Source organism: Micromys minutus (genome assembly GCF_963924665.1).
Source record: "Micromys minutus genome assembly, chromosome: 6".
Lineage (NCBI taxonomy): Eukaryota > Metazoa > Chordata > Mammalia > Rodentia > Muridae > Micromys > Micromys minutus.
Window position 1 is genome coordinate 65,560,226 of NC_137975.1, and position 119,746 is coordinate 65,679,971.

General features: G+C 45.8%; 1 protein-coding gene across 1 annotated transcript; it reads left to right on the forward strand.

Moving 5' to 3' along the window:
* Positions 1 to 37,669: 37,669 nt before the first annotated feature.
* NID1 (nidogen 1) lies at positions 37,670 to 105,708 on the forward strand. The gene is made up of 20 exons (XM_080917809.1): positions 37,670 to 37,907; positions 59,910 to 60,209; positions 61,232 to 61,458; positions 63,600 to 63,979; positions 67,944 to 68,093; positions 71,168 to 71,419; positions 72,100 to 72,300; positions 75,427 to 75,672; positions 76,952 to 77,095; positions 81,201 to 81,326; positions 83,391 to 83,540; positions 84,180 to 84,302; positions 93,354 to 93,578; positions 94,233 to 94,405; positions 96,271 to 96,397; positions 99,880 to 100,051; positions 101,165 to 101,322; positions 102,258 to 102,381; positions 102,932 to 103,044; positions 103,467 to 105,708. The coding sequence occupies exons 1-20, from the start codon at positions 37,683 to 37,685 to the stop codon at positions 103,586 to 103,588; spliced, it is 3,738 nt and encodes a 1,245-aa protein (XP_080773935.1). The 5' UTR covers positions 37,670 to 37,682; the 3' UTR covers positions 103,589 to 105,708.
* The last annotated feature ends 14,038 nt before the right edge of the window (positions 105,709 to 119,746 follow it).

The window sequence follows — 119,746 nt, forward strand, 5'->3', positions numbered from 1 at the left end:
CAGAGCACAGGAACACTCCAGAGTTTCTGAGACCAATGCCAGCCAATCCACACCTGCCCCCATGCTGCAGCCGCCCAGAGGTTCTCTGGTCTCAGATAAAATTGACTCAGTTCATCCCCAGCCCCGCACTACACTACCTTCATAGTGGTAGCGACTTCTGAGCTGTTGTTGCAGGGTATTTGATCACATAGTTGTGTTTCCGCTCAGCCCTTGCACAAACCTTTCATCCCAGAGTTTTCTGTTTACTGTAAACAAGTACTTGTGGTGTGGCTCAGCCCTAGCACACAGCTTTAACCCAAGAGCTAAATAAAGTCAACCTTCGGTCAAGAGGCAGCGCAAGCAGTCAGCTGACAGAGGGAGTCAACATAAGTAAACAGAAAGGTCTTTGAGTTGAAGGGTATTTAGGGCAGCTATAGTTTAGAGACAGAGAGGGAGATTTTTCCCTTCTGTGACTTCCCGTGGCATAGAAAGGTCAGCTGGGTGTTTTCCCTGCCTCTCTGAGCTAGCGGCTTTCACCACCATCGCGTCTGGCTCCTGAGTTTTCATTTGGTAAAATCGAATGGCTGGGATTTCTGTTTTATAAAGCAATACTGAGCTCTCAAGAAACTAGGCCGCCTATGAGCAGGCAAATCTAGGGGAGTTAGCGTAAGCGGTTAGCATAAGCAGGCTTTTCCAAGGTACAGCCCCATCTCTTCTGATTCCCTTTCTCACTTTTGAGGAATATTCAATTTCGCACCTAATTGTACTTTTAGCATAAGAAGCCAGGCCTAATGTGAAGTTTCCTCAAAACTGTGGTTTACACACCAACTAAACAAGGTCAAAGTGCTTTTGGAGTGGAGTTTCTTATCAAAATCTAATCTTTCCCAGTAGGTACCAAGTTGATCTGCCTTTTTCTGACTTGATCCACTTCAGTGGTTTCTGCATGAAACAGCTGCCATCTCTCTAAAGATCACGCCTGCCTGGTTTTTCTCAAGCTTGATTCCCCTTAACCACACCTGCATCTTCTCAGGATCAATATCCCCCACTTATGGAAATCCTAAGGAAGGATGAACAGTACCTACCCTTACTAAGATCCCTGAGCAAGACGGCCTTCCCCAACCTCTTAGATCGTTTTCCTCAGAAACTTTGTTTTCAAAATAGGGTCCCAATTTGTAGCTCAGGCTATCCTGACTCTCACTGGACTTTGACCATAAGATCATCCTGCCTCTACCTCCTACAGCACCAATACGTTTAATAGAACATAACTTCTGCCTTGTGCTGGCCAATTAGTCTGAATACTCTGTCTTTCCAAATATCCCTGTCAAATTGTCAGCCATCTTGATATCTGTGTAAGTCTCCTTGGGATAGAAACATTGTCTTGGTTCCCCTGGCACATTGAAAAAAAAAAGTCTCTATTTTATTATACTGAAGAAAAGTAATTTATACTTAGAAACCAACCTTTAAAATTTGTCCTTTACTGTGCAAGAACATACTGTCCTCTACCTCTTGATCCAAGGTGGCTGCTTGCTCTCCAGCCATTGAGCCCACAGCCCATGCAGGCATCAGGAAGCACAGAGGACAGAAGAGCATTTCACTCATCTCGTTTATGGGGCCATCCCAGAAATTATGTACATGCATCTGATTCCTACTCATTAGCAGACTGTTATTGCCTTAGTACTCTAGCTACAGAAGTGGCTGGGAGCTGGTATCCATCTATATGGTGCAGTCCAATTCCGAAAGTCACACTTCTGATACGGATGCCATAGGGCCAAATAAATGGTTCCTACCCCTTCTGCCCTGCCTTTCTCACCATGATAAGCTGGATCCCCAAACTGTGTTCCAGAGCCAACCCATCCTTATATTGTTTCCTAAATGTTGGGTACTTTTCCATAACAATTAGAAAAGTAGCCAATACAAATGGTTGCTTTTATTAAGTATTAAGATGCCTATCATTAAAGGAAACATGGAGAAGTATGGGTCCTTGTCATGCAGCTGCTCCCAAGGCTATGGATTATGTTGGTGACGCCTCACTCTGAGGCACATAGTATGGTCTCCTGTTGCAGTAAATATTTTTAAAAAGCTGGTGGCCAGTTCCATCATCGTGTCACCGCTCCACGATGTCCCAGGTTCTCCCTGACCCGGTCAGCCTACAAGCCATCCCAGCATGGCACCTTACCACACTGCTTCCTGGTTTAATTCCAGCACCAGAGCTCCATATAGAACTACCATTAATTCATCTCAGCGACTGCCTCTCTCTGGTTAGTCTCTCTCTCCCGGCTGCCCCTCTTGCTAGCCGGGAACTCTGATCACATTCCCTGCAGCCATGGTCCCAGTGGTGGCTGCCCTCCCACAGTTCCATTGGCAGGTAGCTATCAGACCAGGCCCACACATCCTAATTCTGTAATAATTCCAATACAAATCCGATCCAATTGATATAATTTGCCCACCTAGACAAGTCAAATCATCCTGAACAGTTCTATCCCTTATAAAATATTCATAGCAACCTGTATCTATGCAGAGACACACAAAGAGGATCATCTGTGTCTTCTTCCATGTTGTCTCTTCCTCCTTTCTCCCTGTCTTCCTGAGACTTTGTTCCCACCTACCCTTCCTTCTTGTCCAATAACAGGCCTTGTTTTATCTTATGTCTGCCTTTACCTGCATAACATCAACTTACAGTCTCCATTTGCTTTTAATTTTATTTTCAGTGTTGTAAATTGTCTTCGTGTTTTACTGATGTGAACAGATGCCATGACCAAGGCAAGTCTTATAAAAGACAACATTTCATTGGGGCTGGTTTACAGGTGCAGAGGTTCAGTCCATTATTATCAAGGCAGGAGCATGGCAGCATCCAGGCAGGCATGGTGCTGGAGGAGCTGAGAGTTCTACATCTTCATCTGAAGGCTACTAGTAGAAGAGTAACTTCCAGGCACTACAGCAACACACCTACTCCAACAGAGCCACACCTTCTAATAGTGCCACTCCTTGGGCTGAGCATATACAAACCATAATGTAAATGGAACCCAAAGTCTGGTGAGTACTAGGCAAGTATTCTAACCTTGAGCTACAACCCCAGTGCTCCCTTTCTCTCTATCAGGCCCCCTGTCCAGGGCAAATCTTTGAGTGTTTTCCCTTAGATATGCTACTAGTGGTAGGTGACATTTCCATGGCTGGATGCCACCTTTCACTCATTACATAAGCACAACCCTTGGTTATCACTGTCATCAGAGCAAACATGGTCATAGCAATGACTGTCATCATATCCATCAGCAACAGAAGCATAGTCATTATCATTATCATGGCCATCATGGTCACCATGGTCACCACAGCCACCATGGTCACCAATGTCAGCATAGCTAGTGTTTCTTCAACCCATTGTCACGAGGAGTCTGAGAGAACCAGTGTAAATTTCCAGGGAACTGTTCCAGAATCGTCTAAGTAGAAGAATCCCTTTTGACTCCCGTTTCTACTGTCAACTTGACACAACCTGGAATTACCTGGGAGGAGGGAACTCTCCGACCAGAATGGCCTGTGGCATTATCCCTGAGCCTGTCTTCAAAGATAACTGATGTAAGACGGCCCAGTCACTATAGGTGGCATACTCCTGAAAGAGATGGCCCTAGGCCGGATAAGAAAGCTAGCTAACTGGAGCTGAAAGCAAGCCAGCCTGAGCCAGCAGGCAGCTTTCCTCCATCCTTTCTGATTCAAGCCCTTTCTTGAATTCCTTCCCTGACTTCCCTCAATGATGTGACCTGGAAGTATATGACAAAATAGGTCCTCCATCACCCAAGTCGCTTTTGGTTATGGTGTGTTGTCACGGCCCCCAATATTCTAAAACTAGCAGAGCCAGAGGTGACGGAATAGAAACAGGAAGCTGGTAGGTGACGGAGCGACATTCTCTTCGCCCTGTGTCTAGATTTTTTGTCCTGCTGGACATTGCCATGTTCCTTTCTGTGCATCTGTGACTGAAATACCCTCGAGAGCACCTTGAAGCTGCAAGGATTTATTCTGACCATTACAGAGGTCACAGCTCATTGTGTCCTGCGGCCAGCACCTGAGGATGTGCTGACAGCATTGTGTGGTGGAGAGGATTCTTTACCTCTCACCATGGGTGGGAAACGGAGGGAGAAACAGAAAGGAATTAGGGATGGACCCCCTACGGACCTAATTCCTCCAGGGAGTCCCTGTTAGATAACAGATAAAAGGCATCTAGAAAAAGAAGCTGAGGTAACATTACCCCATACCAAGAGAGTTTTAAGAGCATGGCCATAGGGGGTCACAAAGAGAAGTCCCATCTGAGGAGATGGGAGAGAGTAGGAAAGATAGCTTCCATGAATAGCATAACAGGGGTCCTGAGTGGAGAAAGGCACGCCTTTCTGTTCCCAGAATATCAGTAAAGTTAAAACACCATACCATAGGCAACGTGGTGACCTCTCCAAGAAAGAGTCTTTAAATCTATAAAGACAAAGGAAGCTCCATTATTTGAGGTTTTCAAAGGTTGATAGGCAAGCTCCACAATACATGGCTTGGTCTAGCCCAGCCTATGTGTCAGGAATCACAAAGCCAAAAGGTACCAGATAAAATGAAAGTTAGAATAAAATTTGGTCGACTAAAGCAGAAAAAGAACTCAAAGAAATATTGAGCCCAGCAGTTGCTGGTGCTTGACTTTAATCCCAGATCTCAGGAGGCAGAGGCAGGTTTGAGGCTAGCCTGGTCTACAGAGTGAGTCACAGGACAAGGGCTATAGAGAGAAACAGTCTTAAAAACAAATAAACAAACAAACTCCAAGAATTCAAAGAAACAGGAACAAATTAAGCAATATGGGAGATCTTTTAGTGTCTTCACTGCTGTGGCTACCCCCAGGCTGGTAGATAATCCTGGACTAAAACTGTGCAAAGTGGCTAGAAAGGAAGACAAATACAAGAGGTAAAAAAAAATCTGGCTAAGGATAGCTTACTAATAAATCTGCTTCCAGGATCAGTTCAGTTGTCCAAAGTCTACTGGGAACGCTTGGTTTTTCTGTCTTTCTTCTTTATTACCCTCAGCAGATTGGCTTTAATCCTGAGAAGTGTCCCTTTATGGTGGCAAGGTGACAGCTGTAGTCATTCTAGCTTTATTCACATACAAGGCAGAAGCTCAGAATATGTTAAGGTTTCAAGAAGGCGAGGCTTCACTGAGAAACCACAGTCTGACTTATAGATGAATCTCCCAGGAACACACCTGTTCTATCTAGACATACCGTGGAAGCAATCAACACAGGGAAAAAGAAAGGAAAGGCATTGTCAAAGATGGTTGGGAGAGCTTCCCTCTCTAGAACAAGACTATGTAGTTCCTCATCTTTGAGTCATGAGCTTCCAACTCAGTTTGGGGCAAGGGCATCCAATTAACAAAGTTCCGACCACATCTCAGTGACAAGACCAACTGAGAAAATGACAAGGGTGCATCTGCAGTTCTTCTTCCTGTGGTGGGAACTCCTACTTCACAAATACGATTCCCTAAGTGGAGAGGCCAGATGGTAATGAATAACTTATCACATCGTGTAGGTCTTGCTTAATTACTTCATGCATGTATTCAACAGCGAGAAATTGGGGGCTGGAGAGATGGCTTGATGGGTAAGGACACCTTCTCTTGCAAGTGTGAGGACATGAATTCAGTTCCACTGCACCCACCTAAAAGGCCAGGCCTACACATGCCTGCAGGCCCAGCCTTGAGAAATGGTGCCCGGGGATCCCCGAACTTGGGGAGTAGAGGAAGGAGGATGCTGAGTTCAAGGTCGTCCTCAGTTACATAGTAAACTTGAGGCCAGTCATGAGAGCCTGTCTCCCTTTCTTCCCATGTCCCCACCCACCCAAGTAACAACTTTGTAAGAAATTAATATACTGTTGGCTTAGCATTTTTATTACTCTTCCTTGGGAACTCTTAAGTTGTTCATGGGTAAGAGAAAGACAGGCTAGAGGGACATTCCTGCTTGCGTGACAGCACATTACTTTTTTGGGGAGTGGAGGTGGGGGACAGGGTCTATCTGTATCGTCCTGGCTCCCTATGTGGACCAGACTGACCTTGAACTCGAATTGTTCCACCTGCCTCTGCCTCCTGGCTGCTAGGATTAAAAGTATGTGCCACCAAGCCAAGCTATAGTCATGTTCTAGTGACAAGAAGCAGCATTAAAAAAATTATTTTGGCTCCTAGTTAGCAGGGATACACTCCATCACAGCAGAATAAAAGTAGGTATAAAAGTAGGAAGGCTTCTGAAGGATGGCAGCTTACATCACGCAGAGAGCAGAGACTAGACTAGCAGAGAAATCCTCAAAACCCTATTCCCCATAGTGACCTACTACCTCTAGTGAGGCTCTACCTCCCAAAAGTCTCACATTGTCCCCAGATAGTGCCACCAGAAGGGGACCAAATGATTAAACATGTGAGCCAGTGGAGGGGGTGGGAATTTATTTACATTCAAACCATAACACCCAGGGAGCTCCCAGTTCCCAAGCCCCTTCCCTGTCTGAGCACCCACAGGAATCCCCAGTGAGAATCTGCCCCAGGCCAACTAACTGTTAACCATAAAAGGTCTCCAGACCCAAGGCACTAAAGGGCTCACTTAAATAAATAATAACTCTGCACAAAGCCTCCCCTGGTTTTGGTGCTATGTGATTCTGCTGATTCTGGATGTAGACACGCATGTAGCCAGTGGCAACCTGTACCATCTGAAACACTAATACAACTGAGCAAAAGCGGGCAGTCATCAGAAGAAATAGCAGTCTGCTGAGGAAGGCAGGCCCTTGACGGAAGAGCCAGCGGTCCAATCATCCTACGTGGCCAACTTGTATTCATGGACTTGCCTTGACAGAAACAAAAGACACAGCAGCCACTGAATTACTTTCAGATATTAAAAGAATCCAGCCCTCGCTGGCATGGTGGCACATGCTTTGAACCCCAGAACCCAGGAGGAAGAGGCAGGGAGATCTTTGTGAGTTTGAGGGTTAGTCTGATCTATGAGTTAACAAGTTCTAGGTCAGCCAGAGCAATACAGTAAGGCCCTGTCTCACAAACAAACAAACAAACAAACAAACAAACAAACAAGCAATTGAAAGCTGTAGCATGTGGCTCATAGACTCTAGTTCCTGGCCACCGGGACTTGTTGCTTGCTCCTCTAGCACACATGAGGCGCCGAGTTCACAAGTGGATAAGTAAGCATTTGATGTTAGTCTCCTCCTTAGCCTGATGGGATAAAAACTGGTGCTTGTGAGGTTTTTAGTAAAGATTGCAACCTCTAGATTTGAGTGCTCTAAGCTTCAAAAGCTCCAGGAATCCTGGGATCCACAAAGCCAGCTAAATAACAAGATAGATTTTACAAGGTGACGTTCTGGTCACTCTTGTTGCTGTTAGATTTATTTTGTTTTATATGTGTTTTTGCATGTATGTTGTATGTCTATCCGTGCACCATGTGTGCCTGGTGCCTGTGGAAGTCAAAAGAGGACATTGGTTCCCCTGAGACTGGAGTTACAGGTGGTCATGAGCCACATGTGGGTGCTGGGAACTGAACCTGGATCCTCTATAAGAGCAACAAGCGCTCTTAACTACTGAGCCATCTTCCCAGCCCCTGTACTGTAACAGACCTGCATGAAAGCAGCATTCTAATGTTTCAGTGTCCAGCTGTAAGACCCAAATTGAGTCTTACCTATTTGAGAATCCTATGAATGAGACGAGAGATTAGGGACCAATGCAAAAGCAAGAGGTTTATTAGTCCAGTGCACTGGGGTGGCCTACATCCAAAGGAGAGACACCCCCAGCTATCCATTTGTACAGTTTTTATACACGTAGTAATGGGTAGGCTACAGTGATGGTGACTAGGCATGCAAGCATTGGTGGGTTTAGTTGACTTTTAAATCGATTGGCAGCTGCCAACGTAGGTTGCCTCTCAGGACCTATGCCCTACATTCCAGGGGCTGCCCAGATAAGACACTTCTCCCTGGGAAGTGCTGCTTGGCACCTGAGTCATATTTCTTCCCCTATACTCAGGGGTAAAGTACTTCTCCCTGGGAAGAGGTGCTGCTTGGTGCCTGCCTGGGTCATATATTAAGGTTCTTCCCCTACATTCCATGGCTACCCAGATAAGGTGAAGCACTCCCTCCTGGAGGGTGTGGGACCACAAAAGCCCTTAGTGGGAGAGGGGAACTGTAGGACCCTCAGTGGGAAGGGGAAGCTGTAAGGAAGGTGTGAGACTGTAAAAGCCCTTATGGTCCCTCATGGCCTGAAAAAGAGAAGAGAGAGGAAGAAAGGGAAGAAGATGAGGGAAGTGAGAAAGGATGAAAGAAAGATTAGATGGCTGAATGAATGAATCAGTGATCGAATGAGTGAATAAATGATAGTTCCTATTTTAAAGCCAGACATGGTGTCTCATATGGTCTATGATGCAGTACTTGGGAAGGCAAGGCAAAAGGGTTCCTATGTGCTGGTCTGAAACTCAGTCAGTAGCCAGGCTGACCTCAGACTCAGGGCAATCCTCCTGCCTTAGCTTCCTGAATGCTGGGATTGCAAAAATGACCCATCCTACCCATTGTTTGTTTACAGCCTAGTCTGGCCTACAAAAGCATAATCCTCCTGCCTCAGTCTCTGAAGCACTGGGATCACAGGTACATACCACTATGCTCGGCTCAGTGTGGGGAACTTTGGTGGCTTTACTTTTGACTTCGCCTTCAATTCTGATCACTAGGCGTTCAGGGCATCTCCGGGCACACACCCCCTCACAGCCGTATGGCTGTGCTCACACACTCACATGTTACGGTTTTAATTGGCTCTCATATTTCAGCCCTCAAAATGGAAACCAAGGCCACCACAAGGGAAAAGGAGTGCAGGCCAGTTCCGGGGCCTCTGGGGATTGGCCACACCCAGGACACCATTTGCATTTTCTCCTGGTACAGAGCACAGTGAGGGCTTTGTGCTTTTGAAGGAGAGTGACCTCCCAGCCCACAGGGCCAGGGAGGGCCCAGCTTCCTTCATCTGCAGGGAAGGGAGGGAGAGTAGACAAACAAGGCAAGGCTAGGCCCTGTGAGGAGAACAAACCCTATCCCAGGGCTTCAAGGGTAAAATTTGACCAACACAGGCCCCATGAGGACAGATGCCCTCAGAATGGACTGACCCTTACTAAAGGTCATCTGGCTGCAAGATCTGACACCCCATTGACCACCAGGATCAACGCTAAAGATCTGGCTGGCTAGGAGGGTGTCCCTTTCCTCTCTAACTACTCCAAGTGTATCCATTCCAGAGTGGCACACTCAGTCAGAGAGGATGGCCTTCACACCAGAGGAGTACCAGTCATTGGCCAAGGGCATACGAGCAGCTGCATCCCCTGCTAGAACCTCCAAGGAAGCCCTTAAGTACTATGAAGCATGTAGCGCTCCATCCTGAAGGAGGTTGTACTCTCAAAATAGGGACACAATGAGGGGTCCCATTCCAAAAAAGAATAGCATGTGATTTTTGTCCATGAGGAATTCAATAAAAGAAGTTGTAAGGCCCGGGAAGAAGGGCATCTGGAAATCCAGGAAGCTCTTCCCAGGAGAAGTGGGGTACAGGCATTAGGAGACAATCTGGGGAATCAGTAGATGAATGAATAGCCATTTCTCTCTGCCCATAGGAACCCAAAGCCAAGCTAGGTATGACAATGAAGGTCTGTGATCCCAGCACTCTGGAGGTGACAACAACCAGATCAATAGTTCAAGGACAGCCTCTGCTGCATTGCAAGTTTGAGGTCAGCCTGAACTACATGGGGCTGTGTCTTAGGAGAGGGGTGGGGGTAGAATATAAAATCACCCTAGTGGTGACCCTTAATACAGGATGCCACCTCACCATGGCTTAGCTGCTAAGGGTCCAGCAAGAGCACCTTATTAGGTAGAGAGCAAGAGGTAACTTGCTGTGCCCCTGTGGGTGAGTGTAGTGGATGTTCTAAGTGAGTTCTGGAAGCAGTGAGATCCGCAAGGGAGGAGCAGGAAGTGTATGACTCTGAGCACGGATACATCGGACCAGAGCCGTCTCTGGTTTGCCGAAAGCCGGTGAGAATCCCGACTCTCCACTCAGTGAGCCCCAGTAACCATGCAAATGATGGACCCTGGAAATGTGCGACTATAGTGTGCTCACAGCACAGTGCAGTGGATCCCACCACCCCACACAACGCACAGAATAAGGAACTGTCAGGCAAACTTCAGGCATAGGGTTAGCCCAGACAGAGAGAGTCACTTTTGTAAGGAACAGTCCCATCAGTGAGAACATCTGCTGGCAGGAGAAGATGACATATCACTGGGAGAAGTCTCATCAGAGGCTCCTACTAAAATCTGTGGGCAAGTCTCAGCCCTACTTGTATACTTCTCCTGGGTGACTGCCCACACTGAGCTGTCCCCAACCGGAGAGGTTCCCATATGCTCCTCTTCTTGGTTTTAGAGGCAATGAGATTTACTCAGTTCTCTGGGTGGCTCCCATGGGTCTGGAAAGGCTAACCAGTAGCCTAACCAGTAGGGCACTTTTTCTTTTTTCACTTGTTGGCCTTTGTGATGTTTTGTATATGCTTGGCCCAGGGAGTGGCAATATTAGGAGGTGTGGCCTTGTTGGAGTAGGTGTGTCACTGTGGGCATGGGCTTTAAGACCCTTGTCCTCAGCTCCTGCACCATGCCTACCTGGATGCTGACATGCTCTCACCTTGATGATAATGGACTGAACCTCTGAGACTGTAAGCCAGCCCCAATTAAATGTTGTCCTTACAAGAGTTGTCTTGGTCATGGTGTCTGTTCACTGCACAAAACCCTAACTGAGACAATCTCTTTTATGTTATGGGTCTGTCCCACCTAAGAACTACAGGAAGGAAAGGGAAAACAGTTTTCCTTCTGACACTACCACTTACTAGGATAGTCAGAGTGTAATGTACTCAGCTCAGGGAAGGGGCTGAGAGCCCCGAGTTATCTTTACATTAGTGGTAATGAGTGGATTTGGGCCTGTGCTCCTTTTATGTGGTCCTCTGTTGTGGCAAAGCCACTCCAGGACACAATGGCTGTGACCTAGCAGTGATTTCCCAGGATGGAGTGAGAGGCAGGAAGGCTCCGAGAATCTGCAACAAGCAGTGTGGGTGGCTGAAGGTAGGGACTGTGGAGGTGTCTCGGTCCATATAGGACTTGCCTTCCGAGCATGAGCACAAGGACCTGAGTGTGGAGACCTCTGGCTTCAGTGAGAGACCCTGTCTAGAAGAGAAGGTGTTGGGCAATCGAGGAAGACATCTTGTATCAACCTCTGGCCTTCACAAATACTCGGCCTTCACATAAGTCTCTGGCACAGACCGGCTGGTGAGCCAACAGCACCCCAGGCAGTCAGCCGGGACAGGCCAACCACGGAATGAAATAACTACAGAAGAACTGAACCAGCAAGCAAGCAAACAAAACACATTTCCTCTTTCAGGATCTCCCCATGCAGGAATCTCTCGGGCTGTCCCAGAACTATCCCCTTGCCTCAGTTTCCAAGTGCTAACCACACTCAGTTCAAAGACAACTGCTATTTGCTAAGGTTTTGTTTGTATTGTTTTGTTGAGGCAGCCCACCCCCCATGTAGAACCAAAAGTGACCTTGAAATGATCCTCCCATCTCTACCCCCAAATGCTAGGATTGCGCCCAGTTTAAACTGGTTCTTTTTCAGGTCTTAGTAAGAAAGTTAGTTTACAGCTTTTCCTTATCACCCTAATTTATTCTTTTGCTCTCCTGGTTCATAGGTGGTTAGAGGAGCCTCTGAGAGGTCAGAAGCCTTCCCCCAAATAACCATACACAGTACCCAGAGCTGGTCTAGCATACCTGAGCCGCCAAGCTACCTATTTGAAGCCACCAGCTCTATTGAGCCTAGATGAGACCACAAATGTTCCTGTGGCCCCCAGAGTTGGCAACTTTCCAAGCTGTAGTTCCCCCACTGTCCCTGGTGCCCTAGGGACTTGCCTGCTGTCCTTTAATGTACAACTAGATGCTGGACTCTGTTCAGCTTCATGAGAGGCATGGGAGGAGGGTGGGGGGGATAGGGAACTAGCAGCAGCCAGCTTTGTTCTGCTGGGGTAAAGACAGCTCCTGGTGACCTCATAGCAAGGACACCATGGCTATGAGCCATTGCTCTGGTCTTGGCTCTGTCTCCATGGCCCTTGACCCTACAACAGCAGGCTGTAAGGGATCAGGTTCCAGACCCAGAATGCCACCTTGGTGAGTACCCTGGGTCCTGCAGGAGCTGACAGGGAAGCTGTTGCAAGCTGGGAGCTGCAAGATCACCAATTAGGCTAGACTGTCTGGCCTGCAATCTTCCTGGATCCAACTCCACAGCTCTGGGTTACCACCATGCTGGGCTTTTTGCATCTTCAATCCAATAAACGGAAAGGCTTCAAAGCCAGGGTCTCTGACTGTCTCCTACTTCTATTCTCCCCGGAAGTAACAGAAACCAGAGGTACTCTGAAGTCAGAGGGTGAGCAAGGTAGGCTGGAAAGAAAAGGTGCCCAAAGTCAAGGTGAGCATGGTAGGAGGCTGGAATTAGACAACCCCAGGGAATATTAAACAAGCAAGCCAATCCCTTATTATGCCTTAGGACTTACCATTTCTGTTCTCCCCGCACATAGGTGGTTAGAGGAGGCTCTGAGAAGTTGGGAGTATCCCCCAAAGATATACAACAATAGAAAGCAAGGCTGGCCCAAAATGCACTGCTTCTAACAATGAGACACTGCTTAAAGTGTCCCGTGGTGTCTGGTCAGCTCCATTAGGGACAGCTTTGACACTTGACCTTTGACTTTGACACTTGTTTTCAAATCCCGTTCTTCCTGTCATGACTTCAATATTTCATGAAGGGATGTAGGATGATAGCCTTGACCCCATAGCTCAGCGGGACAGTGTCCTGCAGGCTTTCCTGGGGCGCCAGCATAGGCTACCCTGGAAGTGACAGCCTCCTTGAATGAACAGTCTTGGTTAAGTAATTCTTGGATTAAGAGGAACCAATGCACTGTGAAGGAAGCCTCCTCCCTCCCTCTCCCCTCATCTTTATCTCTGTCTATCATCTATCCATGTATCTATCATCTATCAGTTCATCTACCATCTATTATCTATCTCTCTTTAATCATCTATCTATCTATCTATCTATCTATCTATCTATCTATCTATCATCTATCTATCTTTTATCACCTATCACTATCACACATACATATACACAATACACACACTCCTCTACTCTCTCTTTTCTCCTTCTCTCTCCCTTCCTCTCTCTTCTCCTTTCCTACCCCTTCCCTATTCCTCACTCCAATCTCTCTTCTATTTTTTCTTTCCCTCCTTTCTCTGCTCCCCTTTCCCCTTCCTCTCCCCCTTCCTTCTTTTTTGTCCTTTCTTCTATGCCTCTGCCTTTTTTTTAAGACAAGGTTCCCACTATGTACTTGGCTACATATGCCTCAAACTCACAGAGCTCCACTGCCTCTTTCTTCCCAGTGTTCGAATTAAAGGTATATACCAAAAAAGGGAGCTCCACCTCCCCTTTTTATGTCAACATCAAGTCTTGAGCTCTTGCTGGCCAAAGCTAGGTCCTGCGCTTCAGAGTCATTAAATTTGGTTATATTTGCAATGCAAATATGTAAAGGAAATGTACAAGTATGTTCAACTCCTAGACTGGGCCCCTCCAGTTGGTTGCTCTGAGTTTCCGAACCCTGAGACCCAGCTTTCTCAGTACTATGAATACCTCAAATGTTGCCACAACCATTTAGCGCTGCTGCCAAGCCCCCAAAGACTGTCCCAGCACCTCTGGGCCAGTTCTCCCAATCTGCTACTACATCCTCAGTCTCACCCACACCAGGCTCAGGAGTCACCAGAGTGAGCTGAATGGTCCTTCTTCAGTTTTCACATCACATCTCAGCATGCCAAAGCCTCGGCCCCTCCCTGTATTCCACCCCTGTGCAGGCACACGGCAGTGCCCAGGGTGTGGGATTAGGAAACCTTAGGCCTGGCACCACATATGCTTGCTCCATGGCTGCTGCTGCTCATCTATAACCCAGCATTCATTTCACAGTGGAGATAGCCGTGTTATCTATGAGGTGATGACATACATAAATAGCCGGGTCATGGGGATCTTCCATGTCCACTTCTACGTACGGGGCATCACTAACCACAGAGATTAAGTTCCCTTGGAAGCTCAGGTATAACTGTAAGACCTGGATTGAGTTATCTATTTGAGGCTCCCGTGAATGAGACGAGAGATCGGGGATCAATGCAAAAGCAAGAGGTTTATTAGTCCAGTGCACTGGGGTGGCCTATATCCAGAGGAGAGGCAACCCCAAAAGGCTGTTACAAGCAGTTTTTATACTTTTTAGGGGTATAGGTTACATCAGCAAGGTTATGGTTTAAACTTATTGGCTAAGCATATTGACCTTTGAATCTATTGGCTAGCAAGCATGTGGCAGGTGCTCGAACTCTATCTGGGACCAGAGGGTCAGGTGACTATCAGTCAGTGCATTCTGTGGTTTTTCAAGAATGTTTCTAATCCTTCAGAGAACTGTGGGTGGAGAATGGAACTTGGCCTAGTCTTGACCTGAGGTGGTGGGTGTAAGGGTGGCAACAGCCCCTAGGGTCTTTTATAACTAGATCTTCCTCTCTCTCTTAGGGACCTTGACAGGTCACCAGACACCTCTGGACCTGAGCTGGGTCCAAGTGGAGACCACCAGCCATGTGTGTTCATAGCACCTAAAATGTGAAGGGCTAACGTTAGAGCTGTGTGCGGTGTAAAATGCTTGCTGAGCAACAGGAAAGACCTGAGTTCAAAACCCTAGAGCTCATGTAAAGTCGGACACATAGCCTGGGCATCTGAAATCCTGGTGCACTTTGGCAGAAATGAGAAGTGGAAACAGGAGAATTCTGGGAACACAAGAGAGGGCTAGTTAGTCTGGCTTACACAAAATATTAGAGCTCTTATGTCAATAAACGTGGGAGGTGAGGACTATACCTGAGACTGTCCTCTGACCTGCATACCTTGGTATATGTATAATAGCTGCACACACATACAGAGAGAGGAAGAGAGAGACAGACAGACAGATACAGAGACACAGTCACAAAGACAGAGAATTTCAATTGTATATGTGATTCATCTACCATTGACAGATCCATTCTATACTCTCAGAATCTAAAAACTTGCAGACATTCTCTTTCTCCTGTCCTCCCCTACCTCTGTGTGTATGTTATTGTGTAGAAGTTACAAGACTGATACTCTTCATGAAAACTACATGTGATTGTTTGTATTTGCTTGGCCTAGGAAGTAGCACTATTAGAAGATGTGGCCCTGTTGGAGTAGGTGTGTCACTGTGGGTGTGGGCTTTAAGACCCTCATCCTATCTGCCTAGAAGCCTGTATTCTGCTAGCAGCCTTAAGATAAAGATGTACAACTCTCAGCTTCTCCTGTACCATGCCTGCCTGGATGCTGACATGCACCCACCCTGGTGATAATGGACTGAACCTCTGAACCTATAAGCCAGCCCCAATTAAATGTTGTCCTTACAAGAGTTGCTTGGTCATGGTGTCTCTTTACAGCAGTAAAACCCTAAGACAACACATATAAGGAACCAATCTGGCTTTGCATAGGTCCCAAACAGGGTGACTTTTTGTCATAGAAATAACTCCATCAAAACTAGAACACCTAAGCATAGTGCAGTGGCATTCATCTGCAATCCCAGCACTTAAACTATGAAAACAAGGGGTTCAGGAGTTCAAAGCCAGCCTCACCCTCAACTTTATAACACATTCAATTCCAGCCTGGGATTAATGAAATATTGTCTCAAGTAACAAAACGAATAAAAATGAGGACACCTGGGATTCCAGCACTGGTGAGGTAGATGCAGAAAGAGCAGGAGTTTAAAGTCAGCCTCAGATAATTGAGTCTGACAACACTGAAAAACAAAGAGAAAGGAAAAAAAGAGAGAGAACTAGAGGATGATGTTGAGGTGCAGTGAGACACTGCCTTCCAGATATAACATGGGCATTGTGCTGATGACATGCCAGCTGTGGTTGCCTGCACAAGGCCTGTCAGTATTTCAACAGGATAAAACCCTATAGAGGAACTTTAATCCAGCAACATGGCTGATCTGGCAAGAGATCATATCTGAAGACATTTCTAAATCTATCTGGAATGGAATGCAGACACTCTGGAAGGCAGATGTGTTGGAAGTGCCATCTAATAGGCAGACAAAGTGATGAATCAGATAAAGATTTGACAGAATGAGCCAGAGATAGCAACTCTCAGGAGAACAGACAGGAAAGAGAGGTGATTTAAGAGAATGGCATGGGATCATAGGGATGGAGTTGGGGGTGGGGCAGCTTTACTGGGACAGTTTTACAGAGACAGGCTTCAGAGAGAACAATCTAGACATTGGTGAAGACAGAACAAGACAGAGAATGAGAAGGAGCCAGAAAGCCAGAACACATTGCCCGAGTTAGTCTGAGTCTAAGCAGAGCAATGCAGTCAGAAGCCAAGAGAAGCCAGTTTGAATCAGTCAGCTTGGAGAGGTGTTTGGGCCAGAACAGCTGAGTTGAACCAGCCAGCTAGAGTTCAGAAAAAACTAGAAAGGGTGAACTTATTCAGCAGCAATTAAAACATGCAAATAAGTTACTTTTACAAAATCCTACCCATAGATGAGGAGTTTGTGGTAGTTACTAACAGCTAGAAGGGGTGGGGTTGGTGGGAGACAGAGTCATTTTCTTCAGCAGTGTAGCCACTGGTAAGTAAGTTGTCCATAATCAAGTAAATAACTCCACACACATGCACTCGCAAAACACCCTGACTAAACAGAGGGTTACAAAAACAAGTATGGAAGTAGAAGTGGGGGCATATTAGGAAATAGAATGGGTTCAAAGAGGGTTTGAGAGTGATAAAGGAGGAAATGGTGGTTAATATGATCAAAATTATATACATATGAAACTGCCAAATGATAAAAATTATCTTCAAAAAGGGAAAGTGGTGAGAAGAGGTGGGAGGGAGGAGAGAGAAGGGAAGTGTTGTGATACGCTATGATTTGTCATGGCATCTGTCCTCAGTCATCAAACTCTGCAAACAGCTTTTCAGCAAGAAAAGGGCATCAGAGGAATTGGGAATGCATCCAGTAGGTAATGCAAACACTGGGGCTGTGAAGGCAGAGTAACTGTGAGCTCCAATAAAGAAAGATGAAAGAAAGGAAGGAAGGAAGGAAGGAAGGAAGGAAGGAAGGAAGGAAGACCTCAAATCAAGAAAAAAAAAAACTTTCTGATTCCTGAAATAATGGCCAGAAGGAATTGTGATTCACCCTTGGAAATGTCTGAAAAATTAGCCAGTAGAGATCAGAAGGCAAATATGGGAGGATACAGTTAAAGATGTCCCTGTCTGGGGTAGAAAGCTTCTCTACCCCAGGAGTTCTTGAAAGAGAAAAACCAAAGGGGGAAAAAAAAAAGGCAGAGAAAATTTGCCATGCTAGGAAGACCTCAAAAGTCAGAAAGGTAAAGATGAGGACCTAGTCACCGTGTGTGGGTTTAGACATTCATCAAAGACATTGCGAATACTCTGGAAACAGAAGATGATATCTAATTTAGAGGAAGAGTCCAAATCATTTAGTTACTTCATCTCTTTGGGCCTCAGCTTCCCCACCAATAAACCTGAGAGTCTCTTGATCTGTAAACCCAAAGTTACATTACTGTGGATTGAATGGCTGAGCAAAGGTCTCTCTCTCTCTCTCCCTCTCTCTCTCTTTTGTGTGTGTATGTGTGTGTGTGTGTGTGTGTGTTAGCTCTTGATTCAATGCCCTGTGTAGCATAGGCTGGCCTCAAAATCACTATATAGCTGAAGCTGACCTGACTTTCTTACCACCACATCTTAAGTGCTTGAAATGCAGGTATATACTGCCACACCCAGTTCTTATTTCTTTATAGAAAATTCATCAAACTCACAGGAGATTTTTGTTTAAACATGAAAAATTACACACGAGCAATAAAGGAACAATTAAAATGATCAACATTATCATCTAGAGATACCACTCACAAATATCTTTCGAGCATCTAACTAAATATTATAGGAATATTTTTCTTGACTTTGTTTTATGAGCCATGGGCTTCAGTCAAGGATTGGTCTTAGTTGCAGTCTATGTTACAATGCAAATGTGAGAATTTTTTTGTTGTTGTTGTTGCTGTTTTCTTAACACAGAGTCAGGAATCCCAGGCTGGCCTTGAACTCCTAATCCTTCTCTTTCTTTTCAGTGCTAGCATAATAGGAATGTGCCAGCCATCCTGCTCCTGGGTGTGTTTAAATTAGAAGAAATGAAGAAAGATGAGTAACATGTATTAGCTTTCCTTGTAGGAGCTCTTGTACTTTACAAAGGACTTGCTGCCTACGAACTTACAATCTGCAAGGTGTTTTTCTCTTCTTCTTTTCTGTGATTAATAGAAGATTTATTTATGCGAGAATAGAGTTATCCTCATTGGGATCCAAGAGTCACCTCACAAATCATAGGAACAGTGAGTGATCTCAGTCAGACGGATAGTTTATTGAGCATTCACACCAGGACCGATTGATCAGGGCAACAGACCAGACTCAGGAGCTGACTGTAACCCTGAGACAGACTCCTACAGGACTCTTAACCCTGAAGTCCACAAACATCTATGCCACGTTATCCCATCAATCAGGATTTAGAGATAGGGGACTTCCTTGGGAACTTGTCTTATTTATATGAGTACACTGTAGTTGTCAGACACACCAAAAGAGGACATCAGATCCCAGATGGTTGTGAGCCACCATGTGGTTGCTGGGAATTGAACTCAGAACCTCTGGAAGAGCAGTTGGTGCTCTTAACCACTGAGCCACCTCTCCAGCCCCCAAATGGTTTCTAATATTGGTGCAGGTGTCTCTCTTGTTGGGGTTCATCCCAGGAGTAGCTTATAAGTGTAAAAACCATAAAAACTTGTATGCAGGTGCAGGCAGAACTGCCTAGTAGTTGGTTCTGGTCCAAGCTTATTGTGGCTAACTATACAAAGCAGTTCTAACTGATCTCCATGGTGATTGGTTTCCAAGAACAACCAAAGCACAGAACATAAGAGAATATGTAATCAATTCAGGCATGAGAAAGCTTCCTAGTAACAGAGGCAGCTTTTGAGAAAGTTTCCCTGCAACTGAAATAACAGCATAAAATGACCGACTAGACAAGCAGCACTTACCCAGTCTTTACCAATTGTTGCCAAAATCCATAGGAGAGGAGAAATGTTCGGTCAGTTTTCCTTCCATGATGTTTGTCCTTCTCTCCTGCATGTTTGAAAACACAATACCAGAAGAAGAGGGGCCCAAGTCCCAGCATAGCTACTAAAAGCAAATTTTTGGAAGTGGATCTGAAATTAGGATAAACCTTTGCTGATCTCACATAGGTCCAATGAATCAAAGCAGGATCTTTGATTCCAGAATTACTAGAGCTATGCACAGAGAGATCCTGTCTCAAAAAAAAAAAAAATCACCTATATTTTCCATCAAACTTGGATTCAGAAGACCTTCTTTCTCACCATGCAACAGATTTCAGACACTCTGCTATCTTGCTTAGTGTCTCAGTCAGTGTTTCTATTCCTGCACAAACATCATAACCAAGAAGCAAGTTGGGGAGGAAAGGGTTTATTCAGCTTACACTTCCACACTGCTGTTCATCACCAAAGGAAGTCAGGGCTGGAACTCAAGCAGGTCAGGAAGCAGAAGCTGATGCAGAGGCCATGGAGGGATGTCACTTACTGGCTTGTTTCCCCTGGCTTGCTCAGCCTGCTTTCTTATAGAACCCTGGTCTACCAGCCTAGGGATGGCTCCACCCACCATGGGCTGGGCCCTCCCCCCTTGATCACTAGTTGAGAAAATGCCTTACAGCTGGATCTCATGGAGGCATTTCCTCAACTGAGGCTCCTTTCTCTGAGATAACTCTAGCTTGTGTCAAGTTGACATACAAAACCAGTCAGTACACTTAGTTTTTTTCTCCTCGTTGTGACTGACAAAGTACTCGACAGAGGCAACTTCTGAGAAAAGAGGTTTACCCTGGCCTCAGGGTTCAAAGGGAACAACAGTCAGTCCTCACTGCAGTGAAAGTGACTGGAGAAGCCCTTCATGTCAGAAGAGGAGCTGGCAGCTTGCTCACATCTTGGCTAATGTTTCCTGAACTTAGCCTGGAAAACTATATGCCTCTTATCCCAGATAGGCCATTAGCAACAGGCCAAAGAAATACCTCCATTCAAGTCTAGCTTGGTGAACCAAAGCGTTTAATTATGGTTAGATAAAGGAGGATGGGTCAGAGGTTACTTACAGTAGTGTGAGCAACTCACAAGGGGTTCCTCCTTTGAAGAAAGTCTCTCCTCAGCAATCATTATCTCTGTAAGTATCCTTAGGGAGGTGTAGGGTCACAAGAGCACATTCTCCTATCTCCACTCCTGGATGGAATGTTAATGAACCAGTCTTGTTTGGGTATCCTGTGGGGAATCACAACTGTTGTGAGCTCAAGAATGCACTGGCCAAGTACGGCCATCAGATAGCTTTCCGCAACTGCAGGTCAGACAAACAGATCTCCAGCTAGATGCAGATTCTGACCTATCAACTTCCACTAGGTAAGTTCAGAAAATGACCAGAGGCAGCTTGACCTTGAACCCTACCACAGCTCTGTTTTCCATTGCTTTCCCGATGTCAGTGTCCTAAGTACTGAGAAGGGATGTCACAGGGGGCTGGTAAATGTTTGATCTTCGGCTTTGGGTGGGGGTGGGGTGGGGAATCCTGCTCACAGAGGCTGCCAGCTTCTCCCCCGAATATTCCAAGGCTGACTGGAAACTACTGACAAGTGTGCTGTTGGAGGCAGAAGTGTGCACACATTGCTCACGGGTTTCCTCTGTCACATTCACGGACATTAATTTTTCTGAGAGTCAGGACCCACCGAGTTTTCCAGTTTGCACACTGAGGTGACAATATATTCGGGAGACACCAAAGGAAGGATGACATAGCTCTAGTTGTCTCAGTTTCTGGTTCCCTCACTCGCCAGCAAGGACCTCTGACCCCGGGCATTTAAGCCTAGCCTGCCTTCCTGGTACATCCTTTTCTGCCTCTGTATCTGGGTCCTGGTAGAAGTTGGAGCAGATCTGTGGACCTAAGGAAGCAGGGGAGTTTGGGAGGATAACAGGGGTGGGGGATGAGGATGGGGAGATGACAGAGACTTCGGTTTCCACAGTCTAGTAAATCTAGCTTATGTGGTAATCCTCTGAGAATGTTTTGGGCTGTTTTCACCACGGGAGCAAAGCAGATGGTAGACAGGAGGCCCTCAGAGGCACAGCCTATAGTTGGGCCCTATAGTGGGTGAAGAAATCTTTGTTGTCTCAAGGGTAGTTCTAGGATTGATTGCAGTTTGTATGTGTGTGTGGGGGGGGGATGGCAGGCAAAAAGTGGACCTTGGCGCCATCTGCTGGAATTTTCTATTTTTTATTATTTGGACGGCCAAGACACAGAAATGTGATGTTCTGGTCTTTAATACAGAATCACTTTTGAAAACCTTTTATAAGAAGACATATAGGAAAAAAATAATTTTAATGAAGTACTACTATTTAGAGCCTTCAGGAGGTTCATGCCTGTGATCCTAACACTGGAGAAGCTGAGGCAGGAGAATGACAAGTTCCAAGCCTGGGTCATTTGGTCATTTAGGAAGTTCAAGGCCACTAAAGACGACATATTGAGACCCTGCCTCAATATGCCAGTGAATAAATAAATATGACAGGTCTAGAGAGATAGCTGGGTTGGTAGCCTACTTGTCTTGCAGGTCCACAGATCTGAGTTAAATCTACGGAATATGGGTTAAAAATGGGCACAGTAGCATGCATCTGTAACCCCAATGCTAGACTGGCAGAGACGGGTCACTTACTGCAGCTCACTGCTCAGCTAGCCTGGTCTAATCAGTAAGCCCCAGGCTTCAATTGGAGAGCCTACCTCACACGGTAAAAAGCTCCCGAGGAACAACACCTGAGGTTGACCCCCGAACTCCACCTAGACATAGGCATAGACACACAGCGTGCATACGTGTGCCACACACATGAACTCACACTAGGTACTACTTAACAGCAACATCTCTGCTAAAGAATGCGTCGAGTTTGATATCTTCAAAGCGGATCAATTAAAAATTTTAAAACTTTTTGCTGAAGCGCTGAGGGATTTCATGCATGCTAAGCAAGTGCTCTACCACTGAGCCACCCCCTCTGTCCACCGATTACTTGAATGTTTAACTTGACTTCTTCCCCTCCAACATGCCCTCCCTTATAAATGCAGATGACCAGAACTTCTGATGACTTGGTGTGACATTTTGATCTAATCATGTGAAAGTGACAGGCATTCTGTAGCAACCATCACATTATGAACTTCTTTCTGTTCCTGGGCCACCGACAAGAGTCACCCCAAGACTGAGAGGAAACAGGGAGACACTCTCCAGTGTATGGGGCACTAAGCCAGCCAGATCAGTGTGTTAGTGTGCTGTATACAATTCCCTTTTATCTTGCAATTGGTTTTTGGGGATGAAGCTTGTCATAGCTTTAAGTCAAGGCACACCTGCTGCACTGCACAGTGAAATAGCCAAAGAGAAGAGCAGGGACAGGAGGCGGCACCTCTGTGCTAGTCCACAGGAAGAGACTCCCTAACTGCTCCTTTGCTGGCCGGAACCCTGGAGGCGATACCAGAGAAAAGAATGGTTTCTTCTGTGCCAGAAATCCTTAAGAAATTGTGAAGGGATTTTGCAGAGCCACAAGTTCAAGTGCCTTGGAAAGAAGTTTGCCTTAAAGATGCTTTAAAAGGCAAAGAGGAAGTATATCTATGAAAAAGCAAAGCACTGTTGCAAGAAGAAATCTATAGGCAGATATACAGGACTGAGATTGCACCTTTGTAAACTCCATGAGGGTTCAATATTGTTACATTTGTTAGGTAACAGTTTCCTCTGGATTGAAACATTCTGTCCATCAGCCCCCCCCCCCTTAAAGAGATATGTAAACAACTCAAATAGCTTCAGGAAGTCCCTGAAATGGATCAGAGTCACTAGGCCCCTCCCTGCCAGAGTAAGCAATAAAATCTGCAAAGAAGACTGAATCCAGACACGCTGTCTGAAAGAAGCAGAAAACCAGACAGCGTGCCTGGAAAAGGTTTAGACCAGAGTCACATTGAAAGGACACTCTTCAGTCTGTTGAGCTGGCTGTTGTATATTCCAGATTCCCAGCTTTTGTGAGCTGTCCCTCATGCTGGGGTAGGCTTGGGTGATGCAGCTGTCTTTGAATCAGTTCTGTTCCTTTAAGTTAACCCTTCACCCACTGTGGTGGTTTGAATAAAAATGCTCCCCCCCCCCCCATAGGCTTATATATTTGAATGCTTAGTTATCAAGGAGTGGCACTAATAGAAAATGTGGCCATGTTGAAGGAAGTGTATCACTAGAAGTGGGCTTGCCCAGTGTCTTGGTCTCTTCCTGCTGCCTACCAATCCAGATGTAGAACTCTCAGCTACCACTCACAGCATCATGTCTGCCTGCATGCCGCCATGTTTCCTCCCATGATACCAGACTAAACCTTTCAGTTTAAACTAAATTCCTTTCTTGATAAGAGTTGCCACGGTACTGGCGTCTCTTCACAGCAGCAGAACCCGCAACTATAAAATATATATTCCTATAAGTAATCCCAATAAAACTCATTGGTTCACCAAGCTAGATTTGGTGTTATCTGTATTTCGGTCTGTCATGGGCTCCTCCTCTCTGGTCAGTTAATAAACAGTGATTGAGGGAAAAAAGGGATCTCTAATACTTCTGATCATTAAAAAATGTGCAAATCAAAAGCTACCTTAATCCTGACACTAAAGGCTGAGAGGCATAGGGCTAGCCTAGGGTACTTAGAAAGTTACAGGATAGCCTGCCTAGGCTAGATAGAGGAACCTGAGTGTGAATCCCCAGGACTTAAAGTAACTAAAGCTGGCCATGGCTCTATATACCTGTAACCCAGGGAGAAGCAGACACAAGCAGGGTCCACCAGTTCACTGGCTAGTCCGCCATATGCTTCCAGTTCACTAAGACCCTGTCTCACAGGAATAAGGGAGAAAGGAGTAATAGACACACAACGTCATCCTCAGATCTTTGCAAGTGCGTGCCCTGCACACATACAGAAACGCACATAGCCAATATAGTAAACCAAAACCAGAAAGAAAAAAAAAAAAAAGCCTAACTGGGAACATCATTCCTCGTGCAATGGCAAAGCCCCGGTGAAAGACGCGATCACATGTATTGGCAAGGGTGTGGCGTGTTTGCAGCTTCTAAGTATCACCGATGGAAGAGCACCACGGTGCACTTACTTCGGACAACAGTCGGACAGTGCCTTGTAAAATTCATCGCACTGTTTACACAGCCCAGCAGCTCTCCTCCTAGATGTTTGCTCAAGAGAAATAGAAAATGCATATGCTCACATAGAATGTGTACACAGACATTTATAGCAGCTTTATCTCTGACAGCAAAAAAAATCTGGAAACAACCCTAAATGCCCATCAACTTGTGAATGGATAAACAAATATTTGTACATCTGAAATATTAAATATCGCACAGCAATTAAGCGGTAGAATGGGCGATGGCCATATGTTGATATATAGCAAGGAAGAATCTTAACAACAATGTGCTCAGCCAAAGTCAGACTCCAAAAGACCACGCAAGATGCCAAGTGCTTGAAACTCTAGGAGTGAAACTGTAGGGACAGACAGAAAGCAGATTCCTGGTTGCTGGCCCTAGGGTAGGAGAGAGGGCTGACAGTTAGGGAATAAGAGTGATTCAAATGTTCCATATCACAATGACAGCAGTACTCACACCGCTGTACACATTCGTCAAAGCTTGGGAACTCACATTCCTTAAAATTGGTGGGTTTTACTGCATCCAAATTGCATAGCAAGAAAGCTGATTTAAGGAAAGCTTCCAAAAGGAGACAGAAAGTGGGATGGGGGCAGAGCTCTGTAGACTCGGTGAAAGGGTGTGTGCTTAGTTTGACAGAAGCCTGCATTCAATGCTCAGCATGGGGGGGCGGAGGGGATGGCAGGAGGGACAGCAGAAGGAAGAGGAAGAAGAGGATAACAGAAAAGAAAGAAAACAAATCAGGGAGGAGCAGTAAGGGAGGAGGGAAGAGGAAGAAGGTCCTAGAAGCTACATTATTGGAAAAAAAAATCACAGAACTGCCCCCATAGTTATGTGTCCACATAAAAATTAAATCTCTGGGTTTCAACAAGCATTGGGTCTGTCTTCACACTCTTGCTTTCTAGATTGTCGGTCTGACACAGCGACAAACTCGGCTGTCACTGGCTCGTGGTGTGGGTTGTCCCTCTTTTGAACACATCCATTGTCTCCTTAAAAGGGGGGGGGTCTCCTCTGCAGAGAAGAGGAAACATGGGAGAATTGTTGGATATGTCAGGGAGTGCACACTGACACTGTATTTTCAAGGTGTTGGTCATAGCATGTATGAAGAAACTCTTAAGGCAGGCATGATGACATATATGCAGATCTGTAATCCCAACACTTGGGAGGTAGAGGCAGGTGGAAGGCCAGTCGACATGGTGAGACCCTATTTTAAAACAAAACAACAACAGAAAACCAAACAAAGGCTGGAAGGATGCTCGGTGGTGAGGACCACTTGCTGTTCTTACGGAGGAGCCACGTTTGGTTTCCAGGACCTACATGGTGGTAGCTCACAGCATTTCGTAACTCCAGTTCCAGGAAATCTGATGTCCTCTGTGGGCACTGCACATACAAGGTGCATATCTGAACATACAGGCAGAACATTCACACACATAAAAATAAATAAATAGCTCAAACAACAATAAACAATAAAAAAGTTACCTATAGATGTATTAGCAAAGGGACCAGCAAGGGGGTGAAGGGAATAATGGCACATGCTGGGCGAGCCTGGAATCCGAGTTCAGTGCCCCATGTACACTGATGTGGAAAGACTCACCCTGGACGTGGGCAGCATCAGTGTCTGGTTTTGGGCCCTGGGCTGCATAGAGCAGGGAAAGCTAGCTGAATGCTACCCATGCATGCATGCATTCTCTCTGCTCTCGACCATGATCTCGCTGTTCTTGCTTTGACTTCCTCTCGCTGACAGACTGTAACCTGGAACTGTGAGCTAAAAGAAATCCTTTCTTTGTCACAGCAACGGAAATGAAAGCAGGAAGAGTCTACTCGGAGGACTGAACCCAGCTTTTGTGGGTTCCAGCACTGATCAGCTTCGTCCTATCTGTGCCTCCTGATCCTCTAAGATGTGAGGAGCGACCTCCTCCTCACACTCCTAAGGTTAGCATTTTGTCTAGGCTCCGCCCCACAGTTACCTAGCAACAGCCAGGTGTGCCTGACCCCTTATAAGAGGGGCTGCTTGCCCCCTCTGCTCTCTCTTGCCTTCCTGTTCTTGCGCTGTTCTTTAGTCCCTTGTGCTCATGGCCAGCCTCTACCGCCCCCCCCCCCCCATAGATAGGATAGGATAGTGTGGCTGGTCCCTCAGGGGTGAGGGATGCTTCAGCATGGGCCCGCTGAGACAACCCCTAACCCCACACTTTACCACACATCCACCAAACATATTCCCTCTCTCCTAATCTTTCTATCGTGAACTCCACCTTGCTTTCCCAGCCATATTGGACTGACATCATGAAGTAGAGATCATTCATCTTTTAAGTAGCTTCTGTCAGGTTAGTGTCATAAGAAAAGCAACAAATGCTTGAAGTAAGAGATTCTTTGTTTCACTGTATTCTGGGAATATCAGGAACAGTATAGTCCAGTCCTACACACAACATCTACCTCCCGTTGGTGCTGGCAAGAGACACAACATAGAGGTCACATCCTTCTAAAGAAAGCAGCTCAGGGTCTCTGTCGCCCTCCTGGGGCTGAACCCCAGGGGCATGCCCAGATGCAGAGAGAGCCTAGGGCAAGGGGAGGGGAACTCTCAGGAACAGAGGCAGGTAGGTGCCTTCCTGTTGCTTCTAGTAAGAGAAACAAACCTACAGCTCATGCTGGAGTTCAGCAAATTCCCAGAGCATAGCCTGTGCTCGTAGTTTTAACAGCCACTTGCAACACACTGTCTGCCCCCTCTGTGCCCAGTTCTGTTTTGGGCTTCCCTTGTTTGATAGCACCCATTTCACAGAGGCGCTTCTGAGAGCATGGGTGTGCCCCACAATGCCCGGTTTATGTGCCCCGGTGCTTCAAGTGCTAGGTGAGCACCCTACCAACCAAACCACATCCCGGCACTTTTTGTTTTGTTTTGAGATGTTGTCCCTCTCAAGACCCAGTGGCCTTAAACTCACAGCAATCCTCCTGGCTCCCCCTCCCTAGTTCCGAGATCCTACGCGCACATCACTAGATCTGAATCAGCTTATCTATTTGTGTGAGAAATGATGTAAGGCTGGACAGAGGGGTGTCCACCTGCAGTTCCAGCATTTGGGAGGCAGAGGCAAGACAGTTATGACTTCCAGGCTAGACCATGTTTCAAAGTGCAAGGAGGAAGAGAAGGAAGGAAGGGGAAGGAAAGGGAAAGGGGATGGGGGGGAAGGAAGGGAGAGAAAAGGAGAAAAAGAAAACATAGTATAGAAGGCACCAGTAACATTTGCTTAAAATACAATTTAAAAAGCATGCTCAGGCTGGAGAGATGGCTCAGAGGTTAAGAGCACTGACTGCTCTTCCAGAGGTCCTGAGTTCAATCCCAGCACCCACATGGTAGCTCACAACTATTTGTAATGGGGATCTGATGCCCTCTTCCAGTGTGTCTGAAGACAGCAACAGTGTACTTATGTATAGCAAATAAATAAATCTTAAAAAAGCATGCTCTCCTGGCAGGCAGGTGCAGGGCAAACTTGGAACTCAAAGCACACCCAGAGATGGGCTAGATCCACCGAGGACTGAAAACTGCACAGATGGGCTGAGGAGCCTGCCGGCAGCACGTGATCTAAACAGCAGCTTGGATCCAGTTTTTATTTTTCATTGTTTTGTCATAAAATATCTCTATTGTAAATCCAGAAGGATCTGTCACTTGTCCTCAGAGGGGGTCCCAGGCACACAACTCTCTTACATGTGTAAATACATATTTGTGCTCTGGTTCCGGGAAGAGGAACCCCAATTGTGTCTGAGATTCTATTTTTAGTACTAGGATCCACAGTACAAAACCAAATTTAGGTCAAAGTGAGAGAATGGGTAGTGGTGTCCTTTGGGTCTTCCCACTGGGCTAGAAAGGACATGTGGTCACAGCTACTTGGTCCAAAAAACAAGTGGTCTCAAGAGCATCTGCCCATTTCTGAGTATGTGCAGCTTCTGAGTTGGACAGAGACAGCTTGCTTCCCTTACCCCCCTCCCGAGTGTGTGTGTGTGTGTGTGTGTGTGTGAAAACAGAGTTTTGCCCTATAGGGTGCTTAATGAAAACAGTAAATGATTAAGTTTTAGGTTGAAGAAATCACCTGCAGTAAAAACATTCCTTTAAAAAGAGGGCTTGGCATGGTGGTGCACATCTTTTTTTAATCCCAGCACTCATGGGGCAGAGACAGGTGGAGCTTTGTGAGTTCCAAGACAATCAGGACTACATAGAGATGCCCTGTCTCAAAAAGCAAACAGGAGGGGGGAGGGGGAGAGAGTGCGTACTGGGGGCCCAGAGATGTAACTCAGTGCTGTTCTCAGCATTCATGAAGCCCTGGGTCCAACCCAACTCAGGAGGTAAATTCAGGAGTATCTAGAATTCTCCAGATAGTTGGCTTGGCTACAGGAAACCCTGTGTCAAAAAAGTTGCTATGCTAGGCAGTGGTGGTTCATGCCTTTAATCCCAGCACTCAGAAGGCAGAACAGGCAGATCTCTGAATGTGTGTGTGTGTAAAATTAAAGATGGGTATGGCCCCCAGCACAGAGGTTGAGACAGGAGGTTCATTCCTGAATCAGGTGCCAGCCGAGGCTAGGCTACTGAATTCCTGGCCAACCTGGACTACATTGTAGGAGCTCTGTTGCTGAGGTACACCCTCAACTTTTTAAAATTTAGTTTTGGTTATATTTATTTTAATTATTTCGAGGCAAGCTCCTACTGTCCTTGAATATCACAGCTACCAGCATCTTAATCAGAGCAGGTGTAATTATCTTCAGGAGGCCTTCAATCTCAGGTGTTAATGTTCCCCCACAGGGGGAGGAAATGGAGAGATCTTTAGACTCTCTAGTTACTCCCTCTTGTACAGCCCCAAGCCCCGTGGAGCTTAATCTACTTCTCCTCCACCTGATCCCTCTTTGGCCTTGTAAGGACTCCAAAAGAAGGCCTGCATCAGCTGTGCCCACTTTGATCCTAGCCCTTCAGAGCTAGAAGTGGGTCTGTCCTCAAGCCGATGTAGGATAAGGCTCGTGAGCTAAGCCCGTCGTCCCAAGGGTGTACAAAGGGAAGCCATGTTGGGAGGATAGAAGGCTGGGGACAGGGCAGGTGGAGGACGTGAGAGGAGGGAAGAAGGGACAAAGAAGGGCCTGATGTTCCCAGGCAGAGCCAGGTTTCTTCTGTAGTCACAGGTTTCTGGCAAGCACAGGCTGCTGTGGTCTGTGAGAAAGCTTTTATTCACCTGTGGTAAAACTGTTAAAAATAAAATTACATGTATTATCCTTGTGTGTTATACATAATTACATACTCTCTATAAAAATCATGCTAGCACTATATAATTATTACACATATATATGTAATTTTACAACGTGAGGGTTGAGCCTATATGGTTAGAAGAACCCCGATTCTAATGCCATTTCTCTTTGGGAATTTAGCTGTACCATCTTTAGAAGATGAGAACAGTAAGTTGTAATAGGGTGTGGCGACACATGCCTGTGATTCCAGCACCTGGGAGACAGAGGCTAGAGAATCTCAGGTTCAAGGCCAGCTTTGTCCACATAGTGAAAAACCCCATGGATTTTTTTTTTTTTTTTAAAGAAAGTTGTAACTTTTTTTTTTCTTGGTCTCCCCCCCCCAAACTTTCATAGGCCCAGAGATTATAAAATTGTGAGACTATAAAATTATAAAATAGCTTGGGAACTAGACAAGTCCCCAACAGTATTTTGAGGGATGGACAAAATCAGAAGTACTCATTGGGTGAGGCCACACTGGTATCCTTTCCAGAATACTCTGATTTAGGGTGGTTTTCTTGCCTCAGGATAGAACCTCAAGGCAGGAACCTGGGGGTAGGAACTGAAGCAGAGGCCACAGAGGAATACTGGCTCACTCAGGCTGATCTCTTATACAACCAAAAGCCACCAGCCCAGGGATGAAAACATTCACCCACAACAGGCAGAGCTCTCCTACATCAATCAATTATCAAAAGGGGGGGGGGGGCTGGAAAGATGGCTCAGTGGTTAACAGCACTGAGTTCAAATCCCAGAATCCACATGGTGGCTCACAACCATCTGTAATGAGATCTGATGTCCTCTTCTGGTGTGTCTGAAGACAGCTACAGAGAGTACTTATATATAATAAATCAATAAAACTTTTTAAAAAATGCGGCTGGGAAGTGGTGGCTCACATTTTTAATCTCATCGACCATCATGGGCAGGTGGGTTTCTGTGAGTTCCAGGCCAGCCAAGGCTACAGGGAGAGAGGCTCTGTATCAAAATGTCAATAAATAAAAAGTCTCACATACTTACCTACAGGTCAATCTAAGGGAGACAATTTCTCAGTGGAGGTTCCCTCCTTTGATTTAAGCCGTGTCAAGCTGACATAAACTAATCAATACAGTCTCCAAGGATGGGGTCTGAGCAGTTTGTGCAGAAGAGAAGTGAATTCCATCTCAACCCAACCAGCTCTCTAGGTAAGGAATCCAGTTCTGTGAAAATCCGGTCCAAGAACTAGTTAATTCCTTAAAGGATGTAGCCCCCAGCACCTGATTACTTCCCACCTGGCCCCGCCTCTTAAAGTCACAGTATGGTAGCCCTTCTTTTCAGTTGACTGATGGAAAACTTCGGGTTTTTATTTGCCGAGACCAGAGGACAACAGCTGACAGCCAGACGGAGTCCATCCATTCTTGTGTCACCTGGAAACGATTTTGCATTTTAAAAGGGACCGGCACTTGCTCTGGTGAGAAAACTTATTAAGGGTTAAGAATTTTACCTTGTGGTCCACAAAGCCTAAACATTTACCATCTGGATGGCCCTCCGTAGAAAAGGATTTCATCCCTCCGGGAAAGATGCCTAGCGCACAGTAGGTCGGAGCAAATTAAGGGACTCAGTGAGTGCTTTCTCAAGGTCCACTGAAAGAACTCAACACCGCAGTGGGGAGGAGTTTGATTTTCAAAGGCCGGACAGCAGGAACTTCTCTTTAGCAGAGGACGCCGCGATTGGGGGCTGGGAAAGATAAAGAAGCAGGGAGTGGCCACAAGAACGCAGAGTGGCTGAAGAGAACTAGGGCTGGGGGACCGGGAAGCCCAGGGAGAGGTGGAACCAGCACTGTCTGGAGAAGAGAGCATTTTGAGCGAGCGCAGTTTGCAGCACTAGTTCAAGGCCTTCCTCCCTCCCCGGATGTCAGCCTGCATTTTTCCAGCCGTCTCCCTAGAAATGGAATTTACAATAAAAGGACACCGACCCTTACGTAACCCCCGGTGGCTCCTGGCTTGATCTTATCAGATCGTAATTCAGAAGTCACCCCTGAAGCCACTCTCTAGTCTCAAATTTGGAAAAGAGAGACAGATGGAGGAGGTTGAAGCTGTTGAAAACAGGATTCCAGAAGCTTCGAGAATCTTCTGTGAAGTCACTTGGAGACACGCGTGCCCTTTCTCTGAGCACTTTTCTGTTTTGAATAAGCTCCAGGCCTGCTGGTCCTGAACAGGCCACAACACCGAGGATCCAGTTTTTTCCCGAGGAGAGTCTCCGATAAAGAACTCCAGACGTTAGGCAAGTGACAGCAGAAAGCGGAGCTCCACCCCATGTCGATGTTGATGCATCCAGATGTGGCAGATGCAATACACACCCTGGTCCTCACCCAGGAGGTGAGGCTGAGGACAGCAGCTAGTCACCAACCTTGGGACTCTTAGCATCTGACACATTAAAAAAGCCCAAGGCTTCCAACTGTACACATGGGTTTTTATAGCGCTCTGAACTCACTAGGTCTTCTAGGCCTCAGAGGACCATGTAACTCCTGACCATGTCAGAGCTGAGCTGGTTGTAGTGACCCACAGACTACCTTTTGCTTATTTTGTTGCCATGGCAACAAAATAAGCAAATGATACAATAATAGACATTTGATAGCTCTGCCCATAGCTGGTAATAGGACTGTTGATATTTCATCCTAGAAGGAGGGAAAGATTCATAAACTCTCACCTGGGCCTTCAGCCACCAATCCCTCCTGTTTCAGTGCCAGCTGCTTGTGGGCTTGGGCTAAGGGGCAGGGTGGTGCTAAGCTATATAAAAAGTAGAAAGGTGGCTGAGGGTTGGCACTCTAATGATAAATTGTAACATGCTATGACGGGATTTTTGGTGTCTTCATTAGGGTTTCTATTGATGGACGAAACACCATGACCAAAAGCAATTAGGAGAGTAAAGGATGTATTTTACTCCATACAACAGTACATTGCTGAGTTGGAGAGATGGCTCAGTGGTTAAGAGCACTGGCTGCTCTTCTAGAGGTCCCTAGTTCAAGCCGCAGCAACCACATAGTGACTCACAACCATCTGTAATGAGATCTGATGTGTCTGATGACAGCTACAGTGTACTTATATATAATAAATACATCTTTTTAAAAAGTATATCATCAAAAACAGCCTGGAAAAGAATTAAAATACTGTAGGAACCTGGAGGCAGGAACTGGTGCAGAGGCCATGGAGGAATGCTTCTTACTGGCTTGTTCTTCATGGCTTGCTCAGCCTTCTTATGATACCAATGACCCAGGGTTGGCACCACTCCAATATACTGGCCCCTCCCACATCAATTATTAATTAAGCAAATGCCCTACAGGCTGATCCTCAGACACAGTCTTATGGAGACATCTTCTCAACAGCGGTTCCCTCCTCTCAGATATGACTCTGGCCTACGTCAATTTGACATAAAACCAGCCAGAACACTGTTTGAGTCCCCTGAGATCTTGTAAGCAACAGAAGACATGAATAGAATTATATCTGCTGGAGAGTTACAGACAACTGTGAGCTGCCAGACGTGGATGCTTGGAATCAAACTTCAATCCTCTGCAAGAACAATAGACAAACTTAACTGATGAATTATCTCTCCAGCTCCCATGTTGTTTTTTGAGATAGAGTGTCTCACTAGCCTGGAAAGTGTCAAGAATAAACAGCAGAATCTTTCTCTCTAGACCCTATCTCTCTAGCATTGGACTCACAAGCATGAACCACCACACCCATCTCCATTTTTTAACTTACATTTTATAAAGCTGCCCAATTTAAAGAAGAATTATTTATTTTATGTGTGTGAGTACACTGTTGCTGTCTTTAGACACACCAGAAGAGGGCATCAGATCCCATTACAGATGGGTGTGAGCTACCATGTAGTTGCTGGGAATTGAACTCAGGACCTTGGGGAAAGCAGTCTGTTCTCTTAACCGCTGAGCCATCTCTCCAGACCCTCAACTTTTATTTTAAATTTTAAAAAGAAATGTTTGCAGCATTGGAGACCAACTAAGAACCCTTGCTCAAAGTAAGTACACGATCTACCATGGCGCTGTACCCTAGCCACATTTAAAAAGGGGGGTTATTATGGAATTATGGGTTTGTTTGTTGCTAGTAAAGTTATCAAATTATTCTTTAAAACATGACTGATGCATTCAATGGGGACATACGTCTGTAATTTCAGTACTTGGAAACCTGAGGCAGGACAATTGCTGTGAGTTTGAAGCCAGCCTGGAATACATGAGTACCAGACAGGTCAACCTTAACAAAATCTCACCTCAAAACCAAAACAAAACAGTATTACTAAAGTTTCATTTTATTTCCATTTTAATGTATGTATATGTAATGTTTTACATGTGTAAGAACATATGTATAGGGTACATGTGCACTTGCAGCACACCAATGTGGAGGCCTGAGATTAATGTCAGGAATCATCTTTGATGATTCTTTCACCTTATTCATTAAGGCAAGGCCTCTCAATCAAATCCAGAGTTCATGGATCTGGGAAACCGCTGTTTCTATCTTCAGAGGTTAGAATTCCAGATAGGCCACCACACCTGCCTGACATCTACATGGGTTCTGGGGATCATAACTCTCCACCCTCACACTTGCAGGGCAAGCACTTTAACCTAACAAACCAACTCTTGAACCCCTTGTTTACTGAGACCGGGTTTCATGGAGCCTCAGCTGGCTTCAACCCTTTCCGTGTAATCAAGGATGACCTTGAACTCTTGTCTTGTCTTTACAGCTCAAGTAATGGGATTACAGGTGTGTGCCATCATTTCTGACTCACCGAAGTCTTAAAAAGTTAACCCTTTTCATGTGCTCACAGTGCTCTAGAGTTAGGATGTAGATCCTTGCTCCAAAGGGGGGGGGGAATCACATGAAACTAGAAAAAAAGATCACATTATTATAAACTGTTTCATTGTTTTGGCCCAGGCTGGCATTGAGTACACTAAGCAGCTGAAGATGACTTTGAACTCCCTGGTCCTCCTGTCTCCACCTCCCAAATGCTAGAATTACAGGTGTGCACTACCACGCCTGGCCTCTACACACATTAGAAAAGTGTTCAGAGCACAGTTTATGATGCAATCTAAGAGAAATATCTTAGCAGTATAATCGCTAAAGGAACTGGGATGCTCAACGGTAGAATCATGTCTCCCAGCGACCGGGCAACGCGGAGTGAATGCAGAGCTATAAATAGTGACAGCCGGTTTACAGTACAGGCTGATGAAGTAAGGAACCATAAACACGTAGAATGTGGCTGTGAGCTGTAAACACCGGACAAACGCATCTGCATCTACCGTGTAGAGACTAAGGGCTCTGTTTAGGTTGCAGAAACCTTGGCTGCTGCGGAAAGGCAAGCTATCCGTTTTGGGGTTAAAGCAAGGCTTAAGCCCTTGCTCTTTCACCAGCTGTGTGAAACTGGATGAGTTTATCTTACCCCTACAAATGTGGCTCCCCAAGTTCATCACACGGTTCCTGGCTGTGTGGCTGTAGCTTCACTAGGCCCCCCAGGATATTGCCAGTGTCTCACAAAAGGGATCATGTACTCACGGCTATGGTATCAGACTCACCTGATACCTTCTCGGGAGACGTTGAGCTAATCAACATCAGGAAGACAACGTGTGCAGATAACAGCAGAGGCATTTTGTTAACTGGATTATGTGCTTTGTCTAATTTCAGGGACCCCCTTATCTAACCGTCATAACAATTCCTCAATTGTCCCCACGAATATCCTAATCAAATGACAGGGATACAGAAACTTTGCACTCTTGTTACACTTGCACAGCTAGTAAAGGGGGGTGGGAGGGTGGAGGAGGAGAAGGAAGCGGGCTCTGCTCCTACAGTCAACAAGAAAAACTCCACCGGCCAATAGGCATTTCAGCAGCTGTCTGAGTACCAAAAAGGGAGAGAAGCTCTGAGAGGGATAAGCACATTCCGGGCACTCACGACAGCTTCTGGACAGCCCTGTTGTGCAATGAGCTTGGGGTGGGTGCGGATTGAAGGGAAAAGAAAAATTGTAGGTGGGAAGAGGCTGTGAGCTCACTTTCTTGACCTCTTCGGGGTCTCATAGGGGTCCATGTGTACTCTATGCAGGGGAACCCAAGCCTCTGCACAAAGTTCTCCGTGACTGGGCAATGTCCAGATGGCATGGGGTTGTTGGGGAGCTAGGAAGCACAGCTAGGCACACGGAGGGGATCAGAGCTGCACAGCGGTTCTGCCAACAGACGTGAGCAAGGGGGATGCAATACAGATGCAACTTACTGCAGAGGTTTCAAGTCCACGCAGCGGTTGAGGGGCTTGCCGTGTGTGAAGCCCATACTTGCAATCCTAGCACTGAGGAGTCTGAGGCTTAGTAGACTGCCATGGACAAAGGCCAGCCTGGACTGTGGAGTGAGACCCTGTCTCAAAACAAAACAAAGAGTCTAGCCAGAGTGTTTGCCTAGCATGATGAAGCCCTAAGTTTCATTCCCATGATGTGTGCGTGTGTGTGTGTACATGTGCACACATGTGTGTTTCGTTCATATCCAGAACTGGAGGGATAGCTCAGCTGGGTAAAGTGTTGGCAATGCCAACAGAAGGACCTGTTACTGAAAACCTAAGAGGAAATACTGAGCACGGAACACTGCGTGCCTAGCAAGCTCTTGGTACCTATTCTGTTACTGCTTACCACTCAAGACCACTCAAGAGCTTAAATAAAAGGGTGTCCCCCATAGATCAATAACTTTATGCTCAGGAGCTGTATTCCATTTGCCTCTTTCTCCATGATTTTGCTGGTCTAAGGCTCACATTTTCCGTTAGCCCAACCACGCATCATTTTCTGTATACTGGGAGAACTAATGGCGGTTCCAGGCCTTCACTCACAGCTGAGAGGAAACAGGCATCCTGTTGACCCCTGTGAGTCAAGGCTGGGATATCCCACACCCTGACATCCCTTTCCTTTGCCTTCAAAGCCAGCACCAGTTTTCCAGCCTTCAGTGGAACTCAACTTCAACTTCGTTCTTTCTCTCACGAGGCAATGTCTATACATTTTCCATCTCAACCTCTTCCCTTCTCACGGGTCACCCCCAGTTCCCAGCAAGGTTGTTCTAGTGGTTTCTCTCTCTATTTTCACTTAAGGCGCCAAATTAATAATTAGCAGCTGATTGGAAATATCGCTTAAACGGTCTCTTTACCGAGGACTGTCTAGGATTCTCTGAGTCTTTGGGGGAGCTCAGATTCTCGGATTTCTTACCCAACTTTACTTGGATCACCCCTCCCAAATAAATTCTCTGCGAGGAGAGATGGTCAGGTCCCTGGAACCTATCCTGCCCTCACCTTCCACCTCCCAGGACCGCCTTCCTCTAGCCTCTGATGAAACTGCATTGCTTCCAGAAGACCTGCTTTGATTCCCAGCATGTCACACAGAAGCTTTCTCTGGCCAATCACTTCAACCCCAAGCTGTTTTTATTGCTTGGAGTCCGAGCAAATCTGACTTTGAATTGTGTCCCATGCTTGTGACTTTGTCTGGCAGGTGTGGGCTCCTGTTTCCTGCGGACTCTTGTAACTTAAGGAACCCAGAACCAAGAACTCGAAAAATGCTCAATTAATGATCGGAGGTATAAAGGCACACACACTTGTTAGGCCTTTTGCTCAATTCGAACATCCGCTCAGTCTCCTTTCTAGGGTGGGCTCTGTCTCTGGCCCCAGAGTGTTTGTTTCCCGGTTGCCTGCTCTCCAGGAACTTCCTAACTGCAGAATGCTGTTGCAGAGTTCCTTCTTTCTGGACAGGAGCCCACCGTGGGGTTGGATCCGGAATGCGAGGAACCAACGCCCACTGGACCTCCGTGTTGCCCCTCTTCCTCCTACTCGCTGCCATCGGAAGACGGGGCGGGCGGGGTGGGCGGGCGGGGTGGGCGGGCCCACACCATAGCCCCTCTGTTCCCCTCCCCATTTCCAGGGGTGGGGACAACGGGAGGCGGGAGGTGAGGAGGGACTGCCTAGGGGCGTAGGGTTACATCTCCGCCTCCTCCGCCTGAGCTGCTAAACCGCCGGGATTTGCCGGACCGCAGTTGGGAAACATGCTGGACGCGAGCGGCTGGAGCGGCGCGATGGGGACTTGGGTGCTGCTGCAGCTGCTGCTGCTGGCGGGGCCCGGAGGCTGTCTGAGCCGCCAGGAGCTTTTCCCCTTCGGCCCTGGGCAGGGGGACCTGGAGCTGGAGGCCGGGGACGACGTGGTGTCCCCCTCCCTGGAACTGATCGGAGAACTGAGCTTCTATGATCGCTCGGACATCACGTCGGTCTATGTGAGTTGGGGCCGGGTGCGGAGGAAGGCCAGGGTATGTTGCGAACGACAGTCCAGAAAGACAGATGTGGGACTTGGGCGTCGCCCTCGGAGACCCGAGTACTGGCTGTCTCGGTGCGGGACTCTCCTTTGGGTCTGCGCATCTAGAGGATCGAATTGCCTGCCTGTCACCTCAGTAGTCTAGGGTGGCATCTGCCTCTAGCATCCAAAAATCTCCGCGTGCGCCTTGCCAGGACCTGGGGACCTCAGATAGAGTTTTCTTTCTCGATTCTGTATGCTTCTCGCCTTCCTCCTGGGTCAGGTCCCAGTTCCCCGCAGCGCAATGTCCAGAGTTGGGTTGTATCCTGTGAGCGCGCCTAGGGACTCTGCTGATGGAGAGCTAGAAAGGACAGAGGAACCCTCCTGCTCCGCCCCAGAGTTCAGTGGACATCTGTGTGCGTGGGTTCTGGCTCCGTCCTGGAAGAGATTCTGCTCTCTTAGTTGGGCTGGTTTCAGAGTACAGAGGTCAGGTCTGGGGACGCAGGGCGCCCCGGTGATCCAATTTCCTGTGGCTGAGGGTGTCACCCAGGGGCCCCAGATGAGGAGCGGGACTTCATGACCTTTCAGCTCCCTTGGACCTCCCCAATGCTGGCAGGGCCTGGGCGCGCTGTCAGCCTGGTCAAGCCCTTTCCTGCTGCTTTGGCACACCATGTGGATTTGATATAAAGCCTGTGTGCATTCCACAAGTGTGTGTGTGTGTGTGTGTGTGTGTGTGTTGGGGGGGTACACAGACCGCGTCTGGAGCCTGTCCTGCGGAGGAGTGGCTATTCTCTCAGCTTGGCCTGGGCAGATAGCATGGGGCAACACCCACGTGCCGCCTGTCAGCTTTGCCTAAAAAGAATGGGTCACACCCACAAAGAACTCTCGCCCTTTGCTGGCTGGTTGCCTTGTCCCCACCGTGGGAAGCCTGAAGAAGCCTACAGACTTTAGCATGCTTTGAAATATATCTAATGAAATCCTCCACCTTACCAAAGAAAACGTGATGAAACACACATCAAAATATTAAAGCATATACACAATTTTTTATGTAATATTGAGGCGTCTCCCTCCTTCTCAGTGGACCCCCCCACCCCCCTGTTAGGGATGTGTTAGGGAGGAGTTAGGAATCAAAACCAGGACTTCCTGTGTGAAAGATAGGCACTTTACCAACTGCACTACACAATCCGCATGAAGTGTGTAGTATGTACTGACTCCACTATCAAGAAGGGTGGCTCCGAGAAGCAATCTGAAGTGTATCAATAGTGTCTGTCAGATTCCACAGGAGGCGAGAAGGTGGGCCGGGGCGTAGTGGTACTTGCCTGAAATTCCACACTTGGAAGGTAAAAGCAGGAAGATCAGGAGTCAGGCCAGCCTGGACTATGGGGTTTGTCTTTAAAAGCCAGGAAATAGCCTGTGAAGTGACTCACTGGGTAAAAGGCACTTTATTTGTCAATCCTGGCAACCTAACCCCTAGGACCCGCATAATGGAAGAAGAAAGCTGGTTCATCCAAGTTGTCCTATGTGTCCTGGGTCAATCCACCCTCCCCATGAACTCCTCACTCCTTCTCCTGATTTTAAAAACTCCCCCAAACAAGCAAAGCAACAGACCAAACAAGCCAGACAGAACTAGGGGTCGAGAGACTTTAGCCTGATTTAACTCTGGTGCCGGAAGCCACCAAGGAAACCAGATGGAGAATATCCTGTGTCTAGCAGACACTCAAGCCTCAAGCCAGCAGTCAGGGAGAGGAAGCGGAAGCCTGGAGACCTTGGTTTACAAGGGAAAAGAGTAAAATAAATACATAAATGGACCGGAGGTGGCGGCACAGTCTTGTAATCTCGGCACCGGTAGAGGTAGGGAGACCACGAGTTCTAGATTGAGGATATCCTGGGGTGTAAGAAACTCTCAGTAAGCAAACAGAATTAAAGTGATTTTAGAGTTCTTAAAATGGCAGCAATCCTTAATAATACGCCAAGGAGGTAACTTCCAAGTGTGGCCCAGGGACCTCTGAGGTCAAGGAATTCAGATGGTTAAGGTTATTTTACAGAATACTAAGTTTTGTCCCCCCCCCCCCAACTGGTACTTTCTGTATGTGGGTATTTGCCTGCATGCATGTCTAAGCACCACATATGTGCAGTGTCAGAAGATTCCAGAAGAGGGTAACAGAGTCCCCCTGGGACCGGGATCCCATCTGTGTATCGGGAAATGGAACCTGGGTTAAATGTTTTCAACTGCTGACCCATCTCTCCAGCCCGTTAATTATTTTATTAAGCATCATCATCATTATCGTTATGTCTCTGGGCACATAAGCCGTGGTAGGTGGGCAGAGCTGAGAGAGAACAACCCGAGAAATGGGTTTTCTTCTGTTGCCATGAGCTGCAGGGATGGGATTTAGATAATTCGAGACTCCAGGCTGTGAGATGAGAGCCTTCATCTGCTGTGTCGTCTTGATAACCCCAACTGCTTTTAGACTTTAGTTGCTCAGGAATGTATAGTGGAGTTCACTAGGGGATGCATGGTACCCACATGTCTGTTCCCACAGGTCAAGTGTAGAAGTGCAGCCTTCCATTTAGTTGGATATCAGGTTGATTTGCAGACACGCGAAACAATGTCTCATCTCTCTCCAAATGTATTTTTGGCTGGGAAATAGAACCACATGCGTTAAAATAATGTTTCTGATAACATGTAACAAAGTCATTATTAAAAGTATTGAATTTGATCCTCGCTTCTGTTTTCCATATGATTAAATGTTGGCTACCGTGCTTGGGGGAGATCTTCAAAAACTGTTAAGTGTTTAAAGGGTTCCTGAAGCCAAAATGCCCAAGGGCTGGTCATATAAGTGAACATCCAGATATTGAGTCTAAGGACAGGAAGAAAGCATTGTTGGGAATGTCTTCCGGAAGAGTCAGGCGCCATGTTGGATACTAGTGCCTTCCTGTGGACCTTGTCAGAATCCCTCCCTCCCTGCTTCATGATGTGTGATTTCCCCAGAGGAATGGTCCTGAATGCTCATCAGTTGAGTCCAACCAATAAAACCAGATGTTCACCAGATTCCATCCAAGGGCTGAGCCCCATCCAGAACACTAAAGTACTGGAAATTTCAGAGCCTTGCTGTCATGGCCCATGGACCTTAAACTCCCTGGGTGAAAGCTTTTCAAAACTATAGTTGTTCAGAGTAATGAGATGTTACTTTGATCGGAATGTTGCCTCAGTTTGCATGTTGCTATCATGATGACTGGTCACCCCCACTGGGTGTGTAAGGCAGTGAAATAATTTCTGGAACATGATTTTAGTGATTATTATGCCTGTGAGTCATAAAGATAGATAAGTAAATTAGACATGATTTAATATTTTGAACAAAACATCTGTTTTGTACAAAAACCTTTCATACAGTTGGAAATAGAATATCTTTAGCAACAGATTATCGGCTAAAGGGCTTGACCCTCACTTTGAGGACTGGGGTTTGATTCCCCGAAACCCAGGGGAGAAAAGGCAGACATAACAGCAAGCCTGCAATCTGCAGAGACAAAGACAGAGGATCCCCAGGTCTTGCTGGTCAGCGTTTCTAGCTTAATCCGCAAACCCCAGGTTCAGTGACAGACACTATCTCAAAAAATAAGGTGGAAAGCAACTGACCAAGATAATCCATACAGACCTCTGGCTTTCAATGCACAGGGTCATGTGCCTGTACAAATATGTGCGTACATGCACACACAGAAATTCGCTGTATACAATATACACATGTGTACTCATGTACGTGAACACATATGAGCACACACAAGCTTCCAGCTGTTCATGGGTAACACTGATTCGCTTACTCCCACGTAGGACCCTCATGGACTGCTATCTGAAGCTGCTCAGGTTGTCCCACCCTCAGGGGCTCTGGCCCGGGAAGGAAGATGACTATTTTAGCCTATCTTAAACCCTGAGCAACCAGCTCTAGCCTGGGACTAGGATTCCTAGATGAAACGCATGTGCTTCTTATTTTCCCCAAGTTTACCAGTGGTTGAGCAATGACTGTGGTTGACTCTCAGAATCCAACAGTATTAATCCCAGCAGGGACTGAAATATAATTGACTAATTATAGTGACCAACTTCTAATTGAAGCCAACTCATTATTCTGATAAAGTAGCAGATTAATGGAATGAAGATGTTTTTAGAAAAATTGTCCTCAGACTAATTCTATTTTGGATTTTCAATACTTTTTCTTTTTTAAAAAGTTAAGCTGTACATGGTATACAAACCTGTAATAATTCCATCATTCCAAGAGGTACCAAGCCAACCTGTGCTACATAGTGAGTCCAAAAATAGCCTGGGGCTGGAGAGATGGCTCAGTGGTTAAGAACACTGACTCCTCTTCCAGAGGTCCTGAGTTCAAATCCCAGCAACCACATGGTGGCTCACATATGTAATGGGATATGGTGCCCTTTTCTGGTGTGTCTGAAGTGTCTACAGTGTACTCATATATAATAAAATAAATAAATCTTCAAAGATAGCCTGGACTAAAGAGTAAGACCCTACTTCAAAAGCTAAAAATAAAGACTCATTGCTGTTATTTTTAGTAACCTGATGGTTAATTGCATTTACTTTCTTAGGATGCTAGTACTGATATTATTTTGAACCAGGGTCTCATGAGGCCCAGACTGGCCTTGAACTCCCAATGTGTCTACCAAGGATTGAATTCCTGATCCTTTTGTCTCTATATCTCTTGAATGGTAGTGTTACAGGTATGCACTACCATATTTACTTTATGTAGTGCTAGGGTTTGAACCCTGGGATCTAACGCATGATAGGCAAAAATTCTACTAGTTGAGCATATATTCCCAGCGCCATCTGTGTGTGTGTGTGTGTGTACATATACGTACTCCAAAAGATCCATTATCCACTCATTCACAGATATTATTATTATTATCATTATTATTTTATTTATTGACAGGGTTTCTCTACATAGCCCTGGCTGCCTGGGACTCACTATATAGACCAGGCTAGCTTGAAACTCATAGAGATCCACCTGCCTCTGCCTCCTAAGTGTTGGGATCAAAGGTGTGTACCCAGCTTTAATTAACTTTTTAATGTGCTAGGCAGAGTGTGAGGCGTGTGACAGACTGAAAATACACCCAGCCCTCCATGCCCACAAGTGTCATGTTAGGAGGGAGGTGACATTCAGCCAATGATCACACTGATAACAGGACTGTTACCACATGCTACATCCTCTGAGGCATGTTCATGGTAGGAACCATTTAAAGCAGGGCCCATGCTAGTGGAGCAGTCTAGAAGTGTTCCCCAGCATAGCTGCAGCTTCAAGATGAAGGAGATTGGCTCTGGGAAGTGTAAGAGGCACGGGCATGGTTCAGATATGGAGATATTGGTCCTTGTGAGACCCAGCCAAGAGCCAGGAATGGAACTTGGCACGTTCTTGGCAGGGATGGATGCTCATACAGGCTGTAGTCATGGTGCTTAGAACAGACCTCCTGGGTCCCAGCCAGCAGAGCTCCATGCTTTGCATTTGTCATTGATGAGCTGCATCCTGCTCCCAGTGTGTGTGCACCGGTCTGGCCTGTCTCTTAGCTATAGCCTGCCCTCCGCGTGTGTACTCTGCGCCCCTGCCTTCTTTCTCTCTGCACCCGTTCTGTGTAGCTCCTTTACAGTCTCTTTATTTTTTTTAGCATTATTATTACTGTCTGTGTTTGTATGCACATGGTGTGCCTGTGTGATTGTAGGTGAGCAAGTCCCCCTGGAGGAGAGGCCAGAGGCTACTTGATGGAGTCCATTCTCCCTTTTCATTGTAGGCTCCAGGGATAGGACTCAGATCGCCAGGCTTGTGATGCAAAGACTTTTACTTTGCTGGCCCCCTCTAGGTATTGGCATTTCTTTTCTATCTGGAATGACACACTTGTCTGTCCCAGAGGTGCCCTTTCCTGCTGCTGGCTCTCAGACCTCATGCATACTTTCCAAGAGGGTTCTATATTTGCCCACTTCTTGAGGCAGGCTGGAAAGACGTGGACACATGTCTGATCTCCAGATGTGACCCCTATGCCAGACAAAAGAAATGATTCGACCCAAGTCTAGCTCAGCAAACCAACCAGTTTTGGGGTTACTTACAGATGCGTGGGTTACTAAAAAAGTCATAAAAAGTCCACCTAGCATGGACAATAACTCACAAAAAAAAAAACTGTATTCCTAGAGCTTATACATAACTTGCAGGCTGCTTCATAGAAGATTCTTTGTATAGCAATTATTTACTGTTCATATAAACTTGGGGGGGGGGGTCTTGTGAGTCTTGTAAGTTTCCTGAACTTGCTGAGCCTTGTAAGTTTTGAGAATGCAGCATTTCATTTGGGAGGAGTACATACGGGAAAGAATACATTGGGAAGGGATACTCCCTTTGCTTGGTGCCCTGTCTTCACAATTAGTCTCAGCCCTACAGGGACAGGGTTTTACTGTCATATGACAGTTATTTCCAAAACTCAGGTGTGTGTGTGTGTGTGTGTGTGTGTGTGTAGGGAACAGAGGGTTGTATAGGCCAGTTTATGTTTAGATACCACAACACTGAGAATGGATTCCTGGCATGGATCAAGATGGCTAATGATAGACATTGAGGTGGGTGCATAAGTCAACAAAAGATGGCTGACAGTGGATGTCTGGGGAAGCCCAAAGTAAACAGAGATGTAAACTGTTATATAACTATTCCTGGCAGAATGTTGCCTTTGTGTAGGCTTTGTATAAATACGATCTCGAGGTCAGGGGGCTATGTCTTTGCCTTTGTCTTCTCCAACCTGTCTGTGTGTTTCTGTAGTCCAGAGTGTTTACTTCATCGTAGCTTGTGAGTTCTGCATATGCCTGAAAGTTTGTGGCTTATGTGTGCTGGTGTGTGCCTGGATATCTGCAGAAGATCACGTGCCTAGTGGTCCTTGTGATGGCCGCTTGCCAGGAGTGATTAGAATATGTTGCATTTGATTTTAGTTAATCTCTTCATGGCTTGGTCCCCTGTGACCCTGCTCTGTGTTTCCTAACTCAGAGGTCAACATGAACCTGGAACCTACCAGTTGTCTGGATTGGCTGACTAGGAAGCTCTAGGAATCTTGCTGTCTCCACCTCCCAGAGCTGGGGTTACTGGCACAGGCTTTTAGGTAGGGGCTAGGGATTTGAACTCAGGACCTCATGACTGCAGGACAGAAATTTTTCTGTTGACCCATCTCTCCAGCCTGTAGTATTATTTCCTTCAACAAATAAGATAGCATAAGAGTCAAAGAAGCAGAGAGAACCTGTAAAAGTTCAAAGAGACTTCAAAGAATGTTAATCATAGCTGGAGCCTGATTAAAACAATCTGGCAACACAAAGACCTCTTCCAGGCGAACTGCAATTTTCTCTTTTTCTTTCTCACTGTGTTGAGGGTCAAACTCAGGGCCTCCCAGTTTAACTGCTCAGAATACTGGCAGGTGGGTGGGTTACAAGGGTATCCAGGATTTCACTTAAAATAATCAAAAGGGAGAGGGAAAGGGAGTGAGGGAGAGAGAGAGAGAAAGAGAGAGAGAGAGAGAGAGAGAGAGAGAGAGAGAGAGAGAGAGAGAGAGAGAGAGAGAGAGAGAGAGGTGGTCCAGCCTGTAATCCCAGCATTCAGGAGGCAGAGGTAGGAGGACCACTGCAAGTTTAAAGCCACCCTGGATGAGATCTCATCCCAAAGCCAAAACCAAAAGCCCCCAGGTCTCAAAAAAACTTCAAAGGAAAAAACAATAAAGACAGGTTGATGAGGGTCTAGCTAGTTTAGGCCTGGCTTACATGGCTCTGGCGGGCCTTGCCCTTCTCCCTGATTCCCTCTGCCTTGCTAAAAGCTGTTGGATTACATTCCTAAAGCTGGCCAGCAAGGCCTGTTCCTTTATTTGGTCACTTCCTCCTCCCAAGGCTGGCCACCAAGGTCCAGCCATCAAAATATTGAAAACCAGAAATCAAAAGCCCTCTTTGGCTCACCTAAGTAACATTTTCAATTAAAATTAAACACTTCATCCTAACATGGGGTTTCCCCTTTTGCATTTATAAACTGTCATTTTATGGGCCACATCTGGGCTACATCTGTCTCCTCTCTATCCACTACCTAGAGGTAGTTCTTTGTCCTCCAGGACAAATTACCCTTCCCCTCGATTTCTTCCCTTCTCCTTCGTCCTCTCTGTCTCCTGTTTTGTCTCTCATTCCCTGCTTTCTTTCCCACTGGGACAAATAAATCTCCTTTGTGTTAGTAACTTGGTCTTGGGTGTTCTGAACTGATACCATTCCCTTACACAGTTGTGGCTAACAGTGTGCTAGGAATTGTGAAAGCTATTGATGGATGGGTGTGTGCTGTGGAGGGGTAAGTTTATATCCTAGGTCTGTTTGAAAATTCCCCTAAACAGTAGTGTTTTACAAAACTGTTTTCGAAAACCTGATCTGCCAATCAATTGGAAAGAGGAACTTTAGAGAGTGGAGAGGGAAAGTGAATTCCTTGGCTGGAGACCAGTTGCCAGGGTCAAGGTGAGGGATGTGGTGGGGTAAGGTCAGTGGTTGAGCCAGACTCAGTGCTGGTGGACACAGAAGACTTGTTAGTACTGTGTGTATTTGATATTCTCTGCAGCCCCAGGATGGGCTCAGGCAGGAGCTGTGTGATCTAGAGCTGCAGAGCAGGAAACATACATGCCCAAGGGCATGGCCATGGTTGTCTCCAGAGTAAACTGTGTTCTTCATGATATATCAGCAGCAACTAGCACCTGTGCTCTCGTAGGTGGCTCTATTGTTTCTTGAAATGGGAGCCAGTCCAGTGCATGATGGGAGCCAGTCTGGTGCATGGTGAAGTGTTGGTAGAGAGAGAGGTATCTATTTGGAGAAGAGCTGATTAATCAGGCTGTGACTGTGCAAACCTGTAATCCCTTAATCCCAGCACTGGGGGACGCAGAGGCAGGCAGATCGCTGGAGTCTATATAGTTCCAGGACAGCCAGAGTTACATGGTGAGGCTGTCATAAACAACAACAATAATAACCCAGACAAAACCAGAGGCCGAGGTGGGGTGAGCTATGAGCTAGTGGACCATCTTCCCAGAATGATTGCAACCTGGTAGGTAGGTACCTTCTCACGGGCAAGGGCCGTGGCAGCAAGACGCCAGTCTGACTTTCACCTAGTCTCAGGATCTTTCTCTAGTTTTGTAAACCTCAAGAACAGCAGGGATTACTGCTTTCAAAGGTCATTGTCTCTCCAATCTCTTAATCTTTGTATGTGCACCATGGTACACATGTGGAGGCCAGAGGACAAGGGTGGGGGTCTTCATCTTCCTTGTTGTTTAAGGCAGGGTTTCTTGGTTGTTTACCACTGTGTGCACCAGGCTAGCTGGCCTTGAACTTCTGAGGTGTTTTCTGTCTCTGCTCCCCATCTTGACATAGGAACTTGGGTTTGCAGACATGCTACTGCTACATGGCTGTGCATGGGTTCAGGGGATGTGAATTCAGGTTTTCAGGCTTGTGTGATAAGTTCTTTGCTCGCTGAACCCTCTCCCTAGTGACCCTCTTCTTTTTTTTTATAATTTATTTTTCTTTCTTTCTTAAGTATTTATTTTATTTATGTGAGTACACTGTAGCTGTTTTCAGACAGACCAGAAGGACATCAGATCCCATTACAGATGGTTGTGAGCCACCATGTGGTTGCTGGGATTTGAACTCAGGACCTCTGGAAGAGCAGTCAGTGCTCTTAACCACTGAGCCATCTCTCCAGCCCTGTGAACCTCTTCTTATTCTTGTTTAAAAGATTTATTTTATTCTTATTGGTGTGTGTGTGTGTGTGTGTGTGTTCGTGTGCATGTGTGCACGTGCGTGCTAGTGAATACTGTTACCCTCAGAGGTCAGAAGAGGGTGTCAACTGGAGTTACAGATAGTGATGTGCTTCCTGACATGGGTTCTGAGAACCAAACTCTACATAATCAGTGTGTTCTCTTAACCACTGAGCAGCCTCTCCAGCCCCATGTGCCACTCCGATGTTATTTGGAGGACAGATTGGAAGGAGTGGCTGTCCAGAGAAGGACCAAAGTCAGTTGATGTTCGGTATGGAGGCTGATATACTAAGAGAGGGAGAGATCAGGGTTTTCAGTACGTATATTTTTAAACTTTTGTTTTAATGGGTGATCCCAGCCTTCAAATGCTGGGGTTATAGAGAGCTACTCAACTTGGGGGACCAGGTTTTGATATTCAGCTTCAAAGAAAAGCAAAACTACAAAACGAAAGATAAATAAAAAATATCATCATCAACAAAAACCCCAAACCAAACCAAATCAATACATTCCCCCAGAGCAATACAAACCAATTATACTAATTCCATACTTAACCAAATCAGTAATTCCTTATCACCGCATTAGGCTCAATCTGCTTAAAGATTCTTGAGTCTCTCGGAGGTGCTGGCGCACACTTTTAGACTCAGCACTCAGAAAGCAGAGGCAGGCAGATCTCTGTGAGTTCAAGGCCACTCTGGCTTTTCAGAGCAAGTTCCAGGACAACTAGGGATACATAAAGAAACCTTATCTCAAAACAAACAATAAATAAATAAGAATAAACTTCTTGAATATCCCCCAAACCGCCCTTTACAAACTTTATTAAGCCAGGGATTAAAAAACAAGCTCACAGGACATGCTTGTTAAAGAATCACCGCTTTTGTCCTGCCTTCCACTGTTTCTTTGTCCTGAAGTTTAACTTGTTATTTTATTATGGCATTTTTTGGAGATGGTTATTGGATCCTATTCAGGCTAAACTTTTTTATCCTTCTGATTTGGAAGCACGGGAGAGATGGTTCAGGGGTCAAGTGCTTGCCTAGCCTGCGTGAAGTTCTTGGTTCAAGTCCCATGCCCACAAAAAAACCAAACCAAATTAAACAAAAACAAAGTAATAAAATTAATTTGGGAGCTAGCAATACACTCAATGGTTCATTTTTAAAGAGCTTTTTTTTTCTTTTTTAAACACAGTGAAAAATAAAGTTTTGACTAAGCTGTGGACAGCAAGCTACAGAGATTCTCCTGCTGTCTCCGGAGTGACCCCTTCAGACATGACACCTGGTTACAGGCAGGAGCTGCCAGGCCCAGCTTTTTACCTGGGTGCTGGGGACCTGCACCCAGACCCTCATGTTTGCGCAGCACACACTTTACTTGCTGAGCCCTCTTCTGAGCCCTTCCTACCTCTCTCTTCTTGTGTTTTATATATCCCTAACAACCCTTAGTACTTTTTGTTTGTTTTGTCTTTTGAGACACGGTTTCATTCCGCAGTCCAGGCGAGCCTGGGCTTTACTGTGTAGCCTAAAATGGCTTCAAATTTATAGCAATGCCTCTGCCCCAAAATCCTAAGTATTTGAGTCAGTATATTTTTTTTGAAATTGCAGCTTTATTAAGATAGAATTCATGCGCAGAAAAATTCATATTACCTTCCTCTTTTTGAGATAAGAGTATCAGGTAGCCCAGGCTGGCCTTGAACTCCCAACCTTCCTGCATCTACTTTCTAAGTGCTAGGATTCTGTAATCCTATTGCACCTGTCAAACATCTACCCTTCAAAAATAGATGTAGTTTGGGCCAGTGAGATGGCTCAGCCAGTAAGGGCTCTTGCCATCAAGACTGACAATCTGAAGTTGGCCTCTGAAACCACATGATGGAAGGCGAGAGCTGGCTTCTGAAAATTGTCCCTTTGACATCCACAGGCACCCACAGCACATAAGTGCTTCAATAAATAAGGTGTATGCCAAGGGAGGTACGGTGACACATCACATTGATCTGAGCACATGGAAGGCTGAGGAAGGAGGAAGGTATCATTCTAGAGATCTATTCTAGAATGTTTTTTAACAGCCTGTAGGCAAAGCCTGTGTCTAGAAGGCACTTTATGTTTCTTCCTCCAGAATCCCAGTCTCTTTTCTCCATGGATGTTCCCTTCTGGACATTTCAGAGACACGGATTGTATAGCTTTCCATGGGTGACTTCGAACGGTGTAACACAATGTTTACAGATTCCATCCATGCCGCACAATGCGTATGGAACTTACTCTTTTGTGTTTGGACAATTTTCTAGTTAAATTTGACACAAGCTGGAGTTATTTGGAGAATTTCTGGTGAACCTCAACTGAGGAACTGTCTCCCTCGGATTGGCCTATTCGAATGTCTGTGAGGTATTTTCTTGATTAATGATTGATGTGGAGTGGCCCACTGTAGGCGATCCTGAGTTGTATAAGAAAGCAAACTGAGCAAGCCATGGGGAGGAAACCAGTAATTAATATTCTTCCATTGTCTCTGCTTTAGTTCCTATCTTTAGGTTTCAGCCTTGAGTTGATGTCTGGATTTTCCTTAGGGCCTGACTGTGATCCTGACTGTGATCCCTACCTGTAAGCCAAATAAACTATTTCCTTTCCATAGCACTTTGGTTATGATGTTGATCACCTGTCTTAGTTAGGGTTTTATTGCTGTGAACGGACACCATGACCAATGCAAGTTTTATAAAAGACAACATTTAATTGGGGCAGGCTTACAGGTTCAGAGGTTCAGTCCAGTATCAAGGCAGAAGCATAGCAGCATCCAGGCAGGCATGGTGCAGGAGGAGCTGAGAGTTCTACATCTTCACCCAAAGGAAGCCAGGGACAGACTGAGCATCCTCAGGCATCTAGGAGTGTCTCCAAGCCCACCCCCCCAGAGTGGCACACTTCCTCCAACAAGGCCAAACCTTCTAATAATGCCATTTCCTGGGTCAAGCATATGCAAACCATCATATCACCCAACTAGGAGAGCATCCTTACTGCCATATTAATTTAATTGTTTAATTATTATTTTTTTTGAAACAGGGACTTACATACTTGTGATGGTTGTCCTTGAACTCAGTATGTAGTTAAGGATAACCTCAAAGCCTTTTCCTCCTGCCTAAGCAAAGCTGTCTAGGGAACATAAAAGACTAAAGAGTGAGAGGCAGAAGGGTATGGGGCTGGGGAGGGGCAACATGCTCAAAGTCCATTCACAGGTGCTGGAAATGACTTTGTGCCACCTTGCATGAAAAGTAATGCAAAACAGAATGTGTTCTCATTGTGTGTGTGTGTGTGTGTGTGTGTGTTTGCTGGGGTTGGGGCTCCTGAAAAGACAAGAAATATAAAGCATCAAGTATGGCGCTCTTGGCCCCCTCAGTGTTGAAGCTTGAGTTAAGGACCTCTTGTGTAGTAACAGGCTCCCAGATAAGGGCCTGCTCTCTGCACCCTAGTGCTGGAGAGAGATTAGGGTTTGCACAGAGCCTCTCCTTTCTTCCCTGGTCTTCCAGAAAGATGAAGGTAACAGCTCCCCCCCCCATCTAGATTAATTTGTTTTGTTTTATGTGCATAAGCGTTTTGCCTTCATGTATCTATGTGCACCACATGACCGCCTGGTGCCTGTGAAGGTGAGAAGAGTCTCAGACCCCTCTGAAACTAGACTTTAAAATGGTTGTGAGCCACTATGTGGGTGCTGGGAACCAAACCCAGGTCCTTTGGGAGAACAAGCAGTGCCCGTATCTGCCATTTTCCCAGAGTCTAGCCATCTCTTCTTTGATGGTTAGGATGTAAAGACCCTGACTCTTCAGCTTTGGAGTTTCTTTCAGAGTGCTCATCTTCCCTAGTGGGGAGTTTACAGAGGCCTGGCTAGCAATTATTTGTAAGTGTCAGAAAATTATCCTTGGTAGAGATTCTCACAGAAGAGACAAACAAGCTATCTAAAAATCTCCCATTAGACACAACTGGGTTAAGTTGAAAGAAAAAAAAAAAAAAAAAAACCAAACCAAACCAAATGGTGATTGTAACCTGGGGCTGCCTCTGTCTTTATTTGGTAATCCCTTTGTGTCTATTTCTAATTTAAGTCAGAGACATTTTCTCTGGCTCATGGGTTAATGGAAAACATTTGCAATCCAGAGGACTGGAGTGTTCTGCACTTCTTGTGTCTGAGCTCAGGCAAGTGAAGAGCTCAAGTTTTTTTTTTTTTTTTTTTTGCTCCCTCAAGCCAAGAGTAAAGGGGATGCTCTCCCCACCTCACAAGGGTTAATGAGTTGTCGGAGCAATAACTGCCCCAGTCAGGAAGGTACAGTAGCTGGAGTTTTTAGGGTAAAAGCCAGGGCTTTGGTAGATCCAACGAGTGAAGCTCGGCCACCTGCCTTGATATACCAACTAGAGAGAGCTATCAGTCATGGCGAAGGCAAATAGATTTGTTCAGTGTGGCCATGTTGAGACTCAGAGGAGCAGATGAAGGGATTAGCAACCTGGGCTACTGGCTGGAGCTTTTTGGCTTCCACACAGAAGGGAATAGGACAAGAAATGTGCATAGCTAAGCAGTCTGGTCTTGGTGTAGGCTTCTCTATCATCATCTCAACTCTGGATACTTTTTCTGGTAGTTCCAAAGACTTGGTGCTTGGTGATCCCGAAGAAGTACTTGTTGCTTGGTGGTCCCAAAGAAGTACTTGTTGCTTGGTGATCCAGAAGAAGTACTTGTTGCTTGGTGATCCAGAAGAAGTACTTGTTGCTTGGTGATCCCGAAGAAGTACTTGTTGCTTGGTGGTCCCGAAGAAGTACTTGTTGCTTGGTGGTCCCAAAGAAGTACTTGTTGCTTGGTGGTCCCGAAGAAGTACTTGTTGCTTGGTGGTCCCGAAGAAGTACTTGTTGCTTGGTGGTCCCAAAGAAGTACTTGTTGCTTGGTGATCCCGAAGAAGTACTTGTTGCTTGGTGGTCCCAAAGAAGTACTTGTTGCTTGGTGGTCCCAAAGAAGTACTTGTTGCTTTGTGGTCCCGAAGAAGTACTTATTGCTTGAGGGGACAAAATGTTCTTAGGGAGATGCTCACGTTTGTTCCAGGGTGCAGCTTCACCCTCCTGGATAATTCTCCTCATCTGAGAGTGGATGGAGGCTGTATTGAGATGTTCTTCTCTGGGAACTGAAGGTGACTGCAGGTTTAGGACGAGGACCTATGCCTGTGCTTTGAGCCTTGAAGGGGAATGTGTTGGATCCTGGAGCAGAGTGAAGGACACAGGAATGAGATGAGGACCAGGATGGTCGACTTTCCTTCTGTTCTAATCACCTCGTGGGCCCAAGTGAGGAGTCAGTGCTCTTGGGCAGAGGGATCTAAGTGCCCGTGGTGCTCAGATGGGCAGTCAGGTCCCAGGCTTACCTCTAAAGTCAACCTCCACTTCCGTTATAAATAAATGTGGTTACTTCCTAGACCTGTTTTTCCACGCTTTTTCTTTTCCTGGGCCCTTCCCATTTTCTAGCTTTTTCTAGCTGGAAACATTACACGCTCCCCTCAACCTCCACTTTTATGCTCAATGTCCCAAAACTAAGCAACTACACAGAAACAGAAAGATGTCTGGGTGTGCTTCCTGCAGACTCGAGCCGAGCTGCCTCCTCGCCCAGTGGCTGTGCCAACATCGAGTTCAGGGCTTGTCAGTTCTCCATTACGTATGTGTGAATAGCAGACCTCGTAATGGAATGCCCATTATGTTAAACGTTTACAAATGTGCACAGCCATAGGCAGGGACCTCACACTCAGCACACGCTCCAGACGCCTTTGTTCCCTTGCCATTATTTATTCTAAATTATCGGAGCCTGAGTTCCCACCATCTCCCACCCAGGGAGTTCTGCTTTCTTCAAGCTTCATTGTCTATCCCGTGCAGCCACTTGTGTTTCTCAAACCACTCTGTTTCTTGTTTGGGTCTACCTCAGACTATTCTCTGACCACTGTTTTGGAGAAGGCCTTTCCTCCCCAGGATGGTAGGCTGCCTTAAGGCAAGAAAGATGCATGTCAGTCCTCTTCTGTGCATTTATGTGGAATTTGACACGATTCCTTCCGACTGGCCGTCTGCAAAGACAACTCTCAGTGATTTCTGATGTTTGTATGTTCACAGTAATGTTGGAAAAGAGACAGGAAATGCTTTTTAAAACAGGAAGCACCCTTCTATTCCAAGTGGCTCTGACCACCTTCTTTGCAGTTGAGTTGAAACAATTAGACCTAAGTGGTTCCAGCTGTTGCTCATGGAGGGCTCAGTGTGTGTGTGGGGGGTGGGAGAGAGAGAGAGAGAGAGAGAGAGAGAGAGAGAGAGAGAGAGAGAGAGAGAGAGAGAGAGAGAGAGAGAGAGAGATGTAATTGATTATTCCAGGGCAGGTGATGAAAAACCAAGTAGTTTGGTGTGGGTGAGGATGAGTGAGTAAGTCCTGAACTAGCAGCATCTGCATTCTCTAGGGCAGTTTCTGCCTCTGTCTACATGCTGAACATGGATGGTTTTCAGTTTGTTTTTACTCCATAATACATTGCCAAGTATCTTTCCTCAGCAATGTCTTGTTAGTTTGAGTTAAGTTGTCACTGGGATTTTCAGGACAAGAGGCTTTCTAGCAGTCCCCGAAAGCCAAGCCATCATCCCTAGTAAATGAAAGAGATTTAGTAATGCTTAAAGGCAAAGAAAGGGTGTCTACTTGATGTGGCCACACTGGGAGGAGGGACAAATAAAGGGTACTGTGGCTTTAGATTCTCAGAGAAGGAGTTGGAGCAGGGAGTAGGAGTTCTGTGATTTAACAATCCTGATGTAGGTGTAAGTTTGTTGATGATGGTATTTACTCTGTGAAGTGGTCCAAATCCTTTGTGAAGGAGTCAGGGCCCCGCCCCAAGAGGGTCTTCTACTGTGGAAATTCAGAGGAACGCAAGAGAAAAGGTTAAAGATATTGATTTGGTCTCCATATTTTCAGACAAGTGAAGGCAAAAAAGGCCAGGCTTTTATTCAGTGATAACTAGGCGACTGTTCCAATAATAATATGACATCCTTAATTTTTATTCTGTGATTCAGATGGATTTTCTCAAAAACAGGCTCAAACGAGGGTTTTTGGTGTTTTGTTGTTTGCTTTAAAAAATCTTTGTGTGTATGTGTGCATATGTGTGTTCATATGTATGAATGGGGTACATGCATGCTATGGTACACATGAAATGGCACCTCACCTCCCAGCTAGCTTGAGATAGATCTCTTGTTCAGCGCTGTATATGTTAGACTAGCTGGCTACCCAGAGAGCTTCCAGAGATTTTCCCATCTCCTCCCTGTAGGAGTGCCCATGTGACTAGCACTTTACCTGAGGCTGTCGCTTCAGCCCTGTTTTGGGTTTATTGTAAAAGGGCCTCGTGTAACTCAGGTTAGCCTAGAACTCTCTATGTAGATGTGGCTGGCTTTGAACTTCCAACCCTCCTCCGTTTACCCTCCCAAGTCCTGGAGTTACAGGTGTTCACCACTACACCTATTGCATGCAGTGATGGAGGTTAAAGCCGGGGCTTGGCACATGGTAGGCAAACCTTCTACCAACTGAGCTACATCCCCAGCCCTCATCACGGGTTTGGTGGACGCAACACTGGTGTCTGCTGCACAATGCTTTTATCAACATTAGTTTCTTTCTAGACTCTGGAGCAGTTCTGGAGTGCCAGGGCCCCAAAATTTATTGCAAGACTAACGTCAAGGAACTCTCTTCTTTACGTTTGGGTTGTTTGTTTGTTCATTTGTTTTGGCCTTAACATTTAAGTCTTTAATCCATTTCCAGTTAACTTTTGTGGGTGCCACGAAATAAAGAGTCCGTCCACATTACTTTAAATGGGCAAATCCTGTTTCCCTGACACTGCTTGTTGACCTGTCCCATGGTGTGTTCTTGGCAGGCTTGTGAGATCTCAGTTGACTGTGTATGTTTAGGTTTATTGCTGCCCCCCCCTCTAATTACTCCACTTCTTCTTGGGCCTCTGAGTCCCTGTGTGGTCCACGCACCCCACACATCTGCCAGCTTTGTTAGGAAGCTTGATGGTGTTAGTCATTTCACAGCTTATATGCCTCTGTGGGTCCATTATACCTCGTTGTAGCTGGAAAACAAAACAATCAAACAACTCTTGACGGATCTTTACTGCTGGCTTATCTACTTTCCCTGGTCTCTAAGCTTTAGCCCTATCCTGTTCATTCTTGTTGTGAAGCAGTTTCCTCTGGGGCTGTCATGGCCCTTGCCTTCATTGAGTGAGAACTTACAGAATACCTGGGCATGCCAACAAACCAAGAAAAACAATCCAGGGATAGTTAAGCCTCTGGCAGTCACAATGAGCCTGCTAACGTTTCCTTGTAGAAGGAATAGTTTCTCCAGTCTAATACTACCCTATCTGAGAGGAACAAATAATTCTTGCTTTTGCTTTTGCTTTTTGAGACATGTTTCTCTATGTAACCACCTGGCTGTGCTAGAACTCTCTCTGTAGACCAGGCTGGCCTCAGTGTGTGTGTGTGTGTGTGTGTGTGTGTGTGTGTGAGAGAGAGAGAGTGTGTGTGTGTGTGAGTGTGTGTGTGAGTGTGTTGTGTGAGTGTGTGAGTGTGTGTGTGTGAGTGTGTGTGAGTGTGTGTATGAGTGTGTGTGTGTGTGTGTGAGTGAGTGTGTGTGTGTGTGTGTGAGTGTGTGTGTGTGTGTGTGTGACAGCATACATATGGAGGCCAGAGGAGCACTTGTGGATTCTGTGGATGGGACTATGTCCTCCATCTTGGCAGCAAGTGCCTTTACCCACAGAGCACTCTGCCCATGATACATTTCTCTTTATGTGTCCCAGGAAAAGCCACACACAGAACACTTATCTCTTTGGGGAAACCAATCTTATTTTAGAAAAGTTCCAAACATTACAAATAAGATAGCGTGAACTTCCACATTCTCACTAAATTACCCAACTTCTGTGACTAGTATGCTTCATTTGTAACCCCAGATGTCTGTCACGTTTCCTTCTCCACCCCAAACTGGGTTATTTTAAAGCAAATCTTAAACACTTAATTTTCTCGTAAATATTTTAGAATGTATCTCACAAAGACCCTTTAAAAATAACAAAACAAGAAGATCACAATTACATCTAAATACTGTAATCCCTCTCCTTACCTCTACTTCTGTCTGTCTGTCTGTCCCCTCTGCTGTCCACCCCCACCTCCCCACCCCCAACAATGTCTGGCTGTGTAGCCTTGACTGTCCTGGAACTTGCTATATAGATCAGGCTGTCTTTGAACTCAAAGGGACCCACCTGCCTCTCCCCCTGAGAGTCAACACACTTGGCTTCACTTTTATCTTTCCAGTGATTGGCTTAAATCAGAATCTAGCCAAATTGTGCTTTCCTCCTTAGGACTTCTTTGTCTGTTTAAAGACAGCACAAGCTGGCCTGTAACTCTATTAGCAGAGGATGTCTCTGAATGTCTGGTTTTTCTGACTCCTGCTCCCAGTAGATGAGGTTACCACACCCAGTTTATGCAGTGCTGGGAACCATTACAGATACCCTGTGAATGGAGCCTCACCGTGTGAGTTTCCTTGTGTGCTCTGAGGGGCTCAGGGCTGCCGTCCTCTGGTCTGTGTGATTCAGGGGAGCTCACTCCAGGCATTTCCAAAGCACAGAGCTCGTCCTTTATTTACTGCTGGTCCCTGCCCCGCACCCTGGAGGAAGTTGAGAAGTGGGAAGGGACATTAGGTGATGCATAAGCTTTGGCGCTTCGGTGATGACTATGACAGAGGGTCACTGACCCCTGGTTGCTGAGTGCATAGGGCAAGGCCTGCAAACAGGGCTTAAGGGAACAGGAGGCTGAGATATTGCGGGAGGAGGAGTGAAGTTTAAGGAGGAGCCTGTGGTGGTGGTGGAGACCTCTGAGTAGCTGCTATTTCAGCTGCTTGCAGGACAGGATGGACCAGTCAAGGGAACAGATGTCAGCACTGGGAATGCTGGGAATGCTGGGACTGTAGGGAAGGAGCTAGTATGGGGAAATGAGAAAGGCAAAGGAACCAAACTGGCAATGCTGACTCAGGCCTGTAATCACATCATTTGGGAGGTGGAGGCCGAGGGTCAGGAGTTCAAGGTCATCTTTAGCTACATATTTAGTTTCAGGTTAGCCTACTCACTCCAAACCAAACAAGACCAAGCAACACAAGAACAAAGCAAACCCAAGCCACTTCCCAAGAGGCCCAGGTGCTACAGGAGGGAGAATGCAGCCTTGACTAGCTGCACCGATTCCGACTGGGTGGGAGCTTCATGCCTAACACGGGGAAACATTGTTCCGCCACGCTGGCTCTTCTTTGACATATTTCCAAAAAAAAAAAAAAAAAAAAAAAAGTTTAAAGGGAGAAGCCTGAAGTTAGGAATCATCAGAAACTGGCTTATTTAGCTCCCTGTAGCAACTCTCTCTGAGTCGACTTTCTTCATTCTCACAGATGTCTCGAGTTGAAGGTCAAGTAGCTTCCCCGGTAATAACTCCAAGGAGAGTTATGTGATCTGGCATCAAATAGTCACCCGAGGTCCTTGCTTGAAATTTGATTTCTAAGACAAGGCACGCCTTGAGAAAATAGGATCATTCCGATTCCGGTGCCTAGATTCCAAAGAATAGATGGTACCAGGAAGGGTTTCAGGATTGTCATATGATTTTGAATTTCTTTGGAAACACAGCCTAGTGGAAGGGAGCTGTCTGTATGTGGTCTCCACGGGATTGCTTTCTACCAGCAGCCAGTCACTGCCAACCTCTGGCGTCTGTCTGAGAGAGTGAGCAGTTTCCCACACTCCCCCATCACAGCAGTTGGGATATTTGTGTTGGTGGGAGGTTGGACGTTGTGAATTGGGCTGCAGGAGGCATCTGGCATGATCACCATCTCTGCAGACTGTCAGTTTATTCTGCAAGAGTCTCACTGTTGCTAAGTGATGGGAGATATGTTACTTGAGGTAAAATTAATAGCCCATGGTATGTATAAAAAGAGATGGTTTTAGGACAGGGGAATGTAACTCAGTGGGTAGAGGGCTCACTTGGCATACACAAAGTCCTGGGTTCCATTCCCTCACATAGTATAAACAGGAAGTGATAGTATCTACCTATCTATGCACTATGCTAGTCACAGTAGTTAGTTAGTTAGTGACAGTATGCAGGTTTACTTCTTTTTTGTTAAATATTATTTTTTTTTAATGCATATGAGTACAACACTGTAGCTGTCTTCAGACACACCAGAAGAGGGCATCAGATCCCATTACAGATGGTTGTGAGCCACCATGTGGTTGCTGGGGATTGAACTCAGGACCCCTGGAAGAGTGCAGTTAGACCTCTTAACTGCTGAGCCATCTCTCCAGCCCACAGGTTTCCTTCTTAACACATTCATTTTATCATCTCTGTTATCCTTCTCTTTCTGTGGATTGTGGACTCCTTTAAGGTGGACCTGTATCCGGCTCTCTCTGGGACCCTCTGTGGTATAACACAGACACAGTGCGGAAGGCTGACTGCCCTTGTTGAGTTAATTAGTCAATGCTGACAGTCAACAAATCTCCAATGCTCTCACCATTTTGGTCAGGAGAACCCAGAGGGGAAACCTGAGACAGAGTCACTGCCCATGCTGTGACAGCAGGCACACTGCATCACGTCTTAAGATTCTTGTCTACCACAGTCCCGGCACCCCTCCCCCACCAACCTATCCTGCCCGGAAGACATGCTGGTTTTGTGCTAGTCTCATCTCTTTCTCGGATTCTGTTTGTTTTGTATTCCCTGGGCAGGCAGCTGCAACAGTATCCGGTGAGGGGAGCGATCACTTCCTGTGTTAGTTACATTTGTGTCTTTGTATCTGCTGTGACCTCCAAAACTTGATAGCCACAACCAAATGGAGGAAAGGCTTATTTTGGCTCCTGGTCCTGGTGAGCTTTTATCCCGTCATAGTGCGGAAGGTACCGTGGAGCATCATGAAGCTGCACAGTCTAAGGGATGAGAACCCGTGGCAGAGGCTGTTCACATGATGGCTGATTCCAGAGAGCAAGGCAGGAGCTAGGAGCAAAGGCCTGTTCTTAGTGATCCATTCTCCCATCAGCCAGGCTCCGGTGACTCATGGTCCCACCGCCTCTCAAAATAGTGCCACCCTCTGGAAACCTTGTAGGGATTGTTTTACAACCAGACCCTAACATTCCCGTAAGGCGTTCATCTTTGCATTCTCTCTGACCGCACCCGGTTCCTTACAGGTCACCACCAACGGTATCATCGCCATGAGCGAACCCCCAGCCACAGAATCCCATCCTGGAACCTTCCCACCCAGCTTCGGCTCAGTAGCGCCTTTCCTGGCTGACTTGGATACAACAGATGGCTTGGGGAATGTGTACTACCGAGAAGACTTATCTCCCTTCGTTATTCGCATGGCAGCGGAGTATGTCCAGAGAGGCTTCCCGGAGGTCTCTTTCCAGCCCACTAGTGTGGTGGTTGTCACTTGGGAATCCGTGGCCCCCTATGGAGGGCCCAGCGGGAGCTTTGTTGAGGAAGGCAAGGTGAGTGCACTCTGAGTGGAGATGCAGGTATCTGGTCTGGTATGTTGACTGTAGTCTTTGGGGTTCTGGTTTGTGCTTGTTCCAATGGACAGCATGGCTATGTTCTTGCTCAAGACAGGAAGTCGAGAAAAAAGTCCAATAAATTGCTTTTTATATGCAGGTCAGCAACCTCCAGATGCTTATCTCTAGGGCTGTCTAAGTTATTTCTGTGACTGTCTGATGTTGAGAAAGCCAGTTATTTGAGGAGATTGCTTTATGGCAAACATATGCCTGGGAAATGGTAACTGTGTTCCTTCTTTCATTGAGAAAGAATGATAGAGAACTTATGAATAGGAAATGATAGCTATCAAAGTTCTGATCAATGTGCTCCTCCTGAGTGAAGAAAAGTCCACTAGTAAAGAATCTGCCTTAATAATATTTAATGGAACAATCCCAAACTTTCAGCCTTCTCTCCCTGTCCCCCATGGGACACATAGCATTCCACAGAACACACTTCGGAGAAGTCTGTGGTGGGTCTGCATATCTCACATGCTTTGCAAAATTGGAAGATTTCCTGACCCTAGAATACTGAGCTCTTGCTTGCCTCTTGGGGCTAACCTGATAAAACTTCATATACCCTCTCCAGTATACTTGCCTTGAGCATACCTTTTCCTTTGTTCTGGTATGGTTTTAGTCCACCATGTCTTGCACTAATTTGTCCTTGACATGACTCCCTCCTTATTGTAAACTCAGGCCCTCCTGTGAAGCTTTGACCAACAAGGGCCTCTCTTACACTGACCCTACCTAGCACAGGATGTGTCTTCATTTGACTTACATATAGTATGCTGCATGCATCTGTCCTCAGGCTAGGCCATGTTTGTTCGTATACCTACCTCTCCATGTAGACTGCACATTCTCAACTGCAGGAGCATGAGATGGAACTCTGCCCACTCTCCCTGTCCTTTCTACAAGGAGCCCAGTGAATGGCATGTTTGTGAGTGTGATTGTGTTGCTAGAGGCTGACTTTTAACTCATCTCCACAGAGGAACACGTTCCAGGCTGTTCTGGCCTCCTCAAATTCCAGCTCCTACGCCATTTTCCTTTATCCTGAAGATGGTCTACAGTTCTTTACAACGTTCTCGAAGAAGGATGAAACCCAAGTACCCGCCGTGGTTGGCTTCAGCAAAGGTCTAGTAGGATTTCTATGGAAGAGCAACGGAGCCTATAACATATTTGCCAATGACAGGGAATCAATTGAAAATTTGGCCAAGTATGCATATTTCTTATTTGTCTTTTGTCATTAGATTCCCCTTAATAATATTTATTATATATTGTTTCACCAAACGAAATGGAATAAGTATTAAATTACCTAAGAATGTTCTTATAGATTTAAATTTTATAGAGAGACATTTAAATACTGAAATAGTATTTTATTTTCCTGGTGAATCTTAGGGAATGTATTTAGCACGAGGAGGTCTTTTGTTTATTTTCACCTTTGTTTATGTGCATGAGCATTTAGCATCACATGCATGAAGTGCCCGTGGAGACCAGAAAAGCATTGGATCCCCTGGGACTGAAGTCGCAGATGGTTCTCAGTCACCACTTGGATGCTGGGAATTGAACCCAGACCCTCTGGAGGAGTTACCAATGCTCTTAATTTCCGAGCCATCTCTCTAGCCCCGATAGTTTGTTATTTAGAGTGCACCCTCATGCAAAACTGTCTCTACTGTGTCCCCTGAGTTTGAAGTCAGAAATTATGGAAATTTAAACCTGTCTTCTGCCAGGAACCTAAACTAAGAGCGGGTTTTCCTCCATACACACAGATGCAAAACAGTTCTTTACTGTGCTCAGTGAAGCCTCATTGTAATGTGAATGTCGAGAAGCTAGGGACACGGGGACATTATACAGAAGAGACAGATGGCCAAGATTATTTATTGGGTTTGTTTTGTTTTGTTTAGGTGTTTTGAGACAGGATCTCATATAGCCCAGGCTGTACCCAAACTTTCCACGTAGGGAAAGATGGATGACCTTGAACTCTAGATCCTTCAGCCCCTACCTCCAAGGTGCTGTGGGGTTACAGGTGTGGGACACCATGCCTGGCTCCCAGACTGTGTTTTAAGAGTTAAAATCTTACATCTCCCAGTATTTTTTAACCAACCCCCTCCCCCATTTTCTCTTCTTAGGTCTAGACTAAAATTCTCCCGTCCTTTGCCAAGTGCTGCTGATAAATGCAGAACAACCTGCTTTAGGCAATAGGAGAAGCCCCAAGGCCCAGTGTTCTGTAGCATAGATCTGTCTGCCATGGCCATGACTTAAGACAGAAACAAGAGTATAGAAAATGAGGATCATTTGAAAACTTTAGGCACTTCTCACTTTTAAAAACACATGATTTATTGTATGTGTATGTATATACAGTTCATGTATACATGCATATATGTACATATACACACAACCAATATAACTCCAGCTCTAGGGGATCTGATTCCCTTTTTGGTTACTTTGGGAACTTGCATGTACATATAAATATAGACATATACACACATATATAGTTATACACATACATACACATAAATAAATAATAACATAAATCCTAAAAACAAAGCAAAACAAAACAAAAACCCCAAAACACAACAGGACTAGAGAAACGGTTCAGCTGGCACAAGACCTCACTGTTATTCCCATACCAACATACAAAGCCAGACACGGTGGTGTCTGCTTATAAATCCAACCCTGGGAGGTTGAGATGGATGGACTCCTGGCATTTTGCCAGCCATCTTTGTCTACTTAGTCCCAGGGCAGTGAGGCGCCCTGCCTTAAAAACAAAACAAAATCAACAAAACCAACAACAAACCAAAGATCAAGGTGGCCAGGTGAAATGGTGCACACTTTTAGTCCTAGCACTAGGAAGGCAGAGGCAGATGGATTTCTAGAGGTTTGAGACCATCCTGATCTACAAATCAAGTCTTTCAGGACAGCTAGAGCTGGTACACAGGGAAATCCTGTCTCAGTAAACAAAACAAACAAAACAAAAACCCCCAAATCAAAAGAGCTAAGTAGGTTTCACTCTACGTGACGAGAAGAAAATGTGGTGGAATGACTCTCTGGTCCCTCATGAGACGGGGCTCATAAACTGTGGACTGTATGAGGTGGTGGCATTGAGAGTCCTTGGTGTCCTGTGATGGCCCTAGAGAGTAAGCTCTTCATTGTGTCCTGTCTATTTAGACTCAGTCTCACTAATAGTCCCGGCCTGTATGAGCTTTGGGATGACCACCCATGGCACTGATGGCCTCCTGGACACTGGCTCTTGCCAAGGACACATGCCACATTTTTCAGATGGTTATAATCCATCTGAACTCCTCCTACCTGCTTGTGTGCTGTGGCCCATTCTCAGGATGCCTTCCTTGCCTCTAGGAGCAGCAATGCTGGGCACCAGGGTGTGTGGGTGTTTGAGATCGGAAGTCCTGCTACTGCCAAGGGAGTGGTGCCTGCAGATGTGAACCTGGACCTGGACAATGACGGAGCAGACTATGAGGATGAAGATTATGATCTAGTAACCCCTCATCTCGGCCTGGAGGATGTGGCCACCCAACCCTTTCCTTCCTATAGCCCAAGAAGGGGATACCCTGACCTACACAATGTACCTAGGATCCTCTCTCCTAGCTACGAGGCTACAGAGAGACCCCATGGAACCCCCACTGAGAGAACCAGATCTTTCCAGCTGCCAGTGGAGAGGTTCTCCCAGCAGCACCCTCAGGTCATTGATGTGGATGAAGTAGAGGAAACGGGAGTTGGTAAGACATTCGTTTTACAAGTTGGAACATTTTTTCTCCTGCCTTGCTAGATAGGAGTTGGCTAGTGTAGGTGAGTCATGTGCCCCTTGAGGTGACTTTATGGGGAGCATCTAATCTGAGGGAGCAGGGGCTGAATGCTTTCACTGAAGAGCAATGGGTGCATAGGCCCCACGATTCTGAGTGACCCAGTGATCTTTTAGGATTAGAGATTTGGTTCTGGACACAGTAGGAATATGCCTCACTTCAAGATCCCCCATAATGTATCCTGTTTTAAAGAGAGTCAGGGCCGGGGAGGGATGGCTCAGCAGGTAAAGGTACTACTGATGACAGAAGTTTGATCTTCTGAAGCCCACAGAGTAGAAGGAGAGGTATGACCCCCCCCCCCAATTGTCCTCTAACATAGACAGTCAGACAGACAGACAGATGGATGTATTGTTTTTTTAAGACAGGGGCTCATTTCTGTGGCTTTGGATGGCCTGGATTTGACATAGAACTTGACTGGCCTAGAACTCATGGAGACCCTGTTGCCACTTCTCCCCATGCGCTACCCTAATCTAGCTAATGCATTTTTTTTTCTTTTTAAAATGTCATTGTTGGTTAGACAGTGGTGGCACACACCTTTAATTTCAGCACTTGGAAGGCAGAGGCAGGTGGATCTCTGTGAATTGAGGACATCCTGGTCTATGAGTGAGTTTCAGAACAGCTGGAACTATACAAAGAAACCCTGTCTCCAAAAACCAAAACCGAAAAGGTCCCTGTTGAGTACTGTTAGCTCAACACTGAAGAGGCTGAAGCTGGAGAATGGAAGTTTCTAGTCTGGCATACAGTTAGATCCTGTCTCAAAAGCCAAAAGAGAAGGAAGGGAAGACCTTAGAATACTTTTGGAACTCAAGTGTCTTGTTTGTGACTTCTGGGATGTATTCAGCCACCTGAAAAAACATGAAGTTCCTTTGTCTCTTTATGAAGTTTTTATTTCACATTTTTTTCTTCTTGGTTTTGGGATTCAGGCAGCTTATCCTCCTGTCATTTGCAGTTGTTTGTTAAAGATTCTCTCTCTCTCTCTCTCTATCTCTCTCTCTATCTCTCTCTCTCTCTCTTTCTCTCTCTCTCTCTCTCTCTCTCTCTCTCTATCTCTCTCTCTCTCTCTTTCTCTCTCTCTCTCTCTCTCTCTCTCTCTCTCTCTCTCTCTCACACACACACACACACACACACACACATACACACACACACACACACACACACACACACAGATAGACACAAAGGTTAGTTTTAATTGTCAACTTGATACAACCTGGAAAGAGTGTCGGAGGAAGATGTCTAGATCAGGTTGGCCGGTGGAGCATGTCTGTGGTCCAATTGCCTCAGCGGATGTAGGAAAACCCACACTGTGAACAAGCTGCACCCTCCCATGGCTTGGGACGTGGGATTGTATAAGAGAACGCTGGCGGAGCAGTGGGCATGTATGCCTTTGTTCCTTTCTGCTTTTGATTGTGGCTGTGACCTGTCTGGCTTCTTCTTTGTACGATAGAGTTATACCTCAGATAAACCTTCTTCTCCCTACATTGCTTCTTGCCAGTTTTTTGTTTTGTTTTGTTTTGTTTTTGGAGTCATGATTTCTCTGTGTAGCCATGATTGTCTTGGATCTCACTCTGTAGACCAGGCTGGCATTGAACTCACAAAGATCTGCTGCCTCTGCCTCTTGAGTGCTGGGATTAAAGGTGTGTGCCAGTACTGCCCAGCATTTGTCGGAAATTAAAAAAAAACATTTATTTATTTAACTTTTGTATGTGAGTACACCATAGCTGTCTTCGAAACATCAGAAGAAGGCATGGGGTCCCACTACAGATGGTTGTGAGCCACCATGTGGTTGCTGGGATTTGAACTCGGGACCCTTGGAAGAGCAATCAGTGCTCTTAACCACTGAGCCATCTCTCCAGCTCCCAGAATTTTTTAAATCATGAGAACAGGAAAAAAAATAGGGCACCAATTGAGAAATCATTTAAAAGAAAGATTTATTTATTTATGTGTGTTTTACCTGCATGTATGTATGTGCATACCTAGTGCCCAGAGAGTCCAGAAGAAGCCATCAGATCCCCTGGAACTGGAATTACAGATGGTTGAGCGTTGCCGTGCAGGTGTTAGGAATCAAACCTGGGTCCTCAAAGAGCAGCAAGTGCTCTAACCACTGGGCAATCTCTCCAGTTCCCATCAAGACTCAAGTGAATGGGAGCAGTAGAGTCTTTACTCTTTCTACTGAGAGGTTACTATGAAACTTCTTAGAAACAGTCCATTCACCCTACTGTCAAGTTGACTTGTGTTTGTTTCCCCTTTCTCGCTCCGATGGACCTCATGGCCGTAGTCATTACTGTCTATCCATATTGAGTACCCCAAAATGGGCAAGATGGGGATTTATGCTTACTGAGGTGCAGAAGTGACCAAGATGCCATATGGTGGCAAGATGACTTCATGGATTAGAGCCTTAAACCTCATAAACACCGTCCTCTGGAATTAGGGGAGAGAAGGAGTATCCCGACTTCTCTACCAGCGGCGTTCGGCCTTTGATTCCGCTTTTGCCTGTGTTTGCTTATAGATGTTAAGTTTTGAGCCTCATCATTTTCCTGCTACCCATCCTAAATATCTGAAGTGATCGTTTATGAAACTGTCACATTTGTTTACTCCCAACAACAAATGGCGGTGATAGTTGCAGAAGCCCAGACTCTCGGCTCAAAATGTATCTGTGACAGATGGCATGTTTTTGTCCCCTTTGCAAGTTACTTCACTGTGTTTATTAGAAGCATCAGCTGTCTGAGGCTTACGGAAACAGTCTGCTGTTGTTTCAATAGTTGCTCTGAGACACAGAGAACTCAGCAGACCCATCGTGGGGGATCTCTGGCTGGATCTTTTGTAATCACAAAACCTCGGGTTTACTCAGGTGCCCTTCGGTTGGGTCACCATATTCATCTGTGTACACGGGGAGCTCCGAGTGCTGCAGCCAATAGAATCTACCTGAGGATACATTTTATCTTGATCTTCCCTCCTAAAGTCAGTCATCAACAGGACTATTATTGTTTCTAGAAGTTCACTCCTCTTGGGATTTTTGAACTTCAAATGAGTTTGCTCTAGCTAGGTCATGAGATTTAACAGGCAGGTTTGCAAGTCTGATAAAACAAACTTGGATGGTAGAAATTTAGATGAGAGAGGGGCTCAGTTTCGAGTCTTGGGCCAAAGGATCTTAGAAGAGATGTAATCAAAGGATTGTTTCTAGTTGGCTGTTTTTTTTTTTTTTTAATTTGTTTTTATTTTTGGAGATTATAAAATAATTACATCGGGGGGGGGGGTGGAGAGATGGCTCAGTGGTTAAGAGCACTGACTGCTCTTCCAGAGATTCTGAGTTCAATTTCCAGCAACCACATGGCAGCTCACAACCATCTGTAATATGTTCCAGTGACCTCCCCTGGTGTATCAAAAGACAGCTAGAGTGTACTCAATATATAAAATAAAATCTTTAAAATAAAATAATTACATCATTTTCTCCCTTTTTAAATTCCTCCAAACCTTTTCTATTTATTCCCCACCTCACTCTCTTTCAGATTCATGGCCCCTTTTTCTTTAATTGTTGTTGTATGTATATTTCTATAATGATCAGCTTTTGAGTATATAGGAATACATACACACACACACACACACACACACACACACACACTTTAAAACTGTGGCAGCTCTTAAGCATGATTACTTAGCTTCTTTTAGACTTGTTTACACCAGCGATCTGAGTTATAGAGCCTTCTCTTTATCCAAATGGCCACACTCATACCATGGGCTTTAGTCTGCAGTGATTGGCTTAGCCCCTTGAAGGTCTTAGGTAGAGTCCAGTCCTGATGGCTCCAAGGCACCTGTGTGGAACTGCCTCTCAGCCGAGAACCTGCAAAGCTTTGACGGGTATACTTCTGTTTCCTCCCCACAGTGTTCAGCTACAACACAGGTTCCCAGCAGACGTGTGCCAACAACAGACACCAGTGCTCCGTGCACGCAGAGTGCAGAGACTATGCTACCGGCTTCTGCTGCAGGTGTGTGGCCAACTACACGGGCAACGGCAGGCAGTGTGTGGCAGAAGGTAATGTTACTCCTGTGCACTTTCAGCTTCACGGAGAAGGGAAAGGGTGGCTTTGGGTCTCGGAGCTTGCTTATAGATATGTCCCCTGGTCTCTGGAATGTGCAGTTTTTAATGACATCATCTCTGTTACATTCTCTGATGGGCATTCCTCCCAGGATGCCCTTTTTTTTTCCTTTCCCCCATTTTCCTTCACTCATAGCTTTGTCTCTGGAGTCCCCTCTGTTCATTGCTTGCTTTTGAGACACCATCTTGCTGTGTAGCCTGGGCTGACCTCAGGATTGAGATTCTCTACATGATGGTGACAGGCTGCACTGTGCACCCTACACTTGGCTTGAGTTTTTAGATCTGAGTGTATTACTTGTAGATCTTTCTCTCCTTCCCTCCCTCTTCCTTCCCCCTCCCACTAGCTCTGTCCCTCCCTGTCTGGCTTAGACCAGAGTATGTAATTTCCTTTGCCTCCACCTTTTCTCATGTTTCTGAAACCACATTGTCTTAGTTAAGGTTTTTACTGCTGTGAACAGACACCATGACCAAGGCAACTCTTATAAGGACAAGATTTAATTGGGGCTGGCTTACAGGTTCAGAGGTTCAGTCCATTATCATCAAGGTGGGAGCATGGCAGCATCCAGGCAGGCATGGTGCAGGAGGAGCTGAGAGTTCTACATCTTCATCTAAATGCTGCTAGAAGAATACTGACTTACAGGCAGCTAATGTGAGAGTCTTAAAGCCCACACCCACCATGACACACCCACTCCAACGAAGCCACGTCTACTCCAATAGGGCCATACCCTGTTGTGCCACTCCCTGGGCAGAGTATATACAAACCATAACACGCATCAAACCTGAGGTGAAACTCACAGGGTGTTGTCCTCAGTTCTAGCTTGTCACACTCAATACATATCCAGCTCCAAAGTGGATTCCATGATAGCTGAGGTCAGCTTTGACCTCTGACCCCCACAGGACTGGCTAGTCCCTATCCCCACAAAGTTAGAGGACTCTTTTATGTAAGTCTAAGTCACAGTCATTGGAGATCTTTGGGGTTATAAATTGGAAATGAAATAAAATGACAGACCCTTGCATTTGGCCTTTGTCCCTTCAGATGCCACCAAACTGCCTCATTTGTCACAAGCTACCTTCACGTGGGGACTTAGTTGCTTTGTAAAATCTGAGTAATTAAAACCTAATTGGAGAAAAATGTTCTGTTTTCCAGAATTTTTATCATTGCTATCCTGAAATCAGTTATTTTAATTTCACATACACACACACACACACACACACACACACACACACACACAATTATTTCCTTCTGGGTCATAATAGAGGAAAGTGAAGCTTTATTTTCATCCTTCCTCGGCAATGAACCAATATGTGGTTTAGAATTCATATTAATTTGGAAGAATGTTCTTAATTTTAAACCATTTTAATTTCCTTCCAAATCTTGTCACCCCAGGGGTGGGGAGCTTTGAGTATTTATGCTAGGCTTGGCTTGGCTTTTATGTTTTTTGTCCTAGGAAAAGCTTCGAAAATCCACACGGAAGTGCATTCTCTTCCTCCCTCTCTCCCTCTCTTCACCTCTGGGTGTTGGGTACTGAGTCCAGGACCCTTCCCAGTCAAGCACTCTACCTGCTGGGCCGGCCATTTCTTCACCCCAAAGTATTATGTTCACACCCTGTAATTGCTTTGTGGTTTAAATATTTGTTGGACTTTTGCTACTTATTTTTTTATACAGGCATGGATTTTTATTCAGGTGTCTTAGGCCCCTACCACTCAGGAGACCTAGGACAGGGGGATTGGTGTAAGTTTGAGGCTAGCCTGGGCTACAGGGTGAATTCCAGGGCAGCTAGGGCTACTGAATGAGAGAGACCCTGACTCAAAAAAACCAGGGAGAGAAAGGCTAGCTTAGAGTCTAGCGGAAGCACTTTGGCTTTCTTAACTTGGCTTCCTTTGTTGTTTCTGTAATGTTCTTGGAATTTTTTTTTTGTTTTGTTTTCCATTTTCAAGGGGTCATAGGATCCCCAGTGTAATGACACAGTGGAAGTACAGAGTTACTTCATGTCAGATATGTCCTGATTGGTCGGTGACCTCATTTAGCAGCTTTCCTCAGCGGATAGATGACACCCACGAACACATCCGTGTCTCTGGGAGGAGGGGGTAGAGGTCATGTTTCTGACCAACAACCTAGAAAAATAAGATATATCATCTATGGCTGATAGAGATCCAGGGGTAGAGTTCAGTGGCAAAGCCCCCACTCAATCTTTTGTGCCAAAAGAAAAATGAAAAACCTTCAAAGAATTTAATTCCATGTCCTACTTCAGCAGTGTAAGGTGGCTGCTATTTAACTTTTTACTTACATCTTCCTTCAGGATTTTTTTCTTATTTTGTAGTATAATTCTCATACATGTGTGTGCATGTGTGTACATGTATGTGTATGTATGTGCATGTGTGTATGTGCATGTGTGTGCACGTGTATACATGTATGTGCATATGTGTGCATGTGTGCATGTGTGTGTGTGTGTATGTGTAGTGTTTGTATGTGCACACATGTGGAGGCCAGAAGTCACCGTCATGTGTTTTCCTTTCTTGCTCTCCACTTACTCTCTTTTAAGATGGGGTCCCTCACTGAACCTCAAGCTTCCTCTCCTCTGTGTTCCCTCTCCATCCTGGTGCTGAGGTTATAAGTGTACATCGTCACACCAGGCTTTTTCTATGCTTATCCTTATCCCTTATCCTTACGTAGTGCTGAGACTCTTAATGCCTGTGATGCACGATTATGGGTCTTTTTCAAAATTCTGTCCATTGTCTTTATGTGGGAGAAAGGAGAGGTGTTAGGGTCCCTGAGGTCCCTGGTACACAGTGGCGGGCACCTAGCATTCTGCCCATTAGTCACACGCAACAGAGGCAGGAGCATTGGAGTATCCAGGGCTTATGGCACACAATCACAAGTATTTTCATTTCCCCCAAAAACATTTCCCACAGCATTGTCGCCATCTTGCTTTCCTAATGAATAAACACATTCCTCTCTCTGGAAGGTAGGGGAAAACCCTCTTCACCTTCTCCCTTTGTTTCTGGCCCAGGCTCTCCTCAGCGGGTCAACGGCAAGGTGAAGGGAAGGATCTTCGTGGGGAACAGCCAGGTCCCTGTGGTGTTTGAGAACACTGACCTACACTCCTATGTGGTGATGAACCACGGCCGTTCTTACACAGCCATCAGCACCATCCCTGAAACTGTCGGGTACTCTCTGCTTCCCCTGGCACCCATTGGAGGCATCATTGGATGGATGTTTGCCGTGGAGCAGGATGGGTTCAAGAATGGGTTTAGCATCACAGGTAACTGACCCACCCCCCAATTAAAATGAATGTGCTACACAAAATTAATGTGTCACGGGGGCGGTGTAAGAATGAATGGGTTCGAAACTCTGTCTGCAGACACCTGGACAGTTTCATGTGTGGACAAGGGCCTCTCTAGTTCTTCCTCAGAAACAAGGACAAGGAAAAATTCATGTATAGCATGTTCATTAAGGCAGACCATATAGAATTATGCTTTGATGAAGGAACGGTTTCTTGGCGGGGATTTAGAAGGTCTCTTGTTTGGTGCTGAGGAGGTACCATAGCCACTGAAGTGCTTGCCTTGCAAGCGTAAGAACCTGTATCCATTTCCTGGAACCCACATAAAGAGCCAGGTATGGTGGCAAATGCTGATGATACCAGCCCTAGCGTGGCAGAGACAGGATCACCATGGCTCACCCACCAGCCAGCCTAATTGTCAAGCTCCAGGTCCCAGTGACAGACATATACTCTATCTAAATATGTAATGATGAGCATGTAAATTTACATCTAGATTCCACCTAGGAGAGAGACCACACAAATATTTGTAGTTCCTAGTCTAGCTCAGTTAAACAAGCCAGGGCCCATGACTTCTTTGCCTGCCTCTCACTCCGTGAACCTAGGGCCAGCAGGAGGGTGCACTTGCCCAGATGGCGGGGTGACAGGCCTGCCTTGCTTTCCAGGGGGCGAGTTCACACGACAAGCTGAGGTGACCTTCTTGGAGCACCCAGGCAAGCTGACCCTGAAGCAGCAGTTCAGTGGTATTGATGAACACGGTCACCTGACCATCAACACGGAGCTGGAAGGCCGCGTGCCGCAGATCCCCTACGGTGCCTCGGTGCGCATTGAGCCCTACACTGAGCTATACCATTACTCCAGCTCAGGTAAGTCCCGGACTGGGAGTGCCAGGGCAGCCTGCCAGTCAGCACGTGCCCACTCACAGGGATGACCTTGAGTTCCTGGGGCAGGCTCCCTGAGATCAGTTAAGGGAAGCATAGAAGGCTATTCTTCATTTTAACCCCTCTCTCCCTAAGCACAAACAGAAGACACACGTGTAGAGAATTTAATGGAAAACAAAAAAAAATTAGGCACATTGGAATACATCAGCCATTCTTGCCCTTGGGAAGCTGACTTAGAGGGATTGCTGCAGCTCCAGGCCACCCTGAGCTACAGAGTGAAAACTAAACACCGGAAAATGAAGCGGGGACTATGTCAGTTGGATGAGGGCTCGCCTACATACAGTGAATGTAGGAAACCCTGAGTTCAGTCCCCAGCACCACATAAAGCAGGTCAGGTGCCATATGTCTGTAGTCCCAGCATTTGGGGAGGGGAGTCAGGAAGATGAGAAATTCAAGACCATCCTCGGGTATACAGTGAGCTCAAGGCTAGCCTGGGCTACATGAGACCTTGTCTATAAAAGGAAACGAAATGACAAAAAAGAAGTCCAGGAAATAAACTTCAATACAACTTTTAGATTTAAATATACTTCTGCAATTTTTTCCTAGAGTCTACCACTTATAGTAATGTTATATGTCACCACTATTATATAATTCAAGGTTTTTATTTTAATGTATTTATTTGTAATTTTTACTTAGTCTCCTTTTGGCGACTGTTAGGAGCCGAAAAGAAGCAAGAACTTCTATCTGCCACGTACTCAGCTTGGCTAGTTCCTAGATTTTCCATCTGTGTAATAACCCCCCCCCCCCAAATACACACAAGCACACATACACATGCACACACACATTCTTCTTCTCCCTAAATGTCCACATAGGTCATTGCTTAAGTGTTTCAGACCTTTCTTTCCTAAGAAAAAGAACACTTTCTTACACAGTGTCCCATGAAAACGATTCTTTCTAAAGCTCTGCAGCCCAAACCTGTCTCCAACTGAAAGTCAACCTCCTGCCTCTGCCTCCTACATGCTGGGATTACAGGTATGAGCACATCTGGCTTCTGGCGTTTAGCATAGAAAACCCGGTATGTAATCTTTGGCCTGTCATTTCTGTTTAAATCAACTGTGTTTCAACCATGATTTCTTTACTAGTTTCCTTAAGTGGCTTTGAAAGACCTTTTAAAGGACTCTGTCCCCATCCTCCTGGTGGCCTTCGTCTTCTCAGAAGTATAAATTACACTATTCCCCAGCCCCCCACACCCCCGGAGTTGAAATGACCTCTTGCACTGGTGAATCTTGGCTACATTTCCATCTGTTGCTTGTTTGTTTGTTTATGCTGCTAGGGACTGAACTCAGGCAAACCCTGCAAAGCTGAGCTACATCCCAAGCTCTTGGCCAAATGTCTGTCTCTTGCAATACTGGGAATGGAGCCCTGGGCCTTGTGCATACATACTAGACAAACGCTCCACCACCGAGCTACACCCTCGGCCCCTCTTTGGGATTTTTTTTATTTTAAATAAAGTTTTACTTTTTTTATTTTCAAATTAGAATTGGATGAAAAGAAGAAGGAAAGGAAAGGATAAAATTGCTCCTAGAGAAGAGAAAGTTTATTTTCTAGATACGTGGGAAAGCACAGAGGCAGAGGCATCTGGCAGGATTTAGAGTGGAGCGGTGCCACCTGAGGAGGGGGAGGGGAAGGGGGAACCAGGTGCAGCAACCAGGAGGCGCAAAGCTACAAAGAGAGCGGGTAACAAAAATGCTTGGATTATATAGGGAAGAGCAGCTGGAGCAAGGACAGCCCAGCCCCTGGGCTGGAGAGTTCAGGGTAGGGGGTGGGGTTTGCCAGTTTGGAGGACCCTGTAACTGGTAGAGACTAAGGGGTGTAGGGAGAGCCTGCAGGCCAGTGTGTGCTTTGATGTGTTTAATAGGCACCTCAGCCATTTGTCCCAGGATTGAAATCTAACAGGTGTGTCACTAAGTTGCCTAGACTGAACTCCAACTCATCCTGTAGCTCAAGCAGACCTTGAACTTGCAATGCCCCTGCCTCAGCTTCCCAAGTAGCTGGGATGCAGGCCCGCATTAGCAAGCTTGGCTCTCTGACCCTTTCCTGAGGCTCGCTCCCTAGAAACCGAGTCATGCCGAGTCAAACAGAATGAGCATTTAATAATGCCACTGGTAAAGCGGCGTCCAGACACGTGGTACCCATGGCCAGGGCGCTGAGACTCAGTCTCATCCTCCTCCTAGGGGCTGGGGACCTGGGGAAGGAAGGAGAGCCGGGGCAGAGGTCCCCAGACTGCCTGCAGCCAGATGGTCTGCTGGCAGCGGCACATGGGGGCTGGATGGGAGACAGGGAACACTGATCTTTTATTTATCCTCTGGCCTTCATGGTTCTCATATGGACTGCAGCAGAACTCAGAAACAAAGAGGGTCCTTTATACTTAAAGAAAAAATAAAAAGGAATGGGGAATGAAAGGCTTTGTTGCTGGGGCTAACACTGGGTCTTTTCTGGGTGGAGAGACTTTCTCCCCTCTCCTTGGCTGAGAGTTGCTCTTGACAAGTTTTCTACACGTGACTGCCATAAAAACATTGTATCTTCTAATACCACAGAGCTATTTCAGGTGGTTGGGAGCAGCCACGGTTTATTGATTCCTGAGAAATTCTAGAGAGACCATATATATAATGCTGCTGGTCATATAGATTCCATGTCCTTTACTCGACCTCATCAGATTCTTACTGCTGTTCCTTCTGAAAGAGAAGCTGAGGCAGAAGCAGCCGGGACCAGGTTGGTGGTTCCAAGCTCAGCTGACGTGGTGGGAGGAGTGAGTCCAGGTGTACCTCCTGAGCAGCTGCTCTTTCTGTAGGACCCCACTTGTCCCCAGATGATGAGAATCAGCAGGCACTAATGAGAGTCACCACCGATGCTGCTACAGGAGAGGAGAAAGCGACAGGCATCCAAGCACAAACTAACGGTCCTGTTTAAGTCGCCCTACAAGGCCTGTTGTCAGATTTCATTATAGGCAGAAACCGCTACTGATGCCCTCAAGGCTTTTGATGAGGCTCCTCACGGCAGTCTGCCTGTCTGTCTGTCTGTCTGTCTGTCTGTCTGTCTCCCACACCTCAGTGATCACTTCCTCCTCCACCCGGGAGTACACGGTGACTGAGCCTGATCAGGATGGTGCTGCACCCTCGCACACTCACATTTACCAGTGGCGTCAGACTATCACCTTCCAGGAGTGTGCCCATGATGACTCCAGGCCAGCCCTGCCCAGCACCCAGCAGCTGTCTGTGGACAGCGTGTTTGTCCTGTACAACAAGGAAGAGAGGATCTTGCGCTACGCCCTCAGCAACTCCATCGGGCCTGTGAGGGGTAAGGAGGAGGGGCTCGTGCAGCTGCCTGCTTGCTCATGCCTCTACTCTCAGCACCCAGACCTGCCAATCTCTGCCTCTTGGATTTGGAATTTGAGTCCCTTACTCTCTGTCTATAGAAGAAAATGATGGTCAGACATCCTGTGAAAGAGGAAAAAATGCATGGTCATCAGTGGCTCTTGGCAAACAGACCTGCTTTTGTTCATTCATCCAAAGGCCTATTCATGGGGGAGTCTGGGCTATTAATTCATGAGCTGTCAGGGCAGAACACTATCCTGAGGCTTCCTCCTCACAGAGCCAACCATCCAAAGGCTACTATTGGCTCTAGTGAACATTTAAAATACTCTGTTTAAAATTTAAAACAAAAAATATTTTTAAAGGACCACATTAATAATTGTTCATAGTCTGGGAAGTGAGCTAAGGGGTATCAATAGGTATATCTAGTGAGCAGTGACCACACAGAGAAACAGGCATGTCCATCCCCGAATGTATCATTTCTCAGTGTTGAGAACATTCAAAATCTTCTCCATTAGCTATTTTGACATGTGTAGTTAATTATTGTCATCTTTAGTTACCCCACTGTGCCACACAACATTAGAATTATCCATCCAACTGTACTCTTGGCCTGCTAAGCATCCTTTAGCCTTCTTCCCACCCCTCTACCCTTCCCTACCTCAGGCGACCATGATTCTTGCTCCTTCTGTGAAATCAACATTTTTTGCACTGACATGTCAGACCGGGCAACACTCTTTCTGTGCCTGACTTGTTTTCATTCAACACAATAATTTCCTGGCTCGTCAATGGAGTCTGAATCAAACCATGTCATTTCTTTTCATGGCTGAATAGTATTCTACAGTGTATAGATAATATTAGTTAGGGAGCTCTGGCAGCAGGTAGCTGGAACAGGAAGCTGAGAGAATGTCTTTAGCCACAAACATGAAGCAGAAAGGGTGAACTGGAAGTTGGGCCAGGCTGCAAACTCAAGGTTTTTCATTGGTAACTTACTTCCTCCAGAAAGCCACCTCCCAAAGATTCCAAAACCTCCTTAAACATTGCCACCAACTGGTGGCCAATTATTCAAATACATAAGGCTATGAGGAACATTTCCCATATATATATATATATATATATATATATGTTAGAAGGGTAGAGTTTGGTCCCATTGTAGCACAACACAGAAGGTCCTGGTACCTATTACTCTGCTCTTTTGCAGTAGTGACTTACTTCCTGTGGCAGGAAGGCTTCTGGAAGGTTCTTGAACACTGTGTCTACTTTCACAGATGGCTCCCCTGATGCCCTTCAGAATCCATGCTACATCGGCACCCATGGGTGTGACAGCAATGCAGCCTGTCGCCCTGGCCCTGGAACTCAGTTCACCTGCGAATGTTCTGTCGGCTTCCGAGGAGACGGGCAGACTTGCTATGGTACTGCTTTGGGGTCTGATGTGTGGGGTGCTGGGATATCAGGCTGGGAAGAAGCCTCCAGGTTCTGTAAACCAGGATTCTGGGTTTACAGAACATGAATGATTGCGCTGGACGTGGGACATGCAAACATACCATGAAAGGCATGCCTAGGTTGTGTAAGCTTTATGTATACTCACTTGCTGTCTCCTTGGTAATGTCAGGGATTCTGCCCCTCTCATCATCAGCCCTGACATATTTGGGAATCAAGCTGGATCGGGTCTGGAGTCCCATCTTGCTAGCAAGAGGCAGGTCTGGTGTGTAGCTCCTGTTGTAGGATGTGGGGTAGGGGTACTACGGAGTGACCCTTTCTTGCAGGATACCTCATGGTTCCCTGAGACACTTAGCAAGCAGACGTGTGTGCTTACAGATATGGGTGATGGATGTCTTGCTGATGACATTGTGGATTTGGTACTATTCATTCTGCACTCCCCAATCTGCTCACAGGGCATGATAAAGGAGACACAAGAATGGACTTGCTGTACTTATTGGTGGCTGGTCCTTCCTGTCATGATTGGCTACATCGGCAAAGGACAGTTTCAAGCAGCATGGTGCTATTTTGTGTTATTTTATGTGCATGGATCCTTGCCATGATGGTTCTAGGGGACTTTGTTGGGGATAAGGGATTCCTTTAAGTCTCTGTATCTTCTCAGTCTGTATATAATGCCTTTAGCCACCTCTGCACTGATGGAACATGGTTTATTAGTTGCCTTTCTTGTTGCGATGACAAAATTCCTGATAAAGTAACTTAAGGAGGAAAAGGCTTTGTTTTTGGCTCACAGTTTGAAGTTACAGTCGTGTCAGGGAAGGCATGACAGCAGGAGCCTAAAGCGGCTGGATGCACTGGTGTTGATAAACAGAGGTGAATGCAGGTTCTTAGTGAGCTTTTTCCTTCTCATTCGGTTGGAGACCCCAGCCCATGGGATGGTACTGTGGATGGTTAGAACACTCTGTTAACCGAATATAGGAAACCCCTCACAGCCATGCCTGGAGGCTCATCTCCTAGGTGGTTCTAGATCCAGTCTAGATGACCATCAATATTACCATCACCTGTGGAGATACGTCTGCTGTTGCTTATTGTGATCTCATTCAGCTCTTGGTCCCAGGGAGGGTTCCTCTTAAGAGACACAGAAACGCACCCCTCCCCGTGACTTTGTGCACTATGCCACTGTCCCTGGAAATCCTTGGCCAGCCTTGTTTAGGAAGATGGGTGGTCATGCATGCACTTTCTTTTGTCCCTGGTCAGTCACTGTCCTGGAATACTAGCCTGGTGGAATGTGAGGATGTCCTGAGTCAGGCTCTTTGTTGTTCTGAGTTGCCAGAACACGCCTCGCTGTTAATGCATCTGGACAGGAGGCTTTTGACAGGAAATGGCATCAAGCATCTGGATTTGTGTATTGTTTTACCCTGGGGAGATTCCTGAGAAGAGAACTAGGGTGAACCTCTGTGATTCAAGTCCGAGGTGGGACACGCAAAGGAAGACTGGTTTAGCTAATTGTCTCCCAGTGAGCTTCCCTTGTAATCTGGAAGAGATTTTTTTTGGGGGGGTGGGGGAATCTCAGAGATTAGTAATTTGCCTGGGGTTCACATTACATATTCCTCAAAATGCAATCCAGAGTAGCAATGTCAGCTAATAACTCAGGGAATACTTTTGAGTTTCTAGAAAGCATTCCACAAAGGGCAAGGCATTTATAAAAGAAATAACATGTAGAGGTTTAGAGTCATTGAAAATGTACCATCAAAGAGATGTCTTAAGTAAATAAAGAGCCAATTAATATTCAGAAAGAAAGAAAGAATGGGAAGAAAGAAAGAAAGAAAGGAAAGAAGGAAGGAAGGGAGGAAGGAAGGAAGACTAGTCACTGTGGGGAAAAATCAAAGGATTAACCTAGGACCAGTGAGTCCATCAACAAAGGGTTAAGGACATGAATTCAGTTAACATAAAAGATTTAAATTCCACACAAAGAGCAATTTACAAATTGCAAAGACTGTGAGATCTTAGTGGGGACATTGGGAAGATCTTGTTCCTATAGAAACAGTGGTGTCCAGCCTGGCTTATCATTACAGACCTGATAGTGTAGAAACAGTCTTCCTGGACCCCACTACACCAAGGTCCTGTTGGCCTGCTGTGGCCTCTGCAGCTCTTGCATAACACATCTTCCATGTCTGTAAATGTTCCCAGCAAGGAAGGGGCTTGGACAAGTTCCCTTCATGACTTGGCCTTGGCTTTTAGACAAAAGGCTGCTGTTCTGTTTTACTGTTCTGTTTGGTCTGGGCTTTTACACTGCAGCCCTGAACAGGGTCCAGCCACCTGCAGTGAGAGTTCTGGGAGCAGTAGAGAGCACGGGTGGTAGACATGACCTGTGCTGTATGCATGGGAGCAGCAGCTGGCAAATAGGGGCAGAAACCCCATCCTCATTCCCAGTTCCAGCCCACCCTGTTCTCTACCCCCCAGGTATTTCTAACAAAACCCACTGTCCATGATCCTAAATCTTGAACTGTACACACACACACACACACACACTTTAAAAAAGTTGAGTAGCATTGGTTTTTATGATCATATAGGGCAAACAGGGCTTATGTTGCAAAATGCTTTTATGCAATGTTGTCCAGGAAGTCAGCTGACTTTCTTTTTTAAATTAACAAAGAAGGGTACTGGCTAAGCTGTCCATCAAAGATGAACCTAGGATGCTTTGCTTTCTGGGTGTGAACAGTTTCAGCCTATTATAAAGCCCCTATATAATGTGTGTGTGTGTGTGTGTGTGTGTATATCTGTGTGTGTGTATATCTGTGTGTGTGTGTGTGTCTGTGTGTGTGTGTGTGTGTGTGTGTGTGTGTGTGTGTGTGTATCCAATTATATCCAAATCCTATCTCAGGAAAGATTGTGGGCCCTCTTTCTGAGTTTGGGGCCAGTAAAGGAAATACCTTATGTGCCTGCTTTTCAAAGTGTCATTGGACAGATAGAATAATGAGGAGTTAGCACCATTTCTCATCCAAGCCAATCAATCTTGTACTACTGGTATTCATAGATAAGCCATAGCCAGATTTGTCTGTGGCCATCTGATATGTTCCCAGAATGCACTAGGGTATAAAATAGGTGTATGGTTATCATAATCACAGGTGCACGCCTTAAGTGTGCTGTTCGCTCCCTTAGCCCATAGTCAAAAGAATGCACATGTGAATATTATATTTACTTACTAATGGGGAAACTGAGGCTATGTAGTTAACTGCCTAGCATAAATCAATAACAAGAGGAGGCAGGATTTAAGCCTCGTTCTGTTCAACCTCAAGGCATAAGTTTTTATTCATTACCCAGGATGATGGCTATAGCATTGTCACGTGGAAGTCCACCATGCTGCCATTGGAGTCCATTAAACCCGAGGCAACATTGAAACATTCAGTTTGGGGCTCAGTGGTTAGGAACACCGACTGCTCTTCCATTTCCAGCAACCACATGGTGGCCCACAACCATCTGTAGTGGGAACTGATGCCCTCTTCTGATGTGTCTGAGGACAGCTACAGTGTATTCATCTATATAAAGTAAATAAGTAATTAAAATATTCTCAATTGGCCATAAGTTGTCTAGCCTTTCTTTACAATCATAACTGTAGAAAGATAGTGTATTTTAAAGATTTACCTACTTTTACTCTGAGAACCAAACCTGGATCCTCTGCAAGAGCAGACCTCTGCTTCCTCAAATGTGTTTTTACCATTCATGGGTGTGTAGCTTGTTTTAATGTGTGTCCCCCTTGGTAACTCACTGAGAAGGAAGCACACACACATCACTTAGAAAAAAAGAAACTGAGAGTTACACCCTAAGTTATGTAAAGGGCCAAGAACAGTATCTATTTTATATTGCTTTGGGTATGTAGAAAATGTAACAGTACCTATTTTGTATTGCTTTGGGTATGTAGAAAATGTAACAGTATCTATTTTATATTGCTTTGCATATGTAGAAAAATGTGTCTTCAAATGGATCTCTTCTCTGAGGAAAATGCTTTCTTCTCGACCTCATTTTGTGAGGTTTAAAAAGTCTGCCTTTTTTTTTTTTTTAATCAACGATTTGCTGCAGATATTGATGAGTGTTCAGAGCAGCCTTCCCGGTGTGGGAACCATGCAATCTGCAACAATCACCCAGGAACCTTCCGCTGTGAGTGCGTGGAGGGCTACCACTTCTCAGACAGCGGAATATGTGTGGGTAAGTTCTGTAAGAAGTTTTCCTGGGGAAACTGGGTCTATGGCAAAGCCCTAGTTACAGGTTTTGCTCTTGGTGGGGAGGCAGATACCAGATCCTGCAGTCAGAGAGGGGCTGGTTACAAGGGGAAAAAGAGGAATCTCTACCCTCCACCTCCTTAGATGGTCACAGCTGCGAGGAAGAATAGTGATCTTGTACCAGATACACAACCACATGCTAGGGATGCACCATCTTACTCGCAGTAGGTTTTCTGTGGCACTTGCTTTTTTTACAGTCGCTTGGCTCATTTTCAGCATGCATGTAATGACAATCGAAGCTCTGTGTCATTACCAGCCGTGGAATTCACGGCGAAGGGCCGTCTTTAAGCACCTTTATGCTTTTAGCTGCCTTGGATCGAATTCTACCTCAGTTACATCAGAAAAAAAGAATCCTACTTGGCAGCGTTCCATTTATAGTCTTAATTTAATAAACCACAAGTCTAAGCATAAGACTTACTAAAGTGCATTGATTTTGTTAGTTCATTAGGCCAACTATGTTCATAATGGATGCTGATAAGGAAGATACTGGGCCAGACAAGAAGAACAAGGTTTTTGAAATGTCACCTATCCCACCCACTCGGCCCACTTAATACTGACATATTATTTCTATGACATATTTTTATTTCTGAGACCGTGCATCATGGATCATAGGCCAGCCTCAAACTCACTGTGTATTAAAGAATGGCGTTGAACTTCTCACCTCCACCCTCTAGAACACCGGAATGTTCTACCACCATGCCCAGTTTACTCAGTACTGGGGATGGAACCCACAGCCTCAGACTTGCTCAGCAAGTACTCTTCCCGCTCCATAGCCCCAGCCCAAGTTCCCGAAACTGAAGCTCAGACATTCTTGGAGATTCCCAGATCTGCAGGCTAACAGGCTGAACGGGGAATACATGTCCCATGAGTTCAAGCAGAAACTAACTGCCAGTCACTGTCCTGTCCCTGTGTGCTCCCTGGATGTTTACTGTGTACTACACATGTGTTCCCTTCGCTCTGTCACAGAGAGTGGATGGGGAGGGAGCTAAGGTCTGGATGAGGTGGTGTCCGTAGGGCAGGAGGGAACACACAGTTCTCATGATTTGAGTGGGACCCAAACATCTGTGCACCCAGGAGGCCAGCCCTTTTTGTTGCACAGAGCTGAGACTGTTTAGCTTGCTGTATTGAAACTATTTTTTTTTCCTTGTCCTAGCAGAGAACCATCAGTTTTCTTGGCCTGATTTTGGCTCTGGGGGAGGTTCTAAAGTTTGCTTGTAAGGCAACACCATTGTCATCCCTCATTGGCTCGGTATGATGGAATATGAAGAGTTAGATCTCACTGAGATCTAACCTGGGATCTAAGTGAAAGAGGCAGGTTGGCCTGAGTCTGCCCATTCCCTAAGGCCACACTCACTAGAGAGTAGGGGTGGGGGTGGGGTACCGACTGGGGCTGTGCCAATGTCTTCCCCATACATCAGTTTTCAGCAAAAATCTTAACCTCCCAGGCCTTAGCTCTCCATCTTCAAAATGAGGCAACTGGACAGGATCATTTCTTAAATCCTATGGGGTTCTTGGAGGTGCCTCAAGGAGCTGCCTCAGAGGCCACAGAGGGTGTCATGAGCCAATCCTGGTCCTCTTCCCTGGCCCCCAGCCTTCCATTCGTCTATAGATCAAATTCTACATAAGCTTTTTGAATCATGGATTCCATTGTTCAAAAATAAGCCAGGCCTGCAACCCGAGGCCTGTCATTTCAGCTACTTGGGAAGCTGAGATGGGTTGGTGATCACGGTCCAAAGTTTCCTTGGCCTACACAGTAAATTCTAGGCTAGCCTGAGCTAGAGATGCAGCTCATTGGTACAACACTTCAAGAGCATGAAACCCTAGGTTCAATGATATGGAAGGTATAGTCTGGACCCAGGCAGCATCCAGACATAGCCCTCTTCTCAGAGTGCCACTGAGCTAAGTCACTTGTGTGGAGAGAGCTTGGGAGGGTACCTGCCTGCTTTGAGACTTTCTTCCAAAGGCAAGCATCCATTTCTTTGTTTTTAAGCTGCTGAGGACCAACGTCCAATCAACTACTGTGAAACTGGTCTCCACAACTGTGACATCCCCCAGCGAGCCCAGTGCATCTATATGGGTGGCTCTTCCTACACATGCTCCTGTCTGCCTGGCTTCTCTGGGGATGGCAGAGCCTGCCGAGGTATGTGGTGGCTCCAAATTTCCTTGTGTGCCCTGAAATGGTGGTCTGGGTTAGTCTTACTTCATGCTGATAGTCAATACATCAGCACAAGAATCAAAATTCTCAGTTTAAGTCAGAGAAGAAATAACAGAATTTTTTCAGGCATGGGGTCAGCCTATAGTTAGCTGCCAGGGGGACTTGTAATAGTAATTAACAGTGTAACTTAGGGCTCTTGGTTTGTAAAATTATACGACCATTATACTGAACTGAAGTTCAGCAGAGATTTCAGAGATATGTCTCTCTATTGTTGAATTTTTATATTGCACATTTTGTTGTATAGTTTTCCTCTGCAAACACGCAAGAGTTCTAGGAGCTCCTTATTACAATAAAGTAAGATCATCTGATAGTGCAAAATTTTTCCCTTTTGTAAGTTGGATGTTTCCTGAAAACATTATTGTCACGTGAAATACATTTGTAAATGTACTAGACAGAAGTTGGGGGTATGAGTGTCCTAAAAATGAACATTTAATGAGTTTCCAGTCCCCAGTCTCTTAAGTAGAAGCAGATTCACACAGATTTGCGTTTGTGGATTAAATTATTGTATCAACCACAAATCCTGGAAGCAATCACATGGTCTCTGGGCCCGTGGATGTTTTGCAGACGTGGATGAGTGCCAGCACAGCCAGTGTCACCCCGACGCGTTCTGCTACAACACACCAGGCTCCTTCAGATGTCAGTGCAAACCGGGATATCAGGGGGATGGCTTTCGATGTGCGACTGGAGGTAAGATGGGGAGGTAGGAGTTGATGGCCTATTGATGTGCTCATAAGACTTGATGGCCAGGGGAGAAGGGAAGCAGTCGATGGAAAGTTCTCAGAGTTCTGTAAGTTGGAAATTAGACCTCAGGCTTTAGTGCAGAAGCACATAGAACACAGCTTTAGGGGGATATCTCAAAGGACCTAGAGCCATGCTGGAAGTTTAGATTGTATTGGTTCCCAGATACTCTGGAGTCGGCATCGTAGGATAAAAACTGGGCTTTATTTACCAGGGTACTGTAGAGAAACAGAACCAAGAGAATATATGTGTATATATGTACACACACACACACACACACACACACACACACACACACACTTATAATAAATTGAATCTTATCATTTTGAAGACTGGCAAACCCTAGCATAGCAGGGAACCCAGGAAAGCCAATAACCTTTTAGTTTATGTGTGAAGGCCACAGAACCAAGAAAGTTTATGGTAGAATTCCAGTCCAGAAGCTAGTAACTCAGAAAAGGCTTATGTTTTGTTTGATCAAAAACACAGGAGACAAATGGTTTCTGGTTTGGAGGCTATCAGACATAAACAGTCTCTTCTCTCTCTCTCTCCCCCCTCCTCCTTTTCTCCCTCCCTCCCTCTCTCTGTCTCTGTCTCTCTCCTGTCTCTCTCTTGATAGTCATACTATGTAGCCCTGATTGTTCTGGTGCTCCCTGTGTAAACTAGACTTACCTTGAATTCATAGAGATCTTCCTAACTCTGCTTCCAAAATGCTTGGATTAATGTCATGTGCTACAATGTCTGCACAAGAGTTTTCTTTATTCAGAAGAGGAGCAGGTTTTCCTGTGTTCTGTTTATGTCTTTGCATGACTGGATGAGGTCAGGAAGAACAACGTATACAGAATGTTAACCTAAACAATGCTATCCAGAAACACTCAGGATGATGTGACCAAATGTCTGGGTATTCCGTGGTCCAGCCACATTGACATAAAATCAGTAGAAGCCTGGGAGTGTTGTGGAGAATGGAATGTGTGATGGGGACTGAGACAAAGGGCCCAAGTTGGGGGAAGGTTTAACTAAAGTATGGGATGTTCTACATCACTTGTTACCTGACCTGAATATGCAGGTTTGGGAGGCATCTAGAAGCCTTAAACAGTCTGTGTTTGAGACGAAGAACTGGTAAGACTCCCAGGAAATGCTGTTGAACAAATCAGCACAGTCGGCTGCCAGCTATACAGAACCTACGCGGCAGACCCAGTATCTGTGTTGGTCAGTTTTCAGTTGAGGGAACAAAACACCCAAGACGTCAACTTGAAAAAGGGAAGTTTTATGTTGGTTCATGATGTCAGATCATTGTTGATGTCATTGCTTTGGGTTGGGATGACGCAGACCCTCATGGTGGGGAGCAGGGACCAAAACTGAGTACCTCACTGGCAACTAAGAAGCAGGAAGAGAGTTTGGTAAGATGGCCCACCAGGTAGAAAGTCTGACAACCTAAGCTTGGTTCCTCAGAAGATGTGGTGGAAAGAGAGACTCTTACAAGTTGTTCTTTTGGCCCCACATGTGCTCTCTTACATGGGCTTGCATGTGTGCATGAACATATAAACACATTCATGCATACATGTATGAACACACACACACACACACACACACACACACACACACACACACACACTTTTTAATAATGAAAAAATTCCAGCAACGGAGAAGAGAGCCACCTTCTGTTTCTGAAATTATATGTTGTGGCTTTATTTCTGCCCATAGATTTTGATGGGAAGAACACATAAAAAAGCAGTCCTGGCCTCTTGAGTTGACTGAGGCATTCCAGCTGCTGTTAAAACAGCCAGCATGCATCATTCTGTGGGCTGGTTTCACATCTCCAGTTCAAAGAGAAACAGATGTCTAAGTTTTTGTTTTGATTTTTTTAAAAGTCTGACTCCTTGCCCTGTCTTTAAGGCTCTGTTTACTAAACAGAAACAGATCTAGGCCTGTAGTCTGGGATGTGGTGATGGGACACTGATAATGTCAATAAGAGCCATCTGCTAAGATGATTTCTTTATTTAATACTCTTCTCAGAAGAAATCCAACATCCAGTTATATACCCAAGAGGGCATGCCCTAGAAATGTACAAGAATGTTAATCTATCATTTTAAATCAGAAAACTATCTAACGATCTAGCAACAAGAAGAATGGAAAGATGAATTTTAGTTTAAATTGCACTATGAAATGACAGGTATCAGGGAAAAACAAATGGACTGGAGCAATAGATACACCTCAAAAGACAATATTGAAAACAACTATAAGAAAATTATAAAAGGTTTTGCACACACACACACACACTAGGTTTGTTTTGTTTGTTTCATTTTGTTGTAGAAAGGGATATAGCCTCGTGGTGGAGTGTATGCCTAGCACATGTAAGGTCCCTGCCTCAGTCCCCAACAAAGATGAAAAAGAGGGGGAGGAGGAAGAGGACTCATTGTAGGGGAGGAAACTTTAGGCTGGAGACCATAGATTATTGAAGGGAATGCTGAAACACTAGCCCCTTCTTATTCTTGCTTTTTGGCCACCATGCCATGACTCATTTTCCTCTACTGTGAACTCCCCCACCATGAAGCTGTGCATCACTGACAGACTCAAAGACAAACAGTAGGCCCCCTCTTTGTTTCCATAACAACCACTTCTCATCTTCCCTCCCACCTATACGCTCTGAGGCCTTTCTGCTACTCGGTTCAGGACAGTTTCCAGTGAGTGTTTATAATATAAATACAGCAGATAAGTGGTCTGAGGATCCCCCAGGGTTTTGGCCTGGGAAAAAGTTATAGTGTCATTTCCCACAGTGGCGGTGGCCGCACAGAGACTAGAGGCCATTTGCTTTTCCCGGTGTTTAATGCCTTTTTTCTATTTCCTCCTCATTGTCTGCCCTTTCCTTGTTGCCTGTTCACTGCTTCTTCCTGAGCTTCCCTCCCATCCGGCATCCTTGGGGTTCGTGTTGGGTAGGCGCTTGACGCATTCACAAGTAGACATTTAATGTTTTCATTGTAATTGGTGTTCCTAGGAAATAGCTAGGGACTCCAGGGTAAGGACCATGTTGGTGACATTATAGTCTATCTTATAACATTCCCGTTCTGGGAAGCATAGCCACGCTGGGCACATGTGTCTATTCAGCAGCTGTGACGTCATAAAGCCAAGACAGAATGGGCACTCTTCATGGCTTCCGCCTTGCTCTGTTCATAGATATGTGCCATGCTTGTGCTGGCGTCAGCGAGAGCAGCTGTTCACTACAAGGAGCTCAGACTGTATAGGGAGCAAGTGAATAAATGACCCCTCTGCACATCATTGCCCTCTGAGTAGCCACAGGACTTCCCATTGCTGGCTGTCCTCTGACAGACTCGGCACTTTTCACCAGCCCCCTCTTCTACTCCAGGGCTGTACCAGCCATTCTTTTGGCAGCATCACAAATGTGACCAAGAGAACAAGTACAATGCAAATCCAGGGACCACAAATGGGCCGCCTCTTCTCTCTCTCTCCATTTCCTCTCATTCTCTTTGCTGCCAGCCTAAGAAAAGCCACCCTAGACTTCCTGTCTGCTTTCAGACATATCAAGGGACCATGCATTCCTTCTCATAGCTGAGCCAGACAGAAGAAAATAGCTTGTCTGATAATCATTTTACCAACCAGAAATAAAACTCGGAAGAAGTGTCTTCTTGACTGTATTGTTCCCACACTATCTACCAGGCTCTTGATGCAAAATTCCCTAGGGTGTGAATCCTACCCTTGGTTACTCCTGCTGCCTGTTTGCCAGACTAAGGATTCCTTCCTGTAAGTCTATGAGAACACAGTGTATTTTTACAAACATTTTGTTCTTCAAGATCTATTTCCTGACTGAGAATTGAGGTTTCCTTTCCTAATACATTCAAAATAATTCTAAAAGTTCCACAGCCTATTCCAGGTGATTTGAACTTTTGAATGTCCAACAGGATATCAGTACAAAAGCCTGTCTGCTACATAAAATAAAATAGCTCTCACCCTCTTAAATGCTCTTCTTGGGGGCTGGAGTCATAACTCAGTTGATAAAATGCACAAAAAGAGGATTCTAGAACTTGAATTTAGAAACCAGGCACACTCATGCTTGAAACTGTAGTGCTGAGGAAGCAGAGACAGGGGGACCCCAAGGAGTAAGCCTCATGCCAAGTTGTCTGCCACAAGAATAACCAAGGAAAATGGAAGAATGACATCTGGCCTCTACACACATGCACACAAGTGCACTCACACATGCACACTCCCATGCAGACGTATACACAGCAGTTTCTGCTTGGTTGGAGACATCTAGGACATCAATCCACTGTAGCTGGAAAAGTGGCTAAGGGCAGAAACATTGAGAGGAGAACTTCCGGGGACTTTCAGACCATTTCACTGGGTATGTTACGCAAGTAAGATTATGATTGCGCTTGTTACCCTTTTCATTGATTTGACAATATGCTCAAGAAAACCAACTTAAGAAAGAGTTTATCTTGGCCCATAGTTTGAGGGGTTGCAGGCCATTGCAGTGGGAAAGCATAGCAATGGGAGTAGAAAGCTGGTCACTCTTGGTCTGTGGCCAAGAAGCAGAGAGATGAATGCATGTTCTCAGGTCTCTAGGAGCCTACCTCATGGTGCCACTTACATTCAAGGTAGGCTTAATCTTCTCGGTTAGTTCTTTCTGGAAGCACCCTCTCCGGCATGCTCACAGCTGGGTCTCCTAGGTGACTGCAAATCTAGTCACACTGACAGTGAAGATTAACCCATTGATCATCATCCGTATCACCGTGTTCACAGTGTGGGAGCCAGCAGGACTGTTGGGAAGGTGGATACCTGTCTCTGCGGTGCTGGGATTAAGGGCAAGGGCACTACACCTGGCTTGTAGATAAAGTTTCATTGTCCATTGATTTGCATATCAAGCATGCCTTCCCCAACTCTGACACCACAGAATTAGGTAGTTGTGCCAGGCAGTGTTGGTACACAAAGCCAGAAAGTTGGCCAAACTCTAAGAGCCGTTTAATCACAATTCCCCAGCCACCTGCACAGACCTGTGTGCACTCCTCTGCTCTCTTGTGTTCTCCCGCCTACTGGAGAGATGCTCTTCTGTGTGTCTCTTTGATCCATTCCTTTGGCTATGGTCCCCTGATGGCAGGCCTGAAGATGGTGTGTGTGTGTGTGTGTGTGTGTGTGTGTGTGTGTGTGTGTACCCAACTCAGGCACATTTCCTTTCACTGAACCCAGCATGGGAGAGGGGTTTTGAGACGTTTTCCAGCAGGAAATTAGTGCTTCAACACTGTCTCTGAGGGTTGACCAGGTAATGGAAAAGGGGTTCAACTTGGAAGTTAAGGGGGTGTCACACAAAGAACAACTCATGGAAAAGCCTGAGCAGTAGTAACATGAAGAATGGATGTTTCTCAATGTATAGGGAGCAAGTGAATAAATGACCCCTCTGCACATCATTGCCCTCTGAGTAGCCACAGGACTTCCCATTGCTGGCTGTCCTCTGACAGACTCGGCACTTTTCACCAGCCCCCTCTTCTACTCCAGGGCTGTACCAGCCATTCTTTTGGCAGCATCACAAATGTGACCAAGAGAACAAGTACAATGCAAATCCAGGGACCACAAATGGGCCGCCTCTTCTCTCTCTCTCCATTTCCTCTCATTCTCTTTGCTGCCAGCCTAAGAAAAGCCACCCTAGACTTCCTGTCTGCTTTCAGACATATCAAGGGACCATGCATTCCTTCTCATAGCTGAGCCAGACAGAAGAAAATAGCTTGTCTGATAATCATTTTACCAACCAGAAATAGAACTCGGAAGAAGTGTCTTCTTGACTGTATTGTTCCCACACTATCTACCAGGCTCTTGATGCAAAATTCCCTAGGGTGTGAATCCTACCCTTGGTTACTCCTGCTGCCTGTTTGCCAGACTAAGGATTCCTTCCTGTAAGTCTATGAGAACACAGTGTATTTTTACAAACATTTTGTTCTTCAAGATCTATTTCCTGACTGAGAATTGAGGTTTCCTTTCCTAATACATTCAAAATAATTCTAAAAGTTCCACAGCCTATTCCAGGTGATTTGAACTTTTGAATGTCCAACAGGATATCAGTACAAAAGCCTGTCTGCTACATAAAATAAAATAGCTCTCACCCTCTTAAATGCTCTTCTTGGGGGCTGGAGTCATAACTCAGTTGATAAAATGCACAAAAAGAGGATTCTAGAACTTGAATTTAGAAACCAGGCACACTCATGCTTGAAACTGTAGTGCTGAGGAAGCAGAGACAGGGGGACCCCAAGGAGTAAGCCTCATGCCAAGTTGTCTGCCACAAGAATAACCAAGGAAAATGGAAGAATGACATCTGGCCTCTACACACATGCACACAAGTGCACTCACACATGCACACTCCCATGCAGACGTATACACAGCAGTTTCTGCTTGGTTGGAGACATCTAGGACATCAATCCACTGTAGCTGGAAAAGTGGCTAAGGGCAGAAACATTGAGAGGAGAACTTCCGGGGACTTTCAGACCATTTCACTGGGTATGTTACGCAAGTAAGATTATGATTGCGCTTGTTACCCTTTTCATTGATTTGACAATATGCTCAAGAAAACCAACTTAAGAAAGAGTTTATCTTGGCCCATAGTTTGAGGGGTTGCAGGCCATTGCAGTGGGAAAGCATAGCAATGGGAGTAGAAAGCTGGTCACTCTTGGTCTGTGGCCAAGAAGCAGAGAGATGAATGCATGTTCTCAGGTCTCTAGGAGCCTACCTCATGGTGCCACTTACATTCAAGGTAGGCTTAATCTTCTCGGTTAGTTCTTTCTGGAAGCACCCTCTCCGGCATGCTCACAGCTGGGTCTCCTAGGTGACTGCAAATCTAGTCACACTGACAGTGAAGATTAACCCATTGATCATCATCCGTATCACCGTGTTCACAGTGTGGGAGCCAGCAGGACTGTTGGGAAGGTGGATACCTGTCTCTGCGGTGCTGGGATTAAGGGCAAGGGCACTACACCTGGCTTGTAGATAAAGTTTCATTGTCCATTGATTTGCATATCAAGCATGCCTTCCCCAACTCTGACACCACAGAATTAGGTAGTTGTGCCAGGCAGTGTTGGTACACAAAGCCAGAAAGTTGGCCAAACTCTAAGAGCCGTTTAATCACAATTCCCCAGCCACCTGCACAGACCTGTGTGCACTCCTCTGCTCTCTTGTGTTCTCCCGCCTACTGGAGAGATGCTCTTCTGTGTGTCTCTTTGATCCATTCCTTTGGCTATGGTCCCCTGATGGCAGGCCTGAAGATGGTGTGTGTGTGTGTGTGTGTGTGTGTGTGTGTGTGTACCCAACTCAGGCACATTTCCTTTCACTGAACCCAGCATGGGAGAGGGGTTTTGAGACGTTTTCCAGCAGGAAATTAGTGCTTCAACACTGTCTCTGAGGGTTGACCAGGTAATGGAAAAGGGGTTCAACTTGGAAGTTAAGGGGGTGTCACACAAAGAACAACTCATGGAAAAGCCTGAGCAGTAGTAACATGAAGAATGGATGTTTCTCAATGTCTCTGTGTGATTCAGGCTTTAGAAGTGACAGTCTATCGCCGCCCCCCCCATGGTGGCTAGACTCCAGAGCATCCAAACCCAGCTGTAGCTCTGCACATTTAGGAGTTGTTTATTCTATGTCAAGTTTTATTTTGTTTGAGATAGATTGTTCTTGAACTTCTAACCCTCCTGCATTAGCATTTTCCCAAGTGCTGAGATTGCAGGCTTACACCATCACCCAACTTCCTAAGCTTCTTGTAGAGCGCTATTTTCTTGCTTTGGAATCTGAGCTGTACAGTTTAGATGTCAGGTTTCATGGCAGACATAGGCCATTACTAGCAGGAAACATGCAGAAGCTGGTGAGTGTTTGTTTCATGGTCTTTGGTCTTCAAACTCTTTGGCTTGGACTAGATGTCGATCCCATGAAGCTTAAGAGGGTAAAAGAAGAATTTAAGATGAATGGTCTGGAGATATGGCTCATCGGTTAAGAGCACTGACTGTTCTTCCTAAGGTGCTGAGTTCAATTCCCAGAAACCACATGGTGGCTCACAACCATCTATAATGGGATCTGATGCCCTCTTTGGGTGTGTCTAAAGACAGAGACAGTGTACTTACATACATAAAATAAATCTTTTTTTAAGTGCCTTAGAACAAAGTCCAGGGACATCCATCAGTGAAAACATGGCTGAAAAATATGTGGCTTTTGTATAAGATGCAGTATTTATTCAGCTGTTGAATAATTCACAGTGAGGATGAACCTGGGAGATCTGCTAAGAGAAGAAAGTCAGACGCAAGGCCACATGTCCTATGCTTTCGTTGGAATGGGAAAGTCCACAGAAAGGATGGAGATCGGGAACTTTTAGGGTGGGGAGGAAGGAGACATGGCAGTACCTGTCCTCTAGGTATGACCTTTCCCTTTAGGATGATGTAATGGTTCAGATGTAAACAGCCATGGCTGGCCATCACAGTGAGTGCGCCAGATGCCACTGAACTGCTCATTCTAAGTATTTCCTTTTATTTTGTGTCTGTTTTGCCTTATTTTTTTCTAAGTTCAAAAGAACTGTGTAGGAAAGAAAGTCGACAGTTGTGATATTTTGATTTTTTTTTCACAAATACCGAATATTTCTATATAGACAAGGCTGGCCTTGAAATCACAGAAATTGACTTTTTTTCTGCCTCTCAAGTGCCAGGATTTAAGGTGTGTACCACCATGCATGGCATGGTGTAACTTTTAAAAATCGTAAGTCTTATTTTTATTTTTTTGAGACGAGGTCAAGCTAGCCATGAACTCAAGGCTGAAGATGACCTTGAACTTCTGAGCCAAGGACTCGTTGCATGCTATGCAAGCATTCTTACCAGCTAAGCGACATCCCTGGCTCTCAGAATGGTGTCTTTAATTTGAAAAGAAAAATGAATAAAAATCCAGTGATGACAGGCCACCTTTGTGGTCCAAATTGGACAAGTGGCATTTGGGCCCACTGTGTTTGACACTCTGATTTGTCACTGACAGAGGTGGGCAAAACCCGGTGTCAGCTGGAACGAGAGCACATCCTTGGAGCCGGGGCAGCAGACGCACAGCGGCCCACACTGCAGGGCGTGTTTGTACCCCAGTGTGATGAATTTGGGCACTATGTACCCACCCAGTGCCACCACAGCACTGGCTACTGCTGGTGTGTGGACAGAGATGGTCGGGAGCTGGAGGGTACCCGGACCCCACCTGGGATGAGGCCCCCATGTAAGTACACAGCTGTCATGTAGACTTGGGGACTAGCATGATCTGTGCTAGTGGATGTTCTGTCTGGTCTCCCAGTTTACATGTCCCCTCCCTCTGTCACCTTTTGCCTAGGTGGGCATGTTTCTGCTTATGAGGTCAGAGGATGCCCCGTCCCGTAGCAGTGGACAGGTGTTAAAGACAGTTTTGCTCCCCGAAGACAGAAGTGTTGGTGCTATTGCTCCCAGCACTGCTTTGGCTCTCACGCCAGTCCAACGTCCAGCCAGAACATAAATAATCAAGTCATTGTAAAAGATGGAGCAAAGCTACCGTTTTACCCCACTGGACCTTCACACTAAACTCATGTTCTGCCCCGTCTTCTTCATAAATGCCCTTTGACTGGCTGAAGGCATTCTGTCTCTGGAGTTTTCAGACAGAAAATGAGTATTGTGTAAGCTGTGCTGTTTAATTACAAAAAAATTTGACAAGACCCAGGATATGAGTAATATGTAGATGGGTGCATGAGCACATATACACTTATCTTCATATGTACATGTATGTGTTCCTGTGTGCTCACACATGGATGCATGGAGGTGTCTGCATGCTTGAGCAGTAGAATGCACCTGTGCATTTCTGATACTCACAACCCTTATTCATTGACCATCTCTTGCCCTGTAGGTCTGAGTACAGTGGCTCCTCCTATTCACCAGGGACCAGTAGTGCCTACAGCCGTCATCCCCCTACCTCCAGGGACACACTTACTCTTTGCCCAGACAGGGAAGATTGAACGCCTGCCCCTGGAAAGAAACACCATGAAGAAGACAGAAGCCAAGGCTTTTCTCCATATCCCTGTGAGTATCAGATGAATAGCCCTGGTGATAGTCCCAGCTCTAGGGTCCTGGCTACCAACATAGTTGATAACTTTAACAAAGGGGTCACTGGGTCACTGAAACCATTGCTGAGGGGAGCTGATGTCTTAGCGGTATTAACTGCAGAACCCATTAACCTGATGTACCCCTTTCTAACCATCCTGGTCATAGTCAATTTTATATTTAAAGCTTTGCAGTACCCACTGTAGGATCCTGTGCATTTGAAATGTTCATTTTGGGGGCTGGAAAGACAGTGCAGAGGTTAGAAGCACTTGCTGTTTTCACAGAGGACCCATTCACAGATACCTGTGACTCCAGCTTCAAGGGATCCAACACTCTTTTCTGACCTCCAAGGGCATATATATAGACACATAAGCATTACACACATATACAGAAATTTAAAATAAAAAAATGAGAATCAAGCTGGAGAGAATTATGCATGCACACATACATATATCTGTACAAGTACAAGCACGTGTTTTTAGAAAAGAGTTTCTACAATTCAATAATTAAAAATGTGAATGGATAAAGCATTTATTTCATTTAAAATACTATCTGAAGATGTATAAGCTCATGAGGAATATTAAGACAACACTAGCTAGTGAGTGTTTTTTTCTGAACTATACAGTTTCTATAATTCCATAACTCAAAATTTGAGTGGACAAAACATTCACCTTATTTTTTTAATTGAACAACTTTATTTTAAAAAACAAAGATAAATGTACAGACAGATTTTAAAAAGCATTTTTGCATAAAAGTATAGGAATACATTTTTGTCAGTTCTTGATTTTTTTTAAAGGTTTGATAGTATATATTAAAATCTTACTTGTTACAATGAGTATAAAGTACATGTAAAACAAGATGTAACCTGGAAATAGTCAAAGTTTTCTTGGTGTGTAAAGATTAAGCATAATGATTTTTCATTTTTTTGACCTTTGTTTTTCTTGAACTTCATATAGTCGGTGAGTTGTTTCTGGGGTGTTCAGAGCTTTCTGGGGTTAGTATCCCATTATCAGTGACTACATATTATGTCTGTTATTTTGTAACTGGGTTATCTCACTCAGGATGATATTCTCTAGATGCATCCATTTGCTTAAGAATTTCATAAAGTCATTGTTTCTAATAGCTGAGTAGTTCTCCATTGTGTAAATGTACCATAATTTTTGTATCCATTCATCTATTGAAGGACATCTGGGTTCTTTCCAGCTTCTGGCTATTATAAATAGAGCTGCTATGAACATTGTGGTACATGTATCTTTGTTGTATGTTGGAGCATCTCTGGGGTAAATGCCCAGAAGTGGAATAACTGGGTCTTCTGGTAGTACTATGTCCAATTTTCTGAGGAGCCACCAGACTGATTTCCAGAGTGGTTATACCAGTTTACAACTCCACCAGCAGTGGAGAAGTGTTCCTCTTTCTCCACATCCTCGCCAGCATCTGCTGTCATCTGAATTTTTTATCTTAGCCATTCTGACTGGTGTGAGGTGGAATCTTAGGGTTGTTTTGATTTGCATTTCCCTGATGACTAAGGATGTCGAGCACTTCCTTAGGTGCTTCTCAGCCATTCGATATTCCTCAATTGAGAACTTTTTGTTTAGCTCTGTACCCCATATTTTAATAGGATTGTTTGATTCTCTGGTGTCTAACTTCTTGAGTTCTTTGTATACCTTGGATATTAAGCCTCTATCAGATGTGGGGTTGGTAAAGATCTTCTCCCACTCTGTTGGCTGCCGTTTTGAACATTCACCTTATTTAAAATACCATCTGAGGTTGTATAGGCACATGGGAGGATTCAAGGCTTCAGTACTCGTGGGTCAATTGCTCTCAATCACCGATGTTACTTCCAGGCAAAAGTCATCATTGGTTTGGCCTTTGACTGCGTGGACAAGGTGGTTTACTGGACAGACATCAGTGAGCCTTCCATTGGGAGAGCCAGCCTCCACGGTGGAGAGCCAACCACCATCATTCGACAAGGTGGGCAAACATTGTCTCTTTGGGTGTTGCTTCTAGCAGCCCATGCTTCTCCTGTCAGGGAGTGAGGGGTGGAAAGTAAGCTGCTTAGTTTGCTAGGAAGCAGGTCTTCTGCCTCAGCGAGGGTAGATGCTTGTCCTGAGGATGATTAAACTGAAACTAGGCAGGGACCTGTGCTCTTCCTCTGGAAGCGTACATGGTCCGTCTTTGTGCGTCATGAAACCAAACTCAACATTTCAGTTCTTCCTCTAGCTTCCAAGCCTGCAGTGGCTTCTCATGGAGTGCTCCACCGTGGGCTCCATGAGGAATTAATCAATGGCATTGGGTGTCTGAGCCTGCAATAGCTTCTCACGGAGTGCTCTACCGTGTGTTACATGGGGGGTTAATGAAAGACAGTGGGGTGGAAGGAATAGTTCAGAAACCCAGATTCCTATTGATAGATACCCAGATGTTGAAGACTACTTATTTATTTGATTTTGAGATAGGATTTCATGTGAACCAAGCTACCCTCAAACTCACTAAGTACATGAAGATGACTTTGGGCTTAAGATCTTCCTGCCTCTACCTCTCACATGTCAGGATGATATGCATGCACCACCATTCAGCTTAATTAACTAATTAATTAATATCTCCAGTCTAATATGCTCCCAACTGAACTATTTGGTCTACTATTTCTTTTAAGCCAATGTTTGGCAGCCTTATCTAGTCTGAGAGTCCTGCTTCTCTGCCCCTTTCTCTCTGGCCCTGGGTTACAAGTACAGATCACCACACTCAACTCTGAAAGTCAACTCTATCCCCAAGGCTATGTTGGGGTTAAAGAATTACCATTCCAAAATACAGCCTCTTGGGGGAGGGGTAGCTTCTTTTTCTTTTCTCAGCTCATCTCTACTTTCACTGGTTCTCTCATGGAGTCCAGTGAGGTGGGGTCAACTCTCACAGAGAATTCTGTTCTGCTGAGTGATAAAGTATGCGTTGTGTTGGCAGAACAAAGAAATACACAACATTTTAATACCTTTCCTTGACAAATAAAGACTAGCCAGGCCCACATTGTAGGCTTGTCTTCGCAGCTATTGGAGAGGCTGAGGCAAAAGGGTCGCAAGTTCCAGGTCAGCCTGGGCAGCTTGTAAGACCCTGTCTGAAGATAAAAAGTTACAAGAGGGCTGAGGGATATAGTTCAGTGCTAGAGCTTTTTGTGTCGCATGTGTGAGGCCCTGGGCTCAATCTTCAGTTTAAAAAAAAATCCATTTCTCACGAAAATGTCCCCAGTACTGAAATGGTCAAGGAATTTGAGCTGCCTCAGTCATGACTCACCAGATTTGGGAATATTTTTTCTCAGAAGGTATTATCATGTTGACTTTAGCTGTATAAAGTTCCGTGTCTTCTGCAAAGCATTCACCTTCTAATTCAGCACCCTTCTAACAGTTAATTTCCTGTAATGTTAACTGTTAATATTCTTTTGGCCATTTCTCCTCTTCCTTTTGTGAGATAACACATCAGGGATCAAGCTGAGGCTGACTGAAACACCCCGGCTTTACACTTGGCTCTTGAGTCCTTTCCAGAGAGCAGTGATGCTGGTTAGCCTCTGCACTCTGACTTATGAAGAGAACATTGGAAATGCCTTTTACCCCCTCTGTTGAAAACGCTGCTGCTGTTATCTGATTTCAAATCCTAGTGGAAGAGGGGAATAGGTCACTGTCTGCAATTTCCTGTTACTTTTGGCACAGGAAGTCAGCCAAGGGACCTTTAAGCACAGCAAGAGCTGTAACAGAGGCCAAAACTGACTAACTGTGAAAGAACACAGAATCAACCAAACATCTTGACTGAGACTGACTTCCAGAAAGTTTCTGGGGGTACTGGAGACACAGGGTTCTTCTTGTCCTGATTCTTCCTTACTAGGTATCATACTCAAATTCGTTTTCACACAGAAGTAAAGGAAAACCTGTTCCCTTGCACACATGTGCACACATGTGCACACATTCCTTCCTTCCTTCCCTCCCACCCTCCCTCCTTCCCTCCCTCCCTTCTTTCCTCCCTCCCTCTGTCTATCCCTCCCTCCTCCTCTTCCTCCTCTTCCTCCTCCTCTCCTCTCCTCTCCTCTTCTCTCCCCTCCCCTTCTCTCTCTCTCTCTCTCTCTCTCTCTCTCTCTCTCTCTCTCTCTCTCCCTTTCCCTCTCCCTCTCCCTCTCCCTCTCCCTCTCCCTCTCCCTCTCCCTCTCCCTCCCTCTTCCCGTGAGTTTTTTCTAGCTCTCAGTGGTTTGAGATCAGGACCGGAATTATGTAGAAGGTGACAGTGTGACATAAACTTCTAATAGGCTTTCTTTGGATGCTCTGTGAAGCTACATGACATCTTCCACTCCTGCAGTATGTGGGAGCTGACCAGGGGATCCCACTGGATGTGCTCATTCCAAATTTTCCTCTGATCGAGTGGCTGCTGGTGTGTGTGTATATATTCTGTCCGACAGCCACAGGGAGCCCCTGGGAAACAATTTCAGGGGCTTCTTATGGTGTGGGAAAGAGCTTAGTACTTTATATAGCTCTTCTTCATAGTCCCTACACCATCCTCTATTGTAGGAAAGGCTGAGATTAGAGGTTGACTTGCTTGTATATGGATGTGCAGGTGCAGGGGTGATTTTTCTCAAATGCCTGATGCCTGGGGTCAGCACAGCCTCCTTCCCTTCCTACTTATACTCCAGCCAAACTAAACGGCCCACAGTCCTCTGGGTAGGACAGTGGGAGGCTCGAAAAGGATGCCAATGGATCCTACGACATCATTTTGAAGTTATAGCTTACAGTGACTTCCGTGGAATATTGGTTTCACAGTGCAACAGCAATCAAGTGGGGAAGTATATAATTCTTAATCACCAAACACCACCATTTTACTCTTTATATTTATATTCAAGTACTAAGAGTGATAAGTCATATCATTTCCTGAAATACCTTCCTGTCCTGTATTTGCTAAGGAAGAAAGATGTACCATTCCATCCTCCTTGCCTATTGTTTGTCATGAGATAAGCCCTGGCTTCTTTACCCCCATCCTCGTTTTATGGAGGGCCACTCCCTCATCCTCATGGTTATAAAATTAATTTCGGCCCACCTCAAGTCACTTGCAATCTTCTTCATACCTAAAAACACTCATGAAAGATCCTTATTGGGTAAACTCTCATCAGTCCTTCAGGAAGTAGCTTCTACAGATGCTCACTTCCCTAGAACCCTTCCCTAGTGAACTCAAGCTGACTCTGTATCTGCCCATGATAACTAGACCTCAGTTTGACTGGTAGTTGGTTGTGGGATTCTTAATGGACAGAGCTATATCTTTGTCATAGTGACTCTCCTCATTCCCAGTGTGGTATCCAGTGGATGGGTAAAGATGGTTGAATTTGTCACTTGGAAAATTGATCATCTTATAACAGTAAGAATTTCACATTCCCATTTGGTTTCTCAAGGTTTGATCACCATGTCTATGACTCAATGTTTCCTTCCTTCCAGATCTTGGAAGCCCTGAAGGCATCGCCCTTGACCATCTTGGCCGAACCATCTTCTGGACGGACTCTCACCTGGATCGAATAGAAGTTGCGAAGATGGACGGCACCCAGCGCCGCGTGCTGTTTGACACGGGTTTGGTGAATCCCAGAGGCATTGTGACAGACTCCGTAAGAGGGTATACTTGCCCACACATGTGTCTGACTTTTTTTGCTTTTAGTCTCTGGCTTTTTTGAATGGTCTCTGGTGAGGTTCTAATGCCAGCCTTGCCCTCCTGAGGTGTTTCATCCATGCAAGGTGAAACAGAGTCTACAAAGCTGATGAGATGCTGGCACATTCAGCACAAGATGCTGACACCTCGCCATCTGCCAGTTTCACAACTCTGTCAAGAAACTTTGTAGGGCGACAGCTCAGGAACCAAGTCCTTTCGAGATAGGCTGGATGTGAACTAACACTCAAATTGCATGAATGCTGTAGAACGTTGGGTCGGCCTGACCTTGTCCCCAACACTCCTTGTTGGAGCAGGTGTGACTTGAATGTCCTGGAGTCCCCTTCCTGAGGGATTCGTCAGCCCATTGCAGCTTTCTCTCTTTTCAGCCTATGGCAAACTCTTAGTCTTACATCCTAGACCCCAGCTCCTGGAGACCGTTTCCTTAGAGACGGCATTCCCTGTGTCCAGGCCATTCAGCTACCTCATACACAGCAGACATCTCCAGCACTCTGCTGGGATTTGAATCTTGCTTTAGTCAAATCACACTGCTCCACTGTGGTCTCCTGCATAAATTATCACGCAGGGAATTACTGTTTGTTCAGTCCTGCCCGAAGTTTATGTGTCTGTATATGTGTTTGGTAACAAACCTTGTGTATCATTTCTCAGTCATTGTCCACCTTGTTTTGAGCAGTATGTCTCACTGGCCTCTACCTCCCCAAGTAGTGCAGGCTATCCAGTGATCTACATCCCTCCTTTCCCCCAGCACTGGGGTCATAACTCACAGTCACCACACCCAGCTTTTGTTTTGTTTTGTTTTTAATATCGTGCTGGGACTTGAACCCAGGTCCTCACTTTGCCCACTGAGTTTTTTTTTTTTTTTTCCAAGATCCTACAAAGGAAATACTAAAGGAAGTTTGTTAGTAACAGATAACCCAGTTTGGATGCTAAGAGCCAAAGTAGCCCCAGAATCCACCTTAGCATTCCGGGATCTCATTTAGCTGTGTTGTTTGCTTGTCTGCTGATCCTTCTAAAGGGTTTTCAGGATCTTGCTTCTTCTTTCCACTCTGATACCTCTCCCAGGAACCTTTACTGGACAGATTGGAACAGAGATAATCCCAAAATTGAGACTTCTCACATGGACGGCACCAACCGGAGGGTTCTTGCACAGGACAACCTGGGCTTGCCCAATGGTCTGACCTTTGATGCTTTCTCATCTCAGCTCTGCTGGGTGGATGCAGGTAACGGGAAACTTGAGATCAGCCACACATAGTTCTTCATTGTCTTATTCCTCTTGATCTAGAGTCGGCAAATCTCACCCACCTCCTCTTTCTGTCCAGTGAATAAGCTCAGGACAAATTTTACATTGTTAAATGTTATCATTTTAAGTGTTGTTATAAATACCTGGTGTCAGTCATTCTTGCTTTTGCCTTTTGGCCTGCAGAACCTGAAATGATTACTATATGGCTCAATAAGAAATGGCTGACCCCTATTTTGGTGGGAGGTTACTGAGCATTGAACATATGCTATATTTTCAGAGATAATAGTGCATCCTCCATCCCTGATGTGGCCCTACTTCAGCTATGCAGGGTGTCCCTCAGGCTTGAGATGAGATGGGGGAATGATGCTTATCGTCTCTCCCTGTGAAAGTCTAAGGCTGAGTACCTTCTCTGTCCCACAGCTAAGTAGGACAAAGAGTAAGGTGTGAACGCTCACATGTTTAGAGAAGCCTATGACAGTCATGGATTCAGCCATTAGTGTCAGGCCAGTCCCATGCTGATCAGTCAGAGTTCTTCAGTGCCCCAACTTTGGGGAGAAAGGTTCTGGAGAGACTTGGAGGGGAAGGACTTGAGCAAAAGCCAGAAGATAGCAGTGTCTCTCTTGAAACAAAGGGCTGGGAAGGCCAGCACAGGCTGTGGCTTCTCTGTCCTGGCTCACCTCTCCCCAGCCAGGCCAGGTTCGGGTGCCGGAACTCAGGTGGGTGTAGGCTGATGAAAGGGAAAAGACAGAAGACAGAGGCGGAATGCCAGTGCTGAAGAGCCCACCCTCTGTGTTCTCCAGGACATGCCACTACAACACTGAACTCCCCCATCCTTGTCTTTCAGACTCTTGTTTTCTGACACAAAGGGTTCATTTCTGGCACGAACAATGACCAACTTGTGTTTGCTCCACACAGGCACCCATAGGGCAGAATGCCTGAACCCAGCTCAGCCCGGCAGACGCAAGGTTCTCGAAGGGCTCCAGTATCCTTTCGCTGTGACGAGCTATGGGAAGAATTTGTACTACACAGACTGGAAGACGTAAGTAGGCTGCTGTCCTGATGGCTGGGCCGAACTATGTCCTTCCCTTTGTCCCTGTGGAGGTCTTTGCCTCTTGTCCTGACCCCCATGGCTGTCAGATATGGAGGAGGGTAGAGGAAGAGGGAACAGAGGTCCATTTATCATAGACCCAAACCTGGAATTTCCTCAGCGAGCCTGTTGTTTCCCCAGGAGCCACCTGGGATCACATGGCTAGAGGGCTTTATGTCATACCTCTACATCAATGTAGTTTTCACAGCTGCTTCTGAACCTTCCTCAAAGGGATGGTCACACCAAGGAGGTAGCTGGCTAAAAGCCTATACGCCACCTGGAATTTAGAGCAGAGGGAAGGGTTAAATTGTTTTGGCTCTTATTTTAAAAGGCCAGTGAACCACAGGCTTGACCCAGCCCAGGGGGAGGGAGGAAGGGATACACAGAGAGCAAGACCACCGTGTCCTTTTCTCTTCCAAGCCACAGAAGAGGCTGCCTAGCTGCACCGAGAACAGTTCAAGCCAGCAGATGCATATTCACTCTGTGCTTTGGTACTTTGCAGGAATTCAGTGGTTGCCATGGACCTTGCTATATCTAAAGAGATGGATATCTTCCACCCGCATAAGCAGACCCGGCTATATGGCATCACCATTGCCCTTTCCCAGTGTCCCCAAGGTAACATCCATGCTGCTGAATGGGGGGGGGGGTGTCAACACTCAGAGTCCCTAAGAGAATCAGGGTGGCCTAAGTACACCCATGGGCTCCTTCCTGTAGGTATCCTAGCCTGCATATCCTGAATCTCTCTTCCTGAAGGATTCTTGGATTTTCCCACATCAATTAAATTAATCTAGAACCTCCTAAAAGACGTACCCAGAGGTATTTCTGCTGTGATTCTACCAAGTTGACAATCAAGGTTAACCCCACACCTCAAACCTCCAAGTCAGGAATGCATGTTCTTGCCTGTTTTATTTACGATAAAGAAACAAACAGCAGCTCAACTTGGCTACTTGAGCCCACAAGGAGGTCAAGGGGGAGCCTGCTGTGGGTACTAAGTCAGTCAGAGGGAAGACTATGATGCCAATTCCCATCTTTTCCAGGCCACAATTACTGCTCAGTGAATAACGGTGGTTGTACCCACCTCTGCCTGCCCACTCCTGGGAGCAGGACCTGTCGGTGTCCAGACAATACCCTGGGAGTTGACTGCATTGAGCGGAAGTGATGTCAAGAATTCCTTGCTCCCTCTCCAAGTATTTCACAGTAACAAACGACATCATCCTACAACACCCTACTTGAAGTGACTTTTTCCAGACTGAAAGGTGCCCTGCAGTGGAGTGACCACTAGGCCCAGACCTAGCCTAGCTTGAGCCCTCACAACTTCCCCTGAACCTTCCCTAAAACAATCACCCTTAGCTCAGTAATGGGAAAATCTCTACCCCAACATGAGGGTAGGGGACACACACACACACACACACACACACACACACACACACACACACCATGATCTCAGTCTCCAGACAAGATTATAGAGTTCTGGATGAAAAGCATGGTGTTACATGCCTGCAACACCAGCATTTGGGAGGTAGAGGTGGGAGGATCAGGAGTTCAAGGCCAATCTATCTTGTCTTTGTAGCAGGATTCAGGAACAGCCTGAGTTACACGAGACCCTTCTTCAAAAAAGTTTTTTTTTTCAGGGTGAGAATCATGTGTTCTAGAATCATAGGACCCTTTCCTAGTCCCAGACTCCCTCATAGTAAGCAGATACTCATAGACCTAAGGAGGCTATGTCTCTGTGGCATTACAAGCTCAGCTCTTGCCCAGTTTCCCAATATTCCATCCAGATTTTTTTCTTGGTACTCGAATCTCTGCCTTTATGCTTCCAGCTAACTATTCTCCTGTTGTATGCCTTCATCCTGCCCAAGACTCTGCTTTTAGTGCCTTCTCTGCCATGCGATCAAAGCCCAACCGTATCCTAGGGATCCATGGTATTTGGTGGATGGTAAAAAGCAGCCCCTCCCAAGTTAAAAAGTCCTGGCATTTTGATGGCTATTGGTAATCAGGTAGGTAAGTCAAGGAAATGTCTTGGGAGAGGAATTTGAAGATGTAGAGTCAAGATGTTTGAAGAGAGGATTTTTATTTTGATAAGTATTGAATTCCAGCAAATTCTTCCTCTTTACCAAAGTACCTGTATTAGTATCTGGTCTTTGATGTCATGGGAGTCTTCAGCCTACTCCTCTCCCACTTCCCAAGTCTTCTCATGGAGAGTCATGTGGAGCCCAGGCTGGACTTGGACAAAATAGTAACCTGTCATAGTCCTTTACCTTTAGAATTGTATCTTCATTTCTCCCTCTCCCTGAGGTCTTTTCTGACTAGATCCCCATCTGAAGACACACAATCTAGGAAGATCTAACTGGATATTTCTACTAGTGGTTCAGATTCTTTCTTGATCATTGGGATAGTGTAAGGGACTGTTGGTGCCTTCCATGTTTCTGTCTGAATTGTTTCAAAAATATCCCACGGGCAGATGCATCTGTCTGTCTGTCTGTTTGTCTATCTATCTGTCATCTATCTATCTATCTATCTATCTATCTATCTATCTATCTATCTATATCTTTTTTTTTCAACTGCCTCCTAGACACTTAAAGCATTAGAAATTTTGGATTGAAAGTTCAGTTTGTACAGTGAAGGGTCAGGGTACAGACAAGACTCAGTCACAAAGTGGTGGATAAGTATGGAAAACAGGAATGGAAAACTTAAGAAGAAACAGCAAGGGGGGAGGCTTAAAGGCAGCTCAATCTAAAACCCTTAAATAACTTCAGAGAAAATGGCACATTTTCCAAAAGAATGCTTATCCTTGAAGACATAAAATAACTTGTCTGGTGTTTCTCTTGGGGAACGGAGCCCCCTACCTCCTTTATTTCTAGATTCACCATATTCAGCCCAACCCTATCTCCTTCTACCTCCACCTGCTTACATTGGACTGGGAACCTAAATTGGGAGCGAGTCTTTACTTAAATGATTGGAATTAAATCACAAGATTTAGGGAACATATGGCTCTTTCATGCAACCTCATAAAGTAGCCTCAATTTTCTTTTGTTTTTTGAGGTTTTGTTTTTCTTTTTTTTTTTTTGTCATGTTCCTCTCATGATATACATCTTTTATAACTTTTATTCATTTTACTAGATTCCTTCTAAAATGTTTTACATGGTAAAATTTTAAGCTGTGGAAACCACTGAAGGTGCTTTATTAATGGTTCTCCAGATGTATACAAGTATTGGATGATTCCTCGAGTTTACAGCTGTACAAATATTAGTACAGAAAAATAATTAAAAAAACAACTGTTAAAAATAAAATCTTATTCGATGTGTTTTTGTTGTTTTATTCCGTGGTGTGGTGTTGCAGTGCTGAGGCTTGGACTTGACCTCAGACTCTGGATCCTCCTGCTCCTTGAGAACTGGGATCGAAGGCATATACTACCACAGTGTAACGTTGGCGCTTGTTAACGATGGAAAAACAGATTTAATGGTTGGCAAAACCTAGGGGACCCAAGACTTTTCCTAAGAAGCTGTTCATTAGCCACATAGTTCACAGGAGAGAACGGCTTACAATTGGCTTTAAAATGAAAGATACCCCAGACCCTAAATTACTGTTACAAGCATTTATTTTCTTTTTTGTTTCTTTTTGTCTATTTATCTCTTCCCCATTCCTAACCCATTTTACAAGAACTCATATAGCATATTAACCTCAGATTCTCAACGTATCTAAGGATGGCTTCGAACTTCTGATCTTTCTGTCTCCATCTCCTGAGTGCTGGGAACACTCATTTGCCAAGCCCAGTTTATGTAGGGCTTGGGATTGAACCCAGCACCAGGGCTCCTTGAATGCTAGGCAAACAATCCACCAAACCAGCCACATCACAGGTCTCCACTATGTCCCTTATTTTAGAGTATCCTGTGTATGATGTCCTCGGTGGTAACAATGAATACCTGCCTGCCTGAGAATGTTGTTTGAAGGAGACACCTTGTATGAGAACTAAAATTCAGTGTTTTATTCTGACCATCAAGCCTAGCTCGATCCAGAGGGCATAAGGAAAGATGCCAGGAAGCGGATCTCCAAGAATCCATCCCTCCATCAGAATCAGCGGCTGTCTTGGGCCCTGGGGTATGGAACTTACCCAATATCTACCTATTCTAATGAACGATACTTGGAACACCCAGGAGAGAGTGTGAAAGAGGCTAGTGAGTTGCTGTTAATTTCAACCTTTGTCAAGCCTACCATCTCCAAACAGTTTAACCCACGACAGGAAGATCTTGGAGCAGCAACACACATTCATGGTCTGGTTTACTGGAGTCATCATGGGCAGTAAGAACTTTGCTGCCCAGAAATCTGATATATTCTGATACAATTTGGCTATGCCTTTCTTTTTACAAAAAATCATTTCGTTAATCCTTTAAGAAGTTCATAGGTGAACACAACATACTTTGCTCATATTTATTTCCTACTTCCCCCTTAACTCCTCCCAGATCTACTCCCTCCTTACCCCAACTTCCTGTCCTCTCTCTTTTTGTTATTTTAAAATTACATGAGGGGGCTCAGAGGTTAAGAGCACTGACTGCTCTTCTGAAGGTCCTGAGTTCAATTCCCAGCAACCACATGGTGGCTCACAACCATCTATAATGACATCTGATGCCCTCTTCTGGTCTGTCTGAAAACAGCTACACTACACAAAATAAATAATAAATCTTAAAACAAAAACAAAATAAAGATTTAAAAAATAAGTAAAATTACCCATCAAGTCCAGTTTATGCTGCCTTTATATTCTTGGGTATAGGGACAACTATTGAAACAAGATTGATCTACCGGGCCCACACCCTTGAGGAAAAATTACCTTTCCCCCAGAAGCCATCAACCTCTAATAGCTTCTCACATCAGTCAGGACTTGGACTTGTGGACCCCGTCCTACTTTATGCTGAAAGGCTGACTGGCTTGATTCAGTGGAAACATCAAAGAGAAAAAAAAATACTAGCTGCACCAAAGCATGCTATTGAGAGACTAGAAGGCAATCTACAGGAAGAAAAAAAAAATGTTTACAAATGCATTATTCTGGGAGGGAACTACTATTCAGGAACATAAAGATCTTTTGCAGCTCAACAACCAAGAGAACAAAGTTCAACCATGAAGAGTGGATCTGAATAAAATATTCCTGTAATGAAGATGTACCATTGGTCAGTACGCACATGAAAAGACGCTCAAGGCTGGGGATTCTACTCAGAGGTACAGCGCTTGCTCAGCATGTGTGAGACGCAGGGTTTGACCCAGCTCAGAAAGAAAGGTCCTTATCATTAGTCATTAAAGCAAATTAATCCCTGAGTGTGATGCCATTTCATCCCAGAAGGGTATTTTTTAAAAGAACTGCAAAGGGAGATATGGGGAAATGAAGTCTTTGGACGTTGTTGGTGAGAACATAAAGTGGTATAGGTCCCATGGGAGACAAAATCTGGAATGACCACCTGATGGAGCCAGCCAGCCCACTTCGAGCTGTATGTCCAAAGGGCTGAAAGGAGGGGTCGGCACAGACTCAGCAAACACATCCTTCATGTTGCATTCTTCATGGAGGATGAAAAGTGGAAATGACCCACACGTCTGTCAACATATAGACTATGAGACACGCTACATACACTGACGACGTTCATACATACTTACAGTCTGTCTATGAAAAGCAATGAAGTTCTGCTACACGCAACTGCATGGGTGAGCCCTGAGGACATTGTGCTGTGGCAAACAGACCGGTGGCCACGGGACAAGCGTTAGACAATTGCACTTACCTGAGGAACTTAGGATAGGCAAATTCAGACAAACTAGAAGCAGAGTTTAAGTCACCAGAAGCTAGAGGGGGGAGGAGTGGAATTGTTAGTCAATAATTACTCGGTCTTGGAGGTAATAAAAAGCTTTAAAGATAGATTGGTGAAGGCTGCACCATTTTTAAATGTAATTAATGACACCGAAGGGGAAAGTTTTGAATTCTATATTCTCTCTTGTGTAATTACTTTGTTAAGAGCTCACCCTGTAGCTCAGGCCAGGCTCTCACACTCAAGCTTTTCTTGCCTCGTCTCTCCGTTCTGAGATTAAGGCCTGCGCTATTACACCGGTTCCGTAGTGTACGCGTGCACACAGTGTGTGTCCATGTTTACATGCTGTGTAACAATATTCTACAGTTTTAAAAATTGTCATGTGCAGCCTTTTGAGCTTTGTATATTTATATCTGTTATATTATATTGCAATAAAGCTGTCTTGTTTTGCTTTACTGCAAAGCAAAACTTTCTAGTTACCTAAAGTGGACAAGATCCAGGACATTGCTGCAGCTGACTATGAAGACTCTGTGAGACTATGCTTGAGGTACTGCCAGGAGAAGACTTTGCAGATGACCTGTTGTCCCTTTTCCTCTCTCCCTCTCCATATCCCCTCCCCCTCCCCCCTCCGTCCACCCCCCATTCCCCCACCATCCTGGACAGAGTCTCTTGGTGGGTGACTGGAACTAGGCTGGCTGGCGACTGAGCCCCAAGGGTCCTTTTTCCATCTGCCGAGTGCTATGATTACAAGCACATACCACATGGCTACTTTTTTTTTTTTTTTTTTGGGGGGGGGGGTTGCATTGGTGTTTTGCCTGCGTGGTGTATGTGAAGGCACCAGATCCCATGGACTCAGAGCCACAAACAGCTATGAGCCAGGGTCCTCTGAAAGAACAGCTAGTGCTGAGCCACCTCTCCAATCCCCAGTCTGGCTCCCCACCCCCAATCCCATCCCCCAAACCCTATGGCCAGCTTTAACAAAACAAACAAACAGAAAACAAAATATGGATTCGGGGGGGGGGGGTCAAACTCTTGCTTGTTTGTGTTGGGATGTAAGATTGACTAGCATGTGTGTGGACCCTGGGTTTGATCCTTAGCTCTTAGCTCCGAATAAAACCAAGAGGGCCTGTAATCCAAGCATTTAGGAGGTGGCGGCAGAAAGATCCGAAAGAAGTTCAAGGCCATTCTTGGTTAGACAGTGAGGTCAAGGTCATCCTGGGCTATGCGCGATCCTGGTACTGGGGATCCAACCCATAGTTTTGTGCATGCTAGGTAACTATTCTACCAGCTGAGCCTCATCCCTGCGACCATTCTGAAGACCACAGTTCTGAAAGGGGAGGGGGAAGTGTCTTTTAGTAGCAAAACTATCTCTGTTCATCTCCTCTTTCACCAGGGTGTGGAGCTCAAAGGCTACGCCAAAATCTTAAGAGGCTCTTGGCAAGAAAGCAGGACGCCTACAAAGTGATGCTTGTTAAGATGGTACAGGAATTAAGACACGGAAGTGTCAGAAAGCTCGAGAACGTATTCTGAGAATGGCTTCTTGGACTCTTGGACTCGGCGGGGCACCGATGAGTTTAGAGGGCATTCAGCCTGTTTTCAGTTTAGCCTCTCAGTTTAAATCTCTCCGGATTGCCAAGGCAGTTCCAAATATGACCACAAGAGGGCGGTCAGAGACGCCCAACGCGGGCAGCAGCATCACCAGGTGACTTTAACTCATGCTGATGACCTCCCTCGACCTGTAAAACATCAAGGTGGAGTTGTTCTGAAACAGCTCCATGCCTCCCCAGGCATAGGGAACACAGATAACCACCCCTATAACCAAATAAACAGGGTCCAAGTGCAGGGTTTGTTTTAGCTATAATTCATGAAGATGAATGTAGAAGAAATTATATCCTATTGAAGGTAGATGTTGCTCACTGAAGCCCTAGCTACTTGGACACTAATGTCTCCAATTCAAAGACGACAGACAGAGATGCCCAGAAAACAAGAGCTCTAACGGGTATTTAAATGGGAACTCATCCCTAAGAAAAAAGAGATTTGGGCCAAGATTTTGCTCAATAGAACAATATCAGAAGTGGGTTCAGAGTATCAACCCTGGAAAACCACAGAGGCAAATATAGCCGTGATTTGTTAACTGCTCTGTGCTCCTGTTGGCTTACACCTGTGCACTCACCCAAGAGCTATCTGAATTTGTGTGTGAAACACACACACACACACTCTCTCTCTCTCTCTCTCACACACACTGTCACACATACTCTCACACACACTCACACACACTCACACATACTCTCTCACATACACTCACACATACACTCACACACACACCAGTTAATTTTAATATGCCTTGACTAACTTAATGACTGGTGTTTCTAATCCTTCTTGCTGCTAGCAAACACTCCCCTCCGGTAATCCTGAGTTAACATCTTTTAAAATTTAGATTTCATCTCTGCAACCCCAAACACAAGTGGGGAAGTGGCCTGTGTGGCTACTTTCCCTGAGTCTCACATGTCCGTGGGTCTTTAGGTCTTATCTTTCCCCTTCCTCGCCCTGGCGATCTCTGCTTCCTCTCTTCTAGTTCCTAGCCTTCAAAAACCTAAAGGTCCTGCCTCAGTCTACCTCACCAGCTATTAGCTGTTAACTCTTTATTGATTAATCAAAAGCCAACTGGGGACAAGGACCTACAGTGTTTGGACACACAGAGATTCCCGATTTTGAGGGATAGATTAATCAAAGCTTAGAACCAATCCCCAACAGGAAAGTGTGTCAGGGAGATCACTTTCAGCTCGGACTCCAGGCTGGCTTTCTAATTGGTCCCATTATTATACCAAAGATGGACCCCACCATTCCTCCGCTAAGGGGTAGAGAACTCACGGAGGTGCTATTCGAAGAAATGAACACAAACGACGCCATCTGACGAGGTAAGCGCCGGAATGGAGAGGTACTGGGGTGTCTATGGCACTTGTACTGTGAGAAAGAACATTATGCAAGCTCACAAAATGTCAGTCTCTTGGTGTGACACCCTCAAACACAAATCTGAAAATACCGGTTTTAAGAAAAAAAATGTGCAGAGAGAAAAGGGCACATTGGAAAACGTGTGTGTATGTGTGTGCAACAAGTGGGCGGGGTGCATGTATGTCGGAGGCCAACGTTGGGTATCTTCCTCAATCCTCCACTTTATTTGATGTTCAACAGCAGGTCTATCATTGAATCTGTCATCGATTTGTCTAGTCTGGCTTGTTAGGCGGTGCTGTGCTCAGCTTTTTAGATGGGCTCTAGGCTTGCACAGCGAGTACCTTATAGACCCAGCCATCCTCTTCTACCCTAGAAGGGTAGTAACTCTCGAGCAGTTACCACATTCTGGCTCAAATCTTCCTTTTATTCACGCAGCATCTGAACCCAGAGTCACCTGTGCAGGTGAAATGTTGCTAGCGAGCTGGGATTACAGACTCTGCTTATCTGACGGTTTCTACTTTGCTGTGACTGGTACCATACCGAACCCCATTCCCCAGGCCAGCCGTAGCTTAGCTGATTTCAACTGAACAGTGTCCTTAAAAAGAAGTTTAAAACTGAGTGAGCAGAAACGGATGGGCTCTTCTTTAGTGACAGATGAGTAAGAAGGTCATAGAATGGTTCTGTTCTGTGACCTGGTTTTCTACAGTCCAATATACGTGCATCTTTGCACTCAGGACAGCCATGAAGAGGAAACCAGGAATTCTTAGGATGGTCCACCAAGGGGTGGCACCGGTGGTAGAGTTGTGAGTGAAAGGGTCTGTGAATTTTCATTGTCTGGTGTCTTCTTCTGTAACTAGAATGTTCCGGGAAAAGCACACAATTCCCTTACAGTTAAAACCCTTTCTAGTTGAGAGAGAGGTGGGGAAAGATCTCCCCAGTACTGCCAGTTACGGAACTTTGAAAATGGGAAGTTGCAGGGTTCCCCTTCCCAGCTGCTGTGGCTGTTGGGCGGTTTCGAGCTCTGGTGGAATCCCTTAGGGCAGGAAGGTGTGCCCAGACCCACACGGGCCACAGGCACATGGTTCTGAGGGAACACACTTGTTCTGTCCCTCCTCAGGCTGCCTACCAGGGTGACCATCAGCCCTGACGTAGCTGCTGCTCTGAGACTAGACTCCAGGTGGTCCCTCTGGGCGCTTCAGTCTGCTGACCCTGCCTCCAGGGCCGCAGCAAGCAAGGCTGTTTGGGGCCTTGTAGCAGTTCCTTTGTGGGGGTGATGAGGTGCCTGTCTACGTGACAAAGAGGAAGCTGTGGTGACTGGGTTGGTGGAGTGTAGGGTGGGTCCCTCGCCCTTTGCCCTCTGGGGATCGGATGTACAGCCAACACCTGTACAAATGGCCCGGCAGGACAGCTGATGCTCTGTTGTGGCCATAGAGGATGCAGGACCACCCGGTGGCACCTTGTACCTCAGCTTCTAACTTGTGGTGTCTACTCTGGCCAGCTCAGGTCTGCTCTGCCTCTTGCCATTGCTGTGTGACAAGGAGTGCCATGTGTCCCTTTCTAAAGTACTTAGGTCCCTTAACAAAGTAGGTGGCTATTTACAGCAGTTCCTGCTTCCCCACACATAGGGGCTCTTTGCCGCTGGGGTTTTCCACCCTGCTCTTAATGAGGACACAGAAGAGAAGTCAAGTACACAGCTCTACTCTACTACAGGACCATCTTGGCCCACACTCAAAGCCTCCATCTTGCACACAGCCATAGGAGGTCTTTGCCTTGGGTGGAAGAGGGGTGGGAAAGGGCCAGAAAAGCTTCTCTCTCTCTCTCTCTCTCTCTCTCTGTGTGTGTGTGTGTGTGTGTGTGTCTGTACACAAGCATGCAAATACACATGCACACAGGTGCATATGAATATGCCACACGTGTGTCTACGTTTGTGAGTACATTTGCACATGTGTGTAGGCATATACGGCCAGAGAACAACCTCAGGTGTCATGTCCTCAAGTTCAATCTATCTTTCTGTCTTAATTTTTTTTTTACATGTGTATGTTTATGTTTGTGTGCAGTGTGTGTTTTCGTGGGAGGCCTGTGGAGGCGAGGTTGGCGTCAGGACTCTTCCGTGGCCACTCTCTGCCTTATTCTCTGAGACAGGGTCTGTAAAGGACCCAGAGCTGGTCCATCTGGCTCGTCTGACTAGTCAGCTTGCCCCAGGATCCCCTATCTCAGCCTTCTGAGGGTGGAGTTAGAGGCTTGCTGTCATGTCATGTTTGTGTGAGCTCTGGGAATCTGAACAGAACCGATGCTGCTGGGTTTGGAAGCTGCTCTCAGTGTGACCCCGATTTAAGGAGACAGTAGTGACACCCCCAAATTGCAGACAACCTGAAATTGCAAGGCGTGGGGGTCAGTCCCTTTCAGGAGAACCGAGCTGGCTGATAGACACAGAGGACCCATGGGCCCTGTCTCAGTCTGACTTCGTAAAGGGCTGAGCAGCCGCATTCTCTCATGTTAACATGACCCTTCAGGTCTCAGGATTTGAAATGAATTCCTCCTAAACTTGTATGTTTGAGGTCTACAAAAGACACCCCCGCTCCTTGGATCCTTGTCATGTGGCTGTCTGGCCTCACAAGGCTATTCTAGCCCATGCACCCATGCAGAATAAGAAAAGTAGCCAGGAGCCAAGGACAGGGCTTGTGTACCCCGGGAATTGCCTCTTTCACCAGCTTTCCTCTCAAGCTATCTACTTTGTGGCTCATAAAAGCCAGTATCCTCATGTGTGTGTGTGTGTGTGTGTGTGTGTGTGTGTGTGTGTGTGTGTGTGTGATGCTCACAAGTACGAATGTAGACACCTGTGCACAAAGGAGGGTGATGGACGCCATCCTCTACCTCTGTGCTTATTACCTTAAGACAGGGACTCTCACAGCAAAGTCCCAGCATTCTTCTGGTTCCAACCCCAGTGGTGCTGGGGCAAAGGCTGTATAGCCCATGGTTCCTGAGGATTTGAACTTAGGTTCTTCTGCTTAGGCAGCAAGTGCTCTTATCTGTTGCGTCATCTCCCCAGATACCTTCTTGTTATTGGTTTGGTCTGGTTGTTTATTTTTTTAGAGACAAGGTCTGATTATGTAGCCTAGGTTGGGCCTCAGAGTGGTGGTCATCTTCTGGCCTCAAAGTCCTGAGTACTGTGACTAGAGGCACGAGTCCTGACAACCCACTCCTTGGTTTTTAAAGCTAGACGGTCGTTTGAGACTTCCTTAGCTTAGCTTATCCTTGCAGTGAAAGAACTGTTCGTGGCTTTCTGCTAGGCCTGTTCCTTTCCAGTGGACTTGTTACCCAACAGGACATCTTTATGGGAAGTGAACACAGTCTTCTTGAGCCAATCTCAGCCTCTGGCTGCTCCCTGCTGTAGGGTTGGACAGGGACAGGCACAGCCTGCCGTGAACTACTTTATAGCTTGCACTCGATCCTCTTTCTCCCTCTCTGTAGCTTAGGATGACCTTGAACTTCCTGCGTCCAGCTTCCAAGCACTGAGATGTCAAGTGTACACCGCCAGGCCCAGTTTATGTGCTGCGTGTGAACACCCTCCAAGACAATTGAAGCCTCTCACCCAGGCACACCAGGAAAGCACTCTACCAACTGTGCCACATCCCCAGTCACTAGGAAAAGATTAGGGTCATGGTTGGTTCCAGTCTTTCAGTGCTGGGACACGGTGCTGTCAACACAGTCCGGTTTGAAGATCGTACGATCAAGTTACAAAAGTAAGAAGAAGAAAATCATAATAGTTTAGTTAGACGTGTAACCAAATAGTTAATTTCACTTGTAACTTTATGTTGGCCACATTGATGGTTAACTATCCTCATAAAAAAAAATATATATATATATATATAGTTTGAAGGGATGCAACCTGAGCCAGGCTGGAGAGACAAGAATGATGGAGAGGTGCGACCCACAATGTCCAAAGGCTCACTGCAGTGAGCACATGCCCCTTCAGTTAGGGGACATGCCAGCTTGCCCCAAGAACTTACTAAACATCCCTCACTGGGTGTGCAGAACAGTGGGCCTCAAAACATGCCTCAAGAATGTCTGTGTCAGTTGGACTGTGGGGACACACATCTGTAATCCCAGCACTCAGGAGGCAGACAGGCAGATCGCTGTGAGTTCGAGGCTAGCCTGGTCTACAGACTGAGTTCCAGGACAGCCAAAACTTCACAGAGAAACCCTGTCATGAAAACAAAAGACCCCCTACTGCCTCTGCCTCCCCACAAGAATGTCAATGTCCATGGTGTGTGTGTGTGTGTGTGTGTGTGTGTGTGTGTATGTGTGTGTGTGTGTGTGTGTGATGAAAACAGAAGGGAGCTTACAAGGGGTCCGTGAGAAGGCCTAGTGGTAAAGGTGTTTGCCACCAACCTTGAAAACCTGAGTTCAATGCCCAGGTCCCTGATAGTGTGAGGGGGTGATGATGACTCCTACAAGATGTCCCCTGACCCCCCACAAGGGCTGTGGCATGTGCATATACAGAGAGCAAAGAGCCATAAAAACAAACAAAGCTTCCTCACCTCCAACAACAACAACAACAACAACAACAATGTGAAAAATCCACAAATAGTGATATGTTGGGGTGCACAACGGTACCTCCAATATCTGGAGGCTACTTATGAACTGTGGGCCAGGTCGAGAAACAGAGTGAGACTTTGACTGAAAATAATAACTAATTAGCTAATTAATTTAAAAGGCTGGGGGGGGTCACCAAGAGGCACACCTGCAAGACGAACATGTGATTACAAAATGGCCAGCTGGGTGGCCCCAGGTCTAGACACTGCCAGGTCTCTGCCAGGGGCAGCAAAGCAGTTGCTGTAACACCTCAGAGGAAACCGGAGTGCGGGGTTGGTTTCCATGCAGATTGAGTAACTTCCTCCCAGGGCACTCAGCGCTGAGCTTTGCACTGAGCTTTCCACACGGGCAGTCAGGGAACACTGGAGGATGTGACCAGGCTACAGCATAAACATCTCCAGGCGTCTGTGAGAAAACCCAGTGCGAGCGAGACGAATGAAAAGTCTTCGGGTCACTGTGGCTGCCAGAGTGTCGGAGGTCAGCTGAGCAGTAATGCAGGGAGTATAGGTCTTGAGGTCAGGTGTGTGACTCAGCCTGCGGTTTTCACCCACTCGGGCAGCAGTGCTGAGAGGCTCTCTGAGCCTCCTCTCCTCCACTTAAATCCCAGTTTCTGACCAACTCCTTGGTGAGTTGAAGGAGTTTCCACATCTGTGCAGCGGGCCTGATAATCATTCCCTTAGCAGATGCAGTGGCTGTGTGGATGAGGAGCCTAAGAGTATCAAGTACCCAGCACACTGCAGGAAGCGACTTAGTTTCTACTCCCTGAGACTGACCCCACAGTTGTTGTTTTTCTTACTGGGGACTGAACCCAGGGCCTGCTAGGTAAGATCTTTCTTTACCTCTGACCTATATCTCCACCCCTCCCCCCTTTTACTTTTTATCTGGGAAAAGGTTTCATTGTTTCCCAGGCTGGCTTTGAACTCACGCTATAGTACCGGTAGGCCTTGAACTTGCAATCCTCTGCCTCGGTCCACCAAGAATCTGGGATGACAGGCATACACCACCCTGTTACCCTGAATTTAACGCTAGTGCAGATTTTGTTATGCTTACTTTGAAAACAACAACAACAACCACCCAGCCTTACAGAAAATTTGCAAAGAGGTTTGTGTTGGGGCTGGAGAGATGGCTCAGAGGTTAAGAGCACTGGCTGCTCTTTCAGAGGATGTGGGTTCGAATCCCAGTAACCACATAGCAGCTCACAACTATATGTAACTCCGATTTCAGGGGACTCTGACTTTAGCCGGACTCTGCAGGCACCAGACACGCATACGATGCACAGGCACACATGCAGGCAAACGTTCATGCACATTAAAATAAGTTAAAAGAAGGTTTGCATGAACTCCAAATCGTCTTCGAACTGGTGTCGATGAATACAATGGTCTCCTGTGTTTGCTTTCTGTTTACTCCTTCGGTTGTAAAACTCAGTTGTCAACATTTTGGTTGAAACTTCCAAGCATTTGACCTCAGGTACTTGATATTCGTTATCCTAAGACAGGATCCTCCCTCCCAGGATCTCAGAGCTACGATCGATCGGATGCAACATTCTCAGCGTTAATTAGTCCTCTGATCTGATAGTCAGTCTGCACTCAGACCTCACCTAATGACGATCTAAGAACAAGAAGAATTCTTTCCCTCGCCTCAATTCAGAAACCAATCCAGGCCAACCATCTGGAAATGCTCTTCAGTCTTACTTTTTCCCTTTAAATGGTAAGCTTGGCCTTCCTTCCTGCCACCCCCCGGGTTTTTGTCAGTATTTTGCTGTGCACCCCAAACTGGCTCCAAACTCTCAATCCTTCTACCTCCACCCCCTGAGTGTGGGTTTTGGGTGTGTACCACAAGCCCAGCACCACACACCAGTCAGAGCACAGTTGGCGGAATGTTCCTCACATGGGCCTGCCTAACTTGTGTCTTGTGATTAGGTTCAGATTAACTTTGGGCACAATTGCTACATAAATGTGTTCTCAGCATGTCATGCTGGGAAGCGCATGATGTTACATCTAGCCTTTGGGAAGACTTTTTTTTTTTAAAAGACTATAAATATCCTGTGTATTTTAGATTGGCGGGGGTTGTAGAACAGACCGGAAGACTATACACTCCATCACACAGGTACTCATCATTCACCTGTCAATCTGCCTGTCTGCATTCAGGATCCTATGCCTCCCCCATACCCCGTCCTTGCCCTTCAGAAGGTCACATGGAGCACAAATGCTGTACAGACCAAAATGAACCAAAGAGTGTAAACCTAGGCCCTGTATGTTTCCTCCAACAGTAGTCTTTGAGAAAGATCTTCCCTCTTGGTACTTGGGATAGGGCCTCCAAGAACACATGTAGGTTTTTCTGCCTGGTGGGAAGTTACACAGAGAGAACTCTGAATGGCTTTACACCTGAAAAGGAAGAAAGAGGGGGAAAGAGGAAGGGAGGGAGGCAGGATGAGGGTAGAGATGTGGAGGAAGGAAGAATTTAACGTGGACACACCTCTGTCAGTCAGCCAGTCTACTCCATCCGTGTCTGCATGTGTCTCTCCAGCTCCACGTGCTGAAAGGCATAATCTCCCGTGCAGACGTTGAGGAGTGGGGCCTCTGAGAGGCGATTAGGTCGGGAGGCTCAGCCTGTACAAAAGGATCAATGTCATTACTGGAGTAGTAGGTGGGTCTGCACAGAAATGGAATCCAGATAAAAGGATGCATGCGTGTTCCCTCTCTGTTTTAATTTATGGTATACTCTGGTCTGTCTGCCTGCAGGATGGCTCTCATCAGACCAGGCCTGGGGGTCCATGACTGTAATCCTGGTACTGAGGAAACAGATGGAAGTAGGTCGCCACATAGTGAGGGCCAGGCCAGGGCTGCACTGTGAGAGGCTATCTAAAGAACAGTGGGGTGGTTCTGGGAGCTGGGGAAGTGTTGGTTTAGCGCTTTCTATGTAAGGTGAGAACCAGACTTTGGATCTCCAGAGCCCAGGTACATGCTAAGTGGGCATGGCAGCCTACCTGTCTAACACCCAGAAGGCTCTGGGGCCAGCTGCCTAGTTAGACTAGTTATATCACTGAGATCTGTGTTCAACTGAGATGCCTTGCTTCAGTAAATAGACTGGAGAGAAATTGAAGGACACTCCATGCCAGCCTCCAGCCTCCACATGCACACATGCACATCCACATGGTATGAACACACATGCAGACATATAACACACACATACATAAAGAAACAAGACTGAAGAAAGCTCTTACTGGACCTGGCCTTTCCACCTGGAATTTTCTGGCCACTGGAAGAAAAGCAGTTGGTGCTTTCAAAACATCCAGTCTAGACAGGCAGTGGTGGCACACTCCTTTAATCTCAACAACTGAGGAGGCAGAGGCAGGCAGATCTCTAAGAGTTCGAGGCCTGCCTGGTCTATAGAGCAAGTTCCAGGACAGCCAAGGCTACACAGAGAAACCCTGTCTCAAAAACAAACAAACAACTCCCAGTCTCAGGTATTCTGTGGTAACAGCATTAAGAAAACTAAGACAGCATTTGTATTAATCAAGTGTAAAAGAAAGCCTTCCACCAAAATATTCCCAGTTAGAGAAAGATAAATCAGGAGTGAAGACAAATTCATTCATTTCTTTAATACTTATGAGTTTAATGATGCGGCTTTGTTTTAGGAACTACAGCTATAGTGGCCGGAAAAACAAGTCTCAAGTCCCTCAGAACAAAAATCTTAAGGAACACTAGCAGACAAAAGTCACCCATGTAAGTGTGTGTGTGTGTGTGTGTGTAACTATATGCATCTGTAAGTGAAAGTACTGCAGGGAGAAACACTAGACTCACATGTGGATCAAGAATGGATTCTAAAATTACAGTCAGTTGAAATAACAGGGTAAAGTTGGTGTCATGTGTGGAATACACAGTCACACCACCCACTGTTGCTACCCATGCATACTTGGTATGTGTCTGTGTGCACACAGAATCAATGGAGTCTAAGTGTGGTTATGTGCACATGGAGGTGAA

What these genes read in the sequence shown, in the direction of transcription:
- NID1 (XM_080917809.1), top strand. Translation starts at nt 37,683, where the DNA reads ATGCTGGACGCGAGCGGCTGGAGCGGCGCGATGGGGACTTGGGTGCTG. An exon ending in CAGGCAGTGTGTGGCAGAAG is followed by an intron (nt 68,094 to 71,167) that starts GTAATGTTACTC and finishes TTTCTGGCCCAG; the next exon opens with GCTCTCCTCAGCGGGTCAAC. An exon ending in AGACAGCGGAATATGTGTGG is followed by an intron (nt 81,327 to 83,390) that starts GTAAGTTCTGTA and finishes TTTGTTTTTAAG; the next exon opens with CTGCTGAGGACCAACGTCCA.